This window comes from Strix uralensis, chromosome 4 (genome assembly GCF_047716275.1).
Source record: "Strix uralensis isolate ZFMK-TIS-50842 chromosome 4, bStrUra1, whole genome shotgun sequence".
Lineage (NCBI taxonomy): Eukaryota > Metazoa > Chordata > Aves > Strigiformes > Strigidae > Strix > Strix uralensis.
The window spans coordinates 16,183,879-16,328,057 of NC_133975.1; the positions used below are offsets into that span (position 1 = coordinate 16,183,879).

The following is a 144,179-nucleotide window of genomic DNA, read 5'->3' on the forward strand; positions in this document are numbered from 1 at the left end:
GATTGCTTGATTATATTTAATCCAAAACACATTACCAGTTTTGAGAGGATACCAGTAGGGACAAATCAGGTGTCTTCTTGAAGGCTTACATTTTAAATTTACAATTTCATACACACAGAATATTCAGAACTCTAAATCTTTGCTTATCTTAAAGTGACTGAAAAGCACAGGTGAGATAGTGTCCACTCTAGAGCTCAGCTCTTTAAAAAAAGAAAAATGAAATAGAAAAAAACCTTCCAATGTATTTTACCTCCTTCTGCACTCAGCACAACATAAAATTACCTCTTCAACTCTCCCATATTATCAGAAAGACTGCATATCACCACCTATTTCTTTATGCTGTCTAGTAACTATGCAAGATAACAAAATGAGATCACAACCAATCTCAGAATTTTACGTCTCCCCCCAAAATTATGGAACATACTGTGACTAGTAGAAACTTCTGGGAAACATTACTCTAATATGCAACCACCAGATGACTGTGCAACAGATTTAAACTGTATTAGGAGGGTAACTTGAAATCTGAATATAACCATTGGGATGAATGATGATATTTGAGTTATCTCGGAAGACAACTTTCTCTTCTGCTCAAGATACATCACAGGGGAGGGATTTATGGAATTCACTTTTCATTCAACCCCAGTTTTCCTTAAAGCAATCCAGAAAAAGTAATCCACAAACTCCAGATCAGACCTGAAGAGACGGCAGCCCAATGGTAAGTAGGGGGAACGCAAACTGAACAGGGACAACATACTGGCATGAGTGTTGTGAGCATTCTGCATGGGCAGGCCACTACCTGACCCACCTGCTCTCAGGTCACCTTGGTCTCCTGAGTATCTCCAGCGGCAGTTTCCTATGCATAACCTCATCAGAAACCTCCAAACTAGGAATCCCACATCCAAGTCTCAGGCAGGGACCAAACAACAGCCTGGTAGGCAAATGGAAAAACTAATCTCTCAGCCACCTTCTGCAAACCCATTCTTTAGCACCCTTATTCATTGGGGTAGCTTCTGGCACCTACCTTGAATTTGAAAATTTCTCTTCCAAAGAGTGGAGCCCAGAAGTCAGGCTTAGATAATGCACGAGAACACTGAATCACTGCTTTACCTTTGCTTATCAGTAGATAGATGACTTTGGTGTCCAGTTCTATTTTTTCAGACACAAATTAGGCACCAAGGACCTCAAGATCCACTGGTCTGCAATAAGGTTAGGTCTAACCACTGAGACTTTGAAAAACATGCTTTAAGTTCCTACCTCTCTGGGTTGACTTCTGTAAATTGTTTCCTTCTCTTTTTGGAGATAAGCACATGTCAGAGGACCAAGCCAAATGAATTTGCATCACTTCTGTGTGTATCTCTCTCTGCAGAGGTAGTATAAAGCAAACCCTCATTCTGGCAGACCCCCACGGATTTCATACCTCCTTTCCTGCAAGATCCGCTATCACTGCTAGTTTTGTTACAGCATTGTCAAAGATCTCGATATGGACCAAGGCCCTCTGTTTAACATTAGGATCCCATGCAGAAGCTTCCCACTGGTTGGCCAGGATTTACAAGACAGCACTTTGACCCAACTCAGCCTTGTATAATCCACCACGTAACAAACGTTCAGACATTATTACTGGGCCCCCAGTCTTTCATCAAAATATTGGTGTGCTTCAGCTAACAAGAGTCCATGCTAAGATCATCAATGATGTACTTTCCAGAATGAAAATTTCTTGGGAGTCATTTTGCAGTCTAGGGCCAGGATGAGGCAACTTGCAGTAGTAAACCAGAAAAGCTTAAATGTAGCTCCACTGGAGCTGGTCAGTGACTGAAAGCTTGAACATTCACAGACAAAATCCTGGCCCTGTTAAAGGCAACAAGCAAAGTTTCACTGATTTCAGTGAGGTCTGGATTTCTCCCAGATGTACTCAGAAAAAATGGTCAAAAAAACACCCTAGAGAAAGAGTCAAGCATTCACATTCCTGCTTCTGTAAAGAACCAAAATTGTCTCAACTCCCAGTGCATGAAAACTAACCCCATATCTAATGTAATTTCTTTTATCTTCAAAAGCATGGCAACCAGTCCAGAAAACGGATCAAGAGGCTTGTTAAATGTTAAACAAGTTACGCTCTTCTGTCTTTTCCCTATGTTTCCTCCTGTTTATTTTAAAATGGAACTTTTTAATCCAAGAACCTAATTTCCACCCTGCAATGTTTCGAGTGAGTGAGTTATGGGCATTACTAGGCCGATAAAATACTTACAGGATTTCTGAATTAGCTTTACCTTTTCTAAAATCATCAATTCTTAAAATAAAGTAAGAGGAATATCCGGTGGAAATGTGTTTTACCAAAGGAAAAAGAGTGTACCTATATTTAGTCCCATTCAATACAGACAGTTTCAAAGCAAGACTGTAAGTAAAACTCTTAGACAACACTATATAAACACATTATTTAAGCTACATTCTGGATCTGATTAATTATAACAGGAGATCAAATGTTAACAACTTAGGAATCTTCATTCCCATCTACACATATAGAGTACTTTAAAAAGTACTATAATTTCAGAGTAATAAATAAGACCTCTCACCTAAATTATACAAGCATTATCTTTTCGTGGGTTAAAGGTGAATGCACAATACAGAGCTTTTATTGCAGGCTCATTTGATAGAAGTTGCCCATATATGGCTTATGAGAGAACCAAAGAGGAAAATTATGTCCTTTGTAAGAACATTTAATTCACATTCTTGTTCTGTTTTCTGTACAGCAATTATGCTTATGACAGGTATGCATTCTTGCACTACTTACAATGTGTTTTCATCTGAAAAAGACATTCATATTCATTCTTAGCTGAGAACATGTCTTGTGTTGCTGAGTGCTACAGTATTCCTCAGTTTCTTAACAGAATAAGGCAGGCCAACTTTCTCAGTATTCAAAGTCCAAATTCAATTTGTATCCTTACTATTTTGCTTCCATTTATATTCTCAAATACTGGAAAACTTCTACTAAGCTCTACATCTTCAAAAATATATTGAATATTTATTGCCTGATAACAATTACAGTGATTTTCAGTATAATCAGAACTGCCACATCCTGTAGTCACCAATTTAAGAGAAAGGGAAAAACCATCTCCAGTCCAAACCATAACACAGTACAAGCTCATTCCAGATGAGAGAGAGCAGAAACACAAGCATGTGATCCCAAGCTACAAATACAGTCTTTTATATGCCACATATCACGTTATAAAATTCCGTAATGGAAGTGAATCCTCTATCTGAGGTTTCAGTTATTTCCTTTCTTCCTTCCCTTTCCCAGAAGCAGACATAGGGGGTCAGAGTTTCGTTTTGAATTAATAGTTAAAGTGATCAACCTTAAGATGGGAGACTTACAAGGAAAGAAAGCCCAGTATTTTAGAGAAATTGCAGCTGCAAACGAGGGCTGAAATCTACTTCCATGAGTTTTCATGGTGCACAGACTCTTGGGAGAAACACCTTTTGCTTAACACTTATATGTCTGGCATCAGCCGGTAACCTACCCCTTTAGCAAGGGCTCAGCAATACCTGGACCCTGAATTTGGGTGACAGACCACGAAACACGGAGGGAGGAGGGGAACAGACACACAACATTGCTCTTACTCTTGCTTCAGTGCTACGTTTGAACCAGAAGTAGACAGGATTTGTATCGGGTGTTACCATGGCATTCTGTTAATTCTAAAGATATGTTATTTTTTATTATGCCACTGTATCCACCCTCCATTTACAAATGGACACCAGAAACCAAACTATGGTCTTATGTATTCTGATGGATGTAACAAAAATCTAAGAATATTCCAGAATTCAAAATGCCTGTTCATCTATAATACCTGTCACATCTCTATTCCATTCACAGCAGGTGACTCAAAGAAAAAAATTAACTTTTTCATTTACTTTGCTTCAGAAAGCAGCAAATATGTACAATGTCAGGAGCTCTAAGCACAAACAGACCATCTAAGTAGTCATTGATCATGTAAAAGTGCTCTGCATAGACAACAAAATGGCTAGCCAGTCCAAAATAGGATGAAAAACCATGACATTGAAAACATTAAGAAATAATAGCATACAGGTCAATTGAATAGTTCATGCTATTTGCTGTTTGATCTGTTAAATATATGTATTTTTTTCCCCTCATAATTCAACTAAAGTTTCAAAACAAACTTACTTCACCTTGGAAGCAAAAGAAAAAAACCCTTTCATCTGGAAAACAGTTAAACAGGATAAAAAGATTTATTTTTTTTAAATTGCACTACTTAAAAAAACCTTATTCTTTAGATAAGCTCATTTGCTTGCCATTCTATTCTATTGTTTTACAACAATAAATGTGTAATCAGAATATATCTAACAATCTGTAATTGTCATTTCTAGAACTGATAAGAGAAGAACCTAAATATTTGATTGGTGTCAGAACTCAGCAGAGCGGTGACATGCCGTAACAAACTGCTGACTCCTGAAATGAGCCTCAAGGCATCACCCCTGCATTATGCTCTCTTCCCTCTTCCCTACCCTCCCCAAAACCATCCACTGCACACTGACATCACAAGGCAATTACCTCATCTAAAACGTGACCTTTCATTTCAACACCTCCATTATCTTCTTTGCTTGCGAAAATTTACATTTCTCACCAATTCCCCTTGTGTTCATGGGTATGCTCCATGTTTTCTTTAGACATTAACCTCACGTTTGCGCATGAACATGCAGTCCAGGGAAACCTTCAAAAAAAAAGGCAGAAGACGTGGTAAAAATAAGGAGTCTGGGGTCTCTTGCATGCTTCATCTTGCTGCTAGGGAAAAGAATTTGCTGCAGGTCTGTATTATTCTTTGGCCTTGGCCAGCTAAGAACACATAAATATTTTTGTATAATACCACTTCTTTCTAGACTATGCCTGATATTTAAAATATAGATCACATGGTTAGGATGGTTTGTGCAGAAAACGGGCATGAAATGCTACAATGATGACAGCAGTATTAACTACTTGAAAAACTATCGGTGATTTTTTCTACATTAATTTTAATATCTTTCAGTACCGTGTCATAATGGCATGACTCTGACTTACCACCTCAAAATAACAAGTGGATACTACTGTGGATAACCACTTTTCAGATTTCAACTACATGATTTCCATAAGAAAAAGAGCAGTCAATAAACCCTCCAAAATGTGAGGCAATTTTTCTAAAACCATCTTTGTTTCTAAGGATCTTAAACATGTAACTTCTGAACTGGCACTTAAGCAATTATGAAAAATGTTAATGCATTGTTGTGGTTTGAGCTCAGAGGGCAACTGAGTAGCATGCAGCCGTTTGCTTACCCCTTCCCCTTCAGAAATGGGAAGGAGAAAATAAAGAAAAAGGCTTGGGAATCGAGATAGGGGCAGGGACAAATTACTTACCCATTATGGTCATAGACAAAAGACAGACTCATTAGGGGAAGAAAAAGAACATTAATTTAATTCAAACACCAACAACAACAACACTTAACAGACAGAGCGGGACAGTGAGAAGCATTACATCTTAAAAACACCTTCCCCCCACCCCTTCCTTCTTCTCGGGCTTAGGCTTTTCTCCCAATTTCTCTACTTCCTCCCTCCCCAGCAGCACAGGGGGGCAGTGAATGGGGCTACGGTCAGTCCTGCTGCTCCTTTCTCCTCAGGGGCAGGGAACTCCTTGCATTCTTCTGCTACTCCAGCGTGGTGTCATCCACGAATTTTCTCCAACATGCGTCCTTCCCACCAGCTGCAGTGCTTCCCAAGCTGCTCCAGCATGGGTCCCTCCTGCATGTTGCAGTCCTCCCAGGACTGAACTACAACAGCAGGGGCTTCCCACAGAGTCCCGGACTTCTTCGGGTGCAGCCACCTGCTTTGGTGTGGGGTCCTCCACAGGCCACAGCTCAGCCTCTGCTCCATCGGTGACCTCCATGGCAGCAGGGGCACAGCCTGTCCTCTCACCACGGGCTGCAGGGGGTCTCTGCACCAGCCAGCCTCCCCTCCCACGTCCTTCTCCTTTCTTCCACTGACCTCGGTGTTCACATAGGTGTCCTCTTCACAACTGCTCCTCCCAACTCCAACTCCTCCTCCCAGACTCCCCTTCTTAAATACGTTATCACAGAGGCGCAGCCACCATCGTTAATTGTCTTAGCCTTGGCCAGAGGCAGATCTGACTTGGAGCCAGGGGAGCTTCAAGAAGCTTCTCACAGGGGGCCACGACTGTAGCCCCCTCTCCCACTACCAAAAACCCTGCCACACACACAAACCCAGAACATGCATATATGAAGAAAAGTAAAGTGTTGGAGGCTAACACTTACAAGAAGAAAAAAGTAGGAAGGAGAGTCAAAATTTCTCTTTTTTTCTCTTTCATTAAGTGAATTTACAAAGTTACGAGCTGCTAAAGGACATGAACTAGCTGCTATAAGCCTCGTGTAATATGTTCACTCTTCTAAACTTAGCTCAGGATTAACAAGTAACACTAGTCAGAGCAAGGGTGAAATATGGAGACTGTCTTATTGGGAGATGAATGGATAGTACAAGCTTACAGAAACTGGTCTGAACTTTTTGCTTATATAAGGGGTTAACCAGACAAAAGCTATAGCTCTAGGTTAAAGCTACATAGTTGTGAAAGAGGTGCCACCTTCCTTCTTTTCACCTAGTACCAGAGCATTTCTAACACAGTAGGTTTTTGTCTGCTGGTGGTTTTCACTGCGGTGACACTGAAGTCACCTGGAGGAAGATGAAGCCCTAATTCTTTAACTTGATGCAGAAACCTCTGCAAGAGAACCAGCCCTCCAGCTGACCGCATACATGATTCACAGCTAACAACAGTCCCCTGGTTTATACTCCCTTCTCAATATTGCCAAGAAAGAGAGCATATCCCCTTTGCAGCTAAGCCCAGAAAGAATTATAATCTTTTTGGCCTCTTTGAATCTAGGACAAGGCAAGGAGTCCTTTGGCTTTGAAAGTTCGTAAGTCCTCTCAAAAAGACAATGAATCAGCTTAGAAGGCGTAAGTAGCAGCACTCCCTCCACTGTGCAATCTGTGCAGGCCTGGTGTGCCCGATGCCAAGACACCTGAGCACATGGCTGGCACATGGTCCAGGACAACTTTGGAGTGCTGGACTCAGGCTTGAAGCTCTCGTTCTGCCAGCTGTTGCACAGCCTCATCCCAGAGGGACACAGGAAAAGCAGGATCCCATCCACTCTCAGCACAAATGGGGTCAGCCCTGTTCAGGTCAGCTACAGCACATCACAAGCAAATCCCATGCGCTATGTGCAGGTGACCAAGTGCCTTTGAATGCAGAACCTGCTGCAACCAGAAGGAAGTGTTCTGTCTGCAACTGGAAATTATGATCCATGTGTCAGGACTAAGCAACACTGAGCACAAGGAATGATTGGATTAGGCGACATAATGAGTCTCTTCATCATGGAGTACTTGCTTCTGCTATGTGGATTCTTGCAGGCCATATGAATACAACAGCTGACAGGACCAAGCTGCTGGGTGTAAGCAGGCTCAGGACAGGTGAATTCACTCATGACATACAAATATATGTAACCCATCGCTACAACCACCTAGCAACATACAGGTACACTAGATGTCATTTAGATGTAGGGCACCAAATACAACTTTAATAACTTTTTTTCACTTTCTGAGGCACAAATAAGGGGCTCTATGAGTCTCACTGGCCTAATCAGGCATACTGACCATCGCCTGGCCTATGCAAGCCCATGAAGTCAAAATTACTTTGTCTTCTTTAGGAAAAAGTTCTTCACTGAGAGAGTGGTGAAGCACTGGAGCAAGCTTCCCAGGGAAGTGGTCAAGGCCCCAAGCCTGTCAGTTTTCATGAAGCATTTGGACAATGCTCTTAGATATATAGTTTAATTTTTAGGTTGCCCTGTGTGGAGACAGGATTTGGACTTGATGATCCTCAGGGGTCACTTTCAACTCAGGATATTGTTAACCCAAGGAACTGGGACTGGGTGGCTTCACAGTTACAGAAGAGATCTCATGCATTGCTCTAGTCCAGTAAATGAGCTTCACATCCCGTAAATTACTCTTTCAGAACAGAGATGATTGACACAAACTCTTCAAGGCCTGTGATTCTTAAAGGCTGCTTTTGAAGGGAACAAACTGCTGAGGGTAGAATCAGCTGGGACAGTTGTGTCTCAATATAAATATTTTGCTATTATACATGGACTGACATTAACTTCTATATGAATGAAAGTTTCATAAATGGTGGCTCCCCCTCCTTCAAAAAATAAAAATAAACAACCATGGGTGAGCCAGCATAAAATTCACATTGTAAGCAACAGAGTTCAATGTGTTAAAAACCATTAATCATGCTGAGGTCAACCAGTGCTTTACGTATTTCCTCCCCAAACTCTGTCTTGTGGGTGATCTGTATCCTAACAGGTTTTGTATTGCTGAGTTGTAAAGCGTTCCTGATGAATTGTTTTTGGCACTCAGTCCAAAGCCTTGAAAGTCCAAGTCCTTGAAAATAAAAAGCAGAGCCTTCCCTTAACATTAGTGTTGGATACAACACTGGAACACAGTCTGCATTGTATGCATAACAGGAGAAGAGCCTATGGCCTGTGCATAGGTTTGTCTGTGACATCAGAGAGAGCTGGGAGGCTATCAGCAGTGTTATAAAGCAAAGCCATTAGAGAAATGAGAGCATATTTGAAGGAAAGGCTATTAATATTAAATTTATTCCACCTTCATTCTGCCACAGTAACTGCAGGACTTGTTACTACCCCCACTAACTCCCACCATCAGACAGTGACCCAGTCCATCCTCCCTGTTACTGTCCCTGCCTTTCCTTAACCTCTCACTCTCATTAGTTTCCTCACACTTGACAGAAACATGCCTTACTCTCCTACACTGTGTGAAGAAGAGAGGCACAAAATCCTTCTGGCTTCCATCCTTTTATCCTGCCTTTTCAACAGCTGCCATGAACAGTCATACTGAATTCTTTCCCACTGATCTCATCCTTCATTCAGTCTAGTCTGTCTCTCCCTTGAAATTACATCCTTCCAGATATAGTGAAGCACACCTCTTACCTGAATCCAGAATTTCTTGCTCCACCTTCACTGTATTTCAACTTTCATCTGCTTTTACAAACTCTTTGTCATGCTTCTCCTCTTTACATCCAGCTTTCCTTTGCCTTTTGATTAGGCATTCAACATGTTATTCAACATCTCTCCTTTCTTTTCTTTCCCACTTTCAACAAATGATTACAAGACTCCATCCTCTGCTTACACCTTTTCTCCTTCAGTTTCCATACCTATTTTTATCTGTCATTTTAATCTCCACTTTCTCTCCAGTCTACAGCCCCGTTACAGAGTTGCCTTCAGCTGTCCAAAAACACTTTTTGGATGGCCACCTTCTATGTGGGGAACCATGAGTTTAGCATGATCTATTATCTCTATCAGGTTTCCATGTCCTCCACTTGTTCACAGGAGTAATTTTCACTGTTGCCAGGTTGTACATCTAATGTATGTGTCTAAAGTATTCCTCTTGCTTTCTTCTTACATCATCAAAATATTATTTGTGTTTCGATTCATCAAGAGCTTTCTTCCAGTGTCCATCACTTCATGTCTTTGCATTTCATGTCTTTGCTGTTTCCACTAATTTTCTGCCACTTGTCAAAGAGCCTTTGGTCAACATCTACCTCAACTTCTTCCTTAAAGTTGGTGCAGTCTTCAGCATGAAAACAGGTCAGTTATACATAAATTCTGCTCTCTGTCAAACTGAACTTCAAGTTTTGTATAGCCAATAGATACACACAGGAAAATACTCTGTCTCCCAGCTAGAAATAAACATGTTGCAGAGAAACTGGTCAGAAAAAAACCCAGTTTAGTATGAAATTACGTTTCTCACAGGAAACGGAAGAATGCAACTACAATGACAATTGCAACCCAAAGTTCTTGAGCAGAATGATTTTATCAGCTGTGTATTAAAGAGGCAAACTCATCAACATTCAAAATAAGTAGCATTACATTCTGTAAATAAGCAACACCCCTAGACTGCACAGGACACAGAACCATTTTTTTTTTTTCTTTCTGTTCTTGTTCTCTTATCATATAAAATTATTGCCTGAGAACTGTTATTTTTAGGCAATAACTAAAAAAAGTAATATATAATTCACTGTCATTTGGCACTGTTATGTGGTATGCCATACAGTTATACCTCATCTACACGTACTTATACTCTGTCATAATTTATTTAGACCTTCATAAGACCACCCAGGTCTCCCTAAATTACCCATAATCATTAACATAAAAGGACAATTCTTCTATTCTCAAACAAATAAATGCTTTTCAACTAATAACCCCTTTCAGGTCTAAAAATTATAGTACTATTGTGCCTCATGGATGAAGGTTTATGTGGGTTTAACTATGCAGACTAATTTTTCATGAAGCTTGCGACTTGAATCAAAAGATCATTTCTCTGTTTGTTTTCACTACATTCAACAAGAATCTATTCCTGGATTTCAGCAGAAGCTGGATCAGACACCTATTTTCTGTGACACTCAATTTCATTCATCATTGTTATCTACAATTTATTCTTTACCACTTGACTAGGGTTGTGATTAAAACATGACTAAACTAAACAACTCGAAGAAAGTTAAAAGACATTAAAAATCATGGCTGCTTTAAAAAAATGAGATAATACATAGCAAATAACATAAGACAAATATTGTCTGCATAAGCATTAACAAACTGTAATGAAGAAAATTTAATAAAGTTCTGCAGAATCTCCATTCCAACAGTACTTTGTTTAAATACAACATATAGTAATTTAAAAAAACACCTATGGATTGTTCATAGTAATTACAATTTCACCTACGATCATGAAAAAGGGTATTAACATAGGGCTGTGAAGATCATCTCCTTCATTCATATAATTACTTTCACTTAGTTATTCCACTTTTTGTTTGGTTGTTTGTCCATGTCATGTCTTGGGTTTTTTTGCCATTAAATGTGCATATAGAACTTTCTATTCCATGTTTATAAATAACCTAGCACAACAGGACTCCAATCCTGGTTATGAGATTCAGAAATAATTCAACTTCTAATTATAGTGACTTCATCATTATTTATGGCCGGCCACAAGAACAGTCCCATTTAACTCCAAGTTAAATAAAACTGTAAACTACATTGCTGTGAGCCCCTTGTTTTTGTGATAGAAACTGGATTAAATTAATGCTTCATCATTTTCTCTCTTGTGTACAAGAGAACATGTTTTTATATAGCCTCTCATGTCAATAAACTGAATGTACCATTTAATTCTTCATGGAAACCAGTGATCAATGTTCCACCTCAAAATTGCTAAGAAGCGCTATGTTAGCCTCTAACCTCAGCTGCCCCAGTATCTGCTGGGGGTAAGTGGATGTAGCAAAAAATTTCTTGGTCCTTCAAGCTTGCCAATGGTCTGATTTAGAGCAACCCACGTCACATCTGGCTAGCTGTGACCCCAGAGGGCTGCCTGCCAGCTGGGATTTGCCAGAACATCGTGTGCTTTGGACATTCCCCTGTTCCCACAGTAACGTTCTTGTCAGGGCTGCAGGGAATGTGCTAAGCAATGAGAATACCCAGCTGAGGAGAAGCAGCAATTTTTCAGACATCTACACTGCAGAATAAAGGAGCTCAGACTGACACACTCTGAAGATGTTTGCAAGAGCAAACCCTCTTATTCCAGGATTGAAAGACCACACCACACTACACCAGTCTTGGCTCTGAAGGAGAGGCGGGGAAATGTTGCCTATGAAGGCATTTCTATTTTAATTAATAGGATAGCTAAGATAAGCAGTGTTAAGCTACAATTGTATTTGGATGGAGAGCACTAAGGTAAATCCAAACAACAAGGCTTTGTCCTTACAGGGCAGCATTCTGTCTAGAAGCAGTACTGTCCATCTTGTGCACGATTTTACATGTGTATTTATCACTGTCCATCAGTGGAACATCATCTTTATAAAATCATATAAATAAATGAGATCTTTTGTGATAATGAAATATTTTGCACTTCACCTCTCTTTGCAAGGCCTGAACCAATTCCCAGCAGTGTGTCAAATTGTTTTTCTCAAAAATAACATTCTTTGAATGCTAAAAGTGAGGCTCTAACTGCCAAGAGCACTCAAAAATCCCAATCCGCTTTAAACGAGGACGTAATTGACTACCTCAGGTAATTATCTTCTGCTCATTCACTTCCTGTCCCAAACCACTACCTAGGATTGCTCAACAGCACTGGGTGGTTATTGAATTCCTCTCCCATCGATCATGGCGCTCCAGTGCTGTGCTTCCAAAGCTGTGAATAGTTTTGCAAATCCCTGATGAAACACATAAAGCACTTTGGGGGAAGGTTGATAAATGAAAGCTCTGCAGAAATTTTTTGTTTAGCACAAGAGCTTAATGGTGCATGATCGTGGTGGGTGGTGTGCACCTTCAACAGGGGGCAAGGGGGGGACCAGAAAACAATCTCACTGAGGAAAAGGAGGAGACCGAGACAATAAACACAAAGCTATGGGCTTTTTAAGAGATGATTTCTTAAACAAGCGTATTCTAATACATAGCACAAATATTTTTTATTGCTTTGAAATTGCATCTGCTTTTTATAAGAGTAGGGTGATTATTATATAAGAAAAGCCTATTTGCCTGAGTATGTGGTTACACATTTTCTACTGACTTCACAAATTGTTCAAATTTCAGTATTTGTTGGCTTCATTATAAACCAGTGTTATTACTGGCAGCTACTATAAGGTACTAAAAAGACTTTTTTTATTGTTACTATAGTGTGGCATTAAGGATCAGAAACTCATCTGAAATAAGTGAAAGCTGAAAGGGCAAGAGTCAAGTTACATTGTATTTCAATTTAAAATCTTACTGAAATAAATTATATTTACTCACCAGGTCAAGGAACCAACAGATCCCCCAGATGTGTGACATCTTCTAAGATCTCATCAATCTCATCAATTAGAGCTTTCCAGTTTAAACCAAATCCCACCTGATCACTCTTCTCAGTTGAAGGGACTTTGACTGGCCTTTGTGCTTTGGTTCACCTCCTAACCATGGCACTTTCTGGATTCATTTAGGGTTGATTTTTCCCCCATACTTTAATGTTTTCTACTGTTTTGGTCTTGGTCTAACTGAAAACAAATTTTCCACTACAATCACCCACGAACATGAGTGCAGTAAGGAGGAATCCACACTGTGACAAGCCATGAATACATAAACTGAAGAGTTGGCATAGGTCAAACCAACAATTAAAAAGCCCTATTTTTGACAAGCTGCCCACTGTTGGGTGAGATGTTTCAGTTGCATTTCTGCCAGTGGGACACACTCTGACAGAGAGAGGAACCAACCGATTTCAACCACTTGTTTATCTAAGCCTGCATGGTACTCAGCACCAGGCAATCCTGTGACACAGGCTCTTTTGTAGCATCAGAGAGGGAACACGGCTTCAGGTATTGCTTTCAAGGGAAACAGGCTTGGAAGGACCCTTCAGGTCACCAGATCCAGCCCTGGCTCTCACAAGCACCAATTCCAGTAATTGTTTTTATAAAATTTGCCTCAAATAATCTGTGGCTTGCTTTGTTTTCACAGGATTTGCTTCTATTCATTTTGCTAGAAAACTGTTTCAGAAATTCACTGCTCTGAGGGGTGGGAACTTTCTCATTTCCAGCCTGACTGTATTTTTATGACCAATTTATATCTGTGTGTTGTTCATGTTACTGCAGTTCTCAGCTTTTAATTTCTCAATTCTAAATAAAAGCAGAATTTTTTTCTCAGTGAAGCCTCTGTTAAGTCATTAGTTCTCTCACTTACTGTAGCTAATTTGGTGCATCACCGTCATGAACAAAGGCAGAGGGCAATCAGGAATTGCTCAGGAGAGCAATCTTCCAGACAGACCTGTGCTTGGAATCCCCATTGAAGCCAAAAGGCTGCCTGTTTTGCCACATGTGGGTGACCAAACTCAAAAGAAACTGAAATTAATAGTAACAGTGCCCTTCACAAAGATCAGGTCATCCACATACAGCATTTTGAGTAAACTAGAAAATCAGATCAAACTCCATTACCAAAGGAGACAGGTTAAATCTCTGTTCATTGCTAATGTTTTTACTCCATTTCATCAGTAAACCAAAACACAAAAAATTGGTTTATAAAACCTACAATTATAGACCCCAGTAAACTTCTTCCTTCACAATACTAAACTGGAATTGTACAAGCATGTGAAGTTTTAGGGCAGCAAACCTGTGCTTACATTCATCCCAGTAAACTGGGACCGCAAAATGTACCCATATGCATTAACAAGTAGGAACATTTCAGGCTGAAAAGAATAAACACATACATGAATGTTATGCTAGCTGTTGATTTTGAAGACAGTACAAAAACATGAATTCTTTTTCTGGCTTCTAAACTGAAGTGCTCAAAGAACATGAGAATTGTTCATAATCCAAATGCCCTGAGTACATACAGGGACTTCCTAACTTTTCAGTGAGACACTGACAGCAATGGCTAAACTATTTCACTTCATAGGGTCACATTGAGTGCTAAAGTCAGCAGGAGCCACCTTGCACCCCTGAGGGCAAAACTTATCTCATCGGGTCTGCTCTCAGGTAAGACATTCAGAAATATCAGTTTTAAGGTCAAATGTGGTGGGACAAAAGGACTGAAAACAAAGCCAACACAACCAGCAAAATGAAGTGTTCATCTCAATTTATGGCAGCACTACATGCAGACTATTAGAAAGCACATGTTCAGTTTGTTAAGTATTACTGGGGGAGAAGAAATGGCAGTCAGAGAAGAGTATGGCTTTCCACAGCATTACTAGCCTGGGTAAACTTCCAGTATGTACTGGTTTCACTAGATTTGAGACAGAATCTGTAATACTATTATTTACAGCAGTGCCAAACTCTCAATAACTTGCTGCAACATCATCTTTGTTCTTGGCTGAGGACCCAAGATACTCACTGAGCCCAGCTCTTCGTAAACCCTTCACAAGACAAAAGATTATCACTTTCCCATCAGTAACACACTGAAGTTGTTCAAATGACAGGTTATTTTGACACCTACTGGTCAACTCAGAGTACAGCATTGTTAAACTTCCAGGTTGAGACAGTGCCAAGAGTAGGCAGATGTTTAAGCCAGCCTCGGTAAAGCAAAAACCCTTTTTCTTTCTTTTTTTTTTTTGCCCCTACTGGAAGTCAAGGTATGATTGGAAACTGTAAAGGCAGGACAGACTGCCCAAGATTCAAAGTTAGTCTGATTCACGGGGTTACTTTAAAATCATTTGAGGGGATAGGGACAGGGAGAGGAGAGGAAGGAAGAGGAATATGGGGACTGGGAAGCAGGATGCTGCTTGGAGAGTGCAACATTTATATTTGTAAGCACTGGTGTGGTTATTGGCTCTAAAATAGCTCTTAGGCATTGATGCATTAAATCCACTGCCAGGTCCAGGTGATGAAAAAGGACATGACTGATAAGAAAAGGCTGGTCAGAATTGAGAGAACTACCAATAACATAAACAACTGCCATTTGGAAGAAAAAAAGGATTAATCACCACTGGAAGCTAATCAGAACACCGTTGCCCCTAAATACCATTACAAGATTATAGTATCAGGGTCCATACAGAGAGATGGGCGCTGCTATATTACAAGTCGGTTAAAATATATCATGAAAGTAAAATCTAGGGGTGTGGGATAAAAGTATTAATGAACCTTATGAGATTTTGACACTGGGAGTCAAAAAGCATGGTTATTGTTAACTGTCCTGCCCAGTTGACACAGATACAGAATCAATAGATGCAGACACAAAATGATGGTCCTGCCCAACTAGTTTGGTCTACAAAATGGAGAAATTATTAAGGTCCAGAAATGATAATTTTTTGGAGAGAAGAATGGAGTGCATTCATTTAAGTATCAATCTCCGGATTTTCCAATCTTCTTTCCAAGAGCTTCCACACTCCACATTTCCCTGGCTGTGCACCTGAACAAAAGAGGGATCCTGCAATGCAAGGCAAAGCAAACTTCAGAGAAAAGCTCAGCTGAGAGCAGAACAAATTTTCCAGCCTTCAGCTGTTCCCAGCCAGTCCTCTGGATTTAGCTACAAGCAAGCAAGCAAAATATACTTGCAAACTATTGGTTTTTTACTAAGGATATTTAACAAAAAGGACTTGAGTTGCCATATATCATATTAGGCATTGAGGAGGGATGAGAAATAGGCAGAAGAGATAGACTCTAAAGTAAGTGTTGAAAGCTAGTACTATCCTACCTTAGCCAGTCAGACTTTGACGTTCAAGTGTTTCAGTTGAAACATTGAAGAAATAAAGAAAAATTGATGAGAAGAGATGGACAAGTTTTCCCAAGCTGAAAAGTTTGCGAAAATTCTTCCTGGTGAACACTTAGAGTAAGAGGGACCAAAGTTTTTTAAATTTTTCTTTCTTCTCTCTTCAAGCATGTTTTATTATGTTGAAGCAATTTCTTTTTCTAATTGTGCTGTTAAATGGAAACCTGTTCTTCATGGATAAAGAAATTTCTCCAAACCCAACACAGTGACTGGCCCATATAGTACAGATGCTGACATTTTCATATTAATTTCTGCCCTTACTAGTCCTGTTCCCTCTATCCCTTTCAACCTCCATATTTGCTTTTCCAAAGAGAAGCACTCTGTTACCTTTTTTGCTTTATATTTTCACTGATTTTTTTTCCCTGCCCCTTTGCCACAATCTTGAAATGAAACATGAACCTAGTAGTGTTCAGGCTTGAGCTGAACCTTGAAAGTGATGATAACTGAGTGCGTCTGTAATTAGACAAAAGGAGTTCTCCCTTCCTTCATTCAATTGCTTGGGAAAAGATGTCAACCTTTTTACAGAGATATGGGGACTGACCTACATTTAAACAGCACAGAATGTTTTTACAAGCAATGTGTGTAGAATATGGGATACTGAGTCATTGCAGAAGGATTTTGTACCATGCTGCAGAGAAAGTGTCCAGTGTTGAGAGAGCTCATACAGAGTCCATACTTCATCTGGGACTCTTAGAGAATATAGCCATTTTTTTAAGCAATCAGTCTACCAGCTAATATCACCCCAGCATGGTGGCTATAAAAAAGCAAAGAGAAACCGCAGGCAAAATACCACGAGTACCATTTTTGCAGTTTGGCCTGATGTGGAAAAATACGTCTCTTAAGGCTGTGCACCCCACAGAGACAGGGAATATCTTTTTGTTCTCCTCTGAAAGGAATATAGTCCCAAGTCTCTGGTAATGTGAAGCATTGTGGCGAGAGTGATATGAGCATAAAAATGCATACAAGAGGAATTACACCGTGAAGATTTAGCTTGCCCATGTAAGCAACAGTCATAGGCATTTGCAGAGTGAGAGGTGCTGACTGCAGTTCCTGAAGTGTTGTTGAACTCCTTTTCATTTGTGTTTGAATTAGCTGCAGGGAAAACAAGTGCTGGACATGGACATCAGTGTGTTAAGTGTAGCCTGACCCTGAGCAGAAGAATGACCCCTGTGACAGAAACATTGTAATTCCAGTATCAGACAAGACGGTACAGACAAATGCAGATGGGCACATGGGAAAGTATGAAGGAAACTGAACAAGACATTTTGAAGGGCAGCAGTCTCATCTTGCCAGGTGCTTGCTACTCTTTTTGTAGGCTTCATTGAAAAACAGAATTTTAAGAAGTAATACTTAAAATTCATCTGCACATAAAGCTAGTGTCAGTCTCGCCTATCCAATAAAACAAGGAGAAAAATTCTTGAGTTGATGCCCCCCAGCAAATTCAGCTAAAGAACTAGAGGCAGTACCCACTGCATCTAAAATGTTAGCAGTGCAGAATCAAGGTTCTTGAAACTTTATACCATCAAATAATGAAGCTAAAAGTCCCTGGTAGCTATTGAGCCTGAGGTCAGATATTTCACAGCTGCACTCCAAACACAAAACAACTTTTATCTTAAGCCTCCCACGATACTTCAGATGCCTTAAGCAAAATTCTCCTCTTTCACATGCACACTGGGTTTCGTCTCTGCTGCTGTTTGCTCTCCTCCTGTGGGCAGAGCTGGTGGAATTCCCACTTAAGCGGAGCAGGCAGAATAGCAGAGCTGAGAACTTCTCTGTGATTCCTGAAGGGAAGAAGTTGGATTTTAACAAGGCTGCCCAGGAAGACCAGAATGGATATTATCATTGAAACATTCACCTCCCTCCAGCATCAAAAATGCAAGTATCCCTGTTCTGGCCATATACATGAAGAACAGGAAAAGCTTGTGAACAAATCTCATAGCAGCACTACCTCACCAAGATCTATTCTGCTCATTTTATCATTAAAAAACAAACAAATAAGCAACACATAACATTTTTGCTGGATAAAGAAAGATACTGTCCTGTGTCTTTCAATATAATGTCTCAGGTATGTGTTAAGAACAGGACTCAAAAGCACTTAAAAATGGATAAGCCTTTAGGAAAAGCCTTTACTTCGAGAGATGAAGGCTACATGCAGGTACTGAAGAGAATAATCACAGGAATGACAAGGCTAGTGTAACACTAGCCTTAGTGCTGCATGCTACTTGCTCTACAGCTGTAGTTTGTATGAGTAGAAAGAAGCCATGTGTTGAGAGAGGAGAGATGAGGGAGGCAGTAGTTGGCCAAAATAAGGCAACTTTGCAGCTGCATGGGTTATGGATATATATGGGTGAAACAAAGGAAACCCCAGAGCCCATTTTTCCTTCCACTAACTATCTGGCCTCTGAACTCTGATCATCTGCTCCCCCTACAGCTATAGTTCTCCTGGCTTATTTGAGGATTTCATTTCAAATTATACATGTGCAAAACAAGACTGAAATCCCATTTTACCACTGGTTTGATCACTGCTGTCTGAACTATAATTCTAAAATACAGTGACTGTAACGTAGTTAGGTTTCTTGTCTGCTATTCATAGTATAATAAGATACAGAAGCCAGGAACCCATTGTATCAAGCACTACACAAACATATCCCTGTACAATTCCTCCTCCATGAGTTTACAATTTACGTACACAAGGGTTGAACTATGTTAACACTACTGCTACTTCCTTTTTTTTTTCCCTAGGCTCTGAAAGACCTAAACATCAAGTTGACTGTATATGTTATAAATATTTTCTAAATATTATTTACTCAATAGGCAGGATAACAGCTTTGAAAGTATAAGTCCAATGTAGAAACACTTAAAACACACCCAGCTTTCCCATGCCTCTCCCTTGCAATCCATTTAACACAAACACCCACTATTGTTTTCACCCAACACCTTTATGTTAAGCATTTCCAACAAAAAACGGAGCTTGTCTCTACTTTCAAGGCACCACTTAACAATCATCTCATTCCTTTGCCCAGACAGCAGTATCTTCTCGCTGCCCTATTTCTGACTGTGGCTTTTTTCCACACTACCATAAAGTTAATGGAACTTCCAACCAGAAAGGGCAGAATCCCCTTAAAAATACTTCTCTCCCAAACTAATTTCTCCTTGCTATATATAATTGCTAGCAGGTTTCTGTACCATGCTAAATTGCCTTTTTCTGTCTTAGAGTATACCCAAAGATGGCATGTCCTGTAGGGCCTATAACTCTGAAATGGCTGGTCCAATGGACAGCTTGACACATTTCATAAAAGAGAGACAAAACTGGAGTTTATGATAAATATGATGCCACCTTCACTTCTGAATTAATTCCATCTTCTTCTGTCTAAAAATATAACTTGAAAATTAATCCTTCCAGTGGGTTTCCCAGTGCGTATTCTCTTTCCACCTTTAAACACTAAACTCAACGAGAAGGGGACTGTTTCCATTTTGTGTTTTGCACAGAATTGAGCAGTTCTGTAATTTGTGATGAATATGTGAAAGCGAACAAGGGAACATACCACCTGAAGTTTCCATTGCAGACCACTGAGTAAATTCATACCAAGATATTAAATATGAATTTCTACAGAACAGACCGGAATAGTTTCTCCTTCATGACCCACTAACAGACCTTTTGTGACTTCACCTTTTTCTTTCTGGAATCTTATCTAGACCAAAGGTTTAATTCATTGATTAAAGTTCCATAAATTTATTATCTTGGTGGAAATTCTTACTTGTTTGAAAAATTTATCTTTTCTTCCCCTATCAGAGAAGCTGTTATAGTCACAATTTATTTAGAAGTCATTATAATAAAAAAATACCTCAGAAACATCTTTCTGTCACAGGAGCATGGCTCAGAAAAACCTTTCACCTTTTAATCAGTGGCAGGTTTACCCTTACTGCTGTCAGTGGTTTCATCTTAATATATTGAATTTTAAATAATTCATTCTGGTGATTAAAAAGATCCAGAAATTTATCTAATGGACATTTAATTGCTGAAGAGGCTACAATTTTAAAGCTATTCATCACGTCTTAAGTAGTTTATTACATGTAACTAGCCCATTTAAGATTCAAGGAGCTTTGATTTCACTAATATTAATATTTGTCCTAAGTTACTACTGATGATGGATACTAGTGTGAAACGATCCCTTTTCCTTTATATATCTGACCTGCAACCACCCAAGCTGTGAGCCCGCTGCAGATGCACCAGAGAATCCATCTTATAGTTACAGTCATGTATAGTTTTTCCTTTTTGCCTTATAACTTATCAAAACAGCTGTAGGAGTTTGGAGGGAAATGAGCAGTTTTATATTATTGTGTATTCTAAATAGTTGACTAGTCAGCCAAAATAAACTTTGGCCTTCTAGTAGCTTTAAGGCAGTACTGGCACATGTAAAACAAAACATACAACAATACATACCACGATGAGTGCCAGATGTTCATGGGAGAAAACACACAGCTGTTGGGTTTAGATCACCTGAACTCCTTTAAAAGCCAAAGACACCGGTCACCTTTGTTGAGCTGTCAGATTAGCAGAGGGACTGCAAAGACTGGAAGCAAGGAAGGGTCGTCTCAGTTACACTGAAGAATGTCAATTTATGGCTCATCAGCCAGCTGTCATGTAAAATTCCTTATGATAGACAGGACTAAAAATAACTAATTTGTCTTAAATGTACTGTTGGGCACATTGAAATAATCTAGTTATAGTTACTCTTCTATTAGAAGCTGAGTGTTTCTCAAGTTTACTGTAAAAATCCAATTGACTCCAATTCTCCTGTTCTTCTATTCAGAAATGTCGTTGAGCAATTCAGCGAGAGGTTATTCAGCAAGACTAAATTTCACCATGCCATGAATTACAAGCAAGTGGACTGCAAACAAATATAAGATAAATGTGGGTGATACATATCCCTGATAATGGAGTTTCAGTAAAGATTAATTTTGCTCAGAAGACGGATTTCAAAAAATCATTGAACTATTAAAGGTGGAGTTACCCCAGTACTGAAATAAACTCTGGCAAAACTAGCCCCCAAAAGAGCACTTCCCTTTAAAAGATATAGCTACAGGATTTTAAGTCATTTTGATAAAAACCAGTTGTAAGACTAAACAGAATATTCCATTCCCAGTGCTGAATTACAGTAAAAGCAATAAATGTTTTCTTTAGTTTTCTGAGCATCAAAACAGCAGGATGGTGTATTCTTCTAGAAGGATTCAGGAGTTACGGTGTTTGGATCAGTTATCAAAAATTCTGCTAGTGTACACAGAAACATAAGCATACAATTTTTAAATCACAATAACCAACAGAATAATCTATTTTTAAGCCTATTTTTGTTGAGATCTTATGTTATGCACGTTTCTAGCTGAAGATACCTAACAATCTGTTGTCTTTGCACAAACAGTGTTTCAGTTGTTTCTCTGAAATTCAGCCAGGGACAATTCTACAAGGGTGTTTATCTGCTAATATCCAAATCTCAATGCTAATTCCCACTAAAATTTGGAGATCAAATACTTCTAGATCCTTAGAAATCACTAGGTTCTGCTGAGCTTCTCACATCTGCTCAAGACGATAGTTTTATTCTCACTTTCACAGAATCACAGAATCATCTAGGTTGGAAAAGACCCTGAAGATCATCCAGTCCAACCATTAACCTCACACTGACCATTTTCAACTCCTTTATAGAGACGCTCAACAGAAACACAGATTTTGAGTTAGCTGAACTGTGTTCATGGTGAATCTAATATTTTACATAAAAATCTTAAAGGCATTTTTTCAATACAAGTTTATTGGGGGAAAAAAACCCCAAAACAACCAACTTCAGAAGATTGAGAATACACAATGGATAGCTTTACATTTCCTGTGTCTAATATTCATTTCCTGTGTCTCATATAGCTGTAACAGCATGGTAACAGAATAAATGAACACAGCCACAATGTGCAGCCAAACACTTCACTACCATAAGCAGTCTCACTGCAATTACTGAAACTATTCGCATCCATGTATGAAGAAGACAGGACAATTAGCATTGTGCGTTTTATTCGCTCACCTTCTCACTATTAAACAGAATCACTTTTTGCTCTTTTTTGATTACATTGATATATAAAACTCCTTTTGGCAAGATGTTCCTCCCCATAGTAAGTAAATGTAAAGATGTGCTTCTGATTAGCACAAAGAAATAGAAAGTTTGAACAAAAGCAATCTTAATTCCTATCCATTGTACTACTTATGATGTGATAACAGACCTAGGATATTTTCTCTTTCTGAAGACAAAAGTAAAATTCACACAGTGCTAGCTCATGAAAGATTTGGCTCCAAGAGCCCACACACTAAGTTCCTTGTTCTTGGTCTCCACATGCCTAATACACTCCTTTGCTTTAACGCATTTCCCCAGTACAACTCTGTAAATGGCAAAATTATACACATAAGTGTTCAGTCTTTGTGAATCTCACTTAAGAGGACTTACTCTGTCCACACTTGGAACCAATATGCTCTAATATTTGTCTGATAAGCAAATTATGTCATGGTAGAAAATTCAGGATGTATTAAACATTTGCTGAGAAGTTTAGATCAGTCTTTACAGAAAGACTTTATGCAAAGAATCTATGATGAGGCCCATCTGCTTTCCATAGGGTATGAAAGCACATGGATCCCTATATTTTCATATTCTGCTATTAGTTAAGGACTTTATTGCTTCTTAAATAAATACAGCAATTCAATCCATAAACTCACCACTGTATAACATATTTAGTACCACAGGTCTAACATTACCCATCTGAACATGTGATTACCAAAAACAGGTGAACATTTTTTTGTTCAAAGCCCCGCATGCGTTGAGAGAAACGCAGAGAAAAAAATGAAACTATTGTAATGAAATGTAACAAATATCTTAAATACTTTCTTTGCTGTAAAATCTCATGGGTGGTTTCATGGAAACACCCTGTTTTTATTGAGTCTAATAAATTCAGTGCTTCCTTAAGTTGCTGCCTCAATTGAAGATTTTAATTGCTATAACAGCACAAAACATTCATTCATACATCTGGTTAGAATTCCTTTTCTTTGACAAATTTAATCAGTGTAATTATCTATTTGACAGACACATAGTTAGACAAGAAGAAACCTCAACAAGATGTAAATTACATACTTCAATTAATCTTTCTAAAAATTTGTACAATCTAACAGATGGATCAAACTCTATGTGAGTATTTGACCAAAGGCTATAAATCAACACTGACATGTTTTCTTTCAGGCAGTAGCTTGAGAAATTAATATCATTTCACAAAGTTGGACAAAGCAATTGTAAATCTTACACTTACAATAGCTCCCTTCCTCATAAAACCATCCACCACATAGAGAATATTAATGATGTAGCATTCTTAATCATGACAAAAAAAGGATAGGTTTAAAACATATTATTCTTGTTAAAACATTTTCTTTTATTCATGTGAAGAACTTCATAGCCCTGCACACTACTGCAAATTAATTCACATTAACACTGATGAGCTAATAGTGAAATTCCCCAAAAGACAGATACCACAGTTACCATCTAATGTCACAGCACACTATCAAAACAGAGACACTTCCCTGATTTCATATTTCTCATTATTAAAAAAATGTACAAAAAACTGTGATACGAAAACAAAATCTGCCCCAGGGAGGTGGTATTATTCTAGGAAAGGCTCCAATAATCTATTTGTGCTGTACAGAAGAGAGAACTATGTCACTGCTGACCCTTCCTGTTACAGATGGCACCACACTATTGCCTGCCCATGGAGGCAGCGCCTGGCAGCCCCAGCCAGGGAGTCTGTATTGCTCCGTGGTTCCTTGAGCGTCGATACAATACTGGGGCTTGGCACACCTACAGTCGGCTGAGAATGGCTCTAAGTGTATAGGCTGAAAGCCTCTCAGTTTAGACCATCCTGGACCTCCCAAGCTGCCCTCAGAAGGAAAAGTAAACTCACTGCTTCACTCCCCCAGTAATCAAAATACACAGTAGCTGAAGTGTGATGGTCTGCAGTAAGTCGCCATGTTACCACCATCTCACTCCCCCAGAGGCATGAGACACCGGACAAACTGCTGGTCTCATCAAGGAAGGGGGTCATGTTCCAGCTGAGTTCCTGTAAAGCTTGTAGAGATGGCCAGAGCTGCTACCTTGTACAGAGATGTTGCTGCTCAATTGACTAATGGCATCTTCCTATAGACCAGCTTAAACGGCTTCTGCAAAAGGAAGAAAACTTGCATCTCTCCCTTGCTATGAGAATGAGTGCCTTGTCTAAGTGGAATGCCTAATACATTCACTTTTTAGGCAATCTTTAAAATAAAACCTTATTCACTAGCAGAGCATGCTACCACGCTGCTGTCACAGTATGCTTTAAGATTAGGTACCTCTGAGTGACAAGTAACACTTCTTACTCTTTAAAGCACCACGAGTGAGAAGCCATAGGAAGAAAACTTGTCTGGCATAAAAACATAGTCTCTTGGTTGTGACCTTCACCATTCTGCACTAATGGGAGCTCTGAGGACAATTAAGGAGCCGGCAACATGCAGCGCAGTCCAGACTGTGTAGTATGGAATTGGGTGGGAGCAAGAATTTCATTTAAATCTTCCACTTGTTAAGTACATCTTTCCATCTGCCTCTGAGTCAGCAGCATCCCCCTCAAGGCTGATACAAAGCTCAAGAGGAAACAAAACTGCTCCAAAACATTTTCAAACTTAACTATCAAGCCAATATTTAAAAACACCTGAGGTTCACTCTACTCTAAAAGAGGGGGTGGAGGTATTCTTTTCTGAACCATGAGTGTACTTCAAAGGTATGCTCTTTTCATTTCAATGTGAAAAGCAGACCTAGTGCTCTAAAGCTACAAAGTCCTAACGCCCTTGATGTCTTAATGATTATTTAAAATCAAATCAAATCAAAATTAATACCAGATGGGGAGGGGCAAGGAGGCCAGAGAAAGTGAAAAAAATATTAACATTCTGTTTTATCTGCAGTTATTTTTGGCATTTCATATTGGTACTTTAATTTTTTTACCCTTCAGCCTGCTATGACTAACTAATTCCAAGCTTAACTGGTAGTGACTATTGGCAATTTTGCTCACTTGTCAGATAATCACAGCAGTTAATTTTTCCAGGTCTTTTATTTAATAGTGCTAGGCAAATACATGAAAATTTATTTGCAAATACTATTCCCTTGTTGATTATTTCTTCTGCTGATTCATTGCACTGGCATTTGCACCCTGCTTGTTTAGGTAGGCCTTGGATCTTGCTAGCACTTATGTTCACAACTTCCTGCTCACATGGAGCCACCAGTAGGACTATGCATGGATCGAAAGTTATCACATGCAAACCATGGATACACGCAGTCAAGCTTTGCATTTACAGGAAAAAAAAGCTCTTATTTCACAGCACAGAAATAACCATTACAAATCCTTAAGCAACTTGGAGACAGAGAACAAAATAGCACATTTTTCAGTCTTAAGATTTCCATAAGGAAACAAAAAGAATAATGTGCAAAACCAACGAATGATCCTATGGCATGAATAACTTGCAGCAACCAGTACAAGAAAAAAACCCACAGACAAAAATTTACACAAATTACTGATTGAACTTTAAGAACATGAACACATTCCCAACACAATCTGTTTGTGGTAACTTGGAATAATCTTGAGTATTTTAAGAAGCTGAAAATGTACCTTTCTACAATGTTGCTAGTTCAATCTAATTGAAAACCCAACTAAAATGTAAGATAATTTGCTTTAAAGTTGACTAAACATCACATGGCAGCCTTGGCTCCACCACAGGATATTTATTTATACATGTATATTATATTCAATGTATATTATATTACATTATATTCAAAAAAGCCATATGGAAGAACATTAAGGCTCCAAAGCTAAACACTCAGAAGTTAGCAAAAAGCCAGAGTTCAAGTTGCCTGCTCCACCATAGCACTGCCTGCTCATGCATACACATTTTGACACCATCTCCCATTACACGGCCCGCTTACCCTTTTCCCTAAAGAAACCCTTCCCCAGATAGTGCATATTTTCGCTCTCCCTCACCCAGAAAGGTGCGGCACACTCTGTTATTTACTGCATGAAAGCCTTGCTGTGAGGGCAGGATTCATTTCCTCAGTGGTGAATGTGGTGTTGCACATCCCCATAGTAACCGAGTGCTTCAACCACGCATGTATTTTCACAACACCCCTGTCTCCATCCTCCGTCACTCCGCTTGGTCCCAATCCCTTTGGCAGGCTGTTGCCTTCCACAGCTTCACGCCCCAGTCACCCAATTCCTCATGTAATCTTGGTCTCAGCCACACCTAAAGCATGAGGTTTCCATCCAAGTTATAACTCCAGCAAAAAAATTTAAAAAGGTGGGATTTAATCCTGACTTCTTTGAGCCCCTTGTGATGAAGCTCCTCTCTAACTTCTGCAGACCCACTTGAGAGGAGAAGCACCAGCCCAGCCAAAGTTTAGCAAAGCTTTTACAAACTGAATGAAGGGAATTGGAAGGGATAATGTAACGTGGTAAATCTTTGCAGAATAAGTTGCAGCAGCTCTGCCTATAGTTTTTATAACAGAGGACACTAGCTTCTAGGGTAAAGGAATTTGAGCTGCAAAAAAAAAAAAAGCACATGGGGTTAAAAACACCCCCTGGAATAGAGAGAAGCACTCACTTGCAAAGGCCACTTTCACAGTTAGAGGTGCTTCATTTTTCACCACTTTAAGGGCCAGTTCCCAGCAAAATGTGCCAAGGAAAGAAAGGTAATTTTATGGAAAGCAGGCAATGTTAACAGTTGTAGTGAAAAGTGTTGTTTATGTGTATTTTCTAATCCAAAAAGCAAAATATATTACATATTCTGAATTAACTCTTGCTATCTTTGCAGAATTGGTTTTTTTTTTTTTAATAACAGTAATATGAAATTACACTTCAAGACTGGTTTGGGGTGGTTTTTTTAAGCTTAAATAAAATGTTAAAATTTCTTGTCTCTACAGTAACTGGAAAGAATACTCTTGGAAACTTTCTCCCATTAACACACATTTTGGTGGTCAAATCAACACACTCCTTCATGTCAAGGAACAACATACATTAATGAGCTGGTCACTCACAAACACAGAACCAAATTCCCTTTATAACGGCTGTGTTTCTCTGCATCCCTGTCTGCAGGCTCCTCTCAACCCAACAAACATAGCTGCATTACAGGACACAATTTGGATAACCCAGAAAAATCAGCTGTGGGTGCATGCCTTGGATCAAATACATCTCTTTTGCCGTATCTCTGAGCACAATACACCAGCTCCTAAGAGGAAACCATAGAGCGGTGTGAGGAATATTATGCTAATGTAAATCTTTACTGTCCTAAAACATAGCAGCCTGCTCTCTGTTGGCCTCTGAACAGATGCCTCTCAAACACTGAGTCCCCAGCAGTTACTTTTAAACCTTGGAGTCTGAAGAAAACCCTGTCAGTCTCTGCATCTCAGAGTTCACAGTCTGAGTGTAGACGCTCAGGGCCAAGGCGGGTGGCCTTTGATCCAAATGCTTGAGGCTGGAGGCCTGTCTGCACACCTTTGGTCACCGTGGTCCTTTGAAGTTCCCCTTCTCAGGACAGCAATGCAGCTGAGCACCTTGTCAGTGCTCACATGATCAACACCAAAGCAGTTTCATGTATGTAGACCAAACAATACCATGACAGCATAAAGGTACTAGCCTTCTGCTGCGCAGTATCAGCTCTGGTAGTAAACCTCGGTTAGAGGTGTGAGGTAAAATTGACTTTTATCAAATAATCCATACAAGAATAGTCCCTGCAATGTCGGTTTCTAAGCTCTCGCAGCAACCACAAGCTTTGTCTTCATGGGAAGCCTCCCCACCTCCTAACATCAGAGAACAAGGCAGATACATTTCTCCTACTTGCAACTTTAAGACCAAGTGAAATGTCTCAAGTTAAAAAAAAAAATATTTAGCAGCACACTGACAAGAAAAAATAACGGGCTTGGGTTTATTTCAGCTTTATCAAATCCCAGTAGCTTTTTAGAACATTTATTCAGCTGGTCTGGATAAAAAGTAAGATCCAAAATATTCTGAAGTATCATCAGATGTAAGACTCTCTCATAAATTACAAATTGAAAGGTCATTGACTCTGTGAGTGTAAATTGTAACCAATTAGTAATCAAGAGCAGAAATCTATCTCCTGACTTTATTAAGTAGGAGATAAAGTACTGTGTAGCTGCATGGATAAACCCTTAGTCCTCTATGCATCTATTGTTTATTAAAATTTAGAAAATGTTTTGAAGGTCACACCAGCTTTGTGTAGAAACAACCTTAAATCAAACAGCCTCTGCTTTTTTGCCACAATTACTTGCACTGCTCATGATTTTAACACTTTCTAAAATGGGCATTGTTCAGGTGAGGAATGTAAACCCTCCTTATTATGCTGCCAGCTATCTCCTCCAGTTGTGAAGTATTGATGTGAAGGAAAAGAAACCTTGTAATCTCACCACACAACAGGTACTGATCTTCTGAGGTGTTACTTCATGTCTGTACCAGAACTAGAAAGAGAAGTCCAGGTCTCCTGGCTCCAGTTTGAGGCCTCCATCCACAGAAGCTGTCTCTCTTTTTAAATGCCTGGTCGACAGCTTTTAACCAGAATTGCTTTCCAATTGGGTGTCTGCTTAGATGTCACTGTTTAGCACCAAAGTGGAAATTTTTCAGTCAATAACACAGAAGTTCCTGTACAGTTAACACATTTTCTGATCCTAGCAGTGATGGCTCAGGCAATGGCACCCAACGTGCAAGATGTGTCCCCAGCTTTTGCCTCCTATTTGGAAGGTGTTGCAACATCACCATGCAGCTTCTTCACATTGAACATATATTGTGGATATTACCATTTTCACTACATATGAATGTACCATTCTGAATAGTAGGAATTTGAGGACAGACTCCCTTTGATCTCACTGGGAAGCAAGGAGGCCTGATTTGGCCTCCACCCTGAGAGGTGGAAACAGAAAGCCTACTCAGCCTTTACCAGTTGGATGCATAATTTTAATGAGCTAAATCAGTGTCACCAAGAATCACAGATCTTGCAGAAGAGTGGGATGCTGCCTTTGTCAAAATCCAACCTACAGAGCTTCTCATTTCCACTTCTAAAGGTGCACCTGTATCTCACTTTACCCTTACCTTTCTCCATCCATGTTTGGCTCCTGACTCCTATTTATAACAGTAACTCTTTGGGGCAAGGCCATCATTTGTTTCTGCATTTGAACAGCATGAAGCTTCAGGAATCCCATATCACAAATGAGGTTTTAGCACTTTTTGATAAAGATAACAAATAAATATTCTTCCATGTTTCCCCTAGCAAACAAACAAATACCCCCAAACCACAAAAGGGAGAGGAATGCTTAGATTTGAATGATTTGACCAAATGTATATCATTTACATGGCACAAGAATTTACATACATGACATGCTTATACTGCAAATATAAATTAACAGGCTATGCCAAGGGAGCAACTTGAGCTTTGATGCACATAGGCATAATTATGTTAGTGTCAGTTGCAGCCATATGCTAAACACATGCTTTTCTCACACAGAGAAGTTTTTGATCCAGAAGCAAAACTACACACAAAACTTCTAATCAGTATGGAGTCATCCTTGACATTAAGTTACAGTCCCTTCCTCAAGTCATTTATTCACCATCAGATGGAAGAAGAGAAAAAGCCAGGTACATTAAAAACAGCAACTGCTCCTTTTGTGAAAAAAGTGCCAGAAAACCCAGGGAGGAATGTAAAGTATTTCTTTGCAACAGATTTCAGAGAGGCTGAAAGGACATCCCTGTGCATTTCCTCTTTCTTTCCTCTGCTGTTTCAAGAAACCACTATAGAGGTACAGAAAAGGGGCAGGTCATTTTATACTTCAGGTAATAATCTTTCTTCATTGAATTTTAAAAAAAAAACACCACGATTTTATAAAGAAAGAAGTTAGGTCAATTTTCAAAACTTGGGGTAACCCTAGCCACGCAATCAGATGCTCGGGTATTCAGTGTTTCATTTTAGGCATCTCTGAAATATCCCCTATATGGAACACAGTCGGGTCTGTCTTTGGGTGCCAGATGTTCTTTGATGAGGCAGCTGGCTTGGCAAAAAAAGGGGAAATTCTTGAAAATCATTATTATCTGCTGTGTTTCTGCCATTAATAGCAACATGCAAAGAAAACAATGTGAATTGATTATCTGGGAGCCCAGGAAAGGATGTGTTTGCAGACTGTTTTTCTGCAGGTGGAATTGATGTCAAGAGGAGGTCAGACAGTGGTGAGAAGGATGAGAAAAAGGTCACTTCACAACTTTTGCACAGCCTGAGGAATGCAGGTCATAAAGAGCTACACATTTTCCCAGGTCTGTGAGTCCATAAGAAGCTGTCTTCACCTAAACACTGACCAGTGGTGCTTCTGTGCCCCAGCCAACTGTCACCTCAGCTGTGCTTAAAGAACATGTGTCAGGCCACATCGATCCTGTCTTCTAATAAAACCTGATTCTCTTATGCTCCTCTTTCCCACTTTTTAAGCTGGGTCATTTTCCCGGTCCAGACTATAACATGGCCATACAAATAATCATGCCACCTTAGTGACAGTGGAGTGGAGGGAGGATTTGAAATACTGTAGGCTGATACTACAGGGAACACCCAAGTGCTTTGGTGAAATAACAGCGAGAGCTCGTTTGCATACCTACTCTCCAGCCATCTTCCCATTTTCCTGCTTCCACGACAGCTCTTATTGCACCATGTAATTAAAAGTAGGTGGTGAGATCTGGGCAGGCATGTCACTTTTGCACCAGAGCAATGCATGTAACAGTGTTCCAGTGCTCTGCAGCGCTCCTTGGACCTCCTTAATTTCCTGTATCAATGTAGTCAACATAACCTAGAGACAGATATATTTAATATATACCATTAACAATTGTAAGTATTTCCAAGTTTTAGCCATGTGATCTAATATGTACTTCTAACAGTACTGAAACATTTGGCTTAAAACAGTAAATAAGAGATAGGTGAGGAGAGAACCGATCATCTATCTAAAACTTTGCTAGCACCAAGACATACATATGTACACAAATATATGAAGGCTTGTATATACACACAGACGTATGTGTGTGTGTGTGTGAGCAATATAATGTCCTACTAATAAACTACCTCGCAACAGAAGAATCAGTTATGCTCAGAATGGTTGCTGTTGAGGGTGACTGCAGTTACCAAGTATACAACAGAAACCACTGCTCTAACGAGTTGAACATTTAAAGAAAAAAAAGGTAGTTTTGGTAACTTTTTGGTTTTTACTAGAATAATTAGGGATCAGTAAGAACCCTTTTTTCATTAATTTAAAAGAATCCCAAGATTAACTTATGTGACTAGTCAGTCAGGCAAAGCATTCACCCATCCCCAGGCTTTGCCACAATACTTCAGTGATTAGCCTTCAGTTGTCATTTTTGTGTCTTCTAAGCAGAAATGAACAACATTTTTTAATGTTTATGGCTTGTATGAAGTGCACAGTCAGTTAACCTTGCTGGGACAACTTTTATAAACTTGAATCTATTTGTTAACTGAAATACCACTGGCCCAGGTCCACCCTGTGTATTTGGCTGTAAGAGGGACATCGTCAGACTGCACAGTTGCACAGTGGAAGCATTACCAAGAATCCAAGATAATATTGCTTGATGCCTCCCATGTCTGAACAAGGTATCAGTCAAAACTGCAAGGCCACCACAGCACACAAGCACAGGACATTCCCACAAGCGTCCATGGCAGTCCTGATGGGTGGAGTATTATGGTCACCCTGCAAAGAATCCCAGAATCCCAAGATACAGGCAGTTTAAGTGGTTTGTGCAAAAGCACGCAGGAAGCATTTGCACCTCCTCCAACTCAGAGCCAGATATGCCATCCTGCCAGTTTCTGTTGAAAACATCCATCCGCAATGCTCAGTTCCAAATAATCTTAAAGATATTATCATCTTAATTTCTTGGTGAATACATGTCAGTTAGACTAGGAAGGTCCTATAAGCAGATAAAAAATGAAACCAAACCAAGCCAAAAAAAACAGAAAAACTCACTAATATTCAGAAATCCACCAATTGTCTTTGCTCAGCAATTCTACCATGCTGCGGGGGGTGGGGGGGGGGGGGGGGGGGCGGGATGGGAAGAATAGAGAAACAATCACAAAGATCAGAATTACTACCAGGTACTTATACCATCCTCTTTTAATGCATATTGCAGTATCATACTGAATGTTACTAGAGAGCTGGCTAATGAGGTTGGCCACTACACAAGTATCTGGATTCAAACTTTCTCAAAGTTGAGTCAGATTCAGTGGTCATGATCAAAATACCTTTTATATTAGAGAATAATTCACTTCTTTATTGCAGGAAATCTTTAATGTCTGACAAACCTGCCATGGTAACAGATCTCCAGCTCTGTAAAATTCCAAAGAGAAATACAGGTAAGCTGCAAAATACAGTTTCCACATGTAAACTGATCTCTGACAAGCACCTTTATGCTGCTCCTTTCTTTCCAGTTAAGTTCTGTGCTGATGATTCAAACCAGGTACAGCACACAGTTTTGATTAACTTCATACCCAGAAACAAATAATATTGCTTCTAAGAACTTAGTTTGCATGTAGCCCTCTGCAACCCAACAGGAAAGTTACTTTTCATATGCTGAAGGACAAAGAGGATTTTTACCAGTAGCAGATCATTATTAGTGATTTAGGGATCTCCATGGACCCTACAGTTACCATAATCTACCATATTTCTGTTGGTAGCATAAACATTTTGTCAGAATAGGCAAATCCATGGTTGCAAATATCTGTGCCATGATGTAGCAGATTTGTGCCTCTTACACTGGTTTCCAGATAGTTGTCAGAAAAAGCTGAAAGTTGTATTTACTTTATTAGACTAATATCTCAAAGCACATTTGGAGGGTGCTACCGCTATTTCCTTCTCAGACGAACAACTGGAATCAACATCCTTTTACTCTTTTGGGATGAGGTTTGGCTTCATCCTTGCTACTCCAGCAACTGGAAAATGCTAAGAATCCAATCCAGAACACCTGAACTTTTGTTCACAAAAGCCACAAAACGTGCCCTGAGAGAGAAACACCTACTGAATAATGGAGGTTCATGTGCACAGAGGGTAGTAATAATTTACGAGTTGTCACTTTGAAGTATCTGGGCACAAAAGGAGTTATAGGACTTTATCATATAACAAAATGCAGAGGCAACAGCCCAATTCTTGTGCTGATCCCATCTAGCATTTCTCTACCTTTTCACATGGGCACTCCACAGATCAGTGCAGGACTTACATAATACAAAGACCCTGCGTGGACCCTGACCACAGCCTTCTTTCATGTGCATGATTTATGCTACTATGGAGATGAGCATAGGGGCACTAACTCCCTTTATTTTGAAATTGTGGCATTTTCCTTGAGTCTGTTTTGTCTCTGGAGGGCATGGATTTCCCATTCTCCAGTATCAATCACTCTGAGTTCTTCCCCTATGTTTATTTTAATGAAACTCTATTAACAGTACTAAATTATATGAACTCAAATACATCTTTTTGCAGCACATACACAGCTAGCAATAACAACAGCAGACAGCATTAGGTATAATACAACAGCACAGATATCATGTAAGTACCTATATAACAGCTGCAAGGAACTGGATTTGCTCCGCATGTGGAATGGCAACACTCACCTGGTATTTCCAGACTCCACAGCCTGAGTAGTGTCCAACCTGAATCAGTATGGTTAGCGAGACTACACTGCAACAAGCTTCTCAACCAAAGAGGAAAAGACTGCCCACACCCAGGAGGATGCAGAAACATCCAACCTGTTCACAACTAAATAACTACAGTAAACAATTTTTTTAAAAATAAGTTTGTATCTTATCCAAAAGACAACGAAGAAATTCAACTGCTGGTGACATGTACAAATCAAACAAATTGTATCTCAATTAACTTACACTTGTGTGATTGCAAAATCTGGCTGAACCTTCTCCAAGCATGCTCAGCTGTGCCTCAGCATCACCACTGGCTGCCATCTCAGCCCCTGCTGTAGGGGACCTGGCTGGCCCCCAGGTGCTCTTGACAGAGGAGACTGGAAAACCATCTAATCAACTCAGCTGTTGACCGTACAGAGTTAAACTCTATCAAAGGTTGGCCATTTAGTCCGAAAGATTATCAGAACCATAGTGAAAAAAAGATAGGGAGCCTCTCTTAAGACTCTTGATTATATTCAAGCTTAATTGGCACAAACACAAATTGGGCTTTTAATTTGAGAATGTGTAACCTGTTGAGAACAGGCTTATTTGCATCCCTAAATTTCTGGGTGATAAAACAAGGAAAGAGGTTAAACTGAAAGACTTCCATTTCCTTTCTTACATCAGTGTGTGATTCCTGGGGGATATGATTAGTTTTCTTGTAGTTTATGCTAGGTTGTGAGCTCACTCACTGTTATAAATGGGTTGTCTGTATAATTGTTACCAATTACATGCAAATTGCTGCTAAATGGCACAGACAACTCCTTTGTGCCAAATGTTGGTTTACACTTTGCTCTCTTTCCAAGACAGTGGGGAGATAAAAAAGCAATTGGATTGATGAGTGGGATGTCAAAATTTCTCTCCAGTTTCCATTATGCAGTTAAACATTGCCTCACCATTCTTTGACAAATACTGGAACATATCCAGAAATCACACTTCATTTTTTCCAAGATGGTGATCAAATACCTCCCCAAATCTGAGCAAGAAGTACCAGCTCTTGTTTATCCTCCGTGTCAGATCTGCAATTCAGACACTACAAATGGGAGCTTGGTCCGTCTTCCGGCACTATCAGTCAGTATTCAGTTTGCAATGAGACTTGCCAAGCGTCTCCAGATTCTTTTCTCTGTTTCTGATTCATTATGGATCTGAGGAGCATTTGTTCCAAAAACAGCAACTCGCCCGATGTCAAGTAAATGCTCTGATTACACAACTGAACCATATTTCAACTTTTTTTTTTTTTTCCTTTTTGCAACTTCTGTATAGTTCATGCTAGGCAAAAGTATCAGAAAAACAACAGAATGTATGAGAAAAACCTTTTTTCATTTTTGTATTTTTAACTTGGGAGTGGCTTTAGTTTATACCTTTCACAATGGGTAGAAAATTTAAGAAACAACACTGAAATTCCTGAAGGAACTTTAGCCTCAAAGGCATTTATTTCAATGGAGCCAGAATTTCTGTGTCAGCAAAGTATGCCAGAATATATTTAGCTTCAAGTGTGTACTTAAATCGCATAGACTTCAAGGGAACTTAAATACACGCTTAATTTTGAGCATATGCTTAAGTGCTTTTGGTGAATAGTATTGAACCACAGCATTCACCTCTTTGTAAAGGAGAGAATGCTTTCCAAAGCAACATTTACTTCTCAGGGCACCGTGTGTGTCTTTTAAATCCTCCTTTGATGTTTCTTGGTCTACTTTGTTTTTAAAAGCTCACCAGAAATCAAAAAGGATTAGTAGGTCATGATCCTGCAAGCTACCTGGTATGGATCAGCCCAGGAAAGGACAGAAATGAAGTTTAGCTAGCAAAGAAAAAATGTTTGCCTGAAGCAGTCTGCAGGATGTGTTTTCTGAGACACAAATTAGTTTAAAAGTTTGGTATTTTATTTTGTATTTATAATCATTATCATTCTAAAGAATGTTTTAAATAAGTAGAAAGCAGAATATAGGATATTTAGCAGATCATAAGAAGTAAAGATGACGATTAATGTGTATTAAACACCTTCACCTATGCCAGTGATACCTCATACAACATAAGCACTTTTTTCCACTCATCCTTAAAGGAAAATCCTAAACCAAACTAAAATTACCAACTTTCTTTTTAAATGGGAACTTGAATTCATATTTTTATAAAAACATTGATTGCCCATATGACATTAGAGAGTACAGATAGAGAAAGTCTTGAAAGTGAAATTAAAAAAAGATCTGGAATCCTATTTCCTCCAGAATTCAGTGCCCTAAATGTGGTATGTGAGCAAACACAAGCTCTTGACCTCAAATCTATATTCTTCTCCGAGGTTCATCCACTAGGATAAGGAACACTGTGTAGCAGTTAAATACAAAACAAACCTGAAATTGGTACCTTCTGAGGTTTGGTTCTGACCAACCTTTGAAACAAGATTGCTTTGAGTCAATTGGTTATTTCAGCACTTGACATCACCCCCACATAAATAAAACAAGGCAGATGGCCAATTAGCTAACTGGAAGTTTTCCAGTTCAAAATGGTGCCAAAATGAACGAAGATGAAGTGGAGTAGGAAAAAAAAAAAAAAAGGTTTAAATTGGCTGAACAGTCAGCTCTCTATGGGAAGCTGAAAATAGAAATCAGTTCATGGAACTCAGGAGCTTCACTATCTTCTATTTGGGGAAGATCAAACTTCGGCATTTGCAAGTTAAACAGGGATCCCCAAGGCTTCTAGAGTACTTTATAAAAAGAGGTTTTATACAGGACCTGTGTATTTTGCAAATAAAACTGTAGCACATACAAATTCTAATCACATTCTATTCATAGCATCTGAAATGAGAGTACAAATTTGCTTCCTATGGATAATTATCTGGACTGGAGTTTTAATCTCATATGTATGCCATTCCCCCTATGCAAACATGGATAAATTTTGACTTTTTCTTTTCAGCAGCATTCAGCTATTTTGACATTTTAAGTGGTTATGAGTTGGTTTCAAAGACGGCCTAAAGAAGTCAGATGATATGTTAAGCAGTAGTACTTGAACTGAGAAAGGAAAGAATACAACATTGTAGAATAACCTCTTTGCTTGGGAAATAATCCTCAAATTCCAGCAGGAAAAGTAGTTAATCACGTCAGCTTGTAAATATAATTTCTATAAAAGTGAATGATGTTTTAAATACATCTAGCAGCCCCCTCATACAAACTCTTAAGCTACATCAGAAATGAATGCAAGTATTCTAAACAGAAAAAATTCTCCAGCAGAAAATTTCCCATTATTATAAAATTCTTATGTTATGGAACAGCAATTTAGTCTCCTATCAATGACAAAACATAAACAGCACAGTACGGTTCTAGCTAGATATACCAAGATTTACTTTGAAAGATGATGAGTTATGGGGGATTTTGTTTTGCTTTCAGTCAGTTACAGCTGCTGGGCCAGCTCAGAGCAATGATCCAAGCATGGCCCAGATACATAGCGACAAGGCTTCAGTGCCACTTGCTCTTCCCAGCAACACCTAAATTTTTGGTCTCAGATCAACATATGAAATAAGGACATCTTCTAAACAGTACTCTCTACTACAACTTGTAGGAAAAGATTATGATCATCATGAAACAAAGATTACAAACCTTCTTTTGTGAAAAAGCAACCATATTCCTAACATAAAAGAGAAAAATATTTCAACTCATTTAAATTGCCATCATCATCAAAAAGCAAAAGAATAGCCAACTTTAACTATTACTATGATATTCTTCATTATAAAATTATTATAAAATTTTGGCTACTGGGTTCATTATCAGGTGCATTTACCAGTGCTTACTCTGACAAGGAAATTAGCTCTGCATTTAAAAGAAGTCACCTGATCCAAAAGCCCTTTAGTTCCAGTGAAACCCAAACAGTGCTTTATCAAACAGGTTTTTTTGGTAAGTAGATGCCTAATGATGCAGATAGATAGTACTGACAATTTTCAAATTCCTCAGAAGACCACACTTCATGTAATTTTTCTAGTGGCCTTGCACGTGTCCTTTAAAACATTTAAGTTATTCTTTTAAAAAACAAACTTTTTAAAAACAGTTAAAAAGAAGCCTCAGGTGTTTTCATAACTTTTATGAACTGTCAAAAGAACAATGTATTCAGAGAGCAGATCATGAACTCATCACAGGTTCTGGGACTCACAGCAGCTGGTCGTAAAGGAAAATACCTTCACACTGCTGTTTGTGAAAGACTCAATTTGGTCGCACCAAATTTAGAACCACAAAAGATAAGAAGTTGGATGAGTCAACGCTTCAAATACGTTTTAAAAGCACTAGCAGTCTAACATACAGCCAGACACAATGTACCTGTTGGTATCCACATCGCACAACACTGACCCTAGCAAGGGAGCTGAACTTAGAAACAATTTTTAGCTGCAGAACTGTTACTGAAATGATTAGTTACAACAGCTCTGAGCAGGCAGATCACTTCACCAGTGTGGATCTGTGTAAGATCAGGGCCTGAACACATTTCTTCCCTTCATCTGGCCTCAGCTTCAGGAAAAAAACATGCTTCCCCCCCACCCCAGCCCACTCCCCATGTCAATGGACATTAAGCATATGTCGCCTCACTTTTGGAAAGCGTTGCATTAACTTCATTACTGTTTGTTGAATTGCTTTCAACCAGTTCTCACCTTGCAAAAGACTTCTAAGTGCATTAATATGGCACATGCTTAAACTCCACCATATGTGAATCCTGTGGATCAGTAGTGGGACATTACTTACAGACCAGGCACAGGGCAGCAGCTCGCCTGCCTCCCCCTACAGACACCTCTGACTAAATTTGTTTCTGTCCCTCCAGAGATCCCTTGCCTTCCCTGCAGAACAGCATCTACTCCCTCTCTCCATGTTGCTTAATCCTTCAGAATTATCTCTGACTTTCCTGCTCAGCCTGGTGGAACCTGGGCCATAGCGATGGCAAAGGCACCCCTGAATCCTCAGCCACAGCTGTTGCAGCACTTCAAAGGCAGCTACCACAGCTAAGGATTTAGACTGCAGCTGGAATCCAAAGGCTCAAGGTGGGGTCCCCAGGGCTGAGCAAAAAGAGCAAAGCTCATTTGTAAGGATTAAAATGTGGACAGGTAATGGATCTAAATGGAGCGGGAAGGGTAAGGAAAGGCAGGGAGAGTGGAAGTCAGTATACAATACAGAAAATCTGAGGAGGTTAAGAGGGGCAGCAAAAGGAGGGGCTGGGGGCATCGAAGACAAGAGATTTCTAGTTAGCATAAATAATATACATGTATGTTAGGGAGGAAGAATGAGAGCAGCTTGGAAATGTAAACAAAAATATCTTCAGAGGAGGTAGGGCTTTAACACAGAAAATGGTGAAAAGATCAAAGAAAATACAAAAGGATGTACAAGTCAGAGACAGCTAGAAAAAGAGGCACTGAGAATAAAAGATCGTGATGAGACAAAGACATAAAATCCATCTGTAAAACAGCTTGGACTGGTACATGTATCAGCCTTCATATTGCAGGATTACTCCAAATGTAAAAACAAAAGTTTTTTATTATTTAGGGTAATAACAGGCTTTGCATATCAAGTTATGAAAAAGCATTTTCTTCTGAAAAGGAAGATTACAGAAATTTTTAAGTGAAAAGCACTGTTTGGTTTTTAAGATCATGTTACATATTATTTGGGAAGCAGGACTATGAAGTTGACTCGCATGCACTAGAGAAAGATGGGTCTAGTCATCTAGCTGAGCCAGGTTGTGCTCAGCTCCTCAGAGGGGGCAGTTCTCATGAATATTTCAATGTATGGGCAGAGTTCAGGACACAAACACACCAAGAAATCTGAGGATTCAGAAAAATACACATGCTTTGGAGGGCAGAAACTTGTAAACTTATTGGCTACTTCGGAAAAACTTTGAACAGAAGTTCCCATCTGGTGGAAGACAGTTCACCTTTCAGTTGCATTTAACTATAAGGTAAAGCTACGCAATGGGGCACAAACTCCATGGGACAGGAGCAAGAACACAGACTGTAATCTTACAATAAATAATTTACTGCAAATTAACAACACCTACCTTAGTGTAGAATAATTTCTCAATATCTCAGCTTGTTTCTTAGAATTTCCCACATTTGAATAATAAAATACTACAACACTAAGTCATTATCATGTAATTATAAAACTATGTGCTTCAACATTCAAGCTGCATGTTGAATGGTTTAAAAATTAACTTAGTTTTTCAATGAACTTGGAATATACCAAAATAATAACAAATAGCATATTTTTGCCATCTGCAATCTTTTTCTTTAAACATGATTAAAATAGTTAACTATTTTATTAAATTACTAATAGTTTAATAGCCCCAACTATTAAGGACTTGCTTGAACAGCTTAATAGGAACTCTCACTTGAAGGACCTTGTCATTTTCACTTGTGATATACAAGCTTCCTTCACTCAGCCTCACTAATTTTCTAAATCTCCAAATGTTTTGTTGTACTTTATAAGAAAACACGTTCTAGAGTTAAAACAGGTAAATATTTCTCGTTTGGAAGTAAGTTGGCTTAATTTTTTTTCTCTCCTTAGCTTTCTGTTCAGATGTGCCAGCAGAGAACTGCATGTCTAAAGGAGACTGCTAGAAAAAGAGCAGAGGAGAAATGTGATGATCAGAAAGCAGACAGTTTTTTATTTGTCGTTTACTCTGAACTAAAAAGAAAAGAGTACCAGGCCAAAAGTCATTCAGTTAGTTATTAAAAGACTGATCCTAATTGATCTATCAACAGTTTCTAATGCATGCTGAATATATCACTCAACATTTACAGCCCAAACTGTTGAATGAGGTTCATCCATATTCATGAAGACATACGAGCGTATCTACTACTGCAAGAAGTAATGCTGATGAGGTAATAAAAATACACAAGAACACTAGTATTTTTCAAAGCATCCATGGAGACAACTTGAAACTTCAGAAAAGTAACTATTTTTATATTACAGCTTTATTTCAAGCACTGTTTCTTACTGGATACAATTTGGACATTTTGTACTGCATATATATATATTAATGGAATATTTTCCAAATTATCCCTAGATAAAATATATTATGTGCTTAAAATTATTCCAGCAATAGCTTTTCCAAGTTACATTTTGCTGAGTGTTAGTTCAGATCACAGGAGAAAAAAAGAAAAAAAAAATTTAAAAATGCTTTGGCAAAATACTATTCCACGGTGATGTCTTTAAAAGTATTCTGAATGCAGGACTTCTTCATCCATTTTTATTCCAGTATCAGTCAAACAGATAGGAGGAAACATATAAACACAGTTATACTGCTTTATTTAAATATAATTTAAAAGAATATAGATCTTAATTTTTCAAAATGTGTGTTTTCCTGTTTGAATTTTGGTCAGTCAGAAAACTGCCTGCTGCTTCTCAACGTACAGTGGTGCAACACATTTTTGAAACCTCTAATTGCATTGTTGTGATGGTCACTATTAAAACCAAGTTCCTGGTAATCCCAAAGCCTGTGTCAAGGTAGGAGGACTGCCAAAGGTATCAAAACATAGGAGAATAGCATGGTCATTGAACGGCACACATGGAGCTTCTAGGAGGATTAACGGTTCTTGTCACAGGCTCCTGACTGTAGTTGACAATATCTGCCTTCACCACCCTCTGTCATAAAAGAAAACACAGCAACGATCAGAAAATATAATCTTCACGCTGGCAAAGCATTCAACAGATATTTTACTATTAAATATGAAGGTAAAAAAATTAGGCAAAATTTTTTCATTACCTTACAGAAAGTCTTATCAGGTGCTAATTCTCATTCTAAAATACTAAGAAGGAGGAAGTGCTTGGTAGGTTTTCACAACACTACAAATGGAATACGACTTTTTTGCAAAAGTAATGAATACAGCTTTACTTCCATGAAAAGTGTTTTGCATGGAAAAAATAAAACAGTATTTGTTTACAAAGACTATGGTATGCATTCTTTAAGAATAACTGCCTAAATTGTAACTGGAAGTTGTATGTAAGTTTTTCTGTCTTTACTCCAAGCACTTCACAGGAAAATATAGACAGAATTCAAAGCAAATTTCAAATACAACCATATTTCAAAGAAGCTTTGATAGACAGACAAAGACTAAATTAACATAAAAAGAACCTCTGCATACCATGAATATTTATTTTCTAATACAGATCCAGCAGATATTACCCATTCTATTTACAAACCATTCGATAAGGCTCTTGGTCTCTCCTATATATGAGGAGAAGAAAATGAGAGTCTAATGTTGTGTCCATTTCAATCTGAGGCAGCTATGTAACGTTTTGAATATACAGCACTGAAGGACCTTCACAGTAACATGCATTATTTCAAAGTTTCTATGAACTATCTGGTTATCAGAAACATTATGTAATTGTACACAGAGTTCCAAATTATTATCTTAAGTATTACAAGTGCTTATAGATATAAAATATGTTTTTCCAATAGAACTTACTGTAACAGTTGTTAATTCACATAAAAACAATGCAACTTGAAAAAAAACCCAAGTTTTCCATCAATACCTGAACTACTGCATTGAGCAGACTTTGCTCTGGCAGTTGGAAATGCCGTGACGTTGGTTATCTTCTTCAGGATATTTCACTAGTTCTGCCCTGACAACATGCTGTTAATCATGTATCAACATAATGGATAGAAGGCAAGGAGAAGAATGTAAAAAGAGAAGGAAAAAAATAATTGAGAGATTGATCAGTAGTTGAAAAGAATGAATGAATGACATTAAAGGACTATGCAGAAGCAAAAGCAAAGTGCATTTCTTTTCAGGTCTTATGCTCATACAAGAGCAACATGTCTAGCTGAAAGCATCACTATCAGCATCAGGGCTGCTTCCCAAGCTTCTTCAAGGACATGCCCTTTCAAAGCACCAAAGTGAAATATTCATGCGTGCAATTAACAAAAGTGTATTAAAGCAAGAGAAGGGACAGAACAAAAAGGAAGGCAATTCAGTGGAAGAAAAGATGACAATGGCCTATTTCTTTAAGTCTAAGGTACTTAAATATTACATTAGCCAGCTTCCTACCAACAATTGTAACAAGAGTATTAGATGTACACATGCATCTCTTCCACTACATAACTATTGCATTATAACTAAATATATAATCAGAAACAGTGACATAAATTAACAACCTCACATCCAAGTGCTGCAAGGTTTGATTTTTCTTTACTTCATATAAAAAGGCTCTCGTTTTTCCCCTTAAAGATAAACAAAACTGTTGAAAGTTCTCTCAGTATTAATACAGTGTTCATGCAAAGGGGATAAAAATTCATAGAACAGTATCAGCAAAGATGTAACAGAGGAGGTAGGTCTGCTATGAAAGATACCCTAAACCAAATTAATAATTTTTTATTAAAATTTCAATTTTTACACAACATATTTTCAAGGTTAAAATGAATAGATAAATGAGTAAATGCTATTATTTTAAAGGAAACAATATATAAACTGCATTATATGAATATATAATCAGTATATGTTAAAGATTACCTCTGTAAATAAAACCTATATGTCAAACAAGCAATAATAATTGCATTGGCTGGTAAGGGATCTGGATTTATTAGCTGCTGATGTACTCTTCTTGAGTTTAATTGATCACATTCATATTATCTTATCTAGTGGACAACACTCATGATTTACTGGACTCCTGGCCTGATGTTATCAAGGCAAAGGTTGCCAAATCCCATGTAAAGCAGTAGTAGGAGCTTTAGCATTAAACAGTGTTATCTGACCTCACAGGACCTAGTTTCTTCATACCAATCTTTTGACTACAGCTGGGGGGGGGGGGGGGGGGGGGGGGGGGGAAAAGAGTCTTGCAATCAGTAGGCAATTAATTGTTCCTCAAAACACTGGTCTAAATCCCATCCATAAACACAGGCAGGTTAGTGACCCATGCTTAGCCACGTTGTAGCAAGAAACTGACTATCATAAATGACTTGGATTTTCTAAAGGAATTTCACCTAAATAAGAGTAAAAAAATACCACTGCAACATCTCTTTTATTAACTTCATGGTTAATTAAAAACTGGGGTTTCTTTGTATCAGTTTCTACATCAGGCATATCATTGCCACGGTTCAAACCACTGTCAATAATGAGAAATAACCTTTCTTGGTGCAGGTGCTCTGAATTCCAGATTTGACTTCTCTGCCAAACATTTTACTGTGCAAAGCTGGCACACACACCCTGGTTTGCTGAACTGGCATTCAAATAAAGAGAAAACTACACATCACTTACAAAAATGCTAGCTCTTGCCAATGCCAAGGAACAAAGCTGTACCCCATGCAGTTTTTACACTACGATTGAAAGTAAAAAATATAGAAAGAAAAACATTTGATTAGTAAAGGAGTTATTTCCTCAAATTTCATCAGACCCTCGTAATTTAAAAGGGAGAGTATTTTGAGGACTGAATATAAGTCAGAATCTGCAATTTTCTTACTTTGGAACTGTTCCACTTTAAAAATATGTTCTACTTTCCAGTCACGCATAAAGAGTAATCTAGTTCTTTGTTTCACCACAGTTTTGTTCAAATAAAGGTTTGATTAACAGTCATCTCAGCATGTTAACAGACAAGGTTTAGTAGCTCTAGCTGAGATAATTTAAAAACTTACCACCCCCAAATGTCTGTCCTATTCCTCTGCTGGAGTTCACTGCTGACAAAGGAGAGCTGGTGGAATGTAACGTGTACTTGCACCTCATCCGCTTCAGCACAAAGTCTGGCAGCTTCACTTAAAAACAACTTTCAGCAGCAGTTTAAGCTAAGCTGCTCAACTTCACCCTGATGTGGCCAAGGCACATGATCACCTTCCATTTTCTGATTCTGCTGTGGGAGTGATAAATTCCAGCAAAAGGGCAGTAACAAATAGCTTGGGTTGCGTTAATATCTTAAACTGCTGCAGCTGTTTTCTAAAACAACGCATGCTAAATAATTCAATTTCTAAGGCTTGTTCTTGCAATTAATTAAAAGAAGTTATGTTATTAATTTGAAAGGGACCAAGAACCCCATCCACTTTTCACAAGACCTTTTGCAGTTCTGCCAGTCATCAAAGCTCAGGAGTCAAGCCCCACAAATTCATACAAGTTAAAATAATGTGTTTGGGATAGCTGTAACTTATCTCTAACTACCTGCGAGTCACTTCTAAGATCTTCATAGTGACTGTGACAATTATAACTGATTTTAAACACAAGAAATATGATCTTCAGGCATAAAATCAGAAGTGTTAGAAATATTTTTTTAAAGAGTATTCTCAATATCAGACAATGAGGAATAATGAAGAAATACGTAACAAAACATAATTCACATATAGCATTTCACTGTTGGCATTTCACACAAACTCAGTATTTCATCTCATACTTTGTTACCACCTAGACTGAATGAAGACATCTGATATTCTCTGATATTAACGCAGCAACCTTCTAATTTTTCAAAACAAGGATATCTCACATTACACAAAGTATGGGAAATTCAAAGATATAATCCAGCATGTAAACAGTGAACATTTGTAAAAACTAAAATGTATTTTACTCTTTGTTTAAGGATTAAATCTTTGTCAAAGATTACATCTAAGTCAATATTTCCATACCTACCGATTTAATGATGTCACACTCATCCTGTGTTGTTTTTATTTCTTTATAGATTTTATCTAGCATCCATCTATCTATCTACTTTTATAGTCCAATAGCTAGAGCATTAAATGCCTAAAAATTTTAAGGAACACATTCACATAACTGTTGCACAATTTAAGGAAGCCCTGCGCCCATTTTACAGATGGAAGGAAATGAAAGGAAATGGAAAAAAAACCCCAAACAAACCACCACCACACTAAGGGACCTGTACCTGTCATAAAAAAAAGTCTGTGGCAAACCAGAAACCTACTAATAACAACATCATCTAACACCACCTCCTTCCAGCCAAGAGACCAGCTCCATGCTTTTGGGAAACAGCATCTACACATTACTTCAATTAGGCTTTTCCACTGCAGACTAATAAATTTCTCTCAAGAAATGTCCTTCTATTAATCTCCCTGAGGATATGAAGGTTAAAGTTTTCCTTCTCCAGTTTTGTGTAGAGACTTTCCCTTTTCTGTCTTAAGAAGTGACCAGGGTATTTGGTTCCATACGACAATGAACCTTAAGATACAGCTAACAGACAGACACTCCAATACAATTCCCATTGGTTTCTCACTGACTGAAATTGGGGCAATTCCTACAGCCCATTCAAAATAGCACTCTCAAAGGAAGCAAACATTTTACTGGTAACAAAGAGCTATTGCTTGTTCAGAGTAGATTGAAACTATGCTTGATTAGCAGAACTTTGCAAAGTCAGGCAGTTGCTTTCCAGCTCTCACTCTTCAGTTACATGCACAGCGTAGCACCACTTAGTGACTTCTATTGTACCTGAATGGCAACAATGAAGTTTCTTTCGTGTCCAACTCCATTTACTGGCTTTGTTTCTTTGTTTCTTCTTTTGTTGTTGTTCTTCATTTTTCAGGGGTTTTTTTACCTTTTTTTATCACTATAGCTTGGATTCACATTAACAGTAACGTATGGGCCACAGTGAGTATTTAATTTATGCATATTAACTATTTATAGACTATTGCTACTGCAATTTATGTAATAGTGACTTTGTCTGATCCACACATTGCATATACCATTGATCTGCTCAACAAAATTGAAAACGAATTACAATACTAAGGTAGGAGGAAGCCTACTTAAAGCTGATACCAATTTGACGTGGAAAGTTATGTACTCTTGAGTCAGGACTATATAGAGGTTCTTACTTTAAAAACAAGCTAAAAATAGACACTTTCTTTACAAAGCTACAATTTTGCGTATAGCTCCACTTATCATATTCTCTTTTTAATTTAAGGTACTTCCATACCTATCTACAAGCTTACACCTGAGTTACCAGGACACAACACCACACAGCACAGAGAGGTCTAAGACTGATGTTCCAGTGCTAGCTAAACAAGCAAAGAAAAATTAAAGAATTCTTTATGTGCTGAATTATTTATATGCAAATAATCATATAGCTCAGAACAATAAATGGATGGTACCTTAGTAGTAAAAGATCATTGAAAAGGCACACTCAATATTTATCTATAAATTACAGCTTTTCGAAGCTACTTAGCTTTGCTTGTTAGGTATATACTATAAGTGTATTTTACCATTTTACTGTTTGCAATACAGTTTTCTAGTTAACCACTTCAACACAGTCTGTAAACACTGCTGTGGCAAACACTTTCAGAAATTACATATTTATTGTATATTTCAAAAAGCTGGAGACCAAGCTGTACATAAGAAAAGTTTTGCCTTTTTTTTTTTTTTTTAATAAACTTGTTGACTGATTTTGCGGTACTTGTTTAATATTAGTATTAACTAGCAGTTCCAGGATATCACACCACTAGAATGGCTACCTTTTGGTTCAATAAGTAAATTTAAAGTAAGTGTAGTTATTCAAAATGTCATTATACAGTAAGGGTTACCTCAGCAGTATAATCTTTGTTTTTGAGGTTTCTGAAACTGGGTTTGTATAAAACTTTTTGGTTTAAACCTATGCACACAGTCTTACTGGCAGGAAAATTATTTTTAGAAGCAGGAACTAGGAAGAAGGAGGTGGTAAGGGAAAAGGCGTTATAGTAGGAAACCTCTTGCTGCTTGCTTATTTGACCAATTAACATATTTCTGATCTCATAACTTTCACTGATTAAAACTAAGTGACTTCCAACTCTGGTAGATACAGTTAAGCAAGTACTCGCATTTCACTTATTATAGTTACAGTTCAAATTTTTAAAAATAGCGAAAACATCTTTTTCCAATTAATTCGTAAGGTCCTAAAACAATGCTCTCATTAGAGACATTTTGCATACAGCAATTACTGAACAGCATGAACTGAGAAAGCTCTGCTACAGTTCAGAGCAGGACATGCAGCAGGGTTTTGCCATGTGTTCACAGTGATATCGCTATATTCACATCCCTAACTCACTGCTAACCAATGTAAAAGAATGGGGGACAACCTTCTTGATGACCTTCCCACCTACTGCCGGGAAACATTCTCCCCTCTCTCAGCCCTTTCTTACTGCAGAGGAAATGGCAGAAATTCCTCAAGCTAACACTCATAACACAAAGAACAAAACAGAAAATGCAAGGGCAGAAACTATGCACCTCCTTTAGGGGGAGATTATTTGGGACTGGTACAGTGAGAAAAATAATTGCAGATGCCAGGGAGCTGTAACAGCTACCCAAACACACGATTCCACAGGTCTGCCTGTTGTTGAGACTGGGTATACTGAACCAGAATAGGATTCATTTCTCATTTGCGCGTCCGAATAAAATGGGAAATAGTGACATTACAAAGTCAATATTCCTTCCCCAAGGCAGACAGTCATTACAGTGACTACTGAGGTCCTGTATTATACAGGCACACAATGAAGACTGAAATCTGAGATTAACCAAACACAGGACTTTACATAGTTAATTCCTGACTCTCTGATTGGCAAATAATATTTTTTCCCTATTTTTTCTTGTTTCAGCAAGTTTATCATGATGGATAAATAATTATTATATTTTAAAAATAGCTGTTGTGAAAGTAAATAATTGTCTTCAGAACAACAGATGCAGCTTGATTTAAAGGACAGTTATTAATTTGCAATGAGATTACTTTTTTAATAATAAATAAAAAAAACTAAGAAAAAGCATGTATTTGTGGAAAGTCACCTGTGATTGTTCCAATTCTGCTTTGTTTAATTTGATGCCAAGTATGTCAGCAGCAATTCTCTGAAAACACAGGAAGACCTATGGAAAAAAAACTTAAATTGCATTTAAATGATTAAAAACAGACATCCTTGAGGTTCTTTCAAATATATCAAACCATTCTTGAACTGTAAACAATGAGATATACAAAATTATGACCTGTGCAAAACAGATCTGAAAATAACCTCATCTGGTACATTCAATTTTGTTTAAAAATTGGAGAAAACAATTCAACAATGGTACAAGGAATGAACAGTATGGTGGATTGTTAAGCAGCACTTCTACTCTGTCTCCAGAGACCTAAGTTTAAACAAAGTTTTACACAACCCTCCTCTCAAATACTATTCTCAGTGCTATAAAATATGAATAAGGGTATTCACCAACGTTTAGCACAAAAATACATTACCAGTGTATTGTGCAATAAAGATGTAGGCTTCTGAAATTGAGAACAACAGAACTGTGCATCAACATCATCAAAATCTCTACTGCACACGTTTAAAAATCATTAGCAATATGAAAACCTGGTAATGATACATTTGTTCTGTAGAGTCTTACAAAACATCATGGGTGTTCTACTGAACTGAAGTATCTAATAAACAATCAATAAGTTGTATGGCGTGCAGCAGCCTGGCAGCATTAGACTTTGGACATGGTTTGACAGATAACATTGGGTGGCGATGCTATCTTAAATAACTCCTTTACTTCACCTCAATCCAGCCCAGCAATCTTACTGTTTAGGCAGCTGCATTTGAAATGAGATTAAAGAACACAACAGATGTTAAAGAGAAGCAGCTTAAGCTTGCACTGCTGCTGAACACTGTATTGTCAAGCTACACATTATATTTTATCTATACAGTTATTCGGCTGAGCTCACAGTCTAAACTACTAACAAACATTGCTTCACATTGTACAGCTGCCACCCCCAAAAAGTAAGGCCTGTGTAAGTGCTTTTAGTAATTTTCAACAAAAATTTTAAAAAATACCATTTACACAATCTCTTCTTCCACCTGAGATGGAAACCAGTAACAAGTTAGTGGCACAACCAACAAACCACAATAGCTTCCAAAATAATTTCTCTCTCTGAACTACTTGGTCTACTACTGGTCTATTCTACTAGCATTCACACAGCAAGAACAGAAATCCTGAACAGGCTTACCTTTTCCAGAGACCTACTTTAATCCACCAGGCTCTCACGTGTACTGAGCTAGATCACCTACCATGAGGCTGCTTTGTGCACAAAACATCAGGCACGAGTTCACTGCTTTAGTTATGCAATTTGATGCACAGTAAGACAGTTAGCTATACTAAGTCTTTCATAAATTTTTTTCTCCCCTGAGGAGACTTTTGGGATTTTCTATGTAAATAAAATTATCTTTTGCAAATAAGTCTGTTGGAAAGATCTGAGGTAAACAAAACAGATCACTTCTTTTATCTTAACTGAGTATTTAAGACTCCTCTAGCCTATATCCACAGTAGCAATGGATGGCCTCTTCTTAAATCACTGTCTAGGGTATACACTCTGTCTTTCCTGTACAACTACCCAAATATAGGAAGATTTTGAAAGGCCAGTGTGCAGAAACAGTGAAAGGGTTAATTCAAATCTATATTGAAACTAAAAATGAACTACTGTAAACTATGGCTCATACCTTCCTTTGTTAGTAGATATTTAAACAGAAATTTCTGGTTAATGCTTTCCAGGTATATTGAGATTTACCTTTTGTTTTAAACAGTAAGTTTAAAAAAAGTACAATCAGTATATATAGTGGAATGCTGCTGTAATTCATTAATCAATTAAAAAGACGTAATGAAGATTCCTTCATAATTTGTAATGTTAAATATATCAACCTTATAAAAAGAACTGCTTCTTCTTCTCTATTAACAAATCCCACAAAAAAGTTGTCTCCTTGAGAAAGGAATACATTTTATCAGATGCACACTTCACTGAGTGAAGTACTAGAAAATTTTTCTTGTTTCTAGCATAAAAAGCGTGAATTTTCACTCTTTAAACAAAAAACTATGCCAAAGATTTAACACAAACTATAAGGAGAATCAGGACTCACTGCATCTGTAACAACAATATTGTTAGACTTTACAAAAAAAGTATCATCTTATAAAATTAGGCAGTCCACTGCAGAAGTTTCATTGAAGGTCTTAAAACAAGTGATTCCATTTGTGTTACAGAATTATACTTCCATATAATCAAATGTGGTCTTACCATTCAATAACATAAAGCAAGTAACATTAAGGAGACAGATACAGGACTGTTTTATGGGAATGACAAAGTCATTAGGCATGTGACAGAAATCAATCAAAAGAATACAATGGGATTTAATTTGATTGATACAGTCTGAAAAAGAACCTTTTCTTCCAACTAAAACAAATAACCCGGTTAGCTCAGAGTCAAAAGATTGTTCAAAAATGTGCTCTGCAAAGCATTACAAATACCAGAACCAAATTTCAATGGATCTGAAGAGGGAGTGTCTCTCATGGCCCAGGACCCCTATTAAAAACTTTGATTGCAACAGGGTCTTGTGACAATATCAGCTGTTGAAAGTTTCTGTACTGATGGCCTATAGATGGGACTCCACCTGGAATGCAGGAATACATTAAGTACAGGCTGACAGCAAACAGAGAACCAGCTGGTCTCAGTTCTCATGCTGATGTATAAGCTAGACCATTTCCATATTCAAATCTATACCTCAAACTGCAAATCAAATGAGAAGCCACTGTAATAAAGAATATATACAATCACACAAATATCTATTTTTCATGCAACTAGGCAGGCAGAAAGGACCTGCAGCAACCAAAGTTCTCAATGGTTTGATATGTGAAGTATAAAAAAAACCTTCTGCATCTTTAAGAAAAAAATCTACAAAGATTTTATTTTTCTTACTTACAGAATCTCCTGTCTTGGCCGACACAAAATGGCTACTGAAATTGTTTTCCTGACAAAATCGCTGATGTTTGTCAACTTTCACTGTGCGCATATGCTCCAAGTCAACTAAAAATAAGTTGAAAGAGGAAAAAATTAATGCAATGGAGCCCATTTAGTTACCTGTCTTAGAAATTATTCATTGGAAACACATTATATGCAATCTTTTCCTTTACAGGTGTACACAAATGCAAGTTTCCTTCTTTTTATAATAATTTGCCAAAATAAAATTAACAAATTACATCAGATTAATTTTATTTGCAAAACTAAAATGCAACCATGATTAAAACCAGTCAAATGCAACAAATTCTTATCTGAAATAACAGACAAATCTGTTTCTGGATACACACAAACAATTTGTAACAACTTTACTGCTAACTACATACAAAAACCTGAGACAGAACTAAATTTTGCACATTCTGTTTGCAAGCATGACACATATTGGAGATCTAAAGACTTTTACAAAATGGAGTTCACCAAGCACATCTAAATCTACATAATTTTTATAAGTAAAAAATGTAAACAAGTTATAAAGCACTTTATTGCAGAACTTGGTAGAGCAAAAACATTCATTATAATAAAAAATTAAGTGAGTAAAACTACTGATGCTTCATTGCTTGTATACAAAGCTTTCAATTCCACAAAGGTATGGTTCAGAAAATTAAAACCAGTAAAAAGCGTATTTCAAGACTCACATACATTTTCATTTTTATCATTTTACAACGACTGGAAGCAGAGCAAAGCTTTCAAATGGTATTTTATGCTGAAAAGCACTGGTTGCTTCCAAAACAACATGGAACTCAAGTCTTGCACAGGTTTTATTGTGTACATTCCAGCTTCTCCAAATCTGATCCTAAGGTAACTGGAAACTATATTGAACAGTTTCTCTTTTTATTGCATTCAAGTTCCTATAAGGGTGTTGACTCAATGCCGTCAAATTATAAGGCAAATATATTCGCAAGGATTTAAGGACAACCAGGCTCTTTGAGTCAATACAGGAAAAAAAAACTTAAACTGATTTCCTGAGGAAGGGACCCAACTGACTTGTAAAAACTTGTAAATTTGCAAATCTAGTAAGCCTGCATAATAGTGTCATTTGATTATCAGCTGAAAAAATGCTCTCCTACTACATAAAAGGCTTTATTTTAAAATGATATTGGAGGTCTTTAATTTGTAGGCTCTGGAGATTTTCTCTTGGAGATTTTTAGTCTAACAGGGGATTCCTACACCCCATTTATACTGCTTACCTTGGTTAATGAGAAGTTTTTGCCACATATTACTGTTACTTGCACATCAGTAAGGCCTTGTTTATAAGAACAGGTCTAAAATCATCCAGTTACAGGCAATAATTTGTGAAGGACTAAAATACTAAGCTATTAACACTAATGTTTGTAATACAGTTTTTCATAATACTAAATGTAGAATATATAGTTTCATAAAAAATAGGAAGAACAAATACATTTACTAAGACAAAACCCAAAGTCGGTAACAATTTTGTTAAAAACTCATGCAGTCTATGTAACAGCTACTTAACTTTTTTCTCTGAAAAATAACTACCAGAGGAGTGCCTCTGTTGAAAAGCCTTTAAGAACAAAATACAGCATACTGCCTAAAACATATCATTATTAACTATTATTTTTACTCTTCACATATTAGCTTTAAGTGCAGCTTGGAAAACACAACGGTAAGATTACTCTTTGGGGAAAAATAAATAATTTCTTTACTTTTATTTGATGAGCTCTTAAAGGAACCCTAACCCCACCTCCAAATTTCACTCACTGTATTTCTTTGACTATACCAGAACTTCAAAAACCTACACACAATTACAATAAAAATAAAATAAATAGATAGACAGCATTTACACTGTGTCTCTCTAAAATACCATAGCATGCTTATGTAAGTTCATAAAGACAAGCTCACAAGTTACAATCTCTCTCAAACTCTCTTTCCAAAAAGGAACGAATAGGGAGTGGAAGAACACAACAGCATGCTAAAAGGTGGATGAATTTTCAGGATGAAAATGCCACTGCCATATTGGAAATTATATTCTCAAATGCTTCCTATTTTCTATTTGAAGAAACATCAAGAATAATATATGGTGAGTGGAGCATATACTTTACCACAGTAGAGAAATTAAAAGTACACAAGATCCTAGAAACTAACACACTGGAAGTGAAAATCAAGATGAAATTATGTTTCTGAATTTCGTGTAATTCTCGGTCCCTTTCTCCACTTACAAGTATTTCACCTTGTGCCTTCTGAATTATGGGCAGTCTGCTGTGAACTGTACTGTTACTGTTACGCTAGATAACTGCCAGGTAACTGTCCGTGTGCACACTCTCAGCCCACAGTAAATGTAAGGCAATTCATGTTACATTAGCTCTCAATGAAAGAGGGCACAGTTTTAGTACAAGAAAAGGGTTTCAAGCGTTAATAAATATTTAACTATACAAAGTTGCAGTTTGCAGTCAATGAAAGACGACTATGCTAACTCAAATTACTTTGCATTGCTACAGGCTAAAGGCACAATCACAGATGGTTACTGAATATCAGCTAAAATACAGTGAATAGTTACCCTCTGGTCCTTTTTTTGAACATCTGATGTTGGTCAGCTCAACAGGCAGAATTCTTAGCACACCAGGAGATAAGTCTTCTCCAGCTTTTACTTAGATATCACAGCAAAAAGACTTTAAGAACGGATTTGGAGGAGAAAAATGATTTTCTAAAAGTATGATTATAAGGAATGCAGGGACTTTCTATAAAGAAAACTAACAGCTGGCCAATGTGGGCTCATATGATGAGCCAATTAACAGCAGGAGTAGGTATCTTGGGATGAAGGATGATACTAGAATGCACTTAAGGCATGCAAACTTTAAAGGCAAAGACAAATAACTTTTGGATAGAAAGAAAGAGACTCAGATACATAAATACAGTTTGATTTTACAAACCAGGAAAATGATCTTGCAGAATATTCTAAATGACTAGATAACATTGCATTGGCCAAGAAAAAGGAATTACTGAAATTAAGATGCAAAATAAGAACATTTTAACTGTGGTAATGGTTATGATAGGCAATATCTAACAAAGGTCTCAAAGAAAGAATCTGCAAGATTTGGACACGCATCAAACACAAACATTTAGAGAAAGGCCCAAAGTGAAGTTTACATGCCAGATGGTACAGTCATCCTCCTCGTCTGAAGTGAATGAGAAAGAAGACAACAGCAGGGGAAAATTAATAGCCCCATTTTTACCAAGTAGCATATAAACTGATGGCTAGAAATTCACAATGGGATATCTAAAGGAGACACAAGGATTTTAGTTTGAAAAGTGAAAAGAGATTTAACTATTTGAAAACAGTGAATCTCTAAAGCACACAAATGTTACAAACCAGTACTCTGTGTTAAGTGCTTGGATACAAACTCTGCTATCTACATTAATAAGTTATGTTTTCTGATCATGAAAAGCTAAAGCAACCCCAAGATGTGTACATTTTACAGGATACAGTGAGAGTATTTTTTTTAATTTATCATTCCTAAAACTCTAAAAGGTCTTAAAAATGGGACCAACAGGCAGGAACGGCAGTTAAAGTATAAGTTAGCAAAGCAATAGTTAAAATGGCAAAAGCAGTACATTGCTAATACCTTGACTGTACAGGAACCACTTAGTATATTTGCATTAAATGGAATACTTAAACCACATGAAAATTGAAATCAGGAGAAGCAGAGGGACATCATGAGCAATGGGGGCGGGGGGGAGAGAGAGAGATGTCATAGTAATGTTTCCCTGATTGGCCTGATGAGGACAGAGAAAGGGGTTCATCAGCCCCCAAAGTAATTTTGAAGTCCCTTTCTAAGTAAAGGCATCCACAATATGGGCTGCTGCAGTTTGCTCATTTTTATGCCTGAAATACACACTAAAAACCTCATGTGACAACTACAAAAAAAAAAAAAAAAAAAACAAAAACACCATGATTGCCAGATATTCTCCAAAAATTATCTCCATTGCCTTACTTTTACTCTCTTGAAACTTCTTCTAACTAACAAGAGCCCAACTTTTTGTTTCTCTGGAATAAAACTAAACATTCGCCTTTAAGCTTGTCTAGTGTGAAGAGTCATTTCAATTAAAGCTAGCAAGATAAATTTCTGCTCTATAACTAACAGATCTATATCCATTTGTACATACAGATATCCCATAAAGACACTGGCACAACAAAAATAGTTTAGAAACTTCAGGAATTCAGACATGACTTCCACCAAGCCAAACAGATCCAAGTGAAAACCTCCCCTCGGAAATGAAACCAGCATAGATCAGTGTCTGCTGTAGCAAAAGTAGGTAAAGCTTACTAAAATACTTGCTTCTCATGAACTCTGGAGAGTTCAATTTTGATTTGTAGGTAAGACTAAACAGAGACCTAGTGAGGTGAAAAAAGAAAAAAAAAGAATCTAGGAGAGAAGTATGGAACTCCCACAGAAATCCCAAAGATACTCCCTTTAAGGCATTCCTACAGATGTCAGAAGAAAAACAGGTAAGAAGAACACTGCAGAATTTAGGTAAGGAAAAAAGATGTAAACACCATCATGGTCACCTCTGTGGAGATCAAACGACATTTCAAAGACAAGCACAAAACAGTAATTTTAAGTTAGGACCAGAAAGATTTGGTTAGGTCACATCTTCAGGTGATTTATACAAACAACATTTTCATTATCCTTTGAATTGCTGCTATACATCATTTATTTGCAGTGAAAAGCTGATAGACAGTGCTAACTCAACATGGAAAAGGAAACCATACTTTAAATGACTGCAAGGCTAGATATCAAACAACAGAAAATTTCTAAGCAAACACTTATGACACTATAAACAGTTATTCAAAGTCAAATGCCTATATAACTTCACTTGAGAAAGTCACTGAAATTTTAGTTTATTGGGTAGTAGCAAGGGAATAGAAAAACACTAGAAAGGGCTAGATAAAACACAAATGGGGGCTTTACAATCTACCCACACAGAGCCATTCGACAGCAAGTCAGTCTTGATTGAATAATTCTGCTACTTTTGACTTGAGACTCTGAAACCACCAATGGTAAATAAAATAATGACAAAGTCACTTCTTTTACACATGTTTACATGTTTAGATACATATACCATTCCATAAGATAAAAAAAGGCCTGCCACAAGCCATGTAGCACCACTGTGTAGGGACAAATGATCATTTCTATTCCATTACACCATATATATGTGGAAACCAATAGTCAAGCAGCTTAAATCCTACTTTAGCTCACCTGCTTCACTGAAATGAACTAGAACAAATATAATGAGCTGACCAGCATTTGCTTCAAGGAATAAAGTGTGATATCAAATCCCACAGCTGTATTGTCTTAAAATTAAGGCAATAATAAAACACATGTAATAATTTACCATAATACAACTGGTAGAAACACAAAGCCAGTAATATTTTAAAATATGTATCATCAGTTAGAAGAATGATGAATGTTCTGGTTTTACAATCTTTCAAAAATGCCAAAAATGTAATAACAGTATATTTTAATTTAAATATTGTCACACAAGCAAATAACTGCACATATTCTAAAAAGACAAAAGAACATCATTTATGCAGAATGTAAAAGCTGCTACTCATGCTATTTATGCCCCTTTCCCACAGGGCTGCCAGTCTCTTCTTTCATAACATCACTGGAGAAGAACTCCATGTAAAACTACAGGGTTTTTTTTAAGTCGGAAAACATCCATTTTGCATGAATCTTCCTTTTAGGTAATTCTGGAAGAAACACAAATATATAGCTTGTACAGGTACTTCCAAGCAGCTGAAAAAATATGACAGTACTTGTTCAGAATGGCATAAAGAGCTGAGCAGCATGCATAATGCATGTTAAGCAAGTCTGACTGTTTAATAGTTTGTTGGCACTTCTCCTGGATCGTGAGATTACATTTGCAAACTATAAGGCACTATACAGTCATTTTACATGATTATACCAGTGATAACTAACCTAACCACTTTCTAAACTGTATGTATAAAAAGAAACATGAAAGAGACAGTTTCGAGAATTTCAGTAAAGGGACACCTCTCCACACAAATCTGACAGTCTTTCACTTTTAAAGCTTGCAATTGTAATAACTGCGAGGGACTCTGTAACAAAGGGGCAGTTCTCCTGTTTAAGTTGAACTTTTTCTTTTAATTGATAATTACAGTGTTTCCCATTAAAACTGGTATTACCACATAAATGAATCTACAACTATCTAGTTTTGTAGTTATGCATATTATAACTATTTCATATTTGAATATAATTAAGGGTAGTTTTAAAGTTATGAGTAAACATCTGTATTAATCTATGGTATCACACAAAAATATATTTTTTTATAGTATGCTGTGAAAAATGAAATATAAATCTTTCTGCAAAGTATTTGCAGCTGTTCACACAAGGTATACAATTACATAATGTTTAAATAATGAGCTATCACGATTAGCCCACACAGACATGACAAGTAAAATGCTTTAATAATTTATTAATTTGATTTACATGTGCTTAAAATTATGTACATATTTTCCCTTCTGAAAATACTTCAGGGTCATAAAAAAGGGGGCTGTACATGGCAATCTCTTTTTCATCCTATTTTCTGGTATAATTTCAGACTGATTTCTTAAGAACAAACATAGCTTGAGCACCTGAAAACAACAATACTGTTATACAGTATCATCCTCATGCAGTGCACACTGCTCAACAAGTCCAGTCAGTGTAAGCTCGGAGTGTGAAGTTTCTGCTTCTCCCGTGTATAAGCGAAAGTGCATGAAAAAGGGAATAAAAGAGGGATTTCTCTAAGACATGCCAAATACCCACTTTCTAAAGAATAAAACAGAAATCATGATGAACACTGGGAGCAGCATGCTAGGCAACAGGATTTACTGCTCAGTTTATCAGATCTCTGCCCCACAGCACCTCAGCAGAGCACAACCTCAGCAGGTCCCACCACTCTGGCCAGAAAGAACCCCTCCCAGGCCTCTTCTGCCATTAGCAATATTACCCAATTTTAATTCTAATTCTGCCATCACTCCAAAGAAAATAGAAAAAAAAGCAACAATAAAAACTTCCCCAGCTTTTTATTGCTCAGCTTACCAGTAACCTACTGCTTTCCCACTAAAAGATGGAGCTATTTCATTATGCCTTAGGTTTTAAAGAATATTTTAATGGATTACTTAGAACCTCAAGCAAGTGCACTTTCATTTTCTAAGCAAGCACAAAGGTTCTGTGTAAATAAAAAAAATCATCTAACAAATATCTGATATTATTAATAATAATTATCTGATACAATAATAGTAAACAAAGTTATGCACAAATAATAATAAATTAATTTGACAATAAATTGTACCAAGTCTGCAGTACTATCAGACTTTTTTTATTACCTGGCTTTTTAAAAATCAGTTTCAATTTGGTACTTTTCAATTATTATTACAGATCACACTTCTCAAATATTCAAACCTAAATGTTGGAGTGCAAACTGCAGCTTTTTATAGTTAAATTTTTATTAATACTTTCAATCTTTTTCTCACACTAAAATTGTATAACTGCCAAGAAAAGAAAACTCTTTCATGGAAGTCCTGAAAACTATGCCACTACTCTGATTTAAGGAAGCTCAAAATGAAATATAAATATAGTTCCAGTACAGATTTTCTCAGTAATTTTTTTAGGTTATCAAGAAAACATCTAGAGTGTTGATCTGGTTATACTCATGTCAGACAAACTACGTGTCACATTAACTACCTCCAGGAAGTTATTCCAAACACAAAATAAACTGTTTATGCCCCTTCTCAGATAGATAGCATGACAGATTGTTATTAGTTGAAGACAGATGAAATACATTAATTTGATTGCAAGCATGTGTTTACTTTCTCACTGTCATGTACACTCTACTGCTGATGCTTCCCTATGAGGACATGGTAACAAATCAAACCTTGTATTAGAACACAGAATAATAATAGCTGGTGCTGCACTTTAATACTTAAAAAACTATACTTAACATTTCCAGCTAAAACAGGAAATTACTGGTTTCAGAAAGAAAAAAAATGATAGCTTAAAAACTCTTGTAATTTACACAAAACAGTGTAACACTTCCTCCTCTAAAAAAAAATCAGAATTATCAGCAAATGTGCTTCTCCATTATTAAAGAAAAATATAACTTTCCAAAGGCCAAGTCTATAATCTGAGCTCCTTCTAAACCAAAACACAAATTCCTACAGATACAAGACAAGAAAATGTATGCCTAATATGGGAAAGGAAAGGTGAGCAATTCTTAGGTCTCTGCTTAAAAACAGAAAGGCATCTTGCCCATGAAGTGACGTTTGCCTGGTTTTATGCATAGCTCTCTTGTGGGCCTCCACTTATTTGCACAAAGCCTATGTGGAATTCTCTTTCCTCTCAAAGTATGGCATACAAGACACAAAATCTGAGATGAGCTTCTTAGAATGAGAGTATCTCACACAAAAAATCAGGTTGATGATGCTAATAGTTTGTTCTAACACAGGAAATAATAAGAAAATGTGTTTAGCATGACAAGTTCTCTTTGATTTGTATTTATGGAAGTAGCTGTAGTCTTTATATTAAGTTTTCTACCAAAAAAAAATCCCATATCAAGAGAGACTTTCCAATACTGCTAAACAGTAAATGATTCTTTCTAAAGCTATAAAACATAGAGGTTCTTGTGCATCTTTAGAAGACAAAAGGTTAATGAAGTTAACATTTCCAAGATTTAAAATAGGTTTCAACAAAAAACAAGAAGAGCAGCCAGAAGCAAATGTCTCCATCTCAGCACACCAAGCGCAGCTAACTATAGAAGACACAATGTGACAGGATTCTTGTCTAACAACAAGCATGTATAATGTTTGGTAGATGACAGGTCATTTTTAAGAAGATATGTTAACCTTTGCAAATATGAACAGCAGGCATCTTTTCATACCAGAGTAAGATTTCTCATAAAGAAAAAAAGAATACACCCAAGTTTCTTTTCAAAACTAAGATGACAGATTACTGCCTTATGCAGCTTGAGGAGACAGTTAAAGAGAAAATAAGAATATTTTTTTCTCAGCTAGACATTTCCCATTTTCATTTTTTAATAAATTCTTGGCAGAAATTCTTGCGACCATTTATCATTTGACTGAACAGACTAAGATTACACTGATAGTTAGAATCTGATCCTTTCTGTTAGGTACCTATACTCCTTATCCCTATCCCTAATGCAGACATTTTTGAAAACAAGTATTTGAAAAAGATGGTATTATTAAACAAATACACAACTGAGTCACCTTATAGCATTTCCTTAGGCTTAAAACATAATTGGAGCAACTCTGCCTTTTTTTGCCTCTTTAAAAGGGTATCATAAGGACACAGAAAGCAAGAGAAAGATGAAAGGCATGTGTCGACTGTCATTTCCCCACCCTGCAACTCAAGTGACTAAGTACATTGAAGATATATCTAGATGGCAGACAGTGGAATTGCAAAGAGATGACCAAGTTAGCTTGAAACACATTAATCTGGGCACAAGGACTTCAGATGTGGCAGCACAGACCTCTGTGCAGATGATTTCACCATGTATCTCTGTTTACTGTCTGCAGTGTACAGACCTAAACAAACACTCCCCTAGGGTAAGCTTAACAAATCAAGTGGGCATGTGAACGAAAGAACATGAAATAATTTTGTGCATACTGGTATGGAGAACAAACAGCCCAGCTTCAGCAAATTAATGCCGCTCTCCCTCCAAAGCATCATCTCACAGGACTTTAATGTTCTCTAATTTCACACCTTCGGTTAATTAGTTTTTACTTTCCACAGAGAAAGTGTCCTAAGATGACAAGCTCCTCCTGGAAAGGAGACAGTTTGTTCACTGTTGCTTTTTACCCAGTCACTCAGATTCTTACATGGCCCTTACCACCTGTTTATAAACACTTTGAAATTACTAACAAATCATCTGCTAATTCTCTTCCCAGTAAATTAGGCAAATACTATTCTTATTTTTACAAATGGAAAAATGAAACATATGAAAAGATAAATTTAAAGTCTTGCCTAAGATCACATGAAGTTTCACTGAACCATTAATTTATTGCTTTGTGCACTAAAACACCTCTCATCTTCTTTAACACTTGTGTTCAGGCTTCCTAATCTTTGTGCCAAGGAGAAATTTGATAGCAATTAGTTTTACCTCCTTATTAAGTTAAAGCTGTTAATTTGGACTCAAACACCTTTATAAATAACTATTTCCTGCAGACAAGGAGAAATGAAAAAATGGGTGGGACAGGAAAACACCCCCCAGCTGGATTTTTTTTTGCCATATAAATTCAATTACAAAAATCACTGGGCAGTCACAATGACCAGCACAGCACACACAGCTGAACGTGTTTATTGAATGACCCTGAGAAAGCAAAACAAAACAAACCAACCTGTATTCACACAGACCATAATCCAGGATATCCAACAACAGCTGGAATTCCAGTCCCCAAAGGCACCCTCTAACACACTGGCATTAGACAATGAAATGTCTAATGAAATTATAAATGACACAGTAATAGCATTATGGTGACCATGTCGGAGAAATGGCAGTTCTGTTAATAACCATTCTGTTACCATAACTCAGATATAATAGAGCATAAAAATATGTAATGATTATTTTGTATCTCTGAAACTCTAGCTGCAGCATTTCTTCTCACATTTTTAAAAGTTTCTACAAGTAAGAAATACAATATTTCACTTTTTGGATCCAACATCCTTCACAAACAGTGATTAAACATACACACGGAAAAAAACAAGTTTCAAGTGATATGTCATTTTCTAATTGCCAATGTTTTAGCGACACTAACAAGGAAAATCTACATTTTCCATCATCAATATAACACTACCCTTTACAGAGCAACATATCAGCAACACAGAATTACTTGATTCATAATCTTATAAGAATATTTTTAACACTATGATGACTGCAATACAAACTTTAAAGTGTTCCTATGAACTCCTCTGGATGAATTAATTTCTATGAACCTAACTTCAGAAAACATGTTTCTCTTCATATTCCACATTACCATTTTTGACAGTAGTTTCCAAACTTGCCTATACTGAACTTTAAAGACTGCCCAAGCGCTCTGAAACAAGACCTGCTGACAGAAAAATAATAACAGACCCTTCTTTGATTCAACATGAAACGATTTTCATCAGGTTTACTGAAACTTTTAAAAAGCTGCTTAAATTGATTTAGTTGAGCTACTAGTGATGAATTGATGGACTTCTACATTTTTTTTCACAAAATAATTTCCCTCCTTGTAATATTAAACCTACTTTTTAGGATAGAGGTCAAAAAAGTGTAAAAAAATTAAAAATCTTAATTTGTCACTAATTCAGCTATAGATATCCTTTTCTTTGTTTTAACAATTTCATAAACTGAGTGTAAAAATTATATTACAGTACTGTGATTACTGAAATTCAAAGTTGAATATTTTTTTACATGTTCTTTAATACCTTAGTGAAGACATAAAGCTGTAATGTACTAAACATTCAGAAGATGGTGCTAGTCCAATATATCTGCAAACCATGGATGGATCAGCTTTTCTTCATCTCTCTCATATATTTTCTCTAATTTTGACATATCTACTACATCATCGCTGAATTTATCAATCCCAGGACAAGGTACAGTCATCTTCAGTTAAATACTAAGAACAATACTAAATGATCTATCATTCCAAAATTCACACAGATATAGTGGATTGACAGCCATAAAATACAAAGCTCACTATAATTTCATAAACTCAAGGTCTTGGGATATTAATGAAAACTCCTACCACATTTCTTAGATCCTACCTTCAGTCACTCACATCTGCCTCCTTTTGCAGTCAACAGCAAGAGTTTCTGGCCACAGTTTCAAGACCTATCAATGCCAACAGGAAAGCTCGGAAAATCTCACCAACTTGTCCCACTCCTGGTTGTTCATTCCCACACTCATGCCACAGCACACTATTCTCTCCTCACCTACTTAGGAGGCCATGCAACTCTTATGAGCACATGAGGCTCAATGAGCTGATCCATGTTAAAAATAGCCACTTCTTTTTGCAGTGTTCTATTTAACGCAGATCAAGTCACAGATCCAACTTCCCATGGGACAGCGGTGCTAACTTCAAGCTGTAAACTGGCTGCACCACAAAACCAACCGATCGTGGAACTGCAGCCTCCGTGAGCTCGGAAGAGCTGAATTCCTTGTCAGCATTCAAAAGGGCAGGCAAGTTAACAAAGTCAGACTCACTATTGCATAAGGAAAACTAAATTTTTCATGTTATTAAAGGCAGGTATCTCCTTATTAAGAGATTAGATGCAGCCTGTAATTATAGACAGAACACAAAACAAACCCCATCTACCTTACCTCCACTAAACCCCCACAAAATGTTAGACACATTTGCAGTTCTGCCTATAATTCAAACATTCTACAGTGTCTTGTAAGCTAGGTACAGTTGTACAATTTCTTCCAAAAATAGTAAATCCGGACATACCATAACATCAAGCAAAAAGCTTTATCCCTACATAGCAGTTCCTAAGACTGTTCTCAAAATAATGCATAGGAACATATCTCTGAGTAATGTATTTCATGAAGACATGGATATGAACTATTAATACAAAACTTCTTCCTATAAAAAGCATTTACCTAATAAATAACAATTCCTCACAGGACCCACTCCAGCCTTCTTGATGGCTGCTGCTGCATCCATCTATACAGAACATTTCCACAGGTATACCTCTGCTGACTTCACGCCAATCAGCCACGTTAAAAAAGTGGCTGTCTTCTCAAGTGTTATGCTTTTATCCAATACTCTGAATTACTTGCTCCTAACAGAGCCAACCCAGGTCAGCTCCAGGGCCCTTCCACGCCTGATTCCATTGTTGCTTCCAGCAGATGTAATAAAGAGTTGGAGACACTTAGTGCTTCTCCTACTCTCCTCTGGGAGCTCTCCCACAACAAAACTTATAAATGAACATGAAATCATTCACTGGAATATAAAAACAAGCCTTAAATGTTCAAAGATCAGGCCAAGTCAGTATTATTGTTATTACAATAAACCTCCAGCATTAAGCAATTTCAAACATCAGTTCTTCTTCCAAACTTTTTCCAATGTAGAGGCAAGATTGGCACATATCTGAGTGAAATTACTCAGTTACTAGGCAATTTATTACTGCTTAACTGTTCCATGTGTATCAAATCCTGTTTGACAGCAGCCCAGTTTTCCTTCCATTTGGAAGCTTTTGTAACTAATTATTACCAAGTCAAACTGTTTTCAACTGGCAGTTAAAAAATTAATAGCACAACTCAACTTTATATTAATTTTTATAAGAAAAAAAAAAGACTGCTTAGTAAAGAAATATAACATTCTTCAATTAACTACAAAAGGAGAAAAGGAAACCAAACATATTCAGATCACTGACAGTAAATTTATCAGCTATTTCTTAAACGGAGCCACAGCATTTCAAAGACTACAAAGAACTGAATTCAAACTATTTATATTTCAACAATATCATGATTTCAAAACAGTCAGAAGTGGGACTGTATAAACCTCTTTCACATTTGCTAACTCACATATTTCATTATCACTAACTAGACACCCAGGCCAAAAAAATCCCTGCATTTTAATCAATACATCAATCATTGGTTCATCATTGTATTGAAGAACTCTTCCTGACTCCAAGCAGAATGAACAAATAGCTTGTATCTTCCTGACATAAATTTCTATCATGATGTGAACAATTCAGTCCAAAACTTCGTTACCTTAATAGAAGGCTACAATTGATTCAAATACTGAGGAAAAGCTACAAAAGCTCTTTTACTATATTTATATCTACTATTTTTGCAAACAAATTAAAAACACCGAATAGTGGACATATTAAGACAGAATATACTAATATTGCAACTTTACAGTATTAACCAGTCTCAGATGAGCAAGAGGAACCAACTCACCAGGCTAGCTACAAGAGACTGAACAAAAATCATGAACAACTTTGTCCAAGACTTAAAAAGTTATATAATGCATAAAGGACCCAGTGGAATAAGAAAAGTATTCTGTACAGAATTTGATTGTAACAGATCTAACAAAGCAGGGTCCATACTCTTCTCAGAACTAACCTGGCCATCTAGCTGTGCAGAGCAATCCAATTCCCTCTTCTTGCCACACACACACATGAAAAAGAAGAAAAGAAAAAAAACCAACCCACACCAAAAAAACTTTTACCAAGAAAGTAGGTGGTTCAGTGGAAGTCACTGGCCTGAAATTAGAGAAAAGTGGTAGTTTCTTCAGCAGCTTAAGCTACCATAACTGCAAATCAAATGGATGGTCCTGGCTTCCCCTGTGCTGCTGGCCAAGCACTTCCAAACCTTCTCACATAATAGTACCACTGCAGAATAAAAGGAATCCACGAGTTCATTCAAACAAGAACTTCTCCCATTATTCTGTGCAGTTTAGGCTGGATCAGTGAACTGAACGAACTCTCTATGCAGTGCTACCATGACTACATATGACAAAAACTAAACCGGGTTAAGTCAATTGCGAAACAACCTTCTCAGACTCGGCTGAGTGTTATGGGAAATACAACACTGAGAACAACTGAATTTGGACACATGTATGCACTCTTAACAATTTTTTTTAGGATTCACTTTAATTTGAAGATATTAAGCAAGCAAGTTAAGGTTCAGCTGGGACTTCTTTTTGTAAACTTTTTAACACTTTTTTTCTAAAACTTCCTAAAACCAGACGATTTTAAGAGTTTCTGCTTTGTTCAATTTTTATTGAAGTTAGAGAAATCAACTACATCTTAGAGAATTTAGATGCTAAAAGTCTATTTTCCCAGATCATTTGGTCAGTCATGACCTCAAAACAGTTAAACAAACCCACTCTACTTTTTATAGTTAGGAGTCCTCAAGGATAAGCAGCACTTCCTTTGCTAGCTTTGAAAAGGAAAGAGAGAATATGAGTCAAGAAATTAACAAATCTCTCATAAATAACCCCAAGATATTATCTACTAAAATTTTATCACAGCCCTGATGATGACCTCGTTTCTTTGTGACTTAGTACATCCCGCCTCTTCTAATACACATTAAGAGGGCATGGAGTGTCCGCAAGCATAATTTCCATGGGTGAAGTTTTCAGAATTAGGATAGTAAAGAGACTTTAGTTAATGGTTATACATTCATTTAGGTCATCATTAAGCACTCGTTGAAAAATTGTGTCACCATCATACTTCCATTTAAAACATATCTCTAAAAATATGTTAAACATGTTAGATTTTTAGAACTTTTCGGCAAAATCAACTTCTTTAACACAGACTAGGCAAGAAGTGGGGTTTCCAGAAGAGTCTGTGTGACTAACACAGCTGAATTTGTTAAGAGCACATACTAAAGACCTTGAGGGTCTAAAATTAATCACTAGGGATTACTCAGATACTCAGTGCCTCTCTCTATTCCACAGACTTCTTAATTACTTTATCCAAAGACTGTTGTATTGAAAAATAAACGAGACCGTGGAGCGACCAGCAGAATCCAGGTAGCATTCTCTCACCCGCACTGTCCAACCAACCAGCTACATAATAATAGACATAGATACAGCTACACCACCTAAGGCACTTAGGGCAAAATGGCAAGGGGGGGTGTTTTGTTTGCTGTTCTGGGGATTTTTTTGAAGGGTGGAGTGGGGGAGCAGGAGTTGTAACAGCTCAAGGTCAGGAATTTTATTTTTTAAAATCTGATATTTGAAGGTCTGGTATAATCTATGCCAGTAACCTGCCTCAAGGAGCAGTCAACAGCAGGTATTGAGGCAGGAAAATAAGAAACAGTATAACTGCAATGATCTTTCCTTGATACACACCTCACTTTCAGGCAGTCTGTGTTCCTCAAACTGACACTGCAACTCCAGGTTGCTAGAAATACAGCTGAAACATTTTATAGCCACTGGTGGTCCAGCCCTCCACAAATCTCTGAGGTTCCTCTCCGAACCTATGTGCACTTTTGGCTTCTACAAGAGTCAATGAATAGGACTTCCACAATTTAATTATTCACAATGTGAAAAAGTAATTTCTTCTGTTTATTTCAAGCTTGCTGTTTAATAAAAAGACATGAGATTTCCTCGCATTTGTATTGAAAAGATGCTATATAATTGTTCTCTAGTCTCTTCTCATAGTTTTATATACCTGTTTGTCTTTTCCCTACTGCTAAAGAACTCAACCTGTTTCATCCCTCCTCATATAAAAGCTTCTTCATTCCTCTGGTCATTATTGCCCTCCTATATACACTGTGTAGACTGGGATCACCTAAACTTTTCCCAATTCTTGAGGATAATTCTGTGATTTATATCCAGAATTCTAATCCCAGCATACACAGAGTCCTACGAGAGCTTTACAGTTTGGCACCAGAGATACTCACTGTGACAGAAGGAAATGATAGTGGGAAATTTTTAGGGAATTCTAATCAAACAACACAAAAACGAGACATCCAAGAAACTGGAAGTGAGTAACAAGCTTTTTGGTTTTTGCTTGCTAATAATATGAAGTCATAACATACTTACACATATAAGCAGAAAAATTACAAACCTAAACTTCAAAATAATTTAGATTGCTACCCAACTCATCTTCACTAGCTCCCCATGCGGAGAAAACATGGGCATATTGCAAAGACAGATGTGTCAAATGAAAGCCATACTGAACCTTCAAACCCAAAACACTAGACTGCACACTGCCAGCCACACTGTTGTGGGAAAAAGCCATACTGAAGGTATAACCCAGGTGTGGAAACCCCAGTACAGCAGTGAGAAGTGTAACAGAGTAACAAATACCAAGACAGACCATATTAGTGACAGCACCAGTTAACACAGGCTGTAATCTGCTAAAATTAAAAGATAAGAAACACCTCAACAACCTCAATTTAAAAAAAAAAAATATGCAGCTTTGAAGAAACTTCAAAAGCATTTATGATTATTATCATTCTGCCGTCCCACAAAAAAGTCAAAGACTTAATTAGTGTGGCTCAGGCGACATCTCACCTTGGTGGATCAGCACAAGTTACCATGCAAAGCTTGTTCTGTCGCACTCACACATACAACACTATATCTATATGCCACATGTAGGCCAGGCCTGTGCTACAGCCATGTATCTGCCAGGCTTCCAGACTGTGTGAAGAGAATTCCACATCCAGATGCGTGCTCTGAATGAGTATTAATGCACACTGACACAGTATGCTTGAGCTAAGCAAACTTATTGTCCCCGTACCACAGGGTAACCTGGTGGGACAGGTCACACCTGTTCAGACAGACTGTCACCATACATCTGGGAAGGTGTTGCAGCAATGACATCTCACTTATGGAATAGACCAGCTAGGACAGGCCCAAAGAAAACTGCCCAAATGAGTTCCAGAGATACATATACATGGTTATTAGGTCACAGATCATTCTATATTCGTTTATAGCCCCCTCACCATCAGTAAAGACGAAATGTTCTTGAAGGAACTATTTTTTTTTCTCTCTAAAAGATCCTTACAGTACAGAAGGTGGATTGAAAAAGGAACAGTCTAAATCTTTCCTCTTTCTTTTAAATATTCAACATCTGATAAATTCCCTGCATGTTTCTGTCCAACTGATCTGGTAACTCAGACTCAAAAAAGAAATCCTATGATTACTTCAAAATGCTTAAGTCATGAGCAGGGCTATAATGCCTTCAAAATATGGCACGAGGGAAGTATTATCTTTCTACGCTTAGTCTTAGAACTTGGGAATTTCAATGAACAAGATCCCTCATTAGAATCAGATGGGGACAGATGTACCTACATGGTGGGTGGGCATGGGTGGACATCAGACTCTCCAACCTCTCTAATGAGCAATTTCCCCAGATTCAAAGAAATATTTCATAAAAAGTTAAAGAGAAATGGCAAGTTGCCTCCTATTACCACTGGCCTAACTGCTTGGGCTGCTGCTTCTATAAAGCACAGTTTTTTTCAAAGAAAATTATTGTTAAAACCATTTGGCTGAAAGTGAAGACCTATTGAAAAGTACAGTCAAACTGGCAGCTTGCTCTTAAAATTCCCCCCACCACTTTTATAAGTATCGTTTTGCTTGTGGCTTTTAACAGCTGTTCACACACGCCTAAGCTAGATGTGAACTTTTATTTTCCCAAAACTAAACGGGAAGCTTTAAACAGCATCTGATTTAATTTTTTTTTAATTAAAAGTGGAGGTTAAAAGGACCGTGGAAATGGATGATGCAGCTGTGCTGATGCTAGGGAAAAGAATTCCAGAACAAGAAGTGAGGTAGAGTAAACACACAAAATAAGTTTCTAGAGTAAACACACAAAATAAGTTTCACAAAACTAAGTGCGCACCACACTTAAGTGATTTTGTTAGTTAATATGAAGTTAATTCCATGTTTCTTCAGAAATGTTTTCCAAAAGTAAATTAAATTAAATTATATTTTGCAAATATAATAGAATTTGGCTATCTACTATGCTCTTCCCTCAGAGCAACCCTAAAATTAATTCCAGAATGAAGTGGCTTCACAGGTTCCAATATTATTCACAAATATATTTAGGAACTAGAAAACTCAGACACACAACTCAGAACTAGCTCACTAATACTGCCATATATTTACTGGTTTCATTCTCAAAAGAATTTAACTTCCTCTGCATTTAGATGTCTTCTTGGAATAATTAAATTTAGAATCAGATTTGCAATGGTACCAAAATACTGAAAGATGCAAGCAGGCATTCCTAGGGGGACTTCCTGAAGTACCAAAGCAACTACTGAGCAACTAGGCAATGGTTTAACCACATTTGGAAATCCCACCAGACAGCAGTCTATTTTTTTAAGCACCAGAATACTCACAAAATTCTGCCCTCTTAGCCTAATTACTTAATACATAGCACTAGACACTAAATTCAAACAAACAAAGAAAAAACCCACAGAAAGAGAGTAAAAATGCCACGTTTTATTTCTACTTGTACACCTTAAGTAGAAAAGCACACAATGACAATATAATAATTCTAGATATTGCCACATATTTAAAGGGTCTTTTCTACTAAAACTCTAAGGGAAAACATAAAAGTATTTTTAAGGCAGAAAATTCATCGGATTATGAAGGAAATGCCACATTAATCCACATGGATTATATACCCTGTAGATTGTAACAGCTCCAAAAGAAATCTTTTCCAGTGCACTAGCACAGCTACTATTTAAACCAAAAGACCTTAGTAGTTCATCCATCAAATTTATTCAGCTAGAGAAGCTGCTAGAATTTTTATAAGTTGTCTAATATACTATAAAAGTATGCAAAGTAACTCACACTTCTCAAAACATAAGTATTTTTAAAAAAAATTAACAAAAACCAGGTGTCCATACCGGGCTGATGAAGCAGCACTCCCAGAAGACCTACAAATGGAAAGGAAAACCAACAACATTAAGAGCATTCCCTTTGCACCAAGCACAAGAGGCTAGGTGTAAAGAGAATGAAGAGGATAACAAGTGCAAGAAGAGAGACATGTAATCTAGCCTGGATGTCAGAGCCTAATAGAGGGAGGCAGGTAGAAAATTTTAGTGATGCTGTTATTTGTTTGACTCCCGTGTCTACCCACATACAAGGGACTCAAGGATGAGAAATAAAACACTCATAACAAATACGAAAATCTGAACTAATCATAACCAGAAATCCTGAATATTCTAGTCAGGTCAAATAAAAAACACTACAACCTGGATCCCTGCCCAGGGTTCCTCTGGGACATAACTTGATATTGTCTTTGATGATATGAAGCCTTGATTTCCTTCAGGTTAGTTCCTTGCTGAATCCAAGGCACAGTCTGACAAATGAAACCCAGGTCACAAGTAAAACGTTTTATGCAGGTGCATATAAATTACATTTGTGCACTTTAACACATCAAACATAATAAAAGTTCACCACAGGTAAACACACTGATAAAGCAAATATAGCATTAATGTTTATGAACCTTCTACAAATAAAACCATACTTTAAGAACTGAGATTAATACTGACAATAATGATTCATAGTGCAAACAAAACATGTTTCGTATTAGAACAGAAAGAAAATTCAACTTCCATAACTACAAAGCAGTTATAATTCATTTTTTGATTTGTTGCCTAATAGTATTGCCCTCAGCACTACAGATATACATAAATCAATTATAAAAGTACTGCTCAATGAAAAGACAAAAGGAGCTATCAATGACCAATATACATTTGGCAGAAATACAGTTCCTTAATATTCCAGAAGTTAGCTGAAAAAAAAATTGGCCAAGCAACTTCAGAAAAGGATACACACTACAAATAATACCACAGAGATGCACCCACACTATAAAATGCTCAAAAATGGATGGCATGGAAACAGAAAATTCCTCATTCCCATATGATATGTCTTTGTCCAAAGAATACCAGAAATCCTCTTTCTTTTCCCTTCTGTCAGTTAGTATGACCCTAAATGTATGAGAAGCTAGCTCCCAAGAGGAGCACAGAGATATTACTGTCTTGAGAATTCCTAGTTGGAAGTGTGCTCCTCGGGTAAAACAACTACAAAAGCACGTGGTTCTGCAACCTAATATATAAAGGCATAACACAGTGAAACTAAACAAATTCAAATGGAGAGAAAGCATAACCATTTTCATCAACAAAGCAATATAATCTGCTCAGGATAAGGAAAGGGGTTTTACTGCGTGTTTGCTCAGTGTTCCCTTTGCACCTTGGTTCCCTAATCTCTGACTCTGTTAGGAAACTGACTTTGTCTCCTAATGGCAGCAGTGCATGCGGTTAGAGTCTGCATTGCTTGAGAGAAAAACTGATGGCCTTTCATAATGATCTATTCTAGTTCAATCTGAATTACTAGACATGAAGCAAGAGTCAAAGAGCAAAATATTATGACCTGTGCCATGCAGATCAAGCCTCATTATAAAACAGGGCTTGTGGCTAAAATTTCCAAAACAAATCTTGGTCACACTGATGTCAAAGGCAAAACAGTACTGCTGACAGTGGACCTAGACACTCAGTTTTAAATTTGTAATTTTTCAGTTCCCTCTCAAAGCAGATCAAGAATATCCTAAAGTTTATCTTCCGATATCTGTCAATATGACAAAAATTTGGGTACTATTCAGCATAAACATCGCAATTAAAATAATCATTCTATGATCATTTATTTCAAAATGAAGAGATGAAGGGAGTTAACAGTTGTTTTGGTGACTTAAAAAGCAAAAGATTTGAAAGTATGCTTGAATTTTGAAGAATCCATGTACAGGACATTTTTCTGTCCATTTTGCTCTCTAATGACCTCCTTACATTGTAAGTTCATTGCCACGCTCTAAGCTTAAATATATGAAGGAAATGTCAATGTTCTTTCACTGCTTTTGAAGCCAATGAGACCTCTTGGAACAAATCAGGATAAGCGTATACCATGGGACTGTGACGTTGTTATAGTACTTACTCTTTCATGAATAGTAATTACTCCAGCAAGTGTGTAAAGCAGACAGGCCCAGTTGCATAAGGCTCAATGCAAGTTTTATGAACTGCAGAAAAGCATGATTAGTATGGGGGGAAAAACATGTTTCACACTTTTATTGTAAAGAACATGAGAATCTCACAGAAACTGCCAGAACAGATGTTCATAAATTGGGCCCTTAATCTGCAGCACTTTCCAGGTTTTAAGCTATATCCACTGGTCTGTAGAACATATTCCTCTCTTTTTAATATAATTCTTCTGTTTAGTTTTTTTAATAAATAAGTTTATGACTTTAGTAGTGTTGCCAGCTGTTCAATTTTGATTTACTGTCAGAGTCTGCTTTAATATATAGTGGCTTTTGTGGCTTACCCGTATAGATTACATTTTAAGCTTCAAGATATCACTATAAAGCAGCTGGAAAAAGTACTGGCTGTGCTCAGAAACCAGCATTATTGCCCTAGTGATCAACCACTTAAACATGCAACTACACCAGTAACTGTTCTCTAAAAACCTTTTGGACACACCATTCCCAAAACAAAACTGCAAAACTTACGGTGTAAGAGGAGGTCATCTTAACATATGTACTTAAAAAAGCCAGCCCAGTAAAATTGTTAATTATTAATTAGGTGTTGTATTAGCTGCCAACACAGATCTCTACAATGACAGTTCTTTGTTCTTTCATTACATTGTTTCCTTTACTTCTACTGTGTAGCTTGAGACAACTTAAGAAACAAAGACCGTTCACATTAAAAAAGAAAAAAAAAACCACCAAACATATAAGTTCAAACATTATTAAGTCCAGACATTTTCAGTAATTGTTCTTGATAGACATCAGTAGTGTTGTGGAAAGTTACAGTTACTGTAGCGTGACAAGAACTGAGTAAAGAATACAGTAACTTCTAGGAAAACCCAGAACCCTTCTACAGTTTGAACTTATATTCCATATTTACTGCTTTATACAGTGCTTTCTAGAAAATTTCTCTACAGCATTGTTTACTGAATATTGCTCTGAAAAAACTGTCAATACTCTTCACACAGAACCACTTTTAACCTTGCAGAATTGCAACATAACCAGACTAGGCAAGTACAGGGTAATGTTATTAAAATTAACTACCACAACAGTATTCTTAGATTTGAACAATGGATCAAAATCAAAAACTCTGGAAACTCTCTACAGTTGGACCAGTCCAGAATCATCAGTCAGAACTACCAGGGGTTTTTTATTACATTGAAAACTGCTTTTTCTGCTCAAAAAGGCTCCTTTTTCCATATAAAACTAACTCCCAAAGAAAATTCCAACTAAGAGAACAGAACAGTTTGATTCAGAAAGATCAGTATGGTGCCTAATAAGAGGGGTTTTTTGTTTGTCTTACACTGTTATTTTCTCCCAAGTTTGGACTTGCCAGCTGGACAGTATCCATGATGCATTACTCTCATAAAGTCCTATCATACCTAAGAGGATGTGATACATCATGGAAGACATAAAGGGAAAAATAAAACAAAACCAAAACCAGCCTTTATATCCACAGCATCAGGAGCATAGCCTGTAGGAGAACGGGAAGATAAACATCAGCACTACATTTCCCATGAGACATAGCAGTGGCATCTCCAAACCCAAATACTTCAAGCTTTTCCATAATGTTTTGAAGGGGGACTGCGAAGTAGACTCCAAAATGTCACCATTTTCTATGTGGACAGCAGAACATAAGAATATTTTTGAAACAGTTCAACAGCCTGAACAACAATTCCTATACACTGCTTTCTTCATTCTGCATGCCTACAGCAATTTACTTTCCAAACTTCTCCTGAAATGTATAAAGAAAATTTTTCACAACTGAGGGACTCTCTTTCTTTCCACAGTATCAAAGGTGTGCTATCTGTACAAATCTTATTTTTTCCAGCCTTAATTTTAAATTATCTACTACAAAAAATGCTTACAATTGCAAATTCCAGCATTTTAAAGTTGTCCTCAATACACGAAATTATTATATCCCAGTATTTTTCAAAAGCAAGCCTTTCTTAAGACATTTTACTATTCTGTGTGTTTCATTCAACTATTTAGTCTGTAGCTTTTTTAGAGTTTGTGTTGTTTAGCATCGAAAACAAAAGAGCAATGATCCTGATGGCAGTTTTCAAATGTTATTATGTAGGAATGCTTAGGAACAAGTTCTCTAGTCAAAGTCAGAAAAAGATAATGTTATCCTCTTTCTGTATATGTTTTTCAAAACTTTAATGAATTCTATCATCACATACTAATATTATACTAGTATGATATGTCCCTATTAGCACACATAATTAAGGAAACATATTGGACAATACTTACCACAAAAGAAAGACCACATGGTATACATATAAAAAAAGTAATCCAAAATAATATTATAATCTAGAGCTTAGTCATGAAAACACCAGAGTAAACTTGGAGCAGCTCATCTGAAGTCACTAAACGTGCTCTAAATTTACACCCATGTAAACTATCAAAATTTTTACCTTAAGGTCAGTGATTCCCCATACTGAACAAAAGAATGCAACAAATGTGATATGGCTCATTTTACAGTTGTAAAAATTTTTAAGTGTTAAAACCACTAATCTGGATGAGATGGGATAGTTACTCCTTGTGTTCACAGCATCAAAGGACGAATGGATGAAATTAAATTAAACCTTCTCAAAAGGTTCAGCAGAAGTTACATATTTACAATTCCCTTGTCATATTTACAAAATGTACTATTGCATTGTTAAACAAGGGAGACAAAACTTTGAAAGCATTACTTCTGTGAAAAATTTGAGTTAAAAAAGCTAAAATATATAATGAAAATTTCATAGGCAACTCAGTATTTTTTAAATAGAAACTATGTACAATGTACATAAAGCCCTCCTCTTTTAAGACTTTCTTTTAAATAAACAAAGTAGAGTTCTAATTTACCATTCATCATCATTGTAATCCACCTCCTTAATCAACATGTTTCAGCAAATCTTAATCGATTTTTAACATTGATTTTTGGCACTACAGAATCTTAGGTCTCTCCTTTGAAAACAACAAACATGTTTTGAGGTTATCTTCCATATCATGAAGGCTGGAAGCACAGAGTGTAAATAACAACAATAATAACAGCAATGCTGTCTACATTTAAACCACCTGGCTTATCTCAGTAAACTGTTAAGATCAAACAAAGTTCGATACTGGGTTAGTAATTACTCCCATGGTAACACCACAGTCTCATATTACACAGACAAATAATGAAATACCTCTTTGGAAATACCTGGTTTTTTGCTCAAAAACCCCCCAACCTATAAAATAAACCAAAACAGATAGCAAAAAGAAATTGCAGCTCATTCAGAACTTCATCAAGGTGTATTATCTCAAATACTAGAACAATGAAGAATTCTTAACCAGAGGTGCTAATGTCAGGAAAGCATTGAGATGCTTAAGATCTATCAAAAAAGCCACACATTTAACAGAGTATACATTCTCCTATACTGAAATGGGCATCATAAACTCAGAATGTATCATTATATCAAGTTATGGAGCTATAACTGGGCTAAACTTGAAACAGTACCATTAATTTGTTTCTTCTCTTGCAAATCCCCAATAAACATGATAAAGTCCTGACAATTTTAAACTACACATACAATGCATTCCCCATAATTTTTCTTCTTCATTCTTAAATTTGCATGCACATAGTTCATACTATGCCACTAAAAGAGGCCAATTTGAACACTCATTTATCTGTTTTCTATTGTATTTTGCTCCTAAAGGATCTGACAGCAAATTATTTTGAAAAACAGCAACAGAGCAAGAAAATCCTAGAGTATTATCTTACCCTTAAGAACTATTATCTCTGTAAGAACTTCAAATTTTCTAAAATATTTTCAGGACAATGTTTCAGAATTTCATTTTTCATACTACAAACTCCTATTAACCATATTAATGGAGGTTATCCATTATGACTATTCCCCATATTAACATTTCATCCTCTAAATTGAGCTGAAATAATTACTGGCTACTTTCAATAAAAATCTTAAATTTTTATGGTTCATTGGAATAAATAAAAAAAGCTTGCGAATTCCCTGCTGATTAGAAGAAACCTCTCTTGCACACTTTCTGCCTGTACAGAGTAGTAAACGTATTCAATTACTATATACATTTCAGTTAAACTTGCAGTGTACACATAAATACTGTACAACTGTTACTATATTTATTTGTCTGACTCTGAAACTGTGAAGCATTACAAAAAGATTATTTTATTGACATATCTAGCTTTTAAATAGAAAATAATGCTACAATAGCATTTGTCTTTTTCCCACCTTGTCCAAAATCCTAATACTAATGCCCTTTTCAGACTTGAAATTTGGTTATCCTCTCTCATCAACTTCCTTCAATAATAATATATGAGAATATATTTCTACAGTAGCTAGTGGAGACATTCCTACAAATCAATGTGCTGCAGTGATACAGAAATAAAAGCTTATTTCACTGTAATGATGCTTCCAGACTTCCCTCAAGTCAGGTGGTTACTTGCAGTTAATGATCTGTGACATACCACACAAGTAGTCCTAAAAAGACTTATTATCCACTGCATGTGCAACAATATTTGCTTTATGGATGGCTAAATGAATGAAGACATTCAATGTAACTGTAAAAGTAAAATCAAAAGAAAACTTACAAGTAACATGTTTTCTTTGAGTAAAAGAGCTGTGAACATTTTCCATTAATACTTAACCTTTTGCTGGAGCAGTGCAACCACATATAATGCTTGAATCCATAAAGCCCAAGAGCTGCTCAGGGTTAACACAGATTAACTGCCCCCAATCAAATGTTGTAACTTTTAAAAATTTGAGAGAGCTTCACTCCACTAATGAAATCAAATTGCATTTATGTCATATGGCAAAGGTGGCAGCAGGACAACTTGCAAAGCAAATAAATTCAGTCCTGCCTTAAAAACAGGTATTTTTTTCAATCCAATAAAACAGACATGAAATTGACTGGGTTTAAAAACTACATATTTTATGCTGCACTGATTTCCATGAATATACTAATAGAAAAGAATATATATTAACTTAAAATAAGCTACAATCTAATAGTACAATATCTCCCATGACTCTCAGACTGTGCAGACATTCACACATTTTCTGTTTATAATTTTTTTCATTTACTAGACTCAGCTTTTGTCCACCATATGTCCACCGTAGATTAACTATTCCCTTAGGTACAATTAAGGGCTTTCCATTTGTTGTAAGAAGACCTAAGTATGAAGGACGCAGCCAGAAAAAACATTTCTACCTAAACCAAAAACAGAAGCACATTCAGCCTGGACTATGGTTTATGCAGCATCTTTTTTATTAGACGTATGTCTACATTGCTAAATAAACTACAGACAAAATCCATGGAAACAGTAAGAGATCTCTCAGCATTTCATTTGTGTATTATTATAAAAATAGGATACATATACTGTTCTAACCTTTGTATTTAAACGGTTTACTTCTATTCCCATTTTTCAATGTCATCTTTAAAGATTTTTCTGAATTTGAGCATAACTGTCAGTGAATGAGAACATATTATTTACTGGCACTTCTGTCACACTGGCGTTTGTGTTCCAACTATTCTACCAGGTCCTTGAACTTGGATTTAGTTCTTGGTTGGTCTTAGCAGGCAAAACGTATGTGCGCAAATAAAAAAATGAAGTGTAACCTCAAGATTTTAAGTGCAGGAAGAAGAAACAGGGTTATTCATAGTCACTAAAATAAAAAAACATAACAACTGTCTGTCAGTTGGACTACTTCATGACTATCCTCACTTTCTTGTTAAAGCACTGTATGATCTGAACGAGAAAACATTAATTTCAGCAAACCATTCAATCTGTCCTGGTTCAGATGAATGCAAATTCATTGACTTTCATAGAATTACACCCTAGTCTCTGTCTAGCTGTACAAATCTCAAACTCAGACATGCGGTATAACAGTAATATATCTTCTGAGTGCAAGATGTATATATTCTTCAGCTTCATCCCTGTACCAAATCCCATACTGCAGCAGAACACAAATCAAAAAGCAAGCTCACTACTAACTAATCCTAACCATGATCAACAACAGAAGCTCATCTTAAGACAGGCCAGGCAGAAAATTATGATCATTATTATTAATTATCTTTTGAGCAGCATGACAGAAAATATTTCCACTTTCTAGTCTTTTGTCTTTTTTTTTTTTGTTAGTACTGTGGCACAGGCCACTTGGCTTTTGAGAGCCACCATCAAAACCCATCCTGTATACATGCTCCAGTAATGGCTGCAGCACTGGGTCCAGAAGTCTAAAAATCTGCCTTTAGCCAGGTGATTTAGCAGCTGCTGTGTCCACTGTGACTGCTCATCCAAGAAATCATTTTATGAAGGATTCTGAAAGGGTCCAAGTAAAACATGGGCTGATTTGCAATCAGATGCAACAGATACATTTACCACAGCAGATTACATGAAGACTGGGGCCAGAATGGAGTATATATGCCCCGATGCTTGTGATCTATCCTGCTAGGTGTTTTACCTTCTCAGACAATGGAATATGTCTAAATAAATACTACACAACAGCAATAAACCTTCCTTCTTTTGTTCTGTATAATTTTCTGTGAGCTCAGCTACTTTCTAAAAATCAACACTTGAGGCTCAGGCTCCATTCATGTATCGCTCTGTGGCATGTATCACAGTTTAGCAGACTTGCCCACATGGCAATTTAACAGTACCATAATTAAATAAATCACTTTGGCAGTGATGGTAGACAGCACCATTAATATTAAGCCAAGCATGATTTAGGATCAAAATCTTGCAAGAGAGATGCTTTCTCAGATAAGCAAGGTAGTTTTATCACTCAAAAATGTGTCTGTTTCTAGATTGCTCCCATCCCTAAAGTAATACAGACCACATTCTGACACTGCATTGGAAATATATTATTATGGTGAATGAAAGATCATTTTCACCTGTGATTTTCCCTTTCATTAATTTAAGTTTCTTGTTAAAAATAATTCTTAAAAGTTTCCCGACCATTGAAATAAACAAATCCATAAGACTGCAATTTTCTATTAATCTTGCGAGTTTGCTGAGACAAACATTCTATACATATTTTAAAACAGGGTAGCATTCTACATTTATTCAAATGAGTTGGTAAATTGACCGTAGCACAGGACAAGGTTTTCTTTTTAAGGGAGTCTCTACATGTAAGTAGTTTACCCTCCAATCCCAGGAGCATGTGTGAGGCTCAGGTGACTGGACCTGCTGTCAGGCATACAAGAACTTTAGTTTAATTAGGCATAAGACTCAAAAGAACAGGGGTCTTTGCATTTGCTCCTCAATGCTTGTCTTAATTACAGGTGAAGGACCTAACAAGTGCAAGCCCACAGGAAACAAGAACAGAAAACAGCTGGAGGAAGTTGGGAGGGACAAGAGAATGAATGTATAGTTCTGAATTTTAATAAGCCAGAATCCAAACATGAGTATTAATGAAGAAATTTTCTGAGTACAACTGAGGAGACTAAGTATATAAGGCAGTAACAGAGTCCAAAAGCAGACTGCGAATGTCCTGTTGCCAGCCAGATTCACATTAGTACATAGTACACCAAACATTCATTCGTATCTGGGCTGGAAAATGTTTCTTTCTGCACTCAGATAAGATAGGTAAAAACATTTTACGTTTTATGTAAATGCAAGCTAAAGGGTACACTAAAATGTAACCTTTAAACTTCGCACTGTAACAGCATACCACTTCCTGTTCAGAGATAGCACTCCAAGATCAATTAATCATGGCTGAGACGAACTAACCGTCAACATTCTTAATTAGTGTTGATGCATTCTCCTCTGTGCCCTCATCTGTCATGAAGACTGTTTAAAAATCTGAGTTATTAGTCTTTATTGAGGAGTGGATCTGGTTAATATCTCTAAGAATAGAAATCATTCATCCATCCACTATACACTGGTACCTGATAATTCCTACCCCCTATAGAAGCTACAGATAACCACTGCCCTAAGACCATCTCGGTAGCTATAAATCAAAATGAGTGTAGCTCCTATGCAACCTGGGTTAATTTTTGTTTAAAATATATCCGCTGAAAATGTTGGTACGACACTTGAGGAGACTGCTTATAGATTAGTGCAGAGGAAAATATATAAAGTAGTCAAGGTAGAAAGGAAAGAAACACATCAGTCATACAAAACACAGTAAAACCTCTCTAATTCACACTACTAGAAGATCCATTGCGATTACTGAACTTTGTCAATACCAAATTTAAGCCAAGATCCCAAATGCACAAAACACAATTCATTCGCTTGATAACTATAGTTTCATTTCTATTACACAATATAAGTCAAAGTATTTGACAGCAACATATCCATAAAAGTTTTAAGTTACCGCATTGAAACTCAAAAGCATTTGTTAGTCTTAATAAGGTTTACTCCCCTGTTTCTGGTACAAATGAAGTGGTATTAGCAACCCAGAAATAAGCACACTTCAAATATACTTTGTATTAAATAAGATTAAAATACCACAAAATAAGTTACAAGGAAAGGTGAATTTAAGATTCAATGCCAACTGTAAATTTTAGGATTATTAAGATCTTATGACTTAAAATTAATATGAAAAAGAAAATTTCTACACTAAATTTTACAGTTCCTTTTGTTGTTTACCAAACACACAGACAAAAAGCTATGGAAAGACAGAGAAATAACTGAAAATCAGGCATAAATGTGGGAAGCAGCTCTGGGCAAGATCTTGACTCAAATCAGTTTTTTACTTTCTCTGACCAAACATGTAGGTTAGCTTATGGAAAAAAAAAAAAAAAGTGTGGGAAGGAAGAAGAAAAATAAATCTAAGCACGTGGAGGAAGATAGTCACCTTAAATAAAGTACTGTTTTCATAAAGGAGGACTGCATCTCTGAAGCTCTTGTTCTTCCAATAATTTTTAATAAATTAGTGAGCAATGACAGTCCTTCATCTTAGATAATCCTGAATAAAAAACAAAAGAGGAAAAACACAAAAAAAGAAGAAGAAAAAAAGAGGGGTGGGAAGGTCCAGAATTTAGGAGATCTCAATGAATACTACTGTACTATTTTCAAATAAATTTCTGATGGATGAGAGACTGGAGACTGATTGGAGCTTTGTATGTAGAAATCACCCTTCCAATGTTTCATGAGTAAATATTACTCTCTTACAATCACAAGAGGACATTTTAATAAATTGCCACACTCTGAAGTTAATTATCATGCTTTAAACAGACACAGTAGCTTACTGCATTCATGCTTCTAATCTATTGCAAAGTACAATAAAATAGTCAAAACTAGCACTGATTCATTTAAATCAGCACTGAACAATTTCAAATTTGGTGGAATACTGAAGAAATTCCTGCAAGCCTAACACATTTTACAGAATGACTACAAATTGATACAAAAAACACTAACAAATCATGCAGGTTTATAGATAATTTAACAATTAGTACACAATTATGCACCATATACTACTATACCTGATGTAATTTGCTTTCAATGACAAAGTTACCCAAGGAAATTATTTTTATCTAATAGAATTAATGTGTTTCATTTCAGTTTTCTATATTACATTGTGAAGAAAAACACTGCTGTTTTCTTCCAAGCTTTTCTTTTTTAAACTATAGCTTTATTCCTATTTCTGAAGCACTACAACAGAGATCACAGGTGTATTTATCCCAAAATGGTAAAATACACATTTCTTTCAGACAGTATTAGTAAGTGAAAATGGTCAAATGAAAGACTAAGTCAAGCTAAGTATACTTAAAAGAGCAGCATTAAATTTAGGCCAAGGTTTCAAAGTGGATTGTTTCAGCTGGGCTTTCAAATTCTTATCTAGGTATCTAAATACTGGCCCAAGGCTTTCCAGTTGCTATGAATGAAAATAAGTGCATTCTTGGCAATTTTTTAAAACTTTTCTCAGAAAGAACATTAAGTGTTAGAGTAACTTGCCTGTAGTTATAGACGTTTCTAGTCTTTGAGCATACCTGGATATTTTCCTAAAAGACATGTATAGCTCAAAAAACAAGTACAATCCTGAGACAGACTCTACTGACTGAAAGCATTTCTCCTGTATGATGTATGAGGTCAAAGAAGTTCATCAATTCATCAGATGGCTTTTCTTGGATTTAAACCTATTATTGCTCTTGCATTGCAATCAAGTGTCTTATCAGTGAGTAAAGAAGTTGAGCTATTCTGAACATAGTGATTCCACCCAAAGATTAGTACTGTTAGCTTTATCCTTTCATAATATACAAGAGTCAACACCATGCTCCTATATACTTACCTTGTTTTCTATTTATGTAACAAGAAGAGCCTGACTACAGCCACCTCTCACAGGCCATTAAATATTGAGGTGGAAGCCTTCCTAGATATTCTTCCCCTATTATAGAATTCAGAAAAGCAATACAGTTCTAAAAGCTTAATTTTTATCATGCTGAAACAAAAATAAGGCAAAAAAATGATGTCTATGAACAGCATTCCCTGAATACTCAGTATGTGCAACAACAACAAATACCCTTAGGATCACGTGAAAGAAACAGTTTGATTTTTTTCTTCATACATAGCTTCTGAAGGAAAACAAGGTAGCAAGCACATTGTCCCATCAGCTGCTACTTTCATAAAATGAAAGCCCTTTCACTAGTCAGTGTCAGCATTTATCTGGAAACTCACCTGTGAAACCATGTTCTATTTACAGATGTGCCCAAGGAAATATTTGGATTTTAAAGCATTGCAGGCATGTATACGAGAAAAATATACATACTTAAGGTATATAACAGAAATAAAACTTCAAATGGAAACCAGTGCCTGATTTTCTACCTCTATGGTGTCATTGCAGCAAAAGAACATCATTTATCCTATGTTACAGTGTATCTTACTGTAAATACTTCACAAGATTTGCAGAACTCCAGCTAGGAAGTCCAATTTGGGGTCAAAATATAAATCAGTGAAACATATTTTTCATTTGAATTTCAACAGAATCTGTATTATTGACTCTGGTCTGCTAGAGTACAACACTGTCTATGTTACACTTTTAGAATTGATATTTATATATTGTAACTCTAAGAGCTTCTCTATTTTCTTCCCAGAAAATATGTAGTCTTTCATAATTAATACAAAATGTTACAGCATCACAGTAGCAACACTACAGTTAATGATTTTGAATGAAAATGTTGTCTCTACATTGTTTTCAAATGCTTTTAAAGAATACTAACTTGCTGGATGAGGTCTTTTTTTCAGGTTTGTTCATGATATGGACATTGTGACATGGGCACTAATTACCTGGAAAGTCAAAAAAAATCAAATCTCTTTTTTGTTGTTCAAATAAATACATTTACACTCTTTAAAAAAATCTGTATCTGCTTCCACCACTTTGTTTCTAAAATTTCTTTATGTTGCTTTTATCCTCTTCAACAGAACAAGGGTAAGAGCGCCAGGATCAAGACCTCAGATACGCTAATAAGGATATTTCTGTAAGATTTCTTAGCTGGAAATGTGGGAATTTGGAATCCATCTAATTGGGAAACTAACTAGGTGATGGTTATTTAAAGCAGCATACTTTGGTGGTCAGAAGAAAACCATTATATCATACTTAAGTGATCAAAAAGAGAACAAGTTAAAAAATCCCCAAACAGGAAATGCATAACCTCGTGCAAAAACTGACAGCATGCAAAAAAAAGCCTAATAATCAACTCATAAATATTATGCCTAGTGCGTACTGTACTTATTTTAGATAATATATACTAGTAGTTAATTTAGCAGTCTCTTGACATAGAGAACCATGAAATATACCTGTTATTAGATGCAGAAATGCTTCCCAGTTCTCCATTCTAGATGCTTGCCATGGCTATATCCCGAAGCTCTATCAAATTCAGACATGGGTGAGCGAGATCTCTCTACTCCTGTGTGCTGCTCTCCAAGTAAAGAAAGCACAGGCAGACAGGCTGCAGGCTAGGCAAAGCATGATGCAGCAAATCCCTCAATCTAACTGCCCACAACCAGAATCCTGAGGTACACCCAAATATGTCATCTGTACGCAGCAACAACACACAAGACAGTATTTAGTTTCATTTTACTCTAGATATATATATCCTGTGCCATTATGTCAATAGAGTAACATCCAGAGTATATCAATTAATATTTAAGTATGAATAACTTACTTTTATTTCCAACCAAGGCCACAAGTGGCTGTGTTTCTGATTCTTCATTCACTTTTTTTACCACATTATACCAGTCTTCTAAATTTTCAAAACTCTGGCCATTGGTAATATCATAAACCAAGAGAATACCCTAAATAAAAAGATATATTTAAAATGTTACACGTTGTAAAAATATTTTAACATGGTAAAATTTGCATCAGTCTAAATTGTTATTATTATCATAAAGTAGAGCATTCACAAATAATGGCATTGTATCTTTTGAGGAATAATTAAAGGAATTATAAGTTTCTGTAATAAACACATTTTGTTACAGTATTTCTCCTGCATTACATGTGTTCCAAATTCAGATGCTAACTGAACTACAAGGGAAGAATAAAAAATGGCAATTCAGTAAAGAGCACAATCAGGTATATTAGAAATATTCCAAACGGTATATGCTTTATGAAGAACCAAAAAAAGCACTTCACACTAATAGTAAGATAAAAATCACACTGGAGAAGGACTTTTATTTTAGCTAGTATTGTTAGTAGTTTCACTGTTCTCTTTTTGAAAAAAATGAAAAATAAAAGCAGTTCAATTGTACATTTCTGCACATGTCATGTTTCTGCCTTCCTTTGGGGAGAAAAGACAGATCCCTTCTTTCACTGTTGTAGAAGACAAGAAGTACTGGCAAGCTTTAAACTTTCAAAGGAGAAGCTAAAGATGTGGTCAAAAGTCAAAAAGAAGGGAGCCCCATCTATTCCAGAGGTTTTGGGCTAGGCTACAAGTAGCAAATACTCAAAGCAGACACTACTGAGGGATCCTCAGAGCTAATATCCAATATTATAAAGCACAGACTATTAACAGCCCAATGTCCACCTTCTTCCCTCCATAATTCTAGAGATCAGCTCTCACAAATCACACTTTTCTCAATTACGGAGTCTTCCATCCCTGCTTTCCACTACACCCTAAAAAAGTAAGTATCTTGTAAATGAGGAATAAAGTCAGAAGTGGCTTCTGTTGCACTTGTTCCCATGGAGTTCACATCTGGAAAAAAAAAATAATCCCTGCAACTGCACGCTGTTACGCACATGAAATTTTCACAAATATTCTAAAAAAAACAATACAATGCATACAAAATTAGCTGGTTCAATGACCCACTGTCAATAGAAAAGATTTTTCAAGTTTTTTCAGGCATTTGTCTGGGCCCAGCTTTACTTGATAGTTTCATCAGGAGTGTCTTGGATCACGGAGAGTACACACTTATTAAATTAATTTCACAGATGACAACAAACTGGTAGAGACTGCAAGATTATTTGAGGAGAGTTCAGATTATATGATGAGAAACAATCTAAAAATAATAGGATGCAATTCGATAAGTACCATGACAAGTTCAAAGGAAGCAATACTCAACTGCACAATAGGAAACATCTGGCTTTGTAGTAGGTTCTATACAACAGGATCAAGAAGTTATAGTAGATCACAGTTGAATATGTCGAGCTTATTTTGTAGCAAAAAGGCAAATATCACACTGGCATGAAACGTTCCAGGTGAAATAATGCATCCAGCTTTGGACATTGAATGTCAAGAAAAGGGTAGACTACAAGAGACCAGTAACAATATCAGAGGTTTAGAAGTCATGACTAACATCAGAACATTGAAAAAAATGGACTGTTTCAATAAACACAAGACTGATGGTAGGCATGATGATACTGGTAAAAGTTTCAAGAGAAGATAACAGGAGTTCTCTTTTTATATGCTCTCATACATAGTCTGCAGATGACACTAAATTGAGAGGACCAACCAATATGCCTGAGGGCAGGGCTACCATTCAGAGGCATGTAGACATGCTCAAGGAATGAGTGGGCGAACAGGAACCTTTCAACATTCAACAAGGACACATGCAAAGCCCTGCAGCTGGGGAGGAATAAACAGTAAAGGCTGGGGGAATTCACTGGCTGGGGAGCAACTGAAAATGACCTGCAGGTCTTGGTAGACCTCAAGCCACGTATGAGCCAGCAATGTCCCCTAGCAGGAAGGATGGCCAACGTGATCCTGGACTGTATTAGCAGAAGCACTGCCACCAGACCAAAGGATCTATTCCATTCTATTCAGCACTTGTTAGATCATACATGAAGTAACACATCCAGTCTTAGGCCCCTCAAGATGTCAATAAAGTGGAGCAAGTTCATCAGAGGGACACCAAGATGATCAGATGCTGGAGCACTGAGGAATGAGGAAAAGATGAGGGAACCAGAATTCTTCAGCATGGAGAGGAGGTGGCCCTGGGAGGACCTAAAAGCAGCTTTCCCATACCCATGAGGAAGCTATGAAGGAGGTGGAGCCAGGCTCTTCACAGTAGTGCGTGGCAGGATGAAATACAATGGACATAAATTGAAACAAGAGAAGTTCAAACTAGATATAAGGAAAAGATTTTTCACCATGAGGAGTATCAAGAACTGGATAAGCTGCCCAAAGAGGTTGCTCAGTCTCCACCCTTAGAGGTTTACAAGAAGGAACTGGATAAAGCATTGAGCAACCTAGACCCATCTCACAGCTGACCCTACTTCGAGCAGGAGGTCTGACTAGAGACCTTCTGAGATCCCTTCCACCCCTGAACTTTCTTACCATTCTGTAATCAATACAACATATAGCAATAGGTTCAACTTACAGCAAGAAGATTATAGCAAGGGCACATAATAGAAAAAAACCCCAACATGTAGACAATGGCAAAGCTCTGAAATACACCACCTTCAGGGATAGCAGAGTCACCAACACTGGAGGATTTCTGAAGGTTGATAAAAACAAAATAGACATTATACAGGTATAGCTTTAGAGGAGGGCAACAGATCCTACTGAGATCCCTTCGATTCCTATTTCTCTATAACAGCAATACAAATCTATCTCTTTTCATCCAATGTCATCAACTCCTTGGCAAAATGAGTTCTTACTCCTCATATTTATATGGCTGCTATTAATTTCTGAGGAACAGTTTTCACCAGTTCCTTCAAGGAAATTAAGAATTATGACACCCATCTTTTCCCTTGCTATCTTTCCTACTTTACTAATCAAATCTAATATTAAACATTCACTTCCCTCTTCCAACTTTTGTACAATTTATTCCTTAATATCTTGCATTTCTGTTAACTTCTGGCTATTTCTGTAACTACCCAAATGCCTGTGCATGTATATATCTGTCTTTCATAATATAAGCCTTGCACTAGGAAGGACATGGTGATGTTACTAAATACTCAGTAGAAAAGAAGAAACTCAACCTGAAGGACAGGTACTGTAGAGGTTAAAAAAAAACAGATATAAGGCTGAAAACTGTAAATGAGAACAAGCACATGGCATGCTTCTTTCACCAGTGGTCACGTTCTCCCACCAGCTTGCAGAAAAGCAGAGTACACTATCTAAACCATATTCAGCACTGAGGAGTTTAATCTGAGTTAAATGTAAGACAAAGTTAACAGAATCCGAGTATTTAAGGTTGGTCAACTGTTTCTAACTAATTCTTCACCAAAATGCTACTCTGCCACATGTCCTAGTCAAATGCAGCCTACCTACATCTTTGGAAGAAAGGGTATTCACAGTGCATTTACCATCAAAGAAATCATTGAACCAAGTTTGCGACTAGAGCTCACCTATCTTCCTTTCGGTCCCCTTCTCCATGATAAAAAACATTGCCTCTAAAGCATAATATTTTCTTAAGCATTGTTTTTTTTTTTGATTTTGTAAATATTTGCTAGACTTAAGAAAGAAAGATGGCAAGTATGACATCTTAGAAATGCAAAAAAAAGGCAGCATAGCATTCAGGTCATAAAGAATACTTCTTGCTTAGATTTTTGCCGCAATAGCACTCAATAAGCAACTTGGTATGATATAGATAACTAATGAGTGACTAGTCATAACTCCACAGCTAAAATTTATTTCATCTTTTTTAATTAACAGAGACCCCATCATTGCTCTCACAAAAATACATATTTTCCACATATTTACAGTATATGGAGTACAGAACAAGTAGATAGTATAAAAGTTGCTATTTCCTTATTATGCATGAGGAATTAAGATGGAAAATTAACACTGGCCTTTTTACACAAAAGTAGCGCGTTTCCCTGCCATGAAAAAGGTTTGAAACACATGGCAGACAACTTGCCAAGAACAGCACGTTAATTCTCTAGTCTCCAGCAACGTGGCAAATAGTTCCTGCTTGCATAATTGCACTCTACTAAGAGAGACATTTTGCCTATGCTAGTGCATATGTGAATGCTTTTTGTTTTGGAATTATAGAGTATTTTCAAAAATAGGTCACTGGAAACAGAATATTGCAGAAATGATTTGCTGGCCTCTGGAGAAGCTAAAGTCTGCAGTACTCTTATTCTATTAAAAAAACAATTTATGAGGTAGCGTATGGCAGCTCTTAAAGATACTTTAAACTAGATGTGTGGGTAGGGACAGCAATTACAGGTAAGAGATGGGAGCAGTTTTGAAATATTTACCACGCAAACAGCAGCGGTGTTATTATACAGCAGAACTGCTATTATGAAGTGTTTTAACCAGGCAATATATTCACACTAGACAATCAACATATAAAAGGTGTCAAGTTTATGTCAAGATTTGGCACAATAGAAGAAAGCTATAGAAAACACTAATTAAAAACATATGTTTTCTTCTTCAGGTTTATGTTCAGCTGCCCTCAACCCTATGACTGACTTTAGTCTGAAGGAACTAAATTACCCTTCAAATTTTCATGAATATTCATTAAATATGTCAGACCAAAATTCTAATTTTTTTTTCTAGTCACAGAATATTCATTTTAGCAAAGGGCAACTTCATTATATCTTGCGCATCTGCAAAAATGCTGGTTTTACAAGCAAAAACAGTTTACAGTCTACATATACTTAACTTGTTGTCTTCACTGATACTGAGGATATGGTCACTCAAATACACACGATTGAGTTGCCCTAATTGAATGAGCTACTGTCTATCAGTTCATCTGTGGTAACTGACTGAATGATGACTCTTAGCCTCTCTCAGTTCTGAGATTTAACCATTTTTAATCAACACTGACAGAAAGCTGTTTATGAGCACCTTTTATGTATAAAAATCAAAGACCTCTTCTTCCCCTCCACTTGCAGAGTTCTTCTGACCCATCAGTGAAATTCAGCTACCAACACAGGATGTGGCAACTACACTGTTCTGGATGAGCAACACCAGAGAAAATTCAGGGGGTGAAAAAGCAACTGCTTCAAGACACCGAGTGAACTGCAATTTCTCCAACTGCAACCACGCAAGCAAATTAAGGAGGTTCTCATCCTCAAATCTGGCATTCATATTTTAAAACACAGCACAAGAAATCAGGGATCTCAGTCAATAAATGGCCCCTTAACAGTAACTTAACCAAAAGATCTATCCTAGAGAATTGATTCAGCTCTCATTCAAAGAGAAGGAAACCTCCAGTGGCAAGATTTGCTGCAAAGTACAGATGGATGTTCCACTTACTCCTCCTGGTATCCTGATCAAATTTCAACTGAGCTCAAGTGAACTGTAGGCTGTAGATAACCTTTTCAGTTGCTGTAGATTCTCAAAACTTCCATCTCCAGCTGGTTGATATTATTTTATAAGTAGGTCTACTACACATTTGGATTTCTGAGCAGAAAACCAAGAATTCAGCCACTTGTGATTTCTGAATCTCACGATAATCGAACAAATGAAGTCTATACAAGGCTACGGGCATCTGCAAATACTGGATAAAGGCATGATGCATACTATAGGCATGCTGCAATCTATTCTACACATGTCCTTCAAATCTGATTTAGATTTGGAGAGTACATGCAGACGAACACCATTTCTGCAACAGATCCGCATCACCTACTCTGTGTGTATGTGTACAGCTTGTGTACTTTACAAACAAGATGTTTAAAATCCCAGCTGCACCATACACGCTGACCAAGTGCAACACACCATAGGTACACATACTTCTTTTGTAGCAACCTTTGCTAGAGTTACTGCAGTATTTTAAAGGCTTTAGTTGTACTGGGGAAGCCAAAACTGAACATAGTACTCCAAATGTAGCCTCAAAAATGTCAGAGAGGACGATAATCACTTTCCTTGATTTGCCTACTTCATTCTTACTAATGCAGCCCAACATTTAATTAGCTTTCACTGTTGCAAGGGTGCATTGCTGACTCCCATTCAAATGGGGTTTTTCTTCAGTAGGACCCCCGCCTTCTTTTCTCCAAAGCCATTTCACAGAATGACCTGAGGTTGGAAGGGACCTCTAGAGGTCATTTGGTCCAATGCCCCTGTTCAAGCAATGTCACCTAAAGCCAGCTGCCCAGGACCATGTCCAGATGGCTTTTGACTATCTCTGAGGATGGAGACTCTACAACCTCTCTGGGCAATCTGTACCAGTGCTTAGTCACCCTCACAGTGAAAAAGTGTTTCCTGATGTTGAAAGGGAACCTCCTGGGTTTCAGTTTGTGTCCATTGCCTCTGGTCCTGCCACTGGCACCACTGGAAAGAGGCTGGGTCCATCCTCATTGCATCCTCCCTTCAGGTATTTATATATACTGAAAAGATCCCCCTGTGTCTTCTCTTCTCCGGGTTGAACAGTCCCAGCTCTCTTAGTCCTTCCTCATATAGGAGATGCTCCAGTCCATTAATCAGCTTTGTGGCCCTTTGCTGAATGCTCTCCAGTTGATTCCTTGACAGCTGATTTCCAGCCTGCATAAGGCTATCCTGTCCCGGGTGCAGGAGTTTGCATTTATCTTCACTGAACTTCACAATATTTCTGTGGGTCCATTCCTTCAGTTGGTCATGGTCCCTCTCAGTAGCACCCCTATCCCTCCAGTATATTGACTATTACTCCCCAATTTGGTGTCATTTGCAAATTTACAATGTTTTGTTCCATTGTTCAAAGAATTAATAAAAGACATGACCCCAGTACCAACCCCTAAGGAATACAACTTATAACCAGGCACCAGTAAGACACCGAGCTATGGACCATCTCCCTTTAAGTCCAGCTGTCCATTCAGTTTTTCAGTCACCTTATGGTCCCGCCATCCAGTCTGTATCTCTACATTTTGTCTGTAATAATATTATGGGAGATTACATCAAAGGCCTTGCTGAAGTCAAGGTAAATGACATTCACTGCTCTCCCCTCCACAGAGCCAATCACCTAACCACAGAAGGCAATCAAGTTGGTTGGGCACACTTTACCCTTGCTAATTCCATGCTAGCTCTCTCCAATCACTCTCTTGCTGCTTTGCTGTCCATTCACAGGAATTTTTATAAGTACTTAAAATTATTTTTCCTTCTAAATAATCCTACTTGTTCTACTTTATCTTTCCTCTTTTTCTTCTACAAAGCTACAGGTGTTCAGCATGAAATAAGCTTCTGCCTAGAAACAAGTTGAAAGCAGTGCCTTTCTGAATTATAATGGTGTTTCATGAATAGATGAAAATAAAGATAGTTTTACATGTCTTTAACAGGTGCTGTTACAAAGCTAATAGAAAAGTGTGTTACAATTCAGCTTTGATGATAAGAAGCCTATTATATACATTGGCAATACATGCCAACGATGCGAGAGAGAACAGCCATTAGTTCATTAAAAAATTAGGGTTAAAATGAGGGTTGGGAGAGGATTAAATCAGAAGAGACTGGATGCAGAGTTTTATTGTTAATGTGCTCAGAATGACTAAAAATCAAACTTTTGTAACTTTAGGCTTATTGATACCAATTTTTTCACTACTTTGGGGCACTGGTATTAACTTTTTGTCCTATTATTGCTGATAAGAAACTCTTAAATTTATCACCAAATTCAATACAGGAAAAGCTACTAGCCTTTCATTTCCTTCATTGAGTTTACTTTGGGCATATGGCAACGATTTGTGATTAATCAAATTCCCTCTGTCATGGAAGCTACTTTCTCCTGTTGCTTGGAAGATCTTTAACAGGGCAGCAAAATGATTTTTATTAAAAAGTAAGAAAATGCTATAAAACAGACACAACAGCTAAAAACATTCAGACATTTTTGGAAAGTGACAAAATGTTAAACTGACAAGTTTGTCTTTATCCTGTTAACTAATAAATTCTAATCTCCTTAACTAGCCATTCCTGTGCCATACTTATTAGTACAAAGTTTCTGTCCAATAAGTTTTAGGATTCCATATTCCTATTGCTTTAAGTATTGGGGGAAAAATAGGTGCATTTGTTTTCTTTTCAGATAAATATAACATTATAGAATAAAACACATTATGCATATTGTTGTCATTACAAACCCCAAACTAAAAAACAGTACATTTTAAGATCACTCATGTTAAGAAGTTCAGCGTATAGTACATCCTCTTAAACCATCTCATAACTCAGATTCTGTTATAATATTTAGCTCTTACTTAATCCTACCATTCACTTCAGGTTGCTTAGTTAACCTCAAGATAAGATTAATTTTCATTGGATAGGCGTTCTGCAAAAATATTTAGCTACCTGGTTGCCTCCTTTTGTTTGCCCTCTTATAACCCCAGTTGCATGTATGAGTTTAACGGTGTAGGATTGCTCTTAATTTCCTCCTTCTACTTTCTCCCCCCAGGAGGCATCTGTTCTAAAAGCAGCCACTATATCTACCATGTGGATATCCAAATACCCTGTACTATTTACTATGATTGCTTTTCTTAACTCAAGACACAAAGCATGGAAACATACATCTGTTCTTGAGAGTTATTCAGATCTACAAATGCTCACCCTTGTTTTGCTTTTTAAGCAGCTCTAAAAAATTAACTACATACCAAAATTAGATTGATATTAATTTAATATCAATTAAGTTTACGTTAAGCAGAGAATCAACATTTTTGAGATCTACAAAACAACCTGTAAGATATATAAATAATTTTAGACACAAAGTTTCAATGAATTTTATATAATTACTATAGATAAAATTATCATCACTTATACTGTACCTGAGCTCCATATATATATTTATCCAGCATTTTGCCTCCTATTGTTTGCCCCCCTACATCCCACACTTGAAGAGTAACATTCAAATTTCCTGAAAAAGAAAATGATACAGACATTGTGTAACCTGGAAAATTTAGATACAAAAAAAATTAAAAATATATTATCACAGCAGGTAGTACAGCTCTAGCATATCAACAGTAATAGCTTTTTACAAGTATACAACACATAGTAACTAAATTTCAACACCAAGATGACTGTATCATTTGGAAAAAAGTCACCTGTGTCCAGCTAAGTCATTAAGATGCAGTAAAACTCTAGCTAAATATTAACATATTTAATATTAAGAGAACTGGAATTGCATAAAGTATAACATTCCTGACTAGAAATTATGTAACATTCTTCACTGAAGAAACATGAAAACTTTACAGAAAAAGTTCTATAGCGTGGTACTTGGAACTGAAAGGTAATACAATTAATGCCAACTTAACCACATTATTTCATACTCTGTGTCCCTCTCCCACTCCAAATTTTCTTTACAAATCTAGAAGCAGGGAAAATCTGCACAGTAATTGTATTTTGGTAGTGATGCTCTCAGTACAAAACAGCTAAAGATTTATATAGCTGACAGATTTGAAAATGGAAATACTGACACATATCTAAGTTGAGGATGCAAACTATGATTATTTCCTCCACCCACCACCCCAAAGCAAGCAACTAAATTTGACATGATTTACATAATTTCATCTTCGAAGAATCTGCACCAAGAATAGTTCTTCCTTCCTAAAGTCTCTAAACTATGTTGAAACCGTTAACAGGTTTTCAAAAACAAAGTAACAAAAAAATCAGTGCAAATACAGAATATCTAATATCCTACAAGTCATACCTATTTTGCAAACTAATAACTCAGAAACCCACAGACTAAACATACACAGCAGTATATGTCACCACATGCATACAAACATATTAGTTTGGCTCATTTTGCGTGGTGAGAACTGTTCAAAACTGTACAGATTACCCGGAAGCACCAAAATCTGATAAAGTCTGATGAAAATTCTTCTAATCTACATAGATCTCACATGACTTACATGTTAACAACAATTCTACATACTCACAAATAATCATAACTGCCTATAAATTTTATTCCTAGATTTAAAAAAAAAAATGCAACAAATTCCACATCATGATAATTGAGCCAAGTGAAAAAGAACACAATATTTTGGGCTGCTAAGAAAGCTAAACTCTTAATTCAACTATTTTATGTTATTAACAACCTTATTTTACACAATGTGATCCATTCAGCTATCAATTTATAACTAACACACTCACATCAGTTATGCAAGTGTGTGTGCTCCATGAAAATATATGCCAGCACTCCGTGAATATAAACAGCAAATTAGAACTGTATAGCTGAATATATGCTACTTGTGGTATTAAATATACCACATTATATTTTTATGATGCGTCTTGCTTTAATCTGGTTAAAAGCACAGATTTCCTAAACTGCTACTTTGGTGTCAAATATATAAAGATGAATGTGAGACAATCTATTCACAGTACATTTGAGCTACAGTGAGTTTTATCTACTACAAAGATAAAGAATTTCTAGAGGGAGCTTAATAAATATATCATAAACACTCCAGTTCAATAAAGGCAACCTTCCACAGAATAAAGCGCTTATTTGTTTTCACAGCGCATACACTATGTATTAATTAATTATTTTTAAAGCTTAGAATGTAAGTGATTGAAAACAATGCAGGCAAGTCTTCCATAAAACATGCCGTGGATAAACTGGTCAATCCACAGTCTGAAGTAACTATGCATCCTCAGTGGGTAATCAAACTAAACATGCTCAAACGCTCACCATGCTGCAGTATTCCACCTCTAACAGGTTGTATGTATTCTACTGGAAATGCACCATGTCATTCATGCCAGCTATTTGGAAAAAAAGCTTTATAAATATTACCACTTTCAAACTCAACAATTTTCAAATGCTTAATTTTCTGTTCAAATGCTTTAAAAAGTTTCTAACTTCATTCTTCCTCCTAAGAGTAATAACCATGCACAGCATACTGGTCTTAGTATCTGAATAACGTATGAAATCATCTGAGAAACTTTAATGCAGGAAGTTAAATCAAATGGTCTAACAGTGACTGTTCAACTTAAAAATCTACTATTATGAACTATTCAGTAACAACACAAAAAAAGAAACCAGGGAAAAAAGGTTGGAATGTTCATTTAAGGTGAAGTAGTTCTTAAGTAAGACGTCACCAACTCCTGAATTCATGCTGCTCACCTCCAGTGCAAAATGCTTCATTCTCCCTTTTTTTCAGTTAGGTCCTATAATATTTGCTTTGTGCTCGCATTGATTTGGAGGGAGAAAGAAGGATGCTAGGATTATCCTGACCGAAGGAAAAACTCTGGACAATTTGCCTAGCAAATATTTGATTAACAACTATGATAGTAGCACATGAAGTTTTCTGCAGAGTTTGAAATCTATTTTTTCACAGATTTAAGAGGAACATACAAACTGGAGAATGACAACAAAACAAAAATAAACCAAGCATAGTAAGACAGTTCTGAAAAACAAGGTTAACATACCAATAAAAATAACTGAAGAATCCCATAAATATATAATGTACTACACTGATAAGGAACAAGAAAACACTAGCACTTCTTTACTCTGTAGAAAATGCATACGAGTGCAAAGTTAAAATAACTGAGGCAACACAGTCCAGGTATCTAGACTGTTTCTGGTACGAACTGAAGCCACAGAGCTGATTCAGTAGTGGTTCTGCAGAAGTATACTTGGTGTGTTGGTTAACCTTACTTAAAGTGCTGCACAGTCAAGATGGAACTAAAAACACAAGTCTGCCCACTTTTTGCACTGACAACTTAAAAAAAAAACCTTTAACAGAATAATCCTGTTTACTGGTCTGTACCCACAACCTTCCTAAAAGTATTTGACTATGGCTCTTAAGAATCTCTATCAGCAGACCCTCTGACTAACAGATACGCTATTTAAGCAGTAAAATCTACACTGTGGTTGCATCCAGACTATACAAGATACAGCATCAATAAATATACTGAAACTGATTTGCATTTGAAAAAATATTTTGAACAAGCTGCATGAAGAGAATTTGTCAACAGTTGAACACTCAAAGTCATATTGTTCAAAATTAATCAAAGGTTTTACTATTTGTATTAAACTATATTGTTTTACCATGCAAAATATTTTTGTTTCACTGCAAAACTGCACCAGTTACTAAAACAACTGGAGAGAAATACAGCTTTTATTTTAAAAAATAAAAAAAAACCCAAACAGGAAAATAGTACTTTATTTTACAAGCTAAAATGTATTTTTAATGTGGCCTAATATAAACTTCTGAGCAATTCTAGAGATCAGTAATTTTACCTTCTGAAATCTCTGCTTGCATTTAAAAAAGAAAAAGAAAATTCAGATACTGAACCATAGCTATTAATCAGTGCTCCTACTAAATAAATGAAATCAAGGCTTTTCTTCCTATTTATATACACATTACAATTTCTGTGCAGTGGTATGAATTAACATTTCAAGTAAACATAGCAGCTCTGCAAACCCAGAACTAATCAAGAAATTAGAAAAATCCGCTTACTTAAGTAATGCTTCCCATTCCAGTATTTAGCAATTTTATCTCCCTCCCTTTTCTCTTCCTTCCCTCTCACTCCCTACCACCAGTTCAGTTTACCTATAAAACACAGAAATCCATATATACCTAAACATATATATAGGCACAGGCAAAAACAGAATGACTATCTACAGAAAAACACTTCTTCCTGAATATGAAGACATTCCATGAAAGTTATTATTTTGTTAAAGATGAATGAGGAAAATAGATGTACAGACTTTGCTGTTGTTTTGGTGCTATTTTCATCTACATTCTGATTTTATTACAAAATAAACTAGAAGAAATTAAAACATGAATGAATCAATAGTTGATAATTTTCCAAATTTTCTACTCAAGAAGAATATTTAGAATCCCAGTAATGTACTAATAGCTTCTGTATGCTTAACAGCTGGAAAAAAACTTGCAAAATACAAGTTCTCAGCATGCACACTGCATGATTTGTGTACACATTCCATCTGCAAGTACTGCTGTTAAGTATTATGCACACTGGTATTTTTAGAGCCATGAGCACGACAATAAAAAAATTATTCTGTTGATTTTATGGAGAAATAAGCACTGAAATTTGGTACTTTATCACTCACCAGATACTAAAAAAGTACAGCAAAATGGCCAAATCAAAATAGTGAATGCAGGAATAGTCTGAAAAGATTATTCTGTTTCACTTAAGAAAATATATAAACATAATCAAGAAATTATTGGCAATGTAATTTTAACAAAATAAGTTCAAGAACTACGTATTTTCTTATAACTTCAGGTTATAGCTAAAATGCTTCATTTCTGGGTTTGCTTCCCTTCCCGCCCTCCACAAGGAAAAAAACACAGAACTACAGAACTTGCATAAATTTTATCAAATCTCACTATAACTTTTAATAATTACACACACTTTTTCTAGCTTCTTCTGATTTCTGAAGCCAGAAGAAAATGCATTTAATAAAATACTTTCACACTCAGAAACTGAGCAACCACCAATCAATGAAAAGACTTATTTCAAACCCCCAATTGTTTGGAGACAAACTTCTACCAGTGACTATTCTTTTTTAATTATTTCTTTGCATTTTCCATGCAGTGTGCTGCAACTGGCATCTAAATAGTTTCTTTGCCGTCGTGAAGTGAAACATCTTGAATGCTCAAACTGTATTTTTATGAGTGCCGAGGGACCCTAAATTTTAGTGGTCTATTAAATGCCAGCAATTTCATGCTGCCTTGCATAAAACAGCATTCACATATTAGAGCACTGCGATTCCATAGCTGCATTATGCTTCTCTTACACAACTCAAATACAAGTTGTGTATTTCATTTTAAAAAAATATAAATCTATTTCTTTCAAAGCACATATACTTTCTCAATTAATATGTTTAAAGTTCCATTTCATTGTTGCGTGTTACACTATCCACATGGACAGCGAGTACACTCAAGTAGAGATAACAAAAATCATGAATACAGATAGCATTCCTTTTATTTTAATTCAGTGTTTTACTTAAAGATATACATTACAAATGTATAACCCTTTGTCACCTGGCAGGAACAAAGTTTTCTCTGAATAACCTAATTTACTTTGCCATAAAAAGCACTGCACTGAGCTTATTTAGTATACATAACTTTGAAGAATCTGTTTCTGCAAGTCTTACTGCTGCCAAACCTTTTAGTGTCAGTTTTTATTCTCTTACCTGGCAATATTATCCTTTTCAAGAAGAAGTCCAGTCCTATGGTTTGTTTGTACTGTTTTCCAAATGTTTCTTGGGCAAAACGTGTGGCTAAGGATGTCTAAAACAGAACAATATCAAATTAAGTTGTAATTTTAAACAGCAAAAAACTTGATGTCAAACCAGAAGTATGAAATACAGTTAAGCACTTTTTCAGCCAATGCACGTTGACAGTGTTCACAGATTTGGATTGACAAGCATTCCAGCCAACTTCAACATAATAAGAGGAGGTGGCAAAGGCTACTAACTTATGCAAAAATAAGCAAGACGCGTATTTCCTTTGTATTTCAAAGATACTGTGATATTCATATTACAAAACATTAGAGAGATTTAAATGAGGTATCATTAGTATGCTCAAATTGACACAAATCTAAGTGACCCTACCCATACCTGAAGAACTTACTATTTTTAAAAGCATTAATTTCCAAAATTAGGGTCTTTCCCTCGTACAGAACACCATGACCCTAGACCAACTTTCTGGGAGGGAACAGAGATCTGCACAGTGCAGAGTCCCACAGGGGCTCCAAAATGTGGCAGGATTCCTGCCACTGTGCATCAAAATTTCAGGATAAGGGGTTACATGAAGTCTAAGATAGGAAGAGTACTTTCTTTTACACAGAAAAAAAATAAACTTATGTTAAGAATGCACATTTGCAGAATCATTCCTTTAAGTAGAACTTTGGAAACTTATTTCCTCAATTTCTATTTTGTGGATTTATGAAAGTAGACCAATACACTGTTAACCTAATAATCAGCTTTTCCTACATACTGCTAAAAGGATACACAACTAACTTCCATGAAGTAATGAAGCAGGGCATTTCTATTCCTTCATTAGCCATTTCAGTTCTCCATACAAGGGGAAAAAAAAAAAAAGGAAAAGGAAAGAAAGAAAAAAATAAAGAATAAAAGCCCCACAATCTAAGGTAAAAAAAAAAAAAAAGGAAAGGAAAAAAGAGATGCAATTATAAAGAATACAAAAGTTTGCATTGTGGAAAAAATTAAATACTATATTATTAAAAATTAATGTTACATAGATAAAATAGATCCTACATCAAATTAGTAACGTACACTTACAAATGTCTTGTTGACATGGCATCTGAAAACATAAAAACAAAGTAATTGCCGGAAAAAAATCTAAATATGCGTTTACATATCTAGGGGAAAAAAAGCCTAACAGCCTCACAAAAACTTTACACTGTCTGAGAAAACTCAAAATGAGCAAGAAGGAATTTTTCTTGTCAGCTTTTTGCTCACCGAGACCTGAAGACATGTGTCACATCAATTGTTATTAGAAATTGCTGTTAGAGCACATTTAGTTAAAAATCCAATAGCAAAATAATGCCAATAGTTCTGAAAAATGAGAATAGGCAAATTCTATTAATAGAATGGTTATAACAAAGATCTAAAGTATGCTAATAATGTCAAATGTACACAGGAGGAAAAGGTAATTTACTCTTTTTTTGCATGAAAACATGATCACCAGAGCTCCAGCATTAAAGCTCTAGTATGAATAGGCAAACATTTATTCAACTATTAAATAACCTGTGAATAACAGAAGACTTACTGTTTTCTTGTTTCTATATCACATTTATATTCCTATCACTGTCATACATAGATAATAAATGGTATTTTGATATCAGACAATATGTTTAGAAAGCAATCCAAAAAATTCAGTTACAGACTATGGCAACGTTTTCATTTACTTCACTGAACTCAAGCCCTGAGAGGATTAAAAATAAATAAATAAATGGGGGAAAAGCGGGCAAACTAGAAATGGCATGAATATGCTTATACATTTACATCACTGTGTAAAGGGTAAAGACCACAGAGGATGAATGGGGAGAAGATTCATCTGCCTATAGCTATGAGACAGTAATACTAACAACATGCACAAAATAAAATTCAATACAGATTTAGACTGTAGTATTGAAAAAGTCAGTAGAACTGATTCCTTTAGCCACAATAGTTAGCATGTCAAGATTACAAACACATTCTTTTTAATCTGTCATGTCCTTAAAGATGTAGATAAGAATAAGAACATTGCAGGAATACACCATATATTCCTCTCCTTGTAGATAAGAACAAGAACATTGTAGGAATACACCATATATTCCTCTCTTTGAAATTTTCCTTTTCAGAAAAGTAACCAGTACCCAGAGCACAGATTAAAATGTCATCGGACTATATCATAGTGTTCTATATTCTCCAACACACTAATTTAGATCCTCATTAAATAAGCAACCACTCCCTTCTTGTTTTAAGGGCTCAGTAAATATTAGCTTTATCACTCTGTGACACTCAATATTCCCTGAGGGCTTCTAGGGGTGTTAGTAAAAATAAACAACACACGTTCAATTAACAGCCAACCAATAAGAGCAGCAAGTAATCAACAGCATGGTAAAGTTCTCTTAAACAGTTTTCCTCTACTGTGCTCTTGAATGCAAAGGAATTTATAGCAGAAAATCATTGACTAACTCCTTTTTAATTTTTTTTTCTAATAAATGTTAGAGCTCAAGGAAGGTGTTGGATTACCAGACTAGAGTCCTCTATTTATTCACAGAACAAGCGTTTATCCACAAAATACTAAGAGCAACAGTTCAAACTTCTCCACAACAGTAAACAAAGAAGTTATGTCAATGCATATTCAAGTACCTCTACAATGCAAATACTCCCTCAATCCTAAAATTTTTCTCTGCCATGCTTGCCATAAAAGATTCTGCATGACAGTTTTGCCTGTAAGGATATGTTGAGTATAATCCACGTAAAAAGTAACCAAAGTTAAATAATGGTTCAGTAGAATTGTAGCTGTTAAAAATAAATAAGTGATCAGTGAATATTTTTTAAAAAGATTATGCTCCATGCATAAAATTTCAGCCATTAGAGATCAGAGGATCGTATGATATCAAGAAGTCCTCGTTTCCTTCACATCTCTACTAAGACAACTAGGCCACCAACTTTGATAGCAACTTTCCATTGGACCCGGTTTAGCAGGTTCACACGTTTATCTTAAATACATCAAAGCAAATCTTTACATGCTGTTCTGAATAGCAATACACTATTGACAGTTGGTGTTACAAACTCCCTCCTTTCAGACAAAAATATGCCTGTCTTTGGGTTCTAACACAGAGCAATCAAGCCAGCAGTAAAAAATAATACATAAAAATCACAGTTGTCTAAGTGCAAAATACAATGGGATATTTGGGGAGGTTTTTTGGAAACAAAGATGCAATTAAACCTCACAGGAGAGGCAAGACAATTTCTTGCTTCTATTTTTCAATGTCAACAACTCAGTATAAACTCCTGGCATGCTGTTCCTAAACACCTACATACCAAGTAAATAGGAAAAAAAGCAAATTATTTATGAAATAAATTGAAGAGTCAATAAATTGAAATAAACTGAAAGTCAAACAGAAAAAACAATGACAGCCAGCTCTGACACTGACTACTCACCAGGACAACACAGAAACTTGTAGACAAAACCCTGCCAATGACAATTCTTTGAGTAAAATCCTATAGAAGAAAGCTTTCAGAAAGCGATGCCAAAGTGTAGTATCATAGTTGTAAGAAAGAAAAACTAAAACCAAAATTCAGTGGGATGCAAGCACATAGTTCTGAAGCCACGAGTTTTCCTTCACATACCAATTTTACCAGCCAACTGAGAATCCACTTTCCAAAAGGCAATATGTATCTATCCCTTCCCTCACTCCCTTCTAGAGCGTCCATACCATTCTCCAAGCACAGCAACATTTACCTCTCTGTCCTGTCCTGTAACCACTGGCAAGAATTTTAAGACAGACAAAAAGAAACACTAGGCTAAATAATGAAATTCTTTAACTAGCATAAAACCACATAACCATCCAACACAAAGAATTTCTCACTGAGAACAGTCCAGCTTGGGGGGGGGGGGGGGGGGGGGGGTGGTAGTATTTTGTAAACAAGGAAGTAGTTCTGTTATCTGAAGCTAACTACTGATGTAATTTCACTGAAAAAAAGAGAAAATTATCAAGGCTTTTTTGACATTAGACATGGATCTACGAAGCTAGGCCAATCTGCACAGGACATGACCCAAGCTTCGACTTGCAAGACTGAACAGTGACAACAATGTTTTTGCCAACATTGATGAAGAATTGGCACAATGCTTAAAAATCCTGCATCGTAAAAAATCCTAAAGCAAGCAGGCCACCACTCTGTTTCCCAGCCAACATTTTAGCTCCTGCAAACTCCCACAACAGGTCGAGCATTTGGTCTTTCGTTTTCATCATCTATTGTTAAGAGGAGAAGGAAACGGTAGGATGTTTCTGTTACCATACTTTAGTCCCAGCTGCAACAGAGAGCAGAAAGACAGGACCTCGGCTGCTTTGCTTCTCCTGCACACCTATTTTTCAGGACCTCCCTCCCCATGAATAGCTCCAAGATTGGCTTCCAGAAGCCCAAACCAATTTGAAACAGTATCAAATCAGAGTAATTATAGCTCAAATCAGCATCATTAGATACTTCAATATTAAGCCCATCTGTGCACAGCAAGAGTAGAAATATCTGGATCACGTCACTTTTTTCAATCCAAACTAGTACTACTGGTTTATTTTAACGGAAAATCATTTTGGCTTGGGAAAAGTGGGTTGATTTAAAACCTAGATGCATAAGGCTGCTGTGTGTATATATGTTCCTTCCTGTAATCAAAATCAAAGAGCCAACTGCTATTAATAATTGCTGTTTATTTTCATCTCACATTGTCCCCACTTCCAATTTCTTTTCAGATTGTTTTCCTAGTTTGTCTAGTTCATGAAAATAATTCTATATTATTATCTTCTTACTAACCAATCTTGTATCTCAATTTTTTTTCAACAATTTACCATTTCCTTACCTTCTCTATTTTACCCTAATACTTTTTCAGATTCTACTCTGTCTCACTCCTCTCATTACTTCTTCCCTTTTTACTCTTCTCTCCCTAGAGCTTGCTCCAGCAATGCTTATTCCTACCCTTAAAATTCTAAGTATCCAATTATTCATTCAACCACCGCAAAAGAATGAATAGAAGCACAACATTCCTTCCTTGCCTCACAGATAGAACAATTCCTAGTTAGTGGAAACACAAATATTACCCTTAGCTTGAACTGACACTGATTTTTTTTTAAACTGCTACCAAACCTTGCACAGAACCTGAATCACATTGCTTCTAAACAACCGGCAAGGAAAAGAAAGCAAGTTTACACCTTCAGCCAGCTGACTCACAAAGATGTAAATTTTTTTCCCTGGAGAACTGAAGACCAGACAGCCCCAGTTGAGGTAAAATCTTCTCCTTTTTTTTTCTCCTTTTTTTTTGGCAGGTGGGGGAGCAATGGAAAGAAGTCAAATGTGAACATCTCACACTAAACACAAGACGCAATATTTCAAAGATATATTCCATTATTTCCTACACTCCTCCTGTTCAATGATCCCAGGGACAGAGGAAGAAAAAAAACAATGTCTCGCACAGTAAATATGAGGCTAAGTATGCATGTGTGTAAAGACCAGCTGTGAACCAGATGTGAGGCAGGCTGTTTAGATTTGAAAACATATAGACATACGTTTCAACAAGTAAGCGGAACGAGTAACCAACAAAGGAGAAGAACCTCAACAATTTAGTCTTCTGAGGTGCTTGAAATAGCACTAGGTACATTTTATCCTTCCATTCCATGACCCAATCACTTCTTTATTTTTACAAGATCTTACAATAAATCTATTATTGCAAGTGTTTGCTGCTAGGCCATCCCGATGGCTGGAAGAAGCCTCTATTACAGCATCATCTAGGGGGGACAGAAGGAAAAGCAGCCCACCACAGCATAGCTGCTGCTCATGCAAAATAAACTGCACTTGAAGCACAGGGTTTCTAGAGCCAGCAGGAGATTCAGTGAGTGGCAGCTCCCGTGTGAGATGTAGGAACCAGCAGGAATATACATCAAAACTCAAGAACGCTTGAAAATCCATGTTTGGTGAGAGGTCTTGCCACAAGGTGCTGAACAGCAGTAGTGAAAGAATTCCTCAGTCTGAATGGAAAACTCCTGGGGAACACTACCAGTGAAACAGCACTTCAGCTGTCAATCCTGTGCATTTATTATGCTCTCATCACATAGTCGCCTTGGAATTGCCCACCTATTGACTCAGATGAATACAATACCATTCAGTCTAGGTTTAGAATCGCTGGAGACAAAAAAAATGTTTTGTTTCTTCATAGAGCTCTGCATAAGTGAGCAAAACCATGCATGTACTTTCACTAAGAGCTTATTTCTATTAATGACAGGCAGCTCATTTAAACCACCTCTAAAAATATTTCTGCTTTTCATATGAACTGTGAGGCAGGCAGACTTTCTGCCTCCCAGCATTTTCAAAAGTTAGTGATAGAGGAAAAACTGTATTCTTCAAATATACAATAAAATTACTATTTTCTGTTATATCTCACAAAAGGATTCAGGCTACGTATGGCAACAGATATGTTCACATGTCTACAGTAAGAACAGTGACTATTGTAATGGGTAAGAAAGCGGCCTCTCTTTTGTCACCTTTGGTTTCTCTTAGCCAAAATTTGACTTTCAAAAAGACAACTTGTTCTTGAACAAACTTTTATAAATAGTACTTAATTATGTTGATTATAGATAGAAAACAAAACCATGAAAGTCACAAACAAAAATTAAATTGATCCAAAATTTCCAAACTCTGAAAGAGTAACTCGAATAGATGCAAACTGTTCTATCCACCTCAGGAGGTCATTAGCTCTGAAGTCGAAATGAAGAGAGCCTGGAGACGCAGCTATGCAACCGCCCCTGCCCGTCGTTTCGGCGGGAACCGGGAATTCACGTGCTCGGCCCCGACGCCGGCCCCGGTCCCCTCCCGGGCACTGCCAGCCACTGGGAACGACTTGGGGCTAGCAACTCCAGCCGGAATCACCAGTGCGCAGTCTGCAGCGCACGGGGTTCAGCGGGACACTCCATACCAGGCAGCACCACAGTAATTACGAGATTAGCCAGTCCTTTTATTAAGGCTCACGAAAATGGGATTAAAGTCGTATTGTTGACCAAGCCTCCTGGGGTGCCGCGAGGGTAGGGAAACCCCGCTAGAGGGTTTCACTGCCGAGCACGGAGCGGACACAGGCGACATCGGAGCAAAGAGCCGCCGGCCGGGGAGCGGCGAGGGCCCGTGCCGGCTCTCCGCTACGCCGCCACCCCACACACGCAGGGGAGACAACGGAGATGGAGAAGCGCAGGGCCGGGAGCGAAGGGGGAGCAGTCAGCCGGCGCCACGCCGCCGGCCATCGCGACGACGGCAGCGCGATAGACTGGGAGCCGCCGCGGGCTGCCCCCTCCTCAGCGGGAGGGCCGAGGGGAGCGCTGAGGGGGAAGGCCAGGAAGGGGGCTCGGGGCACCGCGGCGACGGAGAGGAGCGGGGCGCTGCCGGCGAGGGCCGGCACTGACCTTGCCAGTGGTGCCGTCCCCCAGCACCACTAGCTTGAGCTGGCGGTCCGGACTCTCCTCCTCCTCCGAGTCCGACATGGTCCCTACGCCCCCGGCGGGGAAGGAGAAGAGGCGGAGGGCAGCCGGGAGGGACGGGGTGCAGGAGCGAGAAGGGGAAGGGGGAAAAGAGCGAGTGCCGCGCTCACAGAGCCGGCAGCGCTGCTGAGGCCGGAGCCGCCATCTTCCTCAGTGCGCCCGTCGTCGCTATGGCCCGCACGGGACGAAACCAAGGAGAGAGCGGAGGGAGGGGGAGAGGGAGGCTCGCGGCCGGGAGCTACAGCAACAAGTCCAACAGTCGCTGCGGGCGCAAGCAGGGGGCACCCGCGACGCCCTCACTTCTCCCGTCCGTCCCCCCCCAGCGGCCGGGCGAATGGTTCAGGCCGACTCTCCGCTACGCGCGGCAGTGGTTTAGCCCCGGAGTGCCGCCCCGCCAGGTAACTAAGGGCCGTGGGGGTCAGAGGGCCCGGGGGCGGGGCGGTGCTAACGGCCCCAGCGGCCGTGCGCGCACGGGGCGGCGCCGCCACCCCCGGCCCCGGCCGCGGGGTGTGGGGGGACCGGGGCGGGGACCCTCCCGGGACGGGGAGCTCCGGTAGGAGACCTGAAGGCTTGTAAAGAGAAAATAAAAACTGCGAAATTCCCTGAGAGATCTCCTCCGAGAGCATAAAGCGAGTCGTCTGCGGCGCTTCCCAGCAGAGGCGATCCGCTTCGATCGAGGGGCTGCATTCGCCACCGTGGCCAAGTCCCTTTCTTGGCTGGGCTTCCGCACAGCAACAAGATACGTTAATAATTTTTAAAAGAAATGTGATAACATAGAAAGCAAATACGATAGCAAGCAGTGCACCGAGTCCAGCCTAATTTCCGCACATTGCAGCTCAGCAGTTCTTGACAGCTCTTTGCCTAACTTTCTCCTAAACCTCCCAGATAGGGACACCACAGATTTCTTACGCGTTCTACTCGGAACTTTTCTATCCATATAGTCAATTAGTAAGAAAACTTGGTGACATAGCGCTAACTGAATTTTAAACCATTATTTTATGATGCACAATGACCGTGGAGAACAGTTTATAACCTCTTTTGCAGCACTTTCACGTATTTGGAAACTGTCAGCGTGTCTTCAGTCTGTCTTCTTTTCCATAGACTAAACAACTCCTCTTCGTTCAGTCTTTCCCTGTGTTGTCTTTTCTAGACTTCAGATTATTCTTGTTGCTTTCCCTTGGCCTCCCTCCACTTTCTTGAAGTGGTGTGCCAAGAACTGGATACAGTACTTTGGTTGAGGCCTTATGAGTACTGAGTAGAGTGGAAGTATTACTTCATGTGTCTTACATACGAGACTCCTGTTTATATATCCCAGTATGATGTTTGCTTTCTTCACGGTATGACATTGCTGACTCATACTGTTTCTGATTTACTGAAAACCTCTGAATCCCCTCCTGTTATCAGAATTTCATACACTTTGACGTTTTATTCCTGTTTAACTGTAGTGCTTTCTGCTTGTCCCCATTGAATTTCATTCTATATTTCAGGCTACTTGCACAACTTGTCAATATAATTTTATTTATAATCTTGTCCTCCAGAATGCATGCTATCCTTTCCAACTTGGTTAAATTTGCAACTTCGAGAATCATATTCTCTATTCCAAAGTCATTAATAAAGATATCCAATAGTACCAAATCTCTGCAAGCCCCTATTTGACATATCCTTCCAACATAACAAGTGATAACAATTCTTTGGGCATAGTTTACACAACAATTGGAACAAAAGAGACAACTAAAACTGTTTAAAGTATAGATGTACTTTAATGGATTCAATATCAAGCTAAGAATTTTTAGAACAACTTTGTGTAATGCTTAAATAGAAATCACTTGTCTTTCAGTCTCTTTCAGCTTTTCTTTTTGAAATGTATGTCAGAAATTTCCAGTATTACAAGTACACTGTTTTATTCAATCCTCAGCATTCCTTATTACTCATGTATTCAAGTGTTTGTAGAATTGAGGCCAAATGCTTTCCCAATGACATTCTGAAAAAAGGGGAAAAAAAGCAAAGACCGTAATTTCTAATGGAAAACCAGACACACATCTTTGTCACTTTCTTCATACTTCAAAACAAATTAAACATGTTACTCATCAACTGTTTTCCACTTCAAATCATCTTTTAGCCTAATTATACTGCAAGTTTTCGTAAATGAGAACTTCAGCAAGATCAGCATCAGGGCTCAGCTGAACAACATTTCTTGGAAGGAAGAGCAACAGAGACAAACATGGAATTTTCCTTTGTGATTTCTGACATACTAAATGATTGTACAATTGACATTAGACATTTAAAAGCTCCACATCTCACATCAGGGCAGACACGTGATTGATAAACCCCTGTTGATGGAACTGTTCATATTCCTGACAATTCTACCTCAATCACATTAAGAAAGAACAAATTCAAAGCTTCCCAGAACTTTTGGGAGGACATGGGGTTCTATTCAACCCCCAAGATGAGAATTAAGGGGGTTTGGGCTGCGTGTGCAAAAGCAGGATGAGCAGAGAGGAAGGTGCTCCAGGTCTCCAGGCTACATGTATTCTCATCTGAAATATGACAAAGTGTGTGTTATAATACACAACCCCAACATTAATTTTCTTCTTAGATTATATTCATTTTTCCTCCATAAATCACCTGAGCTTATTAAAAGTTAGCATCATCATCTAAATGAGTCAACAGTATAGAAAGAACGGTTTCATCTTGAATATGGCATTCATGGGCTTAAAGTTGTCTTGAGGCTGTGTATCTGATCTACTTAAATAAGCACTTATATATTAAGGCATAATTTTGGAAATACTAAGAACACTTGATATGGATAAACATGCATGTTTGCTGTTGACTGCCAAGAAAGATGAATGGAAACTACCCCAGGAGACAGCATAGTAATGTAGTTGGACAACTCAGCCCCCAAGAGCCTCCTTGCAGTTTTTAAGTGTGTGGATGACAGGGATGTACTAAAATTGGTTTTTACTATATAAAAAATCACTGTACAAGATTAAAGCTGCCCAGTGGAGTTAATGCTTTAATTAACAATGAAACTACAAAATAGTGTTGTTTACCATTATTTCACTTCAGACTAGCATAACAGAGCAAACAATCAGACTACAAATCTTTATACATCTGATTTGTCAATGTTCAGCAAGCACATTAATGGTGTGGTGTGGTTATTTTATGTGTAGTGGTACGGATTGTTGGGACCAGCACATCCCCTCTAGCGAGGTTTTCAAATTGAAATGTTTTGTCATTGCAGTCTTAACTAGTTTGTTATTTGCTAAATATGAACAACATTTTACAGATTAAAGGAAGCTAGTCTTGAACTGCTTGATACTTTACAGGTAAAGGAAATATATGAAGTATGTTGAAAAGCACTGGAATTAACAGAGCACACTGCAGTCAAAAAAATTTTTTTTCATTGATGGCAGTATGCAAATAATTTGAAACTCTTCTGCATTTTTAGAATACTAAGAAAAAAATTCTTGAGCAGTGCCTTTGAATAGAGCTTTCACTGAGAAATGCCTGGGTCACCCAATGACACAGAAAATAAATACATAATGCTTAGTGAACATTCGGTCAGTATTTTGATATTTGCTCTTTTGTTTTTCATTATACTTTCTATATACTTTATATTCTTTATGAAGAAATATCACTGGTAATCCACTGGTAATTGAGAGCATCATCAATGATAAGTGAGATGGCAACAGTTTAAAAATTCCCATATTTTATTTAGGCTCCAAATAAGAAAGTAGTTGTATCCCCATTCTCTGTCAAGTTTTTGCCTATTATTTTGCTTGAGCATTTTCTACTGAATTAAATTGACTTCTTAATATGTGAAAACAAATGGTATAGACAGTTTTCTATCACTGTACTTCAGAAGAAGGCAGGGAAGAGCTATATGACTTCATTTCAATTCCCTAAACCAGTAATTCTTGATGAGTGGAGTCTTGGGTGTTTGAAAACACCTCGCAGGCGTCCATGGAAGGTTGCTGAGAAAAGCAAACCCAGAAGGCTTAGATTTAGCCTACATGGATTTTCACTTTCAATTGAGGACTTCTAAGAGTCTACAAGACTGATTGTTGTTGCTGTTCTATGCCACTACTAAATCTTCCACCTTTATCAGCTTGGCAGTGAGTTTAATAAATATTTTCATTTGGTTTGCTTGTTCATCTTCTGATTATCACTGAAGTTGTTCCAGTTCAGTTTTAGCTGAAAAGGCGCGAGTCTTTGAAGGCTTGGAAGCTCTCCCTAAGTGGGTCACTACAACTGCTGAATGAGTTTTGGGGGGACAGAGGTAATGGAATGTGACAGGAGGAACCAGAGACATTTAGGAGAGGAGACAGGCAGTGGTGGAGGAGTCAGAGGTTTTATGTAAGTGGAGCTGGAATGGTTAAGTGGGTGTTGTAGGAAGCTGGTGCTGGGAAAGATCTATGGGAATTTCTGAAGGTCAGAGACAAGTGTGGGAGTCTATTACTGTTCACTCTCCACAGTCCACCCATCCTGTGCAACACCTTCCTCCCTCATGGGAGACAGAAACACGTACCCAGCTCACTCCTCACCTGGTCAAAAGGAACTTTTCTTCCTGGGACCTGCTTATTTCTGTGCCTCTCTTGGATGCCACCGGTTTCCTCCCTCACATCTTCCCCTACACCCTCCTGGTCACATTTTTCAGTGCAAGCCATTGCTTTTCATTTCTGCTCGTGTTTTGAGCTGGCAATCAGAAATACTGTCTTTTTCCCCCCCATTTTGTTCCAGTTTCATTAGAAAACAATTGTTGGTAATCAGTTTCAGTTTGAAGAAGAAATAGCACAGTTGCAGTTTTGGTTCCTTTGCCCCCTTGTTCTTAAGTTACCCTGACTAAATAATTGTGGCATACACAGTCTACTATGTTTGCAAATGCAAATTGTACAAATGCAAACTAGACCTTTGTGAATGTGTAAATTGTTTAGAATATAGTATAAGGTTGCATTTCCTACATGCAGATATCTACAAAAAAGCCAAAAATCACTACCTACATAGGAAGTATCTGTATGCTTCTCCCAGGCTCTGAGAAGAGATGCAAATCAAGCTGAATGAGGTGAAATTCTGGGCTGACAGGAAAAGCAATGGCATGTGTGAGAGCCTGCAACCGTTTTGCCATCCTCCTCAGGAATGCAGGGTCGTTAGCTCAGGAGTCATCTGTGCCTGTCCTCTTCAGGGCTTGATGGAAACAACACATTTCAGGGCGATCAACCGGAGCTGTGTCCTCTGTTACCGATACAAACCATTCTTTTAACTTTTGTTCTGCTGTTTCTTCCTGTGCTTATACACAACGCATTTCCTTTTGTGGTTCATTCATATCAATTTTTCTGTTTCAAGTCTCTGTAGCTGGGATGTGTAGATGCTCCTCTTCTTCAAGGTGGAAATTGCCATTACATCTGCTTGAACAAGGAAAGTGTTGTTCTTGAAGAGAAAAATAAAATTATTGCCAAAAAAAAGTGGAATGTTCATTAAAAAAAAATTAAGAGATTTACTTGCATTATTGTGTTGATTTTGCCACTCAGCTCTGGAGCAGAGTAGAAAGCAGCTGTTACTTTTAATTGCACGAGAAATTTGCAAATAAAAACTGAACTGTTTCTGCTTCATCAGTATCATCTATAATGTCTTTACCAGATAGTCTTTTCTTCTGCACTGCTTGATTACTGTGCTTTGAGTCAGACTCAGTGATTAATGCCACCGACTAGACTGACAACTGAGTGGAAATGGTAAATAATCACTTGGTTTTGTACATGTAAAAAACAGTTCCTACTAAAGTTGGAAATCCTTGCTTTTGGAAGGGCATTCTTCCATCTTGCTTGCTGCTAACCTAAGGTCATTTAAGGAATAACTGCTTTAAGTGCTTGTTGATTACAGTGATGTAAATGTCTCTGGCCCAGACGCTGCAGTGAACAAGACTTTCCACACAGGAATATGGTTAAAATGAAGGCCGCAACTTTTATGAACTACATTGCCTAATAAAACAGGGAAGAACCACTAGCCAGCTGTTCCCCACAAACTACCCAGTAAAACAGGACCAGTGAGGTTCACCAAGCACAAGACTATAGAGGCCAAGCTAAATGTTTAAGAGAAGGCTAACCGCATCCTCCTCCCTCAAAAGTGACCAAGTCATGTGGTCCCAAACAAAGTGTCTCCTTCTACCCTGTCTGTACTGGGGAGAGAAGAGTAAAGTAAGTAGTAGCTTTTTTTCTTTGTGTAAGGTGCTAAATTTTCCCTGCATTGTGAAAAGGGAATAGCTAACTGACACCTGGCTGGTATTTAAGACATGAACAGTAATTCTGGCCACAGCTAACATGAAAAACCCACATTGGAAACTTGCTCTCCAGTTGTGTGAATGCACAAACAAGTTCTCTGGTCTTTCCACTAGCTGAATGTACTAGTAAAGCCACACCACATTTTCAGTGTGGTAAACACTTTTTCTCACTGTTGTAGGAAAGCACACTAGCCAACTCAGAGTAGAAAATCCAGCAACAATCAGGCTAAATGACAGCAACAACAGTTAGAGAAAGAGAAAGGATCAAAAAGACCTTCAAAAGAACTAATTTATAGAAGAGGCAACTGGAATTCACGTAAAGTAAATCTAACTTCTACTGAGCAGATCACACAAATTTGAAATTTCCCACTTGAACACACAGGATCAGTGGGAACTCCTGTTCCTTGTCTCCAAACCACAATGCTTGTTAGAATAATGGAGAAAGCTGTCTTTCTCACAGTGTTGATCTGTTACCAGTCCAACAAAAAGCCATTAATTTCCTCTTCCTTTTATAACAACATGGAAAATAATTCTTCAATTATTTTCTAGCATCTAGGACTGCAGGTTTGGAAGGACCCACCCAAATCAGTGGTGTCCTGTTGTTGAATTCCTGAAGGAAACCATCAAGTTCCATCACAAAAGCAGGAAAGTTATTTGCCCCCTGCGTTCTTGCTGGAAGCTTGTTCTAGAGCCTAGTGGTTTGACTCCGTGTGGTAAGTTGACCCCACCTGACAGATAAGCTCCCGCCCAGTCTCTTGTTCAATCTCCCTCAGCAGGATAGGGGAGGGAATCAGAAGGGCAAAGGCAAGAAATGAAGGTTGAGATAATGACAGTTTAATAAGTGAAACAAAGCTATGCACACAAGCAAAGCGAAAAAGGGAATTCATTCACTACTTCCCATCAGCAGGTATATGTTTGGATGCTTCCTGGAAGGCCAAGGACAAATGTCATAACCTCAAACGTCCCCCTTCCTCCTCCTTTCCCCCAGCTTTTATTACTGAGCACTACAATTGCATTTGCTTTTTTCACAAATAAATCACATTTCCAATAGATCTAGTAGCCATCTCATTCTCTTCTTAAATTGTTAGCTATAACTTCTCCTGAAGATTTAGTTACTAGTTTCCAAGTGTATGACCTTACACGTTATGTGGCTGAATCTTATCCCACATCAAGTGTGTCAGACCAAAGAGTTATCCAGTTCTTTTGGCCCAATATCTTGAGCCTCTTCTGTAGCTTTCCAACATCCTCTCACTGATTTATCAGCCCAGTCCTGCTTTTTGTGGGCAGCTCATTAAGAAATGCATTACATGAAATTGCACCTGAAGTTTATCGTTGAGGTATCCCATCCCCTGCAACCTAATACTTCTTTCAGTAATATCCATCATCATTTTCCCTTTATCTAGTTGTCCCATCTTCACTTTATCTACTGATTTCCACCTTTCTGACTTAATGAGTAGCTACTCTCTATCAAGAAAGTCCACATAGATGATATCGATCTGTGGTGGATTGACCCTAGTTGAACACCAGATGCCCACCAAAGCCACTCTATCACTCCTCTCCTCAGCTGGACAGAGGAGAGAAAATATAACTAAAGGCTTGTGGGTCGAGGTAAGAACAGGGAGATCACTCAACAATTACTGTCATGGGCAAAACAGACTCCACTTGGGGAAATTAGTTTAATTTATTACCAATCAAATCAGAGTAGGATAATGAGAAATAAAAACAAATCTTGAAAACACCTTCCCCCCACCCCTCCCTTCTTCCCAGACTTAACTTTTCTCCTGATTTTCTCTACCTCTTCCCCCCCAGCAGTGCAGGGAGACAGAGAATGGGGGTTGCCATCAGTTCATCACACGTTGTTCCTGCCACTCCTTCCTCCTCAGGGGGAAGACTCCTCACACTCTTTTCCCATTCCAGCATGGGGTCCCTCCCACAGGAGACAGTCCTCCATTAACTTCTCTGACATGAGTCCTTCCCACAGGCTGCAGTTCTTCATGAACTGCTCCAGCGTGGGTCCCTGCCATGGGCTGCAGTCCTTCAGGAGCAGACTGCTCCAGTGTGGGTCCCCCATGGGGTCACACGTCCTGCCAGCAAACCTGCTCCAGCGTGGGCTCCTCTCTCTCCATGGGTCCTGCCAGGAGCCTGCTCCAGCACAGGCTTCCCACGGGGTCACAGCCTCCTTTGGGCATCCACCTGATGTGGCATGATGTCCTCCCTGGCCTGCAGGTGGAGATCTGCTCCACCGTTAACCTCCATGGGCGCAGGGCAGAGCTGCCTCACCATGGGCTGCACCACGGGCTGCAGGGGAATCTCTGCTGCCTGGAGCACCTCCTCCCCCTCCCGCTTCACTGACCTTGGGGTCTGCAGAGTTGTTTCTCTCACATATTCTCGCTCCTCTCTTTGGCTGCAGTTGCACAGGTTTTTATCCCCCTTCTTAAATACATTGTCACAGAGACACATCATGTCATCACCATCACTGATGGACTCAGCCTCGGCCAGCGGCGGCTCCATCTTGGAGCCAGCTGGCATTGGCTGTATTGGACATAGGGGAAGCTTCCAGCAGCTTCTCACAGAAGCCACCCCTGCAGCCCCCCCTCTACCAAAACCTTGCCATGCAAACCCAATACACTACCATATTGCCCTTGTCTAAAAAATCTTTCAGCAAAGAAAACTGTCACATTAATCTGACACATGAAGTAAATCCATGTTGCAATGTATCCTATTTTCCAGTTGCCTGGAGGTCCTTATTAATTATTCTTTTTCACACTGAACTTTATGCCAAGCGAAATCCCTTGGATGTACATCAGTAAATACCTTTATATAATCAATCAATCTGTGAAGATATGATCTACTTGTGAACAATTCACAAGAAGACAAACTCAATTTTCTGAAAAAACTGTTAATTGCAGATGATTTTCAAGACTCCCATGATAGTGAATATAGCCCTTTCAGTGTTTTTATGATCAGCCTCTCCAACAATAATCATTTGCTATTGATCTCCATCCAAGGAACTGCACAGACATGAGTTGAATGAGTCTTGACATGGGAAACCCACTGCAATCCCCCTTTTTGCCAAGTCTAACTAACTGACCTGCTCAAAGTCATATATGATGTCAGCCTCAAAGGCAAGATTAGAGCTCAGGGTTTCCTACCTCAATCTCTCAAAAAATACATTTATCTCCAACACTAAACTGCAGATGTTATAGTCATGACTGTTATGCCTAAACACGCAGTACTGTGTTCACTGCAGCACATACCAACCATGCTTTCAGTGTGCTCAAACCTAATTAGTTCCCCAGACTCCTAGACTTTATTTTACTAGTCTCTATATAGCATAGAAAAATATTCTGGGTTGTGATCCACTTGGCAAAACTTGAATCCCTGTTCCAGGAGCTTTTTTCCAGAAAGAGATCTCTCTAGACTTTGAATTATTTTGGTCATGCATCTGCATAGCTCTTCAAGAAGCTCCCATACTGTATGGAAAAAAAAATTACCAGTCCGACTACAAAAGGACTCAGATGTGAACAGACAAGACCCTACTACTCCTCCATTCCTTCACGGCTCAACCTCCTCGTCTATAAATATCTTGACAGATTGAAAGTACTGATAATCCAGTACAATTGTCTGTCATATTGAATAAAATTTTCTCCTTGTTTCTTGGTTCTCTTCCATGATTGTGGCAGGTTTCTTTATCGCTAGATTGCAATTTGCAACTTTTAAGAAACAAATATGATCTATTTGCTATACCTGTGTACATCTCCTAGTGAATTGAGATCCTGACTGCAGATTATACCTGCTGTGAATAGACAAGCAGTACAGTCAGGTGTACAATTCAGTCTGGAATTACTCAGCTGGATGCACACTTTCCTGTGAAACTTTCATGGGAGAGGTAACTTTGCACTAACTGCAGACACCCTAGCCTGATTTTCTTGAGTAGGCAACTGTTCCTGTCCAAAATGAATTTGAAATGTCTATAAAGTGTCATCTAGTAGCCTCATCTACGTACCACTGTTAGAGACTATATAGGAGATGGGGCAGGAGAGGATGAAACCTAGTGTTAACATCCACAAACCATCCAGCCATTCATCAGCTGTACCATTTCAGCGCAACATGTCAACAAATGAAGGCAAAGATGACTGAAGCACTAACTTCCCCAGTGTACTTTGCCAGAAAATGATCCCCATTTGAATAACTAAATGTAACATGTCTTAATCAGCTTTGAAATGTCTGTTGTGCCCGACAGGCATTCGTGTCACTACCCAGTGTGGCAGAGGGCTCTGACTCACGTTCAGAGAGCAAACAGCTGCAGCAGTTCATGATGTTACCATCCCCACCCCCTCCCTTATTCACTGCCACACCTCTGCCCGCGGTTACTGCCACAGCAAGAGATTTGTCAGAATGAACGTGCGCCCACTCCTCACCCACACCACAGCCTTATGCCTTTGCATGAACTCATCTTCATCAGTAACTTAATCCATGACATGAGCAGTGAGGTCAGGCACAAATCCCTGCTGCCTCTTCAGCTACCGTGACATCCAGCAAACCGGAGAGCTGATGTCCTGGCATCACAGCCCGATTCAGCAGCTGGCCTGTCATAGCTCTGATAAACATACTTTCTCGGATATTATTGATATTATTTAACACAGTAAAGCTCACAGCTCAGCGGTAATGTGTCTCAGCTGAAATGACAAAGGGCTAGAATTTCAGATACTTTTCCTGTCCGTCTTTCTTATTGCACATGACAAACTAAAGTCAGAACTAACAGCCAGAAATCCGTAAGTGAGTATGACCAGCAGAATTATATATCTGGGATAAATGATTTTTAAAACCCTACTTTGTATTGATTTTCTTCTGATGTGGTATCAAAAGTTATGACTCACCCAAAATGCTTTTGCTTAACGCTAGCCTCTATGCTCCCAAACTAATTTCCTCCCAGGAAATTTTACATCTTTGAGGGCAGTTCATTTATCTCTGCCAAAACTATAGGCGTTCTTGATGGAGCTGGAGTAGCTTTACGGCATTATAGCATATATTTATGGCTTTATCTCAGATCTATGTTTAGCCAAACTATAGAGATATATTAGCAACCTGGTAAATATAGGAAATAGTAAGGAAGAGATAGTTAGGAGAAGCACACCAGAAAAAATTGAAAGCAACAACTGTGAGAGAATTTGCACATCTAATTCTGTACTCAAGTAGACCAAGATGAAAACTTGCAATTAAGGCTTTGAGAAGATGCAACTATTACTAATGAGATATTAGGTATTATTTTCAGTGACTTGAGGTTTCCACCACATATCCTTTGAGCGTCTAGTAGTGGATCAGATCCTGTTGAATTTACTTTCCTCAGGCAAAATTCCTGCTGGCTAGTAACAGACTAAAGTTCACGTTCAGCTGGCAATATATTAAATGAATTAAGAGCTGGCACATCTTATTGCATGGACCTGATGAAATACTATGAAAAGTACACATCTAAAGTACTATGAGAACCAAGATTCAGACTTATGATTAGATGTGCTGGCTCTTTAATCTTTCCCACCATGCAACACAATTTGAAATGTTTGGAGTGATTTTCTATGTTTACTCATAATTAGGGTATACATTTTCAAAGAAATTATGATATTTGAGTTGATAGTGTTCCTTTTAAATGGACAAATGTACACTCACACCCACAGCCATGCACACTGACGTATGTATCTGTGACTGCTGGAGCAGGCTGGATTTTACATCCCCACTGGCAAACACAAACCTGTTGGATGCTGTGCAATCCTGTCACTTCACTCTGGTGCTTCAGTGGCAGCTGTAATCTTCTGAAAAAAATTGGTCTCATAAATGTCTGAGCTGTTTGGCCAAGTTCCTGTGATCCTTTGCCTACACAAAACTGCCTTCTCCTCAAGCTCTGTTATCCATTAAAATGTTACAAGAGATCTCCACTGATCTTACTTTGTCATGCAAGAACTTTTCCAAAATATTTCCTGCTAGATTTCAGCTTTAACTGATAGGTGTTAGTATGTTTTCATTTGTACTGAATCATTCGAAGTCTGTCTCAAGTGCAAAACAAGGATCCTTGAGCCCGACTTTTGCCATGCACGTGCAAAGAAATTTTTTGGACATCAAAGGAGAAAATCTGGCTGGTCTGAAGGGTGATATCACTGCTAACCCTGTTTTATTTTCTGCTTAGTGAGAATGAAGAGATGTAAACACAACAAAGGCCTGTCAGCCTATCATTAACATGAGACATGCATACCTGGATCCTGACAAGGATATTCTGTGAGCAAAGGCAATAATGAGGTTTTGAAAAACACACATTTGAGAATGGTGAATGCTTTAGAGCTGTGCTTGTACAAGTTATGATTTAAAAGGCTGGAGGCTTCAATCTGAGCCACTAAAATTCAAAATGACAGAAAGTTACAAAATTTTATTGCTCTGCATTTAATAAAATTTACATTTACAAGCTGTCAGTTTGAAGCTGAATAACTCATAGTTTAGAACACGGAACACCAGTTTGGATTGCACTTGAAGTTCATTGCCTCCTACTTACAATCTTTCTCAGATACTCAGAATAATCCTTCAATCCACGCACTTTTGTTCTCTCTGTTAATTCAGCTTTGGCCCCAAAAATATATCGACTTTGCAAGAAGGTCAGGGAAAGACATGTATCTTGTTGCCATAAAAAACCTCAGGCATAATTAAAAGCTCCCTTTCTGCTTGTTTAATGTGATAATATGAGAACATTAAGGCCAATGTACCATCTACTGCTTGGTTGCTCCAGCTGTCTGGATTTTTTTGCTAATTTACAGACTCAATTATGTAGACTCTTAAATCCACAGCATTGGTGGGTGGTAAGGTAGATGGTTAATGAAGAAACATAGAGTAGGAAACTCCTTTAATGCCTGTTTTATATGTATCTTGGGTAACATTTTTAGGAGAACAAGGATCAAAGATTGTAACTTTAAGAAACTCTCAAGACAGGAATAAATGTATATGGTTTTAAGGCACCCCTAAAAATTATGAGATGGCTAATATCCCCACGATTCTGTGGTCTGTTCTAAAACAAAAATATTAAGCCAAATGTTTGGCTCTGTATAATAAAAACAGATTATCTAATGGTTTCCAGTGGGAAATATGAGAAAGACCATTCATAAAGACTCTGTAATAGTTATGAATTATAAAGACTTCCTCATTTTCAGTATAAACTGAGACCCCAATAGAAACTGTTAGATATTTATTCACATGCCCTCAAAGGGACTGCACGTGGACATTTTTAATTAACATTATTTGCAACACCTTACTCAAGTTGTTCACTATTAATTTGACGTGTTTTGAAGTCCTGACCAGAAAGTTTTCATCACTTACTCTAATTACACCATTCTTATATGACTTTAATACTTTTAAAAGGATACAGTGATTTGCAATCTCTACTTATTTTAATTAAAAAAGAAAACCGTGTTTAAGTAATCTAGGTCATAACATACCAAAAAAAAAAAAAAAAAAAGGTAGTCAGGAAACATTAAATAAATTTTGGGTCATTATCTTTAACATGCCGCTAGGCCTTCTCTGTAAGGAAAAAAAAAAAAAAGATAATTTAAAAGTAAAGACACAGTTTGATGGCCCTTCTGTGTTTCCAGAGATGCCTCTGTTGTCCCCCTTTTTCCCTTCCCTTTCCAGCTCCCCAGAATGTTTTTATGTTTATTAGTGGGTATAAAATGGGTACATCACCCTCAGTTCACCTCCATCTGTCCTTACTGTCCAGATGTCTGTGCCAGTCAGTTCAAATGATTAAGCTAGGGTAAAACATCCTTGTCTTGCCTCGTTTGAATTCTTTTCCTTAGCTTTTCTCTTTCATGCAGTTTCACCCGTTGAAGCCATTCACCAAGACTGCATGATGAGTCTGCAGAGATTTGTCTGAGGTTACAGTGGTGGTAGCAAAGGCAGAAAATATGCAGGAAACTATTGACATGACCTTCATGTTTGTGTCTACAAAGGATAAATAAATTCTACTAGTTTCTTCCTAGAGAATGGTGAACATGAAGAAAAATGCCCTCTGGGAGAGACCTGAGAGATCAGCAAAACCTGAGTTGTACTGTAATAGCCACAGAAAAGCCTGCTTATCCTTCGAGAAGATCCAACAGGCTCAATTATACTTAAACTTTGATTTTTAGCTAGAAGCTAAAATGTTGAAATCTAGCGTCCTAAATAAAACGGGCACTTGGCACCTCCCTTTGAGAGCATGTGTTAAACTGTCTGCAGACTCAGCTACACCTTTTTCTTTTCAAATCACACCTTTTTATTGAAACTTGGTGACAAAGACTGTCGTTTTGTAAATAGCTGAAGCTCTAGAACACAAGATGGCAGTGTCAGACACCACGTACCAAGCCAGCAGGGGACTACGGACTGGTTCAGCTGGGTCTCTTGGGAGGGGGGACAGAAGCAAGCAGCGCTGAGGTCTTCCTGCTTTCCTTGATAACCCTATGGAACTCTTGCTGGGAAGCTAAGAGACCTTTCTGTTCCAACAATACCTAGAGAATACTCTGCAGAAGGAATAAAGAAACAGTACTCTGCAGAACAGGTCTTGCTTCTTTGCAGATCTCCAGGGTTAAGATGGTGTGTTAAGAGATAAAATAATATGCATATTGTAAAGTTATCGAGGGAAACGGACCTTCTGTAGCTGGAGCACTGCTTTTCTTTCCCTGGGGTTACCCTAGGAGAGAATGGAGATATAGGGTTTTGGTTTGGGGGTTTTTTGGTTTGGTTTTTTTTTTTCCGAATTTGTATATCCCCAGTCTTTGTAGCTGACTAGAGTGACATATATAGTAAGAGCCTAATCTTTGTCAAACACATACGGGAAAATGTATTTATTAGTTCTTAAATGCCATGGTTTTGTCTTGTCGCTTGTTTCAGGAAGTTTGCTATAATCCATGAGGGTGAGCATGTGAAAGTCAGAGTGAAGAAGGTGCGAACGTGATCCAAAACGTAGCAAAAGCCCCAGACCAAACCTGGCATAAACTGAGCTGTCTGGAGTCCAGACACCTGGCAGAGTCTCGGTGGGGAAATAAACTTTAAAGACCCTTTAATCACACCAGTATGTCCAAATCCAGTAAAGGTCATTAACAATTATTGTGCTGCTGAGTTTGGGGGATTGTTACTGGGGTGTCCTTGATGACTTTCCTAGCGCTACGGAGTGCCTGAGCCCCAGTCCTGCTCCCCCTGAGGGACAGGGGTCTATTCCTTTGCGTGATGCAGTCCTGGATCCCCCAAACTCCCAGATGCAACCAACTTTCGCTGAGTGTCATTACTTGAGCGAGGACACTCAAGTCGAGCACTTCTCCCGTCGACCTAAAACCGGGCAGATCCCCCGGGAGCGAGGGGAGGAAGGCTGAGGAGTGGTTTGAGGATCCAAGCGGTGTAGACACAGGCGGGAGAGCTCGGTGGTACTCGGGGCCCGGCAGGCACAAGAGCCGGTGGGATAAAGCACCGGGAGGGGGCTGGAGTCCCCCACGCCGCGGGGGGACCGAGCACACAGAGGAGGGACCCGGACCCTCCCTGTCGCCTTCCCCCGCGGTGTCTTTGGGTCTGCCCAGGACCGGGGCGTTTCAGACCACCCCACCTTCTCGCCCTTTCCCAGGCGAGAAGCCCTCGCTCCTGGTAGCCCGTCGGTGCTAGCTGACTCGCTGTACCCTGATTTTTTAACATGCAGTGGGCTGGTGGTTTTCTTCCATCGTCTTTACCTCGAAATTGAGGGCTGAGAAAGTATTTTGTTTAGTTCTCGGGGAAACTGCAATAACACCTCAGACATGCCGTGGAAGTTTGACTAGAAATAAACCTCCTAATCAAAACACCTCGCCGGGAACCGAGAAACCTCAGACAGGCAATCCCTCTAGTCCTTATTTAAAGCATATTGACGGAGAAATCCTTCCACTTTTCCTGTTAAAAAGACTATGAGAACCACATTTCCTCAACCCCAGCTGTCCAAAGCGGGGTTCAGTGTGTTTGCTCTTTACGGGGCCGTTTGCCCGCGGTCACCGGGGGGTGGGGGTGGGGGGGTGGGGTGAGGACTTCGTGCCTCCTGCGGAGGAGCGGGGCCGGGCCGGGGCGGCAGTTAGGCCGAATTCAGCACTTTCCCGCCGATGACAGTTCCCTCTCGCCGCCCCAGGCTGGGGTCCGGCGGCGGCGGGCCCGGCGGCTCCCGGCGCCTGCAGCCCTGCAGCATCCTCCCGGCCGCTCGCCTCTGGAGGGCACGGCGGGCCCCTCGCCCTGCCGCCGCCCGCGGCTTTTTCGCGGGACCCCAGCGAAGAAACAGCAGAAAAAAAAAATTTTAAAAGGGTATTAAACGGGAGCTGTCGGGTTTGGGTGGATTTTAAGCTTTTGCGATGAAGGGAAGCGATGTCCAAGGCAGCGGGGAGGGCTGTGTGCGCGGAGGCCTGAGTTCACGAGTGGGTTTTGTAGAGTGCAACACGGGGATAAGGGCACTGAGAAACCCCGGGTAATGCCCCGAGGTGCTCAGATGAGTGACCCTCGTACAAATCCAGTGTCCCACTGGAAACACGCGTGTTTTCTCTGCCGTTCTCACTACGCCTTGGACTGCGGCGGTGAGCACTGCGAAGGAGCAAAACTTCATTTGCTCCCTCTCTACCCCTGCTGAAGGAAATGGTTCCTGTGGCTCTTTAAACGTTAGTGCAGCAGGAATATTTAGGACTTAAAAAGCGAGCGATGGATGCCGATCTGTGGAAACGCGGAGTTTCTCGCCTCGCAGCTCTCGGCAGGGACGCTGTGCCGTGGGCATTGTGTCGTGGCAGTTGCGGCGGCATTTCCGTCGTGCGAAGGTTAAAACCAAACGCTAGGACTTCATCCGTTCGCTAATTCATTAAAAAAAAAAAAAAAAAAAAAAAAAAATCACCCAGGTTGCTTTTGGCAAAACGCGTCCCAGCGCGGAGGGGCCGGGGGCACCGGGCGGCCTCTGCCCGCGCAGCGGGTGGGTGCCCCGACGGCCGGGCCCGGCGGGGGAGCGGGGCTGGGCTGGGCTGGGCTGGGCTGGGGAGACACGGAGCTGCCGGTCCTGCTTCCATCGGGTACATCGGATTTCCAGGGGAACCGTGGAGGTAAATGCCCCGGGAAAGCCGATGGATGTGGTGGAAAGGCACCGCGCCCTCTTTTTAACAGCTGAACCTCCCCACCGCCTGTTTCTCTCTCTCCCATACCCTCACGTCGAGGAGGATCAGGGCTTCTCGCCGGCGCCGAGAGCACAAGCAGGCGCACGGGTTTCCCTGGCCGATGGGGGCAGCGGGCGGGGAAGAGCCCGCAGAGCTGCCTCTGCCTCCCGCACCGCGCCGCGTTCCCAGCCGGGGCTGTCTCCGAGGTGCGCAGCCGCCCCAGGCCGAGCCCAGCCCGGTTGCCCCAGGGGGGCGGCGGGGCTGGCTCCGCACGGGGCTCACTTCAGTCCCCGCCGCCTCGCCCCACGCACGCCCGCGGCCACGGAGCTGCCGTCTGCGGGGCTTGCGGCGGCAAACGGCCGAGCTCCAGCGGCCTGTGGGGAAGGGCCGGGTGTGCCGGGGGGGTAGGTGGCACCCCAGGTGCCCCTCTCAGAGGAGAGGGGCTTGCTGCAAATGTCATCAGGGCCTCGCCGCCCAGCCCGGCGCGTTTCAGCCACATATGGTGGGTGGATTTAGGTGTCAAAAGCCGGCGAATTAGAAATGGTAATTGTCCGTCATTATGGGTGAAACGCGATCTATCACAACAACTGGAACATGTCTGGGCGCTAGCAAAAATAATTTGAATGATTAGCGATCATTATGGATGTCAAGCCGCGTCCATTAAGTTGTATGAAGAAATTATCTTTGACGTGCGAAATCAAACTACAAATACACAGGCCTGGCATTGAGGAGACCCTCCCTGCCGGGCCACGGGAGGCCGGGAGCGGCCCGGCGGGGCGCTGGCAGGGCCCGGGAGAGGCGCCGGGGCCACCGCGGGGCCGGGGCCGAGCCGCCGGGCGCTCCCGTCCCGCTGCCCGCCGTGGCCCGGGGCGAGGGCTCTGCACGGTTCTGCTCCCGGTGAGCGGACAGGGCAGAGGCGCTCCGTCGTTCAGAGGAGGCTTCGCAGGGAGAGAGAGGCGAGGAACAGGGAGCCGGGCGGGATGCGGCGGCGGTGGGCGGTTGTCCAGCAGGCACCTCCCGGAGGAGAGAGGGCAGAGAGGAACGATGGGGCGGGATTCTGGAGGATGTCCGCTGCAAGGGACACGTCTGCATTTCCCGTAGGTACACCAGTCCTTGGCAGGAGGGGCCGTCCAGGGCCCCGCGTTCCCGGCCCGGCGGGGCGCAGCGCGGCCCGGCCCCGCCGCCCTCCCCCGCCCGCCGCGCCCTGGCCAAAGGCTTTTTCACCGCGCTGAAAGCGAGACTCTTCCCGAGGCGAGATCGGTTTACAAGTAATTTCCACGTTTCAAAGGCTGCATATATTTTTTCTAAGATAAAATGTCGTTTTTTTCCTTTTAAAGTTCGCCCTTTTCGGCGAGGGCTTGCGATAGATTTTTTTCTTTTTCTGCACCCTCTCTCTTCGTTTGTGATCCTTCTTCAGCGAACATTTGTCCGCAAAAACGAAGGGGATATATCTTTTGGAGGTATTTTTGGTAAAGATTATGCCATTGTGATCCCCCGGGCCATAGCCTGATACGGACATCTAAACACAGCTTCCCAGGGTCCGCGAACCCACGGCGCAGACCGCACTTTTTAAAGCAACACGCAAATCTTTTTCCCTAAAAGCGAAGAAAATCATCCGTTTCTTCCAGACGGTGTATTTTTCTTTAATCCGATAAATTAGTAAAATTTCAGACAAATTAAAGGAACCTTCAGAGTCACTTGACAGGATGACAGTCCGCACCCCTGCAGAGTGGTGTTTATAACCGGCAAATGAGCGCATATATTCTTTTCTTGTGGTCGCAGTGAAAATGTAATATGTCCGTAGCAGTTCCCCGTTTGCGATTATTTTTTATTCTTAACTGAATAAAGGGAGCCGTGAATCGTGGGGGTTTGTTTGTTTGTTTGTTTGTTTGTTTTAAATTAGCCAGATAAAAATTCTTTGTTTGCTGTGTCCATTTAGAACTATTGTGCCACCGCGCAGAACAGAGCGGCGCCGCCGCCACCTCGGGAAATCCGCTCACGACATCCCCCACGGAGGAAAACGGCCCCGCGGCTTCTCGGTGGTGCCTTTGGGGCTGCGCGCCCGCCACCCGCCCTCCCGCCGTCCGTATCGCCCCCGGACACCCCGCGGTCGCCCCCCGTTATTCCACGCGAGTGCCAAAAGGCAAATCCTGGGCACGACCCGTCCCTCGTTTTCGCTGTCCCGAGCAGAAGAGCCCGGCACAAACCCCGGCCCCCAGCCCAAGGGCTGCCGGTAGCCAGCAGAGCTGCCTCCCTCCTTCCCTCCCTCCCTCCCTCCCAGCCTACCCGGCTTTATTCGTACAGTTTGCAAATCTGTATTATTCCCGCACAAGCCAAAAATAATATTAGTGCTCTCCACGCGCATTTCATCCCTAATTATCACTCGAGTCCTTTGCGACACAAAGCGTTTCCCCGGCCGGTTTAAGCGCAATGCGGCGCAGATCCACGGGCAGAATGGTTTACCCTACCCGGGAGAAAAGCGGGGGGGGTCTCGCCGTCGGGCGGCTTTAACGGGGAGCAGATCAGCGATGCCGAGCAGGGTCCTCAAACCGCCCGAGCCGAAAGTCGAGGTCGGGCTCTGATGCAGCGGGCACGGCAGACAGTGCCTTTCAGAGCCATCACCGCTCGAAGGATTTGCTTTCCCCACAGAGCGATTTAGGGAACAAAGCAGTAACCCGCACCCCCCCGAGCAGCCGGCTCTGGCCCGGCCCGGCCGCCAGCCCCCCCCGCCGCCCCTCTGCCCCGGCCCGCCGGCGCCCCGGCTCGCAGGCTGCTGCCCTCCAGCCCCGGGAAGCTCAAATTCAGACCCTTCTTTGCCTCTCCACCCGTTTTACGGTTTTCTGGCCGTTCTCGCTCGGTGCGGAAGCACTGTTTTCGTTATCAATCGACCGTGCACGAAAAAGCTGCGTGTAGCCTTTTTAGCTCCCATGCTTTCTTCTTTTTTCTTTTTTAAGAAAGAAAATAAAGTTGTTTGAAATACCTACGAGCACTATTACCTAGATATATATTTTTATTAATAGCCGTGTCCCTACTCTGGTGGGAAGGACATCAGTCACCAGTCCCGGTGGCAACTTGCACCCCTTCGGCGACAGCAGGTAGTCCCTGCAGGTCGCCTTCCGCCCGTGGCCAGCAGCGGGGTGGCCCCCCTTGCCTGCCGCTCCCAGAGCCGAGCCACTGCCGCGGCAGAGGAGAGGCTTCCCTGGCTCAGACGCGTTTCTGTCTGAGCGGAGGATCCGTTGCTGGACGCCAGCAGCGTCTTTCGGGAGCCCAAGCGCCGATCTCTTCACTACCGAGTCAGATTTTAGGCAAAAGGCCACGGGAGCACCTGAGAGCCGCAAAACGGCTTAACCTGTGGCTCTGTAGCCACCACTCCCCGCTATCGTTTTTTCAAGGGTGCCCCGACAATTGCACTCATCGCCAGCATCACTCGGGACCAGCCTTATGGCCAGCGCCTCTCCCAGCTCTGGTACAGAGCTGGGGAAACGGCCGGGGAGAGAGGCGGGGATGGTCCTTCAGCCGCCCCAAGGGCTCCGGGCGGCGGAGCCAAGACCCTCACCCGCTGGCCAGGGCTTTCCCCTCGGGCCGTGGGACCCGGCGGGGAGCTGGGCAGGGCGGTAACTGCGGTGGCGGGGGAAGGAGGGCAGCCCTGGCCCCCGGCCCGCCCCGGGCTGGTGGCGGCCCTCGCCCTCCCGCTCCGCTCCATCCCCCCGGAGAGAGCGGGGGTTTGCGTACGCGTTGCCGAAGTCCTCTCCCTCCCTTAAAAAATAATAAAAAAATACAGATACAAACCATATTTTGAAAAAAGGACAAGTCCCACCTGCGGGTGAGGGTCCGCCCGCTCCCGTGGCCCTTCCGCAAGGCACCGCCCAGCCGAGCCGCCGTGGGGAGATGCCGCGGGGCGGGGGGAAGCGCGGCCCCCCGGGGCACAGCGGAGCGGGGGGGCCCGCAGGCGGCAGCCCCGGCGGGGACGGGGGTCTCCGTGCAGACCCTCCGCGCCCACCGGCGTCTCTGCTCGGCCCCGGGGGAGGCTGACCGCCGTGCGGCTTGGCTGGGGTTTCTTTCGCTGCCTGGTTCCCCTCGCACCCCGGTTCATCGCGCTGTTCCCCTCAGCAGCGAACAACGCGAGGGAAGAGCCCTCTTTTGGGAGGCTTTCGGACAGGCTAGGAGCCGTAGCCTCCCCGAGGATGCGGCCGGGGCAAGAAGACCTGCCCTTTATTTTCCCCGTCACCTCGGGAAAAACCCGAGGCGGCTCGCCGGAGCCCCCACTGCCACCGCCTCCGGGCTCCCCTGGGCGCGGGGCTCAGCCCGGCTCCGGCAGGCTCCCAGCGGCCCCGGCCCTCTGCGGGCAGGAGCACCCCTGCCTGGGGCTCCGGGGCCCTCCCAGCGGGGCTGCTCGCCCCGGCGCTTGGGTGCTGCAGGCCCCGGGGAGGGCTTCCCCTGCCCCCGGGCCGGGGCCGCCCTCGGGGAGCGTCGCCTTCCCCCTGTCAGAGCAAGCGGAGCGGAAAAGCGCCTGCCAAAGCCCCAGGCCTGCCGGGGAGAGGCCCTTAACCTCCGGGCCACCTTTGCCCCCTGCTCCCGGGAGCCCCTGGGAGGCCGGGCAGGTGCTGCGCTGCCGGGGGGGACCGCCTGGGCTCCGGCATCGCCCGCTGCTTCTCCTCCTCCCGGGGAAGCGCCGCGGATTCCTACCTGACAAGTTGGGGGGGGGAATCTATGTGGTTTCCTGTTCTACTACCCTGCGAGCGAGCGGGAGGTACCTCAACACAGGCAGCCTCCGGTCGCAGAGTGGGTCTCTGCGCCTGTGCGAGTGTTTAATACACAAACGCAAGCGCCTATGGAGACCCATGCGAAGATATACACAATTTACATTACATTTCAACAATCGGATTTCTTGTAGCTGCGGTAGTTTCTCTCTCTCCCTCTTTCTATTTCTATTATAAGCTTGTCCATGGCAGGATGGGAAATGATTCCCACGGCTCCTGTACGGATTCGGGGTTTGGGAGAGAGGCCGAAGTTGGGACATATCGTTAGAGAGATTATTTTCATGTTGCGGCCGTGGATGTGCTGATGAGCCGAATGTGTGATCGGGGGGAGGGGGTGGAGAGAGCTTATTAGAGCCCGAGTTTTGCTAATAATTTAACTCCGAAAATCCAGACAAATTCCTTTGGCCTTGGTATAGTTACGCGCCGGTTACTAGGGATTTTGTCATTACGAAAAGACAAGACGACTCAGTGGGTTTGCTTTGTATTTCAAAAAAAAAAAAAAAATTAAAATTATCGATAAAAACAGGAATAGAAACGTCTCCAAATTCGGGTTAAATTCCGGTTAAATTATCGATTAGATTTTCCCGATGCTAAATATTGACTTTTCTCAAATAACGGATTTTGTCAACGCCAAAAGAAGACACTCTATGCATAAATATTCGATACATAAACACAATCCTAAAATTCCAAGTAACTTCACTTGGATCATCCTTTTCAGAAATGTCTGTCTCGAGTAAAATGCATCTTAATTTTACCGGATTCAAAGAAAAATAGTTTGACCCTTTATTCTGCGTATGTCACCCAGCGCTACAGCCCGGGGAACCCCGGGGAATCTCTAATGACTGACCGACGCCTTTTCCTATCAGGCGGTTTCCTGCAGCGCTACAGCCGTCAGCAAGCACGAAGCAAAATAGTAAACCACGGTGTCCTACGGGGAAAAAAGGCGGCTTCGATGTAATCCTCTCTCTCTCGAACGGGGATCCCGATAGGAACCATAACCAGCTTCTCCGAAAGCCACCCCACCGCCGTGCCTCCCCATCCCCACCGGAGCCAAACACTCCGCTGGTGTAAATTGTCCCATCGAAGCCATGGGAGTCAGCCACTCTGGTGTTCGTGTCGCCGGGGTTGCAAGCCTCACACGGGGACACGGGGCTGCAGGCAGAGAAACATCCCCAGGGGCAAGAAAAGGAGCAAACTGAGCTGTCTGCGGGGCAGCAGGGGCTCCTCTTCACCTTCCCAAGCGCACTGGGGCCCTGCTCCTGCATCCAAAACTTTCATTTTCCCAGGAGGAAAAGCGGTGGGAAAGGCGGGAGGAAATAGTTTTAAAAGGAAAAAAAAAAAAAAAAAAAAAAAGAAGAAAGGAAAAGGGTTTCAGGATCGGGCCTAATAAATGTCAGTGCTGCCGCATCCGCCAAGGTCTGCTCTACAGAGCACAGGACCGCTCCAGCTGGAGCGCTCCTTTCGCCGGCAGGATTGCTGACCCGCCCGGCGGAACAAAACCAAAACCGAAGCATCCCCCCGATGCCACGACGGCTGACTGCTTTAGGAGCAGAGCGCCCCGCCCCGAGCCCACGCGGGGGCCGGGGCAGCCCCCGGGGAGCCGCTGAGACCCTTCTCCCCACCGCCGAGGGCAACCGGGGGGCCTGGGGAGGGCGAAATAACAACCGGGGAGGGCCGGGGCGAGGGGGTGGCGAGGAAACAGCCCTGCCGCCTCTCGGAGCGGCTCGCAAGGACCGCGGCCGGGGGGCGATGGGGCAGCAGGGGCTTGTGCCGAGCCGCTCCCTGCTCGGGAGCCGAAGGAAGCCGGTGCGACCCGGCGGGGGGAGGGGGGGGGGGGGGAAGGAAGGAAGGAAGAAGCGGGCGGCGATGGAGAATCAGCGGCGCCCAGGCAACGCGGCCGCCTCTGAGAGAGGCCCGGGCAGGGCTCCATCGGCGTGGAGAAACTACCGCAGCCACCACCGGCTCCGGTCCCTCAGAGCGTCAGTGCCGGGCCCGGCCCCCCCGGGTGGAGCTGCCCACCCCAGCGCGCGCTGCCCGCCCCGTCTGGCAGCGCTGGCCGCGGCGGGGACGGCCGGAGGACGGCGGCCGGCGGCGGGGATGCGCTGCCAGCGCCGTGCCGAGGGGCCCGGGCTCGCCGCGGAGGCTCGGAGGGGGATTCGGTCCAAGGCGGGAGGCTGCCCCAAGCGGCTATCGCGGTTGTGTCGGGATACAAACGGCCGCGGCCGGTTCGCCGGGGGCTGCGCAGCCCCCCTCTCGCAGCCCCAGCCGGATCCTCCGCCCGCCCGCGGCCCCCGGCCCCGGCCTCCCCGCCACAGGCCCCAGCAGAAAGAAAATAACCCGCCGACCCACGCACTTTCCCCGGGAGCTGCCAAGGTTTTAAAGCGGCCCGGCCCGGCCCGGCCCGCACGACGAGACCGCCCTCGCCCGGGAAAACCGACTGGACGCGTCCCCGCCGCGGCCTCGCCGCCTCCCGCTAAACCTGCGACCCCGGCTCTGCGGCAGGAGCGGGGCTGGCTCCGCCCTGGACACGCGTTATCAAACAACTGCTGCACCGGCCCGAGCCCCTCCGCCTCCCACGGAGGGAACCGGCACCGGCAGCGGCACCGCACGGCGCACACGGGGCCGGAGGGCGAGATCCCCGCCGGGCCCCACGGTCCCCACCGCCGGAGCTACCAGCTCCCGCCAGTGCCAGCCTCCGCGCGAGAGGGAAAAGGAGGGACGTGGTCTGGACTGCAGCCTGAAGTCTGCTGCGGGGAAAAAGTCGCCGGGGAAATCCGTGTCCGCTCTCAGAAACGACACAAGCGGCAGAGCTAAGTGTTAAACTAAAGTTTATAAATTAAAAAAAAAAAAAAAGTACAGCGGGTAGCTTACAAACATTCACAATTCATTTGAAGTAAATAATCTAGTTGAGTGCACAGTGCCATTAAAAGAGAAAGGGAGGGAAGAAAAAAAAAAAGGAAAAAAAAAAAAAAGCAATGAGTTACCTTGAAAGAAAGAGACTGTAATTACACTGCTGAGCAGATCAGAAATCCCCACCCCTGAAGGAGAGGTCTGCAGAAGAACTGTAAAAGGCACTGATGGTATTAAAATTTCCCGTTACATCGATTTCTTAAAAAGCCTGACTAGAAATATTCACATTGAATATAAAAATAATAATAACAACAACTTTAATACAACTGGAAAGTGCGAAAAATCTGTAACTCCTCCCTCCCCGAACACGGAAAGATCTCAGGAAAAAAGGAAAAGAAAACTGTAGTTTCGATATAAGTCTCACCCTTTTGTGACATATTTATCCTTTGCCAGGGATCATGGAGTACAGGAATAACATGGGCAACAAGAGCAGGGGGGATCTGAAAGAGGCTTCCTTACATTCAGCACCATACAAGGCACACTCAGTTTGCAACGAGTTGGAAGACCAAGGACTCAAAACAGACGTCAAAAATAATCTTCCTTACAATCCACCGAGGGAGTCCTTGATCTCCTCTTTTGAGCTGCATTTGGTTTTGCGGGTTGTGTTTTTTTTTTTTCCTGTCCTTTTTTTTCCTCTCTCTTTCTCTCTCCCACACAAGATCGAGTCTCTACCAATCCGAAGCGAAATAAAACAAACAAAAAGTCTACACCAAATACACTGACAACATGGATACCATGAACTAGTCGTGCCGAATCGCGAAAGTCCTCGGCTGGCAGGGTGGGGGTGGGGTGAGGGTCTGGGTGGGGGTGGCCAAGAAGTCCTACGTTGGAAGAGGAGAGGGTGAGGAACCATCCAAATAATATTAATAATAAAAATAACAATAAAATAATAATAAATACTGTCCGAGGCACTGAGAGCTGCAGCTGGGGCTCTGGATTTGAGAAGATGGATGGATGGATGGATGGATGGATGGATGGATGGATAGATGGATGGCAGAGGGGATATGGGTTTCCTGGCTGCCAGTGTGTGTGGTGGGGGTTAGGGGGGGTATGTATGTGTGCCCCTCACTGGGTGCCAGCGGCTGCGGCGCAGGTGGACAGAGCCCACCCGGGCAGGCAGTAGTAGGGGTAGTAGTAGGAGGGTTGGAGGGAGAGCAGCGAGGGCGGCCGCAGCACCTCGCCGGGGTGGTACTGTCTCTGGTCGTCGCGCACCAGCACCTTGACGGCCACCTTCTTGGCGGCGGGGGCGGCGGCCAGGAGGTCGGCGGCCATCTGCCGCCGCTTGGTCTTGTAGCGCCGGTTCTGGAACCAGATTTTCACCTGCGTCTCGGTGAGCTTCAGCGAGGCGGCCAGGTCGGCCCGCTCGGGCCCCGACAGGTACCGCTGGTGGTTGAAGCGCCGCTCCAGCTCGAAGACCTGCGCATGGGAAAAGGCTGCGCGGGAGCGCTTCTTCCGCGGCTTCGGCGCCGCCGTCTCCTCCTCCCCCGGCAGCAGATTCCCGCACTTGCCAGCTGCGTCCTCCTCCTCCGGAGGGCTGCGATCTGCGGACAGGGCGAGAGAACACGGCGGTCAGGGCAGGCAGGCACCGACCGGGACACCCACATCCCCGCGCCCCGCTCCGCGGAGGGTCCGCACCCACGCAGGGGTGCCTACCCCGCCGCCGGGACTGCCGCCGACGGCGGCCGGCGTGTCTCGCTCTTCTCCAAGCGCCGGGCGCTCCCCCGAGCTGCGCGCTCGGACCGGCAAAGGACTCTCCGCGATCCACCCTCCCTCGCTCCGCGGGACGCGTTTCGGGGGCTTCTCCCCCCGGCACAGCCCAGGGCCGCCGCACAGCCCCGCGGGGCCGGCGGAAAGCCCCGATCGTCTCCCGTTCTCAGCACATTCCAACCCCCCCCCCCCGCCCCCCCCGCGGGCACCCTCCCGCCCTTCCCGCGCGGGTGCGGGGAGGCCGCCGCCGGGGCCGCCCCTACCTGACACGGCGGCCGACATCTCGCTGTCACTGAGGCCGGTGGCGTCCCGCTCCGCCGCCTCCGGGGGCTGCGCCTCCTCCGCCGCCGGCCGTCCCCCTCCCGTGGCCTCGGCGGGGCGGGCGCTGCCGCCGGCGCCCTCCTCCTCGGAGCGCCGCTCGCCCTCGGGGTCCTCGCTGAGCGCAGAGTCCGAGTCCCAGCCCGCCGGCGTCCGCGGGGCCGGGGCCGGGGCGCGGGCGGCGGCGGGCGAGGGGAGCGGCGGGCCCTCGGCGGCGGCGCCGCACAGCCGCCAGCCGCCGGCCGGCCCCGGGGGTGGCGGCCGCCCCGCCGCGTGGCGGGCGCGCTCCTCCTTCTTGTTGAGGATGGCCTGGATGGAGAAAGGCGTCAGGGCGTTGCCGCCGCGGACGGCCATGGCCCGGCGGCGGGCGGCCCCGCGGGCGAGCAGCGGACCGCGCCGCGGTTTCAGCTGGGCGATCGCATCGCCGGCCGCGGCCGCGCCGGTGCCGGGCCCTTCTCTACCGCCGGGAGGGCGGGCGCCAGCGGGGGCAGCCTCTCTGCGCCGCCGCCGGCCCGCCCGCCCATAGGGCCGGGGCCGCCGCGCCGCGCTCCGCCGGGCGCCGCCGCGGGTCCCTGGCGGCGCGGGCGCTGCCTCCGCCCCGCTCTGTCCCGCCCCGCGCCCGCCCTCTCCTTTTTCTCCCGGCGGCGCTGTCATCCCTCACCGCCGCCTGACAGCGCCGGCCCCGCGCCTTCCCATTGGGCGGCCCCGGCGCAGCCCGCCCGCCGATTGGCTCCCCGCCGCGGGGCGACGCGGCTCCGCGGGGCGCGTGGCGGGGCGCGCCGCGCCTTAACCCCTTGCGGTCCGCGGGGCTCCCGCCGCCACCCCCGTGTCCGTCCGCGTCCGTCCGTCCCCCGCCACCCCCCGCCGGTGCCGCCCGTGGCGGAGGCGACCCTCGGAGAGAGGGTCCCTCTCCTTGGCGGAGAGCGGCGGCCTGCCCCCGGAGAGAGGGCGATAAGAGCTTCGGGGCTCTTCCCCTCTCGCCGCGCCTCGGCCCAGCCGGGCGATGAGCGCTGCAGCGCGGCGGCGGGGAAGGCTCCGGGCACGGCGGGAAACGTCGCGGGGGAACGGGAACAACGCGGCAGCGTTTGGTGGGTGCTGCTCGGGAAAGAGCCTGGGCAATGCCTTGTTTCTCGGGCTCTGTCGGGAGCGCGATGCCGCGGAAGAGCCGCGGCGGGTCTTCGAAAACGGGCTTCTCAGCGGGTCACTTGTTTAAAAGCGAGGTCGGGTTTACATTAGGGACGGCCATGGGTCCGTGGGGCTTTCGAAGAACCTTGTAGGAGGGCGATTCCTCGCAGGTTAAAGACGGCTTTCCTCGAGACGGTTCCTTCCCTGGAAGAAAATGGCCCTAAACGAGAAGCTTTTCGAAGCTATTACACGCACGTGAGTTGTATAAATGCGACTCGCTGCGAAAACAACAATGTGCCCCCAAGCATCATGCTTTTCTTTATTTCAGACGTTATTGGCATTCTCAGAGCAAACACAGAAATCCCGGAGAGGCTATCGCGAAATGAAACGCCAGCGCCTCACGACCGTGGTTTTTTTGGTGCTGGGGAGACGCGTCAACGCAAGGAGCTGGAGCGTATCAAAATGATGCCCTCAAACTCGGCTTTGCTTCGTGACCCCCACTCCCAGGGTGTTACCTGCTTCTGCACAGGCGTGCGCCCACCTCCAGCGTTTCCTTACTTGATCCCGCAGAGATGAGCGCCTGTTTGCACTAAACCACGAAGCCACGATAATTGATTATCAACGACTCCGGCACGAAATAAATGTTTTCAATCATCATTCTTACCCGGAAAATAAATTAATAAAATAAATAATCCCTCTTTCATACACAGCACGGAGCCGGAGAGCACCTTTGCGTGACTGAGCGAGAACAGGCTTCCGAACAAAACAATTTGTCCTTCTGAACAAATTCAGCCCGTCTTAATAACCTTGCTTGGACTCACTCATTATCCCTTTTTTCCCACCGAGGTACGTCCCGGGAAAGCCATCGCTTCTTCCACCCAAGACTTCGGTGCCACGACACACTCAGGAAAGATCCAGAGGGGATTTTTTTTTTTTTTTTTTTTTTTTTTTTGAGTGCTGGAGGGAAAAAAGAGGCATCTGGGGAAGCTGCGAGAAATCCACTTCCGAGGAGATGCACAGGAGGTGAAGGAAGGGTGCCCTATGCGGGCATTTTAAGGGGTGCTAAACAGCCGAGAGATTAAATTGGGGGTGTCAGAGGAGATGTGTGGACGGAGACATGGGGAGAGAGGAAGGGCTCCGCGCTTCTAAGGGGAAAGGCTGGAGGCGCGGGTCGCGGGAGCCGTCGTTGGGTTCGGCGGCCGGAGAGGGGCTCTGGGCACGGCGGAGACGGGGAGCTCCGGGCAGGACTGGCCGGGGCAGCTTTCCGACTGCGCTTCTTTTTTTCCGGGCTCTGCTCAGGTGCGGCAGACCGCCGAGCAGGAGGCAGCGCGGCGGCTGCAGTGGGGCCGGGGGAGCGGCAGGAGGAGGGAGAGGCGCTCGCCCGGTGCAGCCTCCTCCAGGCTCCGGCACAGGCAGCCTCCAGCCTGCGAAATCCCTGATTTACAAGGTTTCGCGTCCAAGCTCTTAAAAATACCTGCGATTACTTTACAAAGTCTGTAATTCCTTGATAATTTACCCAACTCCCTCCCTGCCACCGCCTTTTCTTTTCTTTTTTCTTTTTTTTTTTTTTTTTCTCTCGCTCTCCCGCCTCCCGGGACGACCTCTGCGCCTTCTTCACGAGCAGAAAACTACTGTTTGGGGGAGGAAATGCCTGGGGGGGGGAGGCCGGGAGGAGAGCGAGCAGCAGCGGGGATAAGGCGCAGGGGAGCGGCGGAGGGAGGCCGGGCAGGGCCGGCGGTCCCGGGGCTGCAGCGGCCGGGGGCCAGCTGGGTGGTCCCGCCGCGCCCGCCCTCCGGCCCCGCCGGGGGAGCCGGGGAGCGGGAGGGAGGGCAGGAGGGAGGGACGGCGGCGAGAGTGGCGGCCCGGCGCTGCTCCGCGCTGACCGCCCCGGTGGAGCGCTCGCAGCCGACTCCCGGCCGCCCTCAGCTGGGCCAGCATCGGAGGGCAGGGGCTCCCCGGGCACGGCGTGCGGCGGGCACAGGGCCCCCTCCGAGCGTGTGTGGGAGAAACTGGGCGCAGGAAAAGGCTCGGGGGCGGGGGGGGACGACACACACGGGACACGACGAGCCCGGAGGGGACAGCGGCGTGGGCAGCCGAGCGGGCAGGGCAGCGCCTGAAACGGGGATGCCGGCTGGGGCACGATCTCCACCGGCACCCCTCCGCACCCCCTCCCCGTCCCCCGCGGTTTGGAAGCCGCCAAAACCCGCATTTTGTGTCGGATCCGCCGTTGTACAGACGCATATTACGCTGCAGTGGGAAAAGCCCCAAACCCCCCCGTGCCCCATAACTGCCTCTCCCCGCGCCCACCGGAGCACCCCCGGCTCTCCATCCGACACCCCCCGGAGGAGCCCGGCTCGCCGCCCTCGCCCGCCCCTGTCGCCCGCGGCGGAGCAGTCCCGGCGGCCGGGCTGCCCCACCTAGAGGCGTCCCCGCCGCACTGCCCGGCCCCGGGCGGCCGGGGGGGCTGGGGCAAGGCCACCCCATGTGGGGACAGCGGTGCGAAGGCACAGCCCCGGTGCCCTGTCCCGGCATTCAGTGACGAACCACGGTGCGGGCTGGGAAAGCGGGAGCGGAGCCTGACCCCTGCAGCGTGAGGTGGCTTCTTGCGGGTCACCTGAGACATTTTTCTTTCCAGGTGTGCGGAAACTCGCTCACCGAGGCACTGCGTAAAGTGCACGGGGCGGTGAAGCAGGGAAGCGTGTGTCCTGCTCATGGGCGTCTTATGAAAGCGTCAGATAACCGTGTGAAAGACAGCGCACGCATACACGAAGGTGGCTGCGAACCTTAAAAAAGCCTTTGCAAGGAGCATACACTTTTTATACAATATATAATGTTGTATAAAAAGACCCAGATGGTCCTCTGGGTGGGAGTAGCTTGCACTGGGAAAAGGAAATGTTATAACCTTTCCTTCAGGGTAGGATTTGCCCACTATGGAAAATCAATTAGTGATGTAGCCTCCACACGCCAGCTCTCGGGCAGAGCCAGGTTAGCTCAGTCCACTTCTGTCCTGACTCTGCCCTCCAAGCCCTTCTCAGCTCTGAGGCACGCCAAAGATTTCCATGGCCCAGGGCTACCCCACACTTGTAGCCCCCTTGGCAGCACTTCCCAAAGCCTGCATGGTGGTAGGTAATACTTTTGCCATACCTAATTAGAGGTAATATTTTTTTCCTGGACAGAAGCTGTCTCCCCAGACTTACTACTGGTTTGCCTCCTGATACGCACAGAGTGATGCACATCCTTGCAGAGTCTCTTGCTGGGTCTGCCAGTGGCTTAGGTGAAAGATGACAATAGTACAAACAGTGCTTCCTCCTATGAGGAATTTTAAACCCCCGTGACTGTTGGTGATGGGAAAGATTTGGTTCATGGTTTTTACCTCGCCTGTGCTCCTCTCTGGCTGTGCAGCAAAGGCACATAAACATGTCCTGGAAAACTTGCTGGTATTTGCAAGAAAATCTCAAGTCATCTGCTTTTGAACAGGTTCTGACTCTATTTCTTAAATAATAATTTATTTCCAAGCAAATGTGACCATAGCTACACGGTAGGTGATAGTTGTGCATCTCTAGAACAAGTTCCTAGCAGGATTTCACCACGTGTTTCACGAGGGACCTCACGTAAGTAACTGCTGCAACACTCAGCCTTCAAATCGCTTTTTGGAGTTGATGTCAGGATCCTGTGTTGTTGCTGAGATGTCAACTGTAAGAGGCTTCCAGACTTCAGTGAGAGAAGGATATACTGCCTGCAATTAAGAGAAAGTCTGAACAATTTTTAGAATCCAACTGAATATTAAACTTGGAGAATTTGCAAATGTTATGCTGACAATGAGAACTTCAATCCTACTAACTTGACAACCTCTTAGCAAATTAGCTCAGTTGGTTTTAACAGCTGGTTTGCAATCCCCTACTCTGCTCATACTCCTTACATGGGGAAAAGCCTGTGTCCTTTTAAGGCTGGGAGGCTCAAACACAAACACTCCTATAGGAGTTTAGAACCAAATTGAAAGGAATGCTTGAGTCTTGCTGGTTGCATATATGTGGTGACACAATTTGGCCCAGTTTTATTGCTTAGAGATTCTGTTTCTAGGAAAACCAACCCAAATCTCCCTCTTGTTGCTTCATCTTTACAATAAAGAACGAAGGCTCAGCATGCGGATTACCAAGCATGAAAACAAAACTACCAACATTTCATTTCACTGCAGGGCAGTTTTTCTCCTGAATTGCTCCTCCTTGCAAGACCCTGAAAAGGAAAAGACATACGGACTGTCTAATCATCATGCTCCCGAGAAAGAGTAAAGCTGCACGGTCATTTCTGCTGCTTGGTGCCAGGAAGCTGTGAGCTGTGTGCACACCGAGTCCTGTCCCACAACTCCGCTTAGGCGAGACCATCTTTTGAAATAAATCTTCTCTATGACTCTTCCCTTATTTTTATGCTATGTTTCCTACTACCCCTGTAAATGGCTGTATATTCCTCATCTTCTGATATATTTATCCGTAGGATGGAAATGCAGTCTGGCCAAGATTAACATTATTTACTAATAAAAAGCAGAACAGCGTATCCAAACGGCCAGTTGCATCTCATAGTCATTAATTAAAGCTTTTGAATTTTTCTGTGAAATAAATATTGTAATATTTAACGCCTGTATTTAGCTTTTTATCTGTTTCAAGCAATTTTAAAAGGAGGGGGTAGTCTATTTATTTGCACTCTCTCATAGAAAAATTGAAGTAGAAACAGATTGAATGACTTATGCCAAAGTCACATATATGTGAGTCATCTATACAGTATCTGGTCTATCTACTTGTTCTGAATTTCTCATTATTTACTAAAACATTTTAATGAATATTCACCATATTACAGGAGATGCATTGACTGTGTGCAAGTCTCTAGGCTTTTAAGAACACTCACAGTACAGATTAATCATTTGATGTTTATTTGGTACAACATCATATGAAGTCCAGGTTTCCTTTACCATTGCTCCTCAATCTATAAATAAGTAATAACCTTTCTTACTTTTTGTTTGAAATAGTTGAGCTCACTTTTCATGTATGATGGACATTAAATCAATGGCTACATTGGGGTAACATTTAAATATTTTTATTGCTTCTGACGCTTGGGTAAATCAAGTAAGCCTGCTGGCCTCTCAGGATACTGGAACTGTTTACATTTAAAAAGTGATTTCATATCTTTGTCTAAGAAAGAGTCACACCTTTATTGATAACAAGTCAACAGTAATTTTATATTAATTTTTCTATCTCTTTATTATTCATGTCAGGAGTAGACACCCATCAGAGGTAATATCTGGGAGTGTTTGGGACTTAGCTGCTATAAATTTACACAGATCACCAATTACTCAAAAATTTCAGAATTTGAGATCAAGGACTTACTTGTTTCACATCTTCCTCACACTGAATAGGAAGCCTAAACTGTGGAAGTAGGACATGGCATTTCTGTGCATGTCTTGGGTGGTCTCTTGTGTGCAGTGCTGGCTGTTGGGGTGCCTGCTTGGAGCAGATCTGACTCAGGAGCGCCAGTACTGGGCTTAGGTGCCTCAAACATGATGTGCTGCAGAATCATGGTACGTCCATCCTGCTCTGGATTCAGGCCTATGTGATTGACTTCATATGTCTGAAGAGAAACCAGAGGTGTGAATTCACCAGGGTGTTCGGTCTGGCCCCTGGGAGCGCCCATCCCTCCACTGAGCAGAGAAGGAAGCCAGGCGGTTTAGACCAAGCATCTCACTCCATGGTAGCTCCGTTCCCTCAAGGGACCCCAGCCTCTCTGAGAGCTTTTTGTCACCTCTGGTGTAAAACAAGACCCCCAGCTCTACATGCTGTGTAACAGGGGAGTCCATGCCTGCAGCTGCCTTACACGGCCAGGGTGTTGGCCTTGCCGTGATCCATGCCCGATAACCCGTGGTGGACCAGCCAAGTCAAGTTGTTTGAGCATGGAGACCTTGGATCCAGCATTGGGTTTATGAAGTTAGGGCAATTAACAGGTTCACTGTGTGAGTTGTTTCCACTGGCAATGAATTTGTATGTACAGTGACTGTACATTTCATCTGAACACAGCTTTTACATTAAATCACTAATTCTTTTGGCTTGCTCAGTGAGAATACAAATACTTACATAAACTTCACAAATACATTAGTGACTCTGTTTTGTTCAGTTCACATGCAAATTTAATTTGCTGCCTGAAAATTAGCAAATATGACACAAGTAGTCTGCAGGCAATACAGATATTGTTCATATTTTATGTGTGCCTCTTAGAGAACAGAGACTTTGAGCATGTCAATTACGGATGAGTGCAAATATGCACCCTGTCTCATCCTTATGACACTCAATTCTATCCTCTCAGAATTCCTGTCTTCATTAGTGTTGTCTTTGCCTAAACGTAGAGATTCTGAGTTATAGGTTGTCTCCTTCTGAGCATTTTTATTGTATTGAAGGGAGCACAGCCTGAGTGGTTCTCAGGGTATTGCTGTCATAGAAGAAGGTATTTCTATAATTTATTAGCTAGACTTATTTTGAGATTTACCTAACAGAAGAAAAAATATTAAGACAGGTGACGGATGACAAGAATAAAAATGTGTAATACGACAAAAGTAGTTTGCACCCTACCTGTTACATGAACAAGAGTAAATGAGATGGTCGAAGAAGTCTCCAGTACTAAAGGACTCTCGTGACTTAGTGGAAAACTCTTACAATGTGAGAGAGACCAAACATGCGGGTAGACAAAATGTCAATTATGAATCCCTTGGAAATCCAGGAAAGTGTTTTATTTCACCAGGAGGTTTTTCACAACAAAAGGGTGCAGAAATCTGCCTGCAAGTGAAATGAGGAAGGCAGAGGAGTGCTGGCTGGAAGGACATTTGGTAATACTTTCAAGATGGCAAGTTGTGATTTCCTGCACTATGGATGAGGTTATTGTTGGCAGGAGGAATGAGAGCTTTCTGCTCTCCCTGCTTGGGAAAGAAGGTAGTGTGTGGTGTGGCCTGGTGCTTTATAGTATTGTCTGAGAGCTGACTAAAATCCCCACGCTTTTCTCTAGATACTCTCAGTGTTCCAACCCTATATAGGACCACTGTAGACTGCTGCCTGTAGGAAGTGTCAAAACCCAGTCTTCAGCCAAAAATGCTGCTATCAACTGTCCTTGCATATCTCTGGAGGGCTTCTGATGTGGCTATATTTCTTTCACACAGTGCACACTTTGTGCAACACCTCTGTGTCAAACCCTTTTGAGAAGGGTTGTGTGGGGGAATTATTTTGCATTAGATATGCTCCCTCATCAGGAAATACAACTCTTAACAAAGCAAAGTGTTTTCATAGCTCCAAAAATATGCCTGCAGTATAGTCTTCTGCAAAATGTGCAACAAAGTCCTTGTAGTCTAACCTCCTTGTACTGTCACGATGATTGTCTGGTTGACTGGCCATCCCAAACAGGAATGGTATATATGCACATTGATCAGCTGTGCTCCAGTCGATATTTGTACCTCTGACTTTGCCCATGGTTTTATCATTGAGGGGACAAAAATTGTCCAAAGGCAAAGGACCTTAACATAGAATAATATTTCATTCACAGGGTTTAATTTAGCTGTTTTAGTGACTGCTCAAGAGATAACTGTAGGAAATCTCTGCAGCTGTAAGGTGTGTTGACTTTGAAGCCCTGAGAACTATAGGCAAACTCTGGAAGAGTGGCAGTACCCTTGGAGAGAAGAACTGTCATCCCTGAAGTCTATGGGGGCTATGGCTGTACCTGGCATGGAAGAACTTCCACCTTCCAACCCCAAATGCCTTGCTTCTTGGCCTGCATTTGGCCAGGGGCACTATTACAGCTACTAGAGCTACTTTCTAACACATGGTGACTTCAGAAGCAGGCCTAGACAGGTCATGTAACTGCTTAGGTATAAGGCAGCAGCTGCTTTTATGGAGAGCATATTAAGTGTCAGAACACCTGGATAATAAGATAGTGAGATCCTTTCAGTGAGGAGAAGACAGGACTACCATCTGTGGAGCTGAAAACTAGCCTGTCATCCACAAATCAATGTCATGACAGGAATCTGTGCATTGCTTCATTTCAATAGCCATAGCCATAGGACATGGTGTGTGGTAGTGGTATTTCTCATGAACATCTCAGTGCCATACTCTTGCATTTAATAAACTCCTTTTCAAAAAGTGTTGATGCTGACCCCCATGGTAAAATCAGTTTATGAAAGTATTGTGATGTTACTTGATGTAGCAAGCTTTGATACGCATCCCTTACCACGTGTCCTAGCATCTGGGTCCCAGCTGACATACAGATATCACTTGTGCATTTTCTCCAAGATGCAGGGAATGTTTGATGATTTTCTTCAAGAACGGGCTTTATTTTCCCACCTGCTGGCTCAGCTGGTGTTGGATATTGATTCTGTCCCAGTTCTTGCTTGCTGGGTCCTGGGAGCCTGAAAGGTGATTCCAGTCACATCAGAGTTAACTGCAAAAAAAGGAGGAATAAGGGTGGCTAATGAAAAGGGGATTATAATTGCTCTAATTGATATTTTCACACCTTATCATCTTGACTCTCAGCAGCTAGTAAGAGAAAATATAAAGGCCCCTTAGCCTGTGTCTAACCTGTTTGGATGTCAGTACATCCATGTACTTTTGCCAGC

At 40.4% G+C, this 144,179-nt stretch overlaps 2 protein-coding genes across 6 annotated transcripts; both read right to left on the minus strand.

Moving 5' to 3' along the window:
• Nucleotides 1–40,739: 40,739 nt before the first annotated feature.
• Nucleotides 40,740–107,484, minus strand: RAB28 (RAB28, member RAS oncogene family). Of its 5 annotated transcripts, XR_012628636.1 has the most exons (10): nucleotides 107,223–107,484; nucleotides 99,739–99,835; nucleotides 94,409–94,497; nucleotides 85,473–85,602; nucleotides 71,203–71,232; nucleotides 51,770–51,873; nucleotides 48,837–48,914; nucleotides 44,732–44,943; nucleotides 42,637–42,737; nucleotides 41,728–41,745 (listed from the first exon to the last, which is right to left on the minus strand). XR_012628636.1 is itself a non-coding variant. In XM_074865784.1 (9 exons), the coding sequence occupies exons 1-8, from the start codon at nucleotides 107,298–107,300 to the stop codon at nucleotides 42,642–42,644; spliced, it is 702 nt and encodes a 233-aa protein (XP_074721885.1). In that variant the 5' UTR covers nucleotides 107,301–107,484; the 3' UTR covers nucleotides 40,740–41,745; nucleotides 42,637–42,641. The 5 variants fall into 5 exon arrangements, 4 of the variants coding, with proteins under 4 accessions (XP_074721885.1, XP_074721887.1, XP_074721886.1 ...); XM_074865784.1 differs by lacking the exon at nucleotides 44,732–44,943 and having other exon boundaries at nucleotides 40,740–41,745; XM_074865786.1 differs by lacking the exons at nucleotides 44,732–44,943; nucleotides 71,203–71,232 and having other exon boundaries at nucleotides 40,740–41,745.
• Nucleotides 107,485–131,952: 24,468 nt separating this feature from the next.
• Nucleotides 131,953–134,770, minus strand: NKX3-2 (NK3 homeobox 2). The gene is made up of 2 exons (XM_074865043.1): nucleotides 134,362–134,770; nucleotides 131,953–133,932 (listed from the first exon to the last, which is right to left on the minus strand). The coding sequence occupies exons 1-2, from the start codon at nucleotides 134,768–134,770 to the stop codon at nucleotides 133,457–133,459; spliced, it is 885 nt and encodes a 294-aa protein (XP_074721144.1). The 3' UTR covers nucleotides 131,953–133,456.
• Between the last annotated feature and the right edge of the window lie 9,409 nt (nucleotides 134,771–144,179).

Coding starts and splice junctions, on each gene's coding strand:
- RAB28 (XM_074865784.1), bottom strand. CDS start 107,300: ATGTCGGACTCGGAGGAGGAGGAGAGTCCGGACCGCCAGCTCAAGCTA. Junction 99,836..107,222: donor GGGACGGCACCACTGGCAAG/GTCAGTGCCGGC, acceptor GTTCTGTTTTAG/ACATCCTTAGCCACACGTTT. Junction 71,233..85,472: donor GGCCTTGGTTGGAAATAAAA/GTAAGTTATTCA, acceptor TTCCATTTGTAG/GTCTTCTGGGAGTGCTGCTT.
- NKX3-2 (XM_074865043.1), bottom strand. CDS start 134,770: ATGGCCGTCCGCGGCGGCAACGCCCTGACGCCTTTCTCCATCCAGGCC. Junction 133,933..134,361: donor GATGTCGGCCGCCGTGTCAG/GTAGGGGCGGCC, acceptor CCCTGTCCGCAG/ATCGCAGCCCTCCGGAGGAG.